At 42.3% G+C, this 137574-nt stretch overlaps 3 protein-coding genes across 4 annotated transcripts; 2 read left to right on the forward strand and 1 right to left on the reverse strand.

The window, feature by feature from the left end:
* Positions 1 to 12395: 12395 nt before the first annotated feature.
* LOC129323390 (cytochrome P450 1B1-like) lies at positions 12396 to 13985 on the forward strand. The gene has a single exon (XM_054969924.1). The coding sequence runs from the start codon at positions 12396 to 12398 to the stop codon at positions 13983 to 13985; it is 1590 nt and encodes a 529-aa protein (XP_054825899.1).
* Positions 13986 to 25555: 11570 nt separating this feature from the next.
* LOC129324705 (uromodulin-like) lies at positions 25556 to 41629 on the forward strand. The gene is made up of 11 exons (XM_054972079.1): positions 25556 to 25564; positions 28071 to 28179; positions 30813 to 31211; positions 31309 to 31416; positions 31575 to 31783; positions 34093 to 34241; positions 36295 to 36540; positions 37637 to 37799; positions 37890 to 37971; positions 39132 to 39167; positions 41505 to 41629. The coding sequence occupies exons 2-11, from the start codon at positions 28098 to 28100 to the stop codon at positions 41573 to 41575; spliced, it is 1545 nt and encodes a 514-aa protein (XP_054828054.1). The 5' UTR covers positions 25556 to 25564; positions 28071 to 28097; the 3' UTR covers positions 41576 to 41629.
* A 5452-nt stretch (positions 41630 to 47081) lies between these two features.
* Positions 47082 to 114400, reverse strand: RMDN3 (regulator of microtubule dynamics 3). Of its 2 annotated transcripts, none has more exons than XM_054971657.1 (13): positions 114139 to 114400; positions 112869 to 113074; positions 110187 to 110379; positions 107358 to 107504; positions 102042 to 102303; positions 100700 to 100802; positions 99840 to 99900; positions 72561 to 72636; positions 70969 to 71046; positions 68752 to 68850; positions 61509 to 61562; positions 55305 to 55385; positions 47082 to 51631 (listed from the first exon to the last, which is right to left on the reverse strand). In XM_054971657.1, the coding sequence occupies exons 2-13, from the start codon at positions 113065 to 113067 to the stop codon at positions 51578 to 51580; spliced, it is 1407 nt and encodes a 468-aa protein (XP_054827632.1). In that variant the 5' UTR covers positions 113068 to 113074; positions 114139 to 114400; the 3' UTR covers positions 47082 to 51577. The 2 variants fall into 2 exon arrangements, with proteins under 2 accessions (XP_054827632.1, XP_054827631.1); XM_054971656.1 differs by having other exon boundaries at positions 113491 to 114400.
* Positions 114401 to 137574: the final 23174 nt, after the last annotated feature.

Below are 137574 nucleotides of genomic sequence, written 5' to 3' on the forward strand. Positions count from 1 at the left end.
GGACATATTATTGTTCCGCCAGGCCTGTAAGACATGTTCCGCCAGGCATCGGTGGTTGAAGGGGGCGGTGCCATGTCGGCCTCCCACCTTTGGGGTGGGGGGGTTCTCCCCACCATTGCACCTTAACGTATTTGGTTAATTACTTTTATTATTGTTTATTGTATGTTGATTTTAGAATTATTGTTTTCTTGTTTTTATTTATTTTAACTGTTGTTCACTGCCCAGAGCCCATGAGGATGGGCGGTTTATAAATCGAAATAATAATAAAATAATAATATCTCAAATACTGCTCATTCCTTGAATGACCTGAAGTTCTTGCATTCAGTTGCCCCTCCAAAATTTAGTAAAGTACTCCCCACTATTAAAAATGGAGAATAGGATTTTTATTGTTTTACCAAGTTTTGCTACTCTGTAAATGGTGATTTCTGGCCAGTAAACCAGGCTTGTGTTCTTAACACTATGTAGATGTTCTGTTATATTATAAAGTGTACACAAAGATCGTATGGCCGTCTGTCCTGTTCTTGTCATCACAAAGCACCGCCAACAACTGAGAAATTGTACAAGACAGTTGGTTTCCATCTTTGTTACCCTCCCCACTTCCTCTCCCCACTCTTTGCATTCAACCAGTGAGATGAAAGGAAACATACTGAAGCCGTCAGGTTTAAATTACGCAGCTGTCATGGAAAAGGACTGTCTGGGGGCTTTTCATAATGGCTTGGTCCAAGTTAATAGCTGTTCATTTATTCAAAGAAAGCTGCTACTGCAAGGAAGGCTACTATTACCAAAAACTGAGGCTGATCCTTCAAGATTGTGAAAGGGCGACCAGAACTATCTTGCATGTGAACTATACCAAAAGCATTTTGAAAGTCATGATTAAGATATACAGAATGGAACTCTCAACACCTTACAGTAGGGAAAGGGAGAGGGGGGGAGAGAGAAGCTTAATTAAGCAGAAGTAAGCTTGAGAGAGAGATGGCATCGTTAAAGGAGAGAATAATTCCAAACACTATTCAGATTTTTAACATATGGACACCTGATTCCACATGATATTACCTATGCTATTAAAAAACTGCCACTGAGTTAAAATTGATTTTCACTTAAGTAAACCATCAAAGCCATCACTTTTCATTTTGCAAAAATAACATGAATTTTTAAAAATACTATTTTTTCTCCTGCCAAGTTTTCTCTCTATACATCCTCCCCTCCCTGGACCCAATCCAGAGCCCCCACCCCCTACACACACACAGCCGCTCCAGTCACAGAACATTAGTGTCGCATGTAACTTGGCCCTAGCAACCCTCTTTACTTCCCACCTTAAATTTCCAGCTTGACTTGTTGGACCTTCAAGTTTGACCAACTGTTTCTCCATCTAAGATCAAACTGCACACAAAATTGGTGTTTATATTCTGCAGGAATTTTGCTTGTCCCTAGTTATGAGAGCAAAGTGGAACTGCCTGGCTCCTGCTGCTTGTAGCTTCTTGCTTTATAAAGGATCCAGGCCACCAGTGTGAGGGTTCAAGCACTCTTACACAGATGCACATGAGAAGGCACTCATTTTGTTGAAGTCTACTCTTTCCAGTCCCAGACTGCCTAGTGACGGGAATTGCCTAGAATGATAACCACAGTAGCAAAGAGAAAGTGGATTATTGCTTGCTTCTGACCTGGCAATTGGAATGGAAATGGCTATTCAAAAACTAGCTACAGCACTGTCTCTAGCTAAAAGACGAGCTCTGAACCAATGCAGGGCTGGAGGACATTCTACTAGATCACTTGTGGAACCCTGTCTGGAATAGGAAGAATCCTGGATAACAAAAATGAAGGACAGAAGAGGATAGCTTATAAACAAGCTGTCAGTCTCAGGACTGCAAAGTTCTTGACATTGCTAATCCTAGATTTCTTAATAAGTTTCCTCAGTAATCCACTTGTTCTCAAGAGGCCATTATATAAACAAACCTTCATCTACCATCTTCCAGTTGCAAACAGACTACAGAAGGTGGAGAGCATCTGCTTGTAATCAGCAACACAATACAAGCTCTGGCATCTGGGACAGTTTCATGCATTCTATCAGAAATTCTCAAACTGCATGCTGGGACACATTAACACTTGTGAGTGGACTGTTAGTGTGCTGGGAGAAATAAATTAAAGTCTTCTCTGAGCCGATGCATGATTCATTGCGCTGGCTATGTCTCTTCCCAATCTGCCTGTTCCAGGAATATGACTATATCATGCAATCATACAGTCACATCCAATGCTGATTACTCACTCTGTGCACGACACTGGGCGTGGCTCCTTCCAGACTGGAAGACACACTCAGGGCCTAACCACACATCACAGTTTATGAGTTGTGGCACTCCATCAAGCAGATATGCTCTAGGAGTTCCCAGCTGAAATTAAATTTACAGGTGCATGGGAGCCCAATTCAGATTTGGACCACAGCATGAAGGAAGAGGGCACTTAAGCCCCCCATGCTGTTTTCCCAACCTGAAACAGCCCCAGTGAGCCTCCGTTTTACCCCACTGGAGAAACTTACAACCAATGCATTCTCTGCCCATCAGCTAAAGCCCCCCTCTCCCCACGTGTTGTAGCTGCAATGTGAATCAGGGAACCTCACTTGAAAATTAAATTTCAAAAACCACTGGGAGTTCTGTATTCAGAATGTGTGATTTACCAGGACCAGGTGTGAACCCTGAAACAGTGTAACAGGTATTTAGCTCCTCAGATCAGTGCCTCATGCCAAAATGATGGGAACACTTTCTACGATATGCATCAAATTCAATTTTGAAAAAAGTGTACCCTTGCTCTCAGAAGCCTGGGGGATACCGAATTTTAAGATTAAGGATAATGAAATGACACACTTCGGACAGCAGGCTGTTTAATGCTGGGGTTCCATGGTATTAATATTAAAATTAGGATTTTTTAGTGATACTTTCAGCTTTAATTCTGCCACATTCAGCATCCATGAAAGTGTCCTGTATGTACTTTGAAAAGAGTCTAATCTATTGAGTCCAGATGGCATTGCTTGGAGAAATTTACAAATGGGAGGGGGATATTCAGAACTTTGGGTGCAGTTGGGGAGAATCTAAGATTTTAACAGCTCTCTCCTGCAATTGCTTCTTATAGCCAGCGGAGGAGAGAGTTATTTATATTGTTCATCCCTTCCTAAGGATAAAATCCCCATCTAGATTTCTCCCCCAGGCACTTAAAAAGTGGCACACAGCAGATAGGGAGAAACACACAGCCATAGCCAAACTGGGATAGACACATCTGGGATGTGACATCCTTTGCATCTATATCCAAGATAAAGGTGCTCACAGATCACAGCTCTATCCCTTGCACTAGCAAATTGACAACCTGCCTTCCTTTCTCTTTGCTTCTGTAGCATCAGGGCAACCATGGCTGAGATGGAGTGGCTGATGTACATCAATATGAAGAAGATACTCATGAAGATAGTACTTCATTTGCCAAGCCAATTCCTTTCTCATTGCACCTCTGACTGATAGCATTAGAGAAGATTTATGAATTGCATTTTACCATAAACACTCAACATATGCATATGAAAATTTTCTCTTTATATTATTTTGTTTTCAATCTCAATTGCTATACCCTTTAAGGCTCTTATTATCTGATTTGTTCTGATACAGACTTTCCCCTGCATGTCAGCTACCTGTTGTTCTCTAGCAGTTACGTAACTCTGTGACATAATGCCTTAATTAAGAGTCTGTTGAAGATACTCCACAGCTGGAAAAAGTACAGAAGAAAACAACCAAGATGATTAAGGGATTTGAACATCTTTCCTATCAGGAAAGACTGCAGAATTTAGGACTTTTCAGAATGGATAAAGAAAAGATGTCTGAGGAGACACAGGATAAGAGATCTATAAAATTATGGTGAACAGAAAGTGGATAAAGGAAGCTTCTTCTCCCTCTCCCCTAATACAAGAACTCTGAGGCATCCAATGAAGTTGATGGACAAGAGGTACATGACTGAAAAAAAGTAAGCCGCTCCTCTCAGCCTCAGCTCCCCAGCTGCATTGTGGGGATAACAACAACACTAACTTGTTCACTGCTCTGGGTGGGGCATTAATCTGTCTAGAAGAATGGTATATATGCACAATTATTATTTTATATTTCAATGTAGCTAATGGGTTGTTGGACTATGTGGTGGTGGAGAGTGCTCTCAAGACAGAGTTGACTTATGGTGTCCCCTGGTGGGGGTTTTATGGACTAACAGAAGTGTTTTGCCATTGCTTGCCTCTGCAACCCTGGTCTTTGTTGGAGCTGTCCCATCCAAGGCTGACCCTGCTTAGCTTCTGAGATCTGAGGCTCACTGGGGCTATCCAGGTCAGGGTTGTTGGGCTTTTGTTAATTTTGTATAGCCTTTTGCTAATGTCTTGGCTATTCTGCTTGCCAATACAGAAACAAATTGATCGGTTTTGGATTTTATGACTTTTTAAATATTTAAATTGTCCCAACCTTAAACCTCAATGCTGTACTTATGCTACTGCATTTCTTAATGTCTGATAAAATGGTACAAGAGCTCTCTTTACACAAGTACTTCCAAGTGTTGTGGAAATTGTCGCTCTGCAACCAGGGACCAGTCCACTTGTTGCTGTCAGTTTGCTGCTTCGGTTTGCCTCTTACCATAGGCATGTAAAGAGTGCAACCTCACTTGATCTTTCCCTAGTACTAAACTGATGTCTCTGCTAAGAATAATGTGCCAGCAGCAAGAAGATCTTAAGCAAGACTGGAAGTTTTTTATTTATAAAGGCATAAAAAAAAAACAGTTGGGCAAGGCACCAGACCTGGGCCCAGCCCACTGACCACTACAGCGCTATAGAGATAGATACAGAATACAAGTTAGCATGCAAGATACAACAATATTATATGATAACTACAGGAAAAAAAACTTCCCTCCCCCCATTCCAGAGCTCTGGGACCCCTCCGTTGCACAGCCACAAAACTAAAGCTAGCCTTTGCGTGTTGGCAAGTGAAGGGGTAAATATCCTCCAGTCTGATATATGCCCTCATGTGCCAACAATGTCCTTCTGCTCTGTACATTGGACAAACCAGCCAACCTCTACGCAAAAGAATAAATGGACACAAATCTGACATTAGAAATGGAAACGTCCAGAAACCAGTGGGAGAACACTTCAACCTACCAGGACATTCCATCAAAGACTTAAAGGTCACTGTAGTTCAACAGAAACCTTTCAAAAACAAAATCCAATGGGAGGCTGCTGAACTGGAATTCATATGCAAATTTGACTCTGTCAAGCTGGGACTGAATAGGGACTATGAATGGTTATCACATTACCACAGGTAACAGATTTCCTTTACAGAGGTGGGGTCTGGGGGAGCTCAGTGGCACCTGGTGTGGGCTTTCGGGAACCACAGATCTCTTTGTCAGATGCATCTGGCAGGGAGAGCTGTGGTTGTCGAAGGCCCATACTACATTGGAATTGGATGGTCTAGCTGTTTGGCTGCTACAAACTAACAGGGCAAACTCCTTTGAAGCCAACTGATACACACACCAAAAGGAGATATTTACATATACTAGCAAAGGAATGTTTTGATTGCTCCCTCCCCCTCCCCCCCTAATTGCCGCCTCTCTTCTCTCTCCTGCTCTTCTGTATTTGGCCAGTATCTGTATCAGGCATCTGACGAAGAGAACTTGATTCTCGAAAGCTTATGCTACAATAAAATTGGTTAGTCTTAAAGGTGCTACTGGACTCTTTTTGATTTTGCTTCTTAAAGAGAAGTACTATCCACACTAGAACACAGCATCAGTTGAAAATCTCTTTCTCTTTTCCCCACCCTTTCCATGTTGCCACCCTCCCTTCAGTTGCCCAACTTCCTTTAAAGTTTGTTTCTTTAGAATTCTCCCCTCAGGACACATTCCCAATTATTGTTTCCATATCCCACTCACAGCACATCCTTGCTTGAACAGAATATTGAATCCTTTTAAAAAAATTATTTGGGCAGCAGAACATGCTTTAAACAACATTTTTGTTATGAAAAAATATTTTTAAACCTGTGCCAAAAAAATCCAGAGAAATAATATCTCGTATACCTAGTTTTCTACTAGCTTTCATTTTAACTACAGGCTAGTCTGAAAAGCAACGGAAACAAGGAATTATCATAGATCCAGAGGACTTAGCCATGTTAGTCTGTAGTTGCAAAATAGTAAAGTGTCCAGTAGCAGCTTTAAGACTAACCAAGTTTATTGTAGCATAAGCTTTTGAGAACCACAGCACTCTTTGTCAGATGAAGGAATTCCACTTGGCCTTACTATGCTCCACTGGAAAAATCCCTACTGGGAAACTTAAAACAACGAACTGGCTCTGCTTGGCAATGAAGCCATGAGTTGACATGTTGATAGCCCAAGCTGTTAATTTATTCGGTGACAAAATTACCTTCTCAGGAATTTTTGGGGGATTCAGTGGACAACATTTGATGATGTAAAGGACTAAATGGTATCACATTATCTCGGACCATAAAAATACAGCATAATCTTATTTCAGAATAGAGATCTGAAGGAAGATTTGGCTTCATTCAGCCTATCCAGAGCCGCAGTTCCCCCTTTCCAATAAAATATGATATGCTGTTGCTCCCACTTCCAGACACTATGCCAAAACTATAATTACTCTCAGTCACTGAATTAAACACATTCTCTAAAACCTCTGAGATTATACAGCAGCATCAACGTATTCTTTACATGGCTTGCCGCTGACAGCCTCAAATATCTGTATGTGAACATTCATTACTTTTACTTGGGTAGTCTCTTCCATTCTCCTCCTGTTTGTACATATTGCTTGGGTACAAATGTATTTCATCATTATCTTACTGAGTATTTTTATCCAGAAATTAAAGTGCTCTGCAAAAACTGATAAACATCAGCATCGTTAGCATGTTGCTTTGAACCTTGGAGATTTGGGATCAAATGCTGCTCAGCCACAGACTGCTAGTCTCTTTTTCAGCCTCAGTTCTCCATCTGTAAAATTTTAATCCTGATTTATCCATAAGAAGATGCACAAGACAGATCCATCAAGGACTACTAGCTATGGTTTCTAAAGGCAACCACCACATTTTATTTTTATTTATTTACGTTATGTATAGTCTGCCTTTCTTATTGAGACTCAATGCAGATTACACAGTGCAGGTCAAACACAATCAAAAGGATGGAACATCCGATAAACAAAGCAATAAGGTTTGAATTGCAGAAATCTGAAAACAAGAAGAAATCTGAAAACGGCGCTGAAGCAAATCTGAAACAAAGTATAAGCATTAACATCAAATGTTAAGTGATGCAGAAACTATTTAGTAGGAGCATACTTGCATCAACAGTCCACACATATTCCCAATCTCTTTACCAAAGCATCTTTCTGAAACCATTTGTTACAGTACATGCCTAATTACCTGTGTAAAAAAGCACTCATAAATATTTCAGTTTTGCATAGTTTGTGAAAAGCCAGAAGGCTGAGTGTCTTCTGACTTCATCAAGCAGGCCATTCCATAAGGTGGGGGCCACAGTGGAGATGGCACTTGTACGGGCAATTGTTGATTTTACCTATTTGTGGGGTGCCACTTGCAGAACCTCCTCTGAAGAACAAAGCTGTTGTGGCACAGCATACCAGGAAAGCCAGTCCTGTAGATATGGAGGAACCACGGCCACAAAAGGCTTTGTATATGATACCTTAAACTGAGCCCAGTAACCGATGGCTAGGCTCTGCCTAGCCTCTGATAACAGACATGCCCTGCCAAGCTCTTGATAATAACAGAGCTGTGGCGCTCTGAACCAAGTAGAGTGTTCCAGTTGGCTTGTAGGGTAGACCTATGAAGCTAATCAAGTCTTGATATTACTGTGGTGAGGCAGTAAACTCCTAGAGGTCCATGGAAGGTAAGGGTGGTGCTTGCCACCCACGATCAGATCAACATCAAATGATCTGCAGTTACAATTAATTGACACTGAGCTCTCCTCCCCCACCCCCAATTATTTCTGTGAACCACCAATCTCTGAATCCCAGTGCTAGGAGGCAGCGTCAGGGAAGGGTCTTGGCTTGTGTGCCCTATACAACGGCTCGCCAAGGCACCTGGCTGACCGCAGGGTGAAACAAGAAGCATGGTCTAGATGGACCCCTGGGCTGAGACAACAGGGCACCTCTTGTTTTTGTGCGACACAAAGCCCTTTTGTGTGATATAAAGCAATCATTAGATCTGATTGATTGTGTAGCCCGACTGATATGCATGTGCTCTAGACTGCAGTATCTTTGGGCACAACAACCAATACAAAGCATTGCTGCAGATTGTGTATGAGAGAGAACTATCACAACTCTGGTATGCAGACATGACAAAATTCACTATGCAGAGAATTTTTATAGTGTGTCTGAATGTACATACAGAGAGCAGCGCGACTGCTGTGGAAATACTCTTACCATGTTTCATGCCTACAAACAACTTTCTCAACACCATCAGAGTGTATTTGCATATTTGGGGTAGAAGTCAACTATACACTGCACTCATTAGTTGGGAGCATGTTTCGAGACATTTGGTCTTATTTATTTAGATGATTTTTTTCTCTTTTGCAAATGCAAGCTCTAGGATGGTTTTATCAAGAAGAGCAGCATGACTTCAACCCCTTCCTCTCCTCTCTCTCGCTCTCTCTTTTTTGCTGTAAATAGGCAGCCCACAGCTGCTGAGAAAAACTTACAGGTACCCCACTTTTTTTCCTTAGTGGGAGTAAAAACAACTCATGACCAAACTAGACATTATAGCATCCATCTACATGTCCAACCCATGGACACCAATACAATTTTAGAACTGAACTTGGCCGTTTGCCGCAATGGCCCAATCCTGATCAAACCTGTAATGTGGCAGGACCAAGCAATCTTGTTCCCCCATGCCTTTTTAAAAACAAATTCTCTAAAACATTAAAAATATTAATTTTGTAATTGACAGAATAATAAATTGCCATCAAATTACCATATAAAAATTACACTTGGCATTTTTAAATGCCGAAATTCAGTTCTAAAGGCCATTGGTGTCCATGAACGCTGTAATATCTAGTTTGGCCCTCAAGACTAACTTTTGCCAGTGAGAATATTGCAAGGGAAGGAAGTGGTAAAGTTTCCTTCTCTTTCTACACCATTCTGTTTCTTGATACAGCAATCATGAAAGCTGTATTTGTAAAAGAGGGGGAAAGTGTTTAAAATAAATATGGAAGAAACTGTTAGGAGTAGTTGAGCTCTAATCAGTGTCGGATTCACTGTCAAAAGCACTACTAAAAAAAGGCAGGGGAGAACTAGGGTCACTTGGCTGGAGGAAAAACTGTTGAATCCTCTTTTAAAGATTTTTTAAAATGTATGGCATTTCTATCTCACCTTTCTCCCATACAGAGTCAACAGCACTTAATAATGAACCCAAAGCAAACCAATTAGAGATCATGCTTAAAAATACATTAAATTACATACAAACCCCCGCAAAACTACTTAACCCCAAACCCTTAAAAGCAGTCACGCTTCCTATAATTTCCTATAAACCAACAGAGTTGGCACCTTCCTGTCTGATACAGGAAAGCCCTTCCATAATGTTGTGCCACAAATGAAAAGGAATAAGAACAGTGACTGATTCCCTAACCTGAACAAGGGGATCCATCTAGTCCAGCATCCTGTCTCACACAGCGGTCAACCAGTTGCCCTGGAGGACCAATAAACAGGCCACAGAGGCCAAGACCTTCCCCTGATGCTGCCTCCTGGCACTGGGTTTTAGAGACTAGTATTAAGAAATGGGGGACAAAACCTATTTAATGTAACTGTAGATCACCTGATGAAGATTGGCACATTGAGAGCCAGTTTGGTGAAGTGGTTAAGAACGCAGGCCTCTAATCTGGAGAACCGGGTTTGATTCCTCACTCCTCCGCTTGAAGCCAGCTAGGTGACCTTGGGCTAGTCACAGTTCTCTGGAGCTCTCTCAGCCTCACCCATCTCACAGGGTGTTTTGTTGTGGGGATAATAGTAACATACTTTGTAAACTGCTCTGAGTGGGTGTTAAGTCATCCTGAAGGGCGGTATATAAATCAAATGTTGTTATTTTGAACTGCAGGAAAAAAGCACTCTCCTTGCCCCATGAGTTTATTGCCTCTGAATGTTTTGATTCCCTTTAGTAACATAACTCATATCCATTGATGGACCTCTCCTCCAGGAATCTGTCTAATCCCCTCTTAAAGCTATCTATGCTTGTGGCTCTTGCTACATCCCAGGCAAACATATAGGTCCTGGATAATGGTACATCTTAATGGTACATCTTTTTCCCTTTTACACTATGCACAAATGTATGCAATGGTACCCCAGAACTTATTCTTTTCAAAAAGGAAATTGCTTTGTGAAAAGGTAGAAGAGTTCTTCTACCTATCTTTTCTCCACTTTGCCTCAAAGTTTTTTCCCTCTGTAACTTTGAATTGGCAAGTGTGGGCCACACAGTAAATTTACTGTGGTCTTTGGAGCAGCAAAATAGAAATTCAATAATAAATAATAAAAAATAGAGGGGGATGAATTACCATCTTCTCATACTTCTTTTCTTCAAAGTGCCCCCCTTTTAAAAACAAATGGTGCTTGCGCTCTGTTACAATTACTTGCATGTCATGGGTAAGCTAGCCCTTAAAACTGTAACAACCGATAGTTAATCTAACATCTCTCTGATGTCAAATGGAATGTGCAAGTTGCTTAAAAGGCAGAGAGCAAAAGAAAAATGTAATAGTCCTTATAGTAACAATACTGGAGATTGTTTTCAAATGAACAGCTTCCAATTTTTTTGCTCCTTTCCCCCAGCATTCCAGGAGTGCAATCTAATTCTAGCAGTACCCTGTGCCCACTGAAATCAGCAAATCATTCTTCACAGGATGCTGACAAAAGCCTTATGATCATGTTGTGAGAGCGATCCTTTTTTCCTTCCCTCACCCCTTCAGCATCAAGGCAGACAAAGAGTTCTGCATTATTGTGGCACACTGTGTTGCATTATTTTGGTTGTTCTTATTAAAAGGTATTACATCAGGTTTTGGTTTGGGATTTTGCTATGAACTATCCTGACTACCCACGACATTTATTTACTTCATTTATACCCCACTTTCCTCCCCAATGGAGAGCCAGAGGGGCTTACAATATTTTGCCCTTCTCCGTTTTATCCTCACAACAACTCCGTGCATTAGGTTAGCCTGAGCGTGTGTAACTGGCAGATTGCATAGACTCCTGATAATCCTCCTGTGAGACCATCCAATTATGTGACATGTCTAGCTATGCCTGTGGTAGCAATCACACCCTCTCCATCTCATCTCTTTCCAAACCCACTTCTTTCACAAAGTCTTTCCGGCATCACCACCGACCCATTCTCACTCTACTTTCTGATTAGCCCTGACCCCCTTTACGTTATTTATCCAAGACTGTGATCTCTCTGGCTAAGGACTGTACCATTCCCAGGTATTAACTGCTCAACTCCTGGTGCTCAGCTGTGTGTGTAAAGCACCCTCAAAGAGTTTTCAAGGCAACAGAGGTGTTAAGAAGTGGTTTGCCACATTCCACCTCTGTGTAGGAACCCTGGACTACCTTGGTACTGTCTCATCCAGGAACTATCCAGGGATGATCCTGCTTAGCTCTTGAAATCTGACAACATTGGGCAAAAATACCTAACAGACTTTCCTATTTCACAAGCAAACAAGTCAGTCTGGGGGACAAGAAAGCATTGTTAAGTGCCAGCCACCGAGAATGTCTCAATGAAGACAAAGCAGAGGAGCTAAGAGAGGTTCAGAGCCCCACATCTGGGACTGAGCAGTAGTCCTGACCCCTTTAGCCTGGAGGTAACCAGCTTTAACTCCAGCTACCAGCCAATTCTGAAGCATTTTCTCTCTCCAGTCACGAAAGCAGCAGCTCTTCCAAGGCAGCCAAAGGTGCCTGGCAGCGTCCAGTGGCTCTCACACTTTCCCCCTCCTTCGGCTCCTGCTGTGGGGATCAGGCTGTCTTTGGCAGCAGGAAGCCTTTGGAAAGTTGCACACATTCCTAGCGAGAGGGATCAGTCTGCTGTTTCAATTCTCTCCCGGAGGAAAGCACGGAATGGCTGCGCAGGGGGGACTTGGGGACCACCAAAAGGGGAGGAGGGAGGTTCAGCCCCCTCTCCAGACGGCTATAAAGCCGGGACGGGCATTCTATTAGAGCAGAGACGGGAGACATCTCAGAGGGGTTAACACGGGCAAAAGACGGGAGAACAGCCTCTGGCTATCGTCTCCTCTCATTCACACACACGGCGACTTCAGGAGGCTCCCACTGAGTAAAGGTCGCCCAGCACCCGAAAACGACCGCATAGAGACGCGGGACTTTCCTCGGGGAAGCCCTGAGGGCGCCGCTGCCACCCATGGGGGACCCCCAGAGCCCGGAGAGGGAGTCCGTCATGCTCCTCAGGAGCGCCGTCCAGCCGGCACTGCTGCTTTCCTGCGCCCTGCTGCTGTGCCTGTGGGCACGGAGGCGGCCGAACCCCGCGGGCAAGAGCCCCCCTGGCCCCGTCGGTTGGCCGCTGCTGGGCAACGTGCTGCAGCTGGGCCGGCTGCCGCACCTCACCTTCTGCGAGCTGGCGCGGCGCTACGGGGACGTCTTCCAGCTGCGCCTGGGCCTGCGCGCCGTGGTGGTGCTGAACGGCGAGGCGGCCATCCAGCAGGCGCTGGTGCGGCGGGGTGGGCTGTTCGCCGGCAGACCCGACTTCCCCTCCTTCCGCCTGGTGTCAGGCGGCAAGAGCATGGCCTTCGGGCGCTACACCGAGCGGTGGCGGGCGCAGCGGCGGGTGGCGCACGCCACGCTGCGCGCCTTCTCGACGGCCAACACGCCCAGCAAGCGGCTCTTCGAGCAGCACGTGGCGGCCGAGGCGCAGGAGCTCATCGACGGGCTGGTGGCGCTGAGCGCAGGCGGCGCGTACGGCAACCCGGCGCCGCTGCTCACGGTGGCCAACGCCAACGTGATGTGCGCCCTCTGCTTCGGGCAGCGCTACAGCCACGCCGACGGCGAGTTCCGGGCGCTGCTGGGCAGAAACGACCGCTTCGGGCAGACAGTGGCGGCGGGCAGCCTGGTGGACGTGCTGCCCTGGCTGCAGGCCTTCCCCAACCCGGTGCGCAGCGTCTTCCATGACTTCCAGGCGCTCAACCGCGAGTTGCACGACTTCGTGCGCGCTAAAGTGGCGCGGCACCGGCGCACCTTCCGGCCGGGCGCCTCCCCGCGCCACATCAGCGACGCCATCCTGGAGCGCATGGAGCACGGCCCCGCGGCGCAGCAGGGCCTCGCCGGCGACTACGTGGAGGGCACCCTCACTGACCTTTTCGGCGCCGGCCAGGACACCACCTCCACCGCTCTGGCCTGGGTGCTGCTGCTGCTCCTCAAACACCCGGCGCTCCGGCGGCAGCTGCAGGATGACCTGGACCGCGTGGTGGGGCGCGACCGGCTGCCCACGGCGGAGGACCGCACCGCCTTGCCTCGCCTGGAGGCCTTCCTCTACGAGACTCTGCGCTACAGCAGCTTCGTGCCGCTCACCATCCCACACGCCACCACCGCCGACGTGCTCCTGGACGGCTTCCACATCCCCAAGGACACGGTGGTCTTCGTCAACCAGTGGTCGGTCAACCACGACCGGCTCCGCTGGAAGGACCCGCACATCTTTGACCCGGCGCGCTTTCTGGACGCCAGCCAGGAGACTCTCGACCGCGACCTCGCCTGCCGGGTGCTGATCTTCTCGGTGGGGAAGAGGCGCTGCATCGGGGACCAGCTCGCCAAGCTTCAGCTCTTCCTCTTCACCGCCATCCTCCTGCACCAGTGCGACGTGGAGGCCAACCCTGCCGAGGAGCTCTCCATGGACTGCGAGCACGGGCTGGCCCTCAAGCCTCTGCCCTACACTTTGGCCGTGAGGAGGCGAGGCGCGGGCCAGGAGAGGCTGGCGGGAATAGCCGCCGGTTCCTCCTAGGGAGGACCCCCTGCCTTCCCAGACATCCTGCTGCAGTGCCAGGTGAGCGTGGCATGAGAAAAGGAGCCGCTCTCCCTGGAAAGTGGCAGCAGCCTGGAGGCAGCATTTTTAAACCGGTTTCTGCTACTGTGGCTTTATCAGACGCTTGATTGGCAGGCTTTAGCAGATGATTATGCTTAAGCTCCCACCACCTCATGTTTCTGCATATTTCAAGCTACTGTTCTAGGCACAGAATCAGGCTAGGGTTTGTTTGGTTTTTTTAGTAGCCAGTTTGCGACCAAACACTTCCTTGGTTCCGGTCCTCCTGCACTTACCCAAATGTCTTACTCTCCCCTCTGCCTCATCTGGCATGATATCACTGTTCAATCAAACTTTCCTACAACAGAGGCAATGTAGAATGATTGTGATTGAAATAAGAGACTTCTGTTACTCTGTGGAGGTGTGGGGAAAGCAAGCCTTTTCCCTTCTGTGGGACTATGGCATTCTGAAATAGCATCCTTGCATCTCTGCTGCCCAAGAATTGACGTTCTCTCTGTGTGGAAGGGTTTATCTGGCCAAGTGGAATTTTGTAATCTGTATGGCACAGGTGGGACAAGGTTGAAAGCATCTCATTAATTCCAGAGGGCTAAGGCTTGATTTAAATGTGATGTTGGCAAGGCAAAAGCAATGTTTGTGCAAAGTAGGTACGCAGGCCAGTTTAAAGGAGGCGGCCACTGTGAAAGTGCAAACGTCCCAGGGGAAAATGGTTTTTCCTCAACCAGCAGCAATTTTCAACCAGAACTCCCTCTAGAGGAAAACGTCACCTTGATACCTGTGGGCCAATCTGCACTTGAAACACATAGGCAGCTGAAGGTGTGTGTGGGGGGGGTTCAACAGGGGGAAGTTTTAATAGCTTTGAGAGGAAGATGATGTGGAGTTCAGAAGCAGTAGGAGTGCTGAGACCCTTTTTCCTTTTATCCCACCCCCACTTTTCTCCTGGGATTTTCTGTCCCCCATATCAGACACATGTTTGCAAGCACCTTTTGCTTGCACAGCTGCAAGAGGGGAGGGAGTTCTGGTGGGAAAGTGGCAGGGAAGGAAACTGTCAAATCCCCTTTCTGCTGTACTGCTTCTCCATTCCAAATCACCCACTTCTGAAACAACTTTTCCTTAAAAAACAGGAGTCTTGTGACACCTTGAAGACAAATACCATTTTATGCCACCATAAGCATCTGTGGACTAGCGCCCACTTCTTCAGATAAGAGCAGGTCCTCATTGGGAAAACCTTTTATGGACGAAGTATAGAAAAATTGAGGTCAAAAGACCAGGACATCCAGAATGAAATACAATTATGTAAAATACAATTATGTAAAATACTTGTTATGCTAAGCTGGTGCTTGTTATGATTAAGGAAACCCGGGATTTGTTTAGAAAGTCACAATTATAGCGAGATAAAAATCCTAAGTCCTTGTTCAGCCTGGGGAGGGGGGCATTCTTCAAAGGATCCACTGCTGGAGTTTCACCCATTTGAGTGCCCTTTTCCTCCTGTTAGTCTTGGCACGGTTGCCTCATCATTATTACTCAAGTGACAGCAGAGTTCTGTAATCATCTTTGTTCAAGCCCAGAAGCCACTGGTGTTAGCAACTTTGTCAGTTCCAGTTAAAGCTGAAATAAAAATGCAATCCTGCTTGTAAAATGCACACACTTGGCAGCTCCTTGCAAGCTTACTGCTTCCAGCCAGGCAGTCAGGAAGTCAGTATTTTTTTTGGCATTGGTTTGCAGGGAACTGTCCTTATTTTTCTGTTATCAGGCAATAGTTCCTACCTTAACATTTAACAAAGTACTACTGGATGTCTAATACATTTAGCAGATGAGGGCTTACAAGTTGCGTCCGAAAGTTGATACTTTAACATAACTTGCCGGTTCTATTCCTCCTAATTCATTTCCCATCTCCAAAAGGCAGTTGTGTGCAGTTATGCTGGATAAAATTCAGCTTCAGGATCCAAAGCCAGTGAGTGCAGCACCACAGTATTTTGCATTAAGGAGTTGGAGGCTTGTCACCTAAGTTGATCAGAGCCTTCCCCTCACTACATATAGAGAATCTGCACATGGAAAAGAGGTGAGACAAGGAACACAGTGCGAGGTACACTTTGCATAGGGAATGCTTTGCATTGGAAAAAGCAGGGAAGAACAGAACAGTCCAGAGGGAAAAGGGGTGCTGCAGAGAGGATTGCCTGAGCACGTCAGATCTGCACGACTACTGTCTTTTATCCACGACTGCAACCTGAAGAAGCTAACTTGTATAGCAGTTTGTTCTCCCCACTAGTTGTTACATTTGTCACATAAGTCAGGATTTGGTGAATTTCAGGCTTAATAGTGAAGTACATATTCAAATCTGGCATTTTTGTTTTCTTGCTCTTAAGTGTGAATGACGGTATCTTTTCCATAGATTTTCTTTGTATTTTTAAATAATAAACTACGATGTTCTCTTGTCCTTAAACAACAGAAATGGCACCAGAGGCATTTTTTAAAATTCCAACAATAACTAACTAGTTTATTTACTTTAGAGAGGAAAGGCCAGGTGAAATCAGGAGTTGAAAATTTTCTATATCTCTCTCTCTCAGGTAAAATCAGAGCATGCACAAACTTCAGCTCTTATCCTCGTCACAGATACTTAAAAGGCTTATATTTTGAGGCTTTGGTTCCCTTGTTTTTCCCCAAGCACTCTAGTATACTTTCAGTATTCTCTTTCTCTTCTGGCATTAGGAATGCTGGTACCCACTTTCTAGTACCCCAAACCCCTTCTCTTCAAACACCAGTGCTTTTCTTCAGTTTTTAACTGAATCTTAAGGTCTGCAAAAGGCAGTTTCCAACCACACCCGACCAGGGACCTTTCTACTCTCCAGAGCTACCTCCCTGTTTGACTGGGTAGGGAAAATCTCCTCTCCTTAGAAGATCTATCCCCATCCCAAACTTCCTTGCCAACTTTTCCCCAGGTCTCCTTTCAGTGTTAAATTGCGTTCAGTTAGGACTCTCTCTTCCAATTGTTCATACTGGATTCCTCTCAGCAAGGCAGAAAACTGACCCTCCTTTTTCCAGCTCATGCTACCCAATCATATCCCTTGGAGTAGCCTGCCACTCAAAGCTCTCTGATTCTGTGAGGGATTAACCTTTAAAAGTATTGCAGCTGTGTGCACAGCACTTCCAGGCTTTTTCAAAACATGCAGTCTGTCACATAGACATTACTTGAATTTTACTTAATGTTTTTATAAATGTAACTGTGTCCTCTCTGAATAAAGATCTTGTCACAATTGTTTGTATTCTTGCGGGGAAAAGCCTATGGATGGCGCACACGCGCACACACACACACTGGGATTTTCAAATGAGTTCTAAAATGAGGTCAGAAACTGTTCTGAGTATTACACAGAACAACATATAAAGGGGACCAAAGAGGAAGGCATACTGGACGGGGGGGGGTCAGTAAAACGGGGGGGCACTAAAGTTCCAGTTCTAACAGAGTATCCCTGAACACAGCAGGGGTAGGGCTGCCACAATTTTCCTCAAGTAGTCCCAGCACAGAGACAGGGCGGGGAACAAGCCTCTGACCTTACTAGATATTACCTGAGAGTCAGCTGGGTTGCGCCTTCCACAACAAGTTACAAATATCTGGGCCAAACTGGGCTGGGCACTAGTTTAGTTAAGGTTGCCAGGTTCCTATACCCTCCAGTTGGGGAGGGGGGGATGACCTGGCACTTACCTCATGCTGGCAGTGCGGTCCTCTTCACGTGTGTGTACTCTGGTGCCTGTGCAATGACATCACCGCTAGAAGTGACCCCATTGCCCCTACACTCCATGTGGGGCCAATTCAGCCCCAAACGAAGTGCAGGAACACTCCTGCAGCCAACGTGACGATGTCACTTCTAGGAGTCATGTCACCGTGCTTGTTGGAAACGCACATGCGATGCGCATTCCTGAGATGCCTGCCAGTGGCAGGCAACTCCTGGGAGCTTGCTACCTCCTGTTGACCACTGGCAGGTTGCAGACAACATGGCAAACCCCCAGGAGTTTGCCCACCACCAGTGGGCACCTGGGAACCCTAGGTTTAGGTTGAAGCCAAGGGCCAAGGAATCATCACACAGTTAAGAATATTTTTGTTTATTAAAGTTGTGCATACGAAGTTATATTTTAGAAAGTGTGCAAAAGGATAGGTAAGTTAACTAAAACCGACACTACATACCAACAGAGTCTTTTGCCATTCTAAGCCATGATGGTAACTTTTAGGTATAGCACAGTATTCTTGGGATCCAGTTCCAGAATCTAAGGCATCAAATCAAGCTGTAATCCATAAAAGCCTCAAAAAGGACCCATAAAGGCTAAAGGAAAAGCCATGAGTAAAACCCATGACTAACTTCCATTTTAAACCCCTTTGTCTATCAACCACAGGCAATCTCATTAGCCAATTACAGCTTGGCAATCACACATGGGATTGCCAGTCCGGAGCTACATCAGCCACACTACACTGCTATGAGCATATACCACCTTCCCATGAGAACTGCAGCTGCATCATATACGCTTGATTAGCGGGTTGCTTTGGCCATCTCTTCCCCCTTACCTTGAAAGCTTCAGTAACAACACATGGGCTGCAAAACCATGGTGTCATTCTCACACTAACAATTCTTACGCCCATAATGTATCCAGACTCTTGCCAGCAGGTCTAACTCTTTTTAGGCCAAGCAGGTCAGTTTTTTTACACAACACCATCATGTGCAGTTGGATACTTGTCCAAATGTGATGCTCACTTTTGTAATTTTTTCATCTTTGTAAACTCTTAATCAGGGTTGTATGTATTGCCTTCCCAGTTCTGTAGTCAGAAGAACTCACCAAATTGCTGTACAATGGTATCTCCACACATTGCCTCATTTCTCCATCTGTGAGCTCTGGAAAGGTCACTTACCTAATAAGTATGTGCAGATAAATAAAATGGATGGTAAAACACTTTGCATACTTGAGGAATCAGGTAAATGCTGAATACATGCTAGACATTGACTTGAAATCTCTACCATGAATACATTGTAGGAATAGCCCTGTTGTTTCAAATTGAAGTTAGCCCTACAGAAGTGTTATAGTTTACCTGTACATATTTCACTTGACTCAAATCAAAATGGCTGTAGATTTTTATTAGAAACAGGATATTAGAAACAGTTCTATGTAGTTTGCTAGCAGAGTTACCTAGTCAGAAGCATTTTTCCAACATGCAGTAATTAATTCTTCAGGCAATTAATTAACTGTAAGACAGAACTTAAGTTTATTAAGGTAGATTCCATTCACATCATTTTTCTAGTAGAAGAAAGAATCCTAGTCTAAAGGTTTACTTTCCCTGTACCACAGTCCCATAGTGGCTGCTTGGGCATAAAAGGGAAATTCCCCATTGCAGGGGAGAGAGCTCTAGATGCAACCTCGCCCTTTGGAGAACACAAGGCATGAGAGAGAAACACACTCAATGGAGACAGGAAGAGAGGAATAATCAGGAGGTGTTCCCACCTTGGACAAAGAGAAGCAGCTTGCTAATCAGGAAAATAACACATGCACACAGAGAGAGGCATGCACTATCACCACCACCCTAGTGTCCAAAGTGTGCTGAGTCACTTATTCCAACAGGATTCTCCAGGGCAATCCTACCTATTGGATGGATGGACAAATAAAATTGCCATAATGTGGTCTATTGATAACTTCAGAAATAGACAGTTTTCTCCTGACTTACAAGACTGCATAGTTGGATGGGCTAGGTACAAGGTTGTGCTAGGCAAGAGAGATGATATTTGGGCCCTGAGCAGAGCAGAGCATAACAGCACCGCTGCATGCAAAGCAGAAGTCATCAGGGAAAATTTTATTTATGTATTTATTTATGTTCTTTATAGTCTGCCTTTCTCAATGAGACTCAAGGTGGATTACACAGTGTAAGTCGATACGATCATCAGCTGGTACATTCAATAAACAATGCAATTGGTTTTAGGTTGCAGAAATTTGAAAAGCAGAAATCTGATACATAGCTGAAACAAAGCATAAGCAATTAACCATATGTTAAATGATGCAGAAAGTACCTAGGAGGACCATACTCACAGCAACAGACAGTACACAGATTCTTAGCTGCTTTTCAGATTCCTTTTAATCAGTGCTTTTTTTTTTGTAATGGTACTCACCAGTATTGAATACTGACACCTTTCGGGGTGGGGGGGGGGGGTGACGCTCCCAAGTCCTGATCACCATGTGCCAGCTTGCCCTACTTGGCCAGAGAAAGAGGCTGGAACCTCAAAAACAGCCTAGTGGGGCTCTGCAGAAATTGCTGGAAATCAACACAAACTTTTTTTAACAAAAAGAACTTATTTTAACAGTGCTTCATTGTTGTTAACAGACATGAATCTTGGGAAAAGTTTTGTCCTGTTGAAAAGGATCATTCAGAATGTTATTCTCTTTGGACTTAATCCATAAACTGCCCAGATCAGCCAGTCTTGTTGGTGTAACTCAAATATTGATCAACCCAAGTGTTTGTCATTTTAATGATTACATAACATGAGGGCTTACATGAGGGAGGGGGGAGCAGTGAGTGCACCATCCCAATTTGGGCCTCGTTTTAACCCACTGAAGAGTTTTTCCAAAAAATAAATGTTTTAATTTGTAACATGAGGGCTTCCATTTGAGGAATGGTGGTTTGTTTTCATGTACCGGTTTTTACAAAGTCTCCTGAAACTGCATCACCACTCACGCCTCATCAGCAAGGCAGAGTGACAGGACCTGTAGCAGACATTCAGTACACATAGAGCCCCACAGCAGGGCACACAGGGCCGCCCTATGACCAATGCAGTTTGGCAAAACAGCATGGGAGGGAAGACTGACACCCATCCTCCCACCGTGCCATGCTCATGAGCAAAATCAGGCCCTGCAGCACTTGGGAATGAGAGTTCCCAGATGTTACATGTACTGTGAGTCAGATCAGGGGACCCAGCTCCAGCCATGTATATTGTCTAGCGTAGCCATTACAGTGTCACAGGTTGTTGCCTGGCTCTTACCAGTTGAACCGTCCACCCTCCCTGCAGCACTAGCCTGTTAATCTTCTGGAATGTTTATCTACTTCCCATAGACGAGCTTGCTTTTATCACCGAGTCAGACCATTTGTCCATCTTGCTCTGGATTGTCTGCTTCGATTGGTAGCAGCTCTCCTGCAGAGAAAGGCCTTTCCTGATTTTGGGAGATTGAACTTTGAGCCCTTCTGTACCCAAAAGCCTGTGCTCTACCACAAGCCACATTCCCACCCAGAGGTGAGGAGAGACATGCAAAGAATCTGAAGCAATCACTGGGGAAACAATCAGTTCTCAAGAGGCGCTGATGCAAGAGCTTGGATGAACTGCTTGACTTAAGTGGCACTTCTTAATGTACAGCTCAGCCTTTGTTTGTTTCCTCGTGCTGCTGAATTGACGCTTTCATATCCATCCAGTATCCCAAGGCTGCTATCAGATTGCTTTGTTTAAAGACTGATCTGTGCAAATTAGTTAACCAGGGTTCAGACATAGTCCAGTCAACAGAGAAGCAAGTTAACAACGCTTCTGCTTCTGCTGCTTCTTCTTTTTTGACAGTAGCAGCCTTGTTTGCTAACTGGCATCCTTAAATCCCACTGGCTTCTCTTTTGGAGGCATCGTCGAGAAAGTGGTTTGGGCAAAAGCCCTTTCCCTTGAATGTTGTGAAATATGGTGCAAAAAAAGCCAGGCTTTTATACTGCAATCCTATGTGGAGTCTAAGCGTTTTGAAGTCAATGGGTTTAGACTAGAGTAACTCCACATAGATCTTACTGTTGTTTTATTTTTAAAAAATGAACTTGATTTAAGCCTGCTACCTGAAATACAGGTCATGCCCTTTCTTAATTATTGTTTTAAATAGATATTAGGATATGTCAAATTAAGAAACGTTTCATATCTCTAATGCAAACCTATCCCAGTGCCTGGAAATCAGACATTGTCATACTTCTGTCAGGGCTGAGTTTATCTGCTTGAAACTGTTTCCCCACTCCTCAAACATTTTGCTATGGGGCTGCCCTTCAACACAATGACAGCCAAGCATTTGGAAGGACTCTTTGAGATGGGGGCAAGTGACTTAATGAGACCTAAGTCCAAATCTCCACTCAGCCGTGAAACTTGCTGGTTGCCCTTGAGCCAGTCACCATCTTTCATTAATTTTACTATAGAATGTTCCTGGTATTTATGGTGTTATTAAAATAATATAATGAAGTTAATAATAACCAGGAAGTGTGAGTGTGAAGTTTTAGACCAGTGTGCACAAACAAGTTATTTAAACATTTGGTTTCCTTTTGAGCTGCCTCTTTAAATTCTCTTCCCCCTTTGTGGTATGCCAACAAACTTTTAAGAAAAAGAGCAGGTGATTCTGCAAGGTCAAGAGCTTTTCCCCATGGGCCTGGCCATCCACCTGTGCTGCTCCTACATGTTTAGGGAAGGGAGACTGGGGGTGTCCCTAAAGCAGGATCCAAAGGCCGGTTGCAGGCCTCTCAGAGGTGGGCTGCAAGGCCAGGAGGTGGAGGAAGAGGAGGCACAAAAGCAGCTGTGAGAGGCTTAATGGCAAATTTGGATTTGCCTCTGCAGAATGTGCAAAATGGTCATGAAATACAGCCTGTTCCTCAGAAATACTATATAACTATTGCACATGAAAAATAAGAAGCTTGTTCATTTTTTAAATAACTCTTTAAGTTTATACTGTATCAGCAGTAGAAGAAAGAAAAAATACAACAGTAATAGGTTAAACATACTAATATGATCAAGAGAGGTCCCAGGAGTAGGACTAGTACACATTGATACTTGTTCCAGACATCATACCACATATCATATTCATTTAGATACACTTAAATGCATATCATATGATAGTTTTATGAGCATGGTCTGCTTCATGGTGCACCTCTCTTCACATATTTATAAGACAGCCATCTATTTAGAAAATTAGTAGAGTAAGATAAGCTATTTACCACTTAAAGTTGCAAAAATATCTAAGATTAAGAGGTTCCACATCTTCTCAATACTGCTGCTCAACAGGAGGCATATTAGGTTTTTTCCAGTATGAGGCAATTGAAATTTTGCTGCCAATATCAATATGGGAATCAGTTCCCTTTTTAGGATAGGTTTTGTGTATCAAAGTTTTGTAGTAAGACAATTAAGACTTCATAGGAGACTTTGTATTGTGTCATTAATTCTACATCTTGTCCCAAAATAAGCTACTTTTCTGATATATCCGCCAGCAGTGCAAAAAATTAGCTGTGGTACCACAGCTTTTCCAGCATAGACCTGAATGCTGAATGTTCAGTTAAATGATGTGCGGTTCCTTTGTTTTATGTTGGGGAGGGGAGGAAGTCATATGAGAGTTTGAGAACCACTGCCCTTGTTCAGGCTTGGGGGGAGTCTTAATACCTTGCTCAAAATAAACTTGTTTGTAAAAGAATCCTATTGCACCCTTCTAGGCCTTCCTCTTGTCCTGGAAACCCAAAATCTATTTAATTGACATGGTGGTAACAATGACTTGGATTTACCCTGTGACTGGGCTGTATGCAGCCCAATAGCAGGGGCAACTCATAGAGTTGCCAGCTTCGGGTTTGGAATTTCCTGGAAATTTGGGGGGTGGAGCCTGGGGAGGGTGGAGTTTGGGGAGGTGAGGGAGGGAATAATGCCATAGAGTCTGCCCTCCAAAGCAGCCATTTCCTCCAGGGGAACTAATCTCACTTATCAGTAGATAAGTTGTAATTCCAGGAGATATCCGGCCACCACCTGGAGGCTGACAACACTAACAGTGCAATCCTAAGGAGAGTTACTCCCGTCTAAGCCCATTGACTTCAATGAGCTTAGACTGGAGTAACTCTCCTTAGGATTGCACTGTAAGAGTGGGGTAGGGCCTGTGGCCAGAGGGACTTGGAAGGAGATAGCATAGCAAATATTTCCACAGAACCAGGGAAATAAGTGAGAGACAACCAGGCCATATGATGAAATGTATCCAGAGAAGACAGCGTTTCACCTAGGTAAATAAAAAAATACTCTTTTGTCTCAGCTTGTTCTTATCAGTTCTGCCTACGGAGCTTTACCTGGGTCTGACTGGATGAGGTCTAGGTCTCGTTTCCATCTGATGGGAAGGATGAGCAGCCATCCTGTTTCCTGAATGTGTTTCTGTACCTGCTAATGGAGAGCAATTTCTAGTTGTAATTGTATATTCTTTTGTGCTTTTATAACTAATAACATTGCTTCTTTTGGTTCAAATACCTGTCCCACTTTAATAAGTAGAATACTTATTTGCTTGTTTATTAAAGATGTTTCTGCAGCTCATGTCATGTTGGGCTAGGAACTAGGAGACCCAGGTTGAAAGCCTCCTGTGCCATGGAAGCTCCCTGGGTGACCCTGGACCAGTTACTGGCCTACCTCACAGGGTAGTTGTAGTAAAGACAAAATGGAGGTGAGGAGAATGGTGCTGTAAGCAGCTTTGGGTCACATTGGGGAGAAAAGCAGGATATAGATATCTGAATAAACATAAATAGATTTCTCTTCCTAGAAGCTGTAAGTGGTTTACAAATAAGATTAACAGTACCATACTAAATAGTCAAAAATCATAGATTTGAGGGCCTCATGCAAACCCATATAATGAAAGTCCGTCCTAAATAACTCAGCTTTGTAATTTTCCCCTGAATTGCAACAGAAATGATACAGTCTTCACTTCACTGGACAGCCCGTTTCACAATGATAGAATTGCTATAGAAAAAGCCCTTCAGTGTTAGAACCAAACCCCGTTAGACAAGGGATGCACAGTGAATCTTAGATAGGAAGCAAAATGGAGTGGACAATTATTGCTAGTTCTTACAAACCCTTCCCCAAGCTATGAAGCCAGTATTGTGATTGGTAGAAACAAAAACTTACGTCTAGAACTCATTGCAGAATCTCTTTTACTCAGGGTTTAATAAGCTTTCCTGAAGGTTTCATCTCTCCTGATTATTTTAAATACTCTGAACCAGGCAGCAAGGCACCAGAAAAAAATGCATGGAAAGAAATGGCATTTGAATCACATTCATATTTCAAGTGGAAATAAAGATTGAAGGGGAGTTTAAATTTCGTTTTGTCTTTTATTTTCAAATAACTGCCATGCCAAATGTGGTGTCGCTCTTATCAGTCTATTTCATATTTTATCCTGCCCTGCTCACATGTGAATGACCCTCCCTTCCCAACAGCCCTCTGAGGTAGGTTAGACTGTGAAAGAGTGAGCAACTGACCCAAGGTGAACTGGGGAGGTGCAGGGCACAATGCAGGATGTGAACCCTGTTTGCCTCAGTCATCTCACACCATTCCCAAAGTGTTTTCAAATGTTTGTGTTTGTGGTCTTGGCAACTTCAAATAACTAGAAAACCAGGAAAAACGAGGTACACCCATTCATCCGAAACATTAGTTTCCCCTTTACTGAAATACAAATAAAGCTGATTAAACACCCTCCGAATAACTTCCTTAAGACATCTATATAAAGGGGAAATGAATCCTAGGTCTCAGATTTTCTTCTCATCTTTCCAGCTTAGGGTGAGTAGAAGTAATTTATATGATGTGATCCTACGAAGCTGTGTTACCCTGCGTCAGACGCTTGGTCCACCTAACTCAGCACTGTCCATTTAGACAAGTTCTCCCAGAGTCTCGCTCAGAATGAAGTCTTTCTTAGCCTCTGCTCCCAGAGGTCCTTTATGTGGAATTGAACTGAGATGGGGAGGGGGGAGGGTTCATGCAGGGAATGGGCTCTGCTGTTTAAACACAGCAACGATTCATAGACGAGGCCAGGATCATATGTCTATAAGGCACCTGTCCTGTCATATGCAGGTGCTACTAGTAACCATGCATGGAAGACACAAGAGAAGCTGATAATTATTTGCCATAATAGATAAAAGGCAACGGGCTCAATCCTTTTGAGATGGTAGTACAGAGTGACCAGTGCTACCCCAATCCTATTTTGAGGTACAAGACATAAATGCAAGAAATGGCCAGTTCATGGCTATGGTGGCATATTAAGAAGCATGACCCAAAGCTCTTCCTAGACCTACATGAGCACAGCATTAATTAGAGCCAAAATTAATTTCTGCCCTTGAGTTTTTTAAAAAGTCTCTTTGGTGGACTGAATAAGTAGTTAAACGGTCAATATTTGCTACCACCCAACCATGTTCAGCATGGCCTGTGATGTCTTTTGCCATAGTAACGAACATTTGACCAACAATTTTCAATGGTATTTATCATTTGATGGTCAACAAGTAATGGAAATTAAGATTTGGCAATTAGTGTTGGAAATTGGCCAAGATGTGAGAGTAGATCTGTTGCATTCAGTACTTGAGGCATTATACAATTGCTTATCTCAATCATGCAACTATATTCTTAATGGAACCTAATGGTATTTCCTTATATCTATGAAATGTTGACATAAGCTTTAAAATAGTAAGTTAACAACAATTGATTTTTCCTAGCATGTTATATTACTTATTTTAAATTTTGGAAAACAGTGATAAATTAAACAGAAGTTTACCTCCAAAGGCTGCTGCTGTACACGAGCAGAGGTGGGTATAGTGATTTCAGACTAGGATCAGGGACACCTGATTTCAAATTAGAGGTGAACAGCTTTTCTCTATTTATTTTTATGTTCTAATTGATTTGTCAATCATTTTGATCCTTCATTTTCCTCTGTTTTTTAGGTTCATTTTATGATACAGGTTTTATATGATATTTATACATATTTATTAATACAATACGTTAATCCCTATATGTAATAGTGAAGTGTCTTACCCACATGCCTATAAGAAAAGCAGAAAAACCAGACTGCCTGCAGACTAAATAGAACTCTCTCGACATATTCAGGGGACGGCCCAGCTGTGCAGAAAAATGGGTATAACTCCCCCCACCCTCGCATGCCCTATGGTCCGTAACTTGGTTCCTGGCCCGAGGGCCATTCAAATCTCTTCAATCAGAGGGAGGGCTTTTACAGTTGTGGCTCCCTCTCTCTGGAATGCATTAACAGAAGAGACTCGCTCCGTCTGGAATTTGGTGTTTTGTCTGGCATTTGGAGGCTGATTCAGATATTTGATTTATTTATTATAGACAATGGGCATGAATAGAATTTAGTGATGGCATTGTTCTTTTAGATGTAGGGTTTTTAATGTCTGTATTCTACTATATTATTGGTTTTTAATGTTTATATTCCTATTTTAATATTGTATTACTGATTTTAATGTTTGTATTTATATTAATATACCTCAAGCACTAAGTAAGGTGGAGAAGTGGTATATTATAAGTTAAATAAATAAAAAATAAATAAGATTGTAAATTAACCAAATGGGGTAGGAAACATCCCCTCACCCCAGGACTGAGCATGTTCCAGGAGGTACGGAATGTTGACAGTAACTGAGGAAAGTGAGGGGGGGGTCTTGATTCGAGCAGGCTAATTTGCTTTGAGAACCTATAGAAACCTGGAAGAAGAGATTTGGAAGTGATGTTTCCAATTTATTCTCCTTTTCTGCATTTTCTTACAAACCCCCAACTTGTAGTGTATAATGCTGATTTGTTAATGCACAAATAATGTTGAAAAATTAATGCATTTTACAGGGGGAAATCTACGTGAACAAACTAATGTTCTGTGGCTTGATGAGAACTTTGGAGTTTCTTTTATGGCTGCCTGATACTTGGGTCAAAATTACAGTTGTCTTTTCAATCAAAGTAATGACATTTGATATTAAAATTGATGTAATGTGTGTATAAATGGCATATAATGTTTAAATATTTTAAAGGTGCTATGCAAATACCATAAAATGGATATACAAAATTAGCATAGGAAAAAATAGCAAGGAGAAGAATCAGGATCTAAATGCTCACTGTGTACAGGAATGGAAAATGTGAAAAATGACATATATGCACTGGGAATCTGACAGAAAAATTGACGGTACTAATAGTAGTTAGAGGTTTAGAAGATTTATTGGAATAATTCTAAGGCTATAAAATCCACTCTTCATGTTTCTGCAGGTCCAAATTATTTTTGTTCTTGTTTTTGCTACAGGACGGTGCCCCCTTTTTATTGATAAATATGGAGCATAGCTGTTATCTGTTCTTGCTCTTACTTGGTTTTAAGTGGTGCGCCTTTGCACAGCAAGTCACGGGGATGCCAGGTACAGAACTAGTTTTCTACTTTAACCAGCTTCTGTTAAAATAAGTTAACCAGAATCTGTTAAAATAAGTTATTTATCATGCTATAGAAGTAATGTATACCAAAGCATAGGCCCCCAACAGCTCACAAATACACATAGACTTAAGTTCTCCACTTGCAGTTTTTCCATTTTCATTAGTAAATCTAGTAAACAGTCCAGATACCAAGATTCAAATCAGCCCTTGGTAATCCAGTCTGCTTGTTTTTTGCTGGTGGGGTGCAAACTTTGCAGCAAACCTATTAGGCAGCTAAATGTGAGCAAATGAAGTTGCCTTATACTATGTTAGACCATGAGTCGATCAAGGCCTCTGAGAGCCAAGCTACAAGTGACGCCTGACACAGGTTGGACACTTGTCAGCTTCCCTCAAGTTTTGATGGGAAATGTAGGTACAGCTGTAATGGAGAGCCAAGCTATAAAACCAGGACACCTACATTTCCCATCAAAACTTGAGTGAAGCTGACAAGTGTCCAACCTGTGTAAGGCATCACTTGTAGCTTGGCTCTCAGACTGACAGTGACTGCCTGGGTGTCAGACAGAAGTCTTTCCCGTCACCTGCTACTGGATTCTTTAAGCTGGAGATAGGGACAGAACCTAGGATCTTCTGTATGCCGGGCAGATCCTCTATCACTGATGCATAGCTCCATCCGAACATATTGTGTCTGATATGATCACACTGTGAGCCAATTAGGGATATGGCCAGCTCCTGCCAAAGAACTCAAGCAGCTGGGCAGGAGGGATCATCAGTGAGTCTGCTACCGATCTTCGACTCATTTTGCCAAAGCACAATAAAAGGGAGAATCAGATGAAGAGAGAATCAGAAGCCATCTCCCATTGGAAATATTCCTGTGTCCCAGCTTTTCTGGAACACAGTGATATTTTCTGGAGGGGGGCACCCTCAGTTGGCTGGGACTCCGTTTCTGATCAACCTACCAGGCAAAAAAAAATTGCTACATGGTGAAGTTGGAGATCAGGAGGAGCAATAGTAATAGAAGTTTCTGGAAATCCTTCTAAGGTTCAGTCCTTAACTTCTGCAGTTAAAGGGTATCAGTAGCAGGGGCTGGAAAAGACCCTTTGCTTCAGTCTTGGAGCATCACTGCCAATCAAGAATAGTAGCAACAAAATAGATGGATGTCTGCCCTGACACAGGGCTCAAAGAGACTTGATAGAGACCATGTACCTCTGTCTGTTAATAAAATGGAAGTAGCAGGCTCATGTAATTCAATTTGTCTTGGGGCTGTGAGGGGGAAGAAAAAGAAGGTTTAACCCACTGTGGTGTAATGGTTAGAAAGTTGGACTAGAATTAGTTAGAAATACACATTATAACAATGGGAAACACACACTAACTTTTGTCTATTAATTGTCCATTTTATGTTACTAATTTTCAGTCCTTTAAGACAATATCACATTTAATGTCAGTTCTTAAATATCTTGAAGCTAATCATTTAGTTCAATTAAAGTGCAGTGGCTTGGATCCACTAAAGGGATCTCTGCCACGTCCCTTTTCCAGTGAAACTACCCAAAAGGTGCTTCTGAGGGTTAGGTGGTGCAGCATAGTAGCCTCTCCCCATCCCTGCTTACTTTCAAGCTTTCGTCCCATTCAGGCAGAAGCATGCACAAGTGTCTGGGATTGCCATGTGCTAGGCAATGGTGGGCAATTCTCTGCTGCTGCACTCAAGTGCACCGCTGCCACTGGCAACCCCATGGAGATTTCCAGGGGCAGAGTCCTGGAAAATGGCAGCAGCAAGGCCATTACATCATTTCCAGGCAAAATCTTATTAGTGATGTCACAGCTCACCACTCTCTAGAAATTCTACAGATCTCTATGGTAAAGTCCAGAGAGTTGTAAATAGCTTAGGGAAGGGGAATTCACTCTGCTTTTCTTTGGGTCCCAAGACAAAACGTTTCTATTTACCCAGGCTTTAAACTAAGGGAATTTATGTTTGTTTTAGCTGTGTCGACTAATCTGTTTGTTTTTATGTGGTTTTTATGCCCTGGCTGGTTTTTACTGACCTGATTTTATGGGCTTTGACTTGTTTTAATTAGCTTTTTGGTATTGTTCTATTATTTTTTTGTGAGTTGCCTCAAGCAGGTTCTGCAGATGCAGCATACAATTTCTAAGTAAATAAATGTAACCCCCCCCTTCTCCCTTCCCTACATGGCCCTGATGCAAATAGAGATTGCATGAGTGTGCAATTTGCATTTTAGGGAGGGAGCAAAAGCATGATCTTCCATTCATCTGTATTTGCCCTTAATCTATAACAACAACAACATTCAATTTATCTACTACCCTTCAGGACAACTTAACACCCACTCAGAGTGGTTTTACAAAGTATATCATTATTGTCCCCACAACAACAAACACCCTGTGAGATGGGTGGAGCTGGGAGAGCTCCTAGAAGCTGTGACTGACCCAAGGTCACCCAGCCGGCTTCAAGTGGAGGAGTGGGGAATCAAACCCGGTTCTCCAGATTAGAGTCCTGTGCTCTTAACCACTACACCAAACTGACTCTCCAGCTCGGTAAGGCAAGAGCAGTGCCAAATCATTTCATGCATCTTGGCATATCAAGAGCACTAAGCTTTCTGTCTCTCCTCAGGCTTTGCTGAAGAATGCATGTGGAGAAATGGCTCCCGAGTCTGCTCTGATCCTTGCTCGAGTTACACTGTTCTAGATCAGCCTTGGCGAAGTACCTCCTATGGGAAGGGAACGAATTGTGACAGTGATAAAAGAGGGTGGTATCGGTTTGTTGGCCTGGGAGGAGAACGCATGCCAGAATCGTGTGTGCCAATTTATAGGTGCAACACTGATGCACCTATGTGGTTAAATGGATCACACCCCATACAGAATGCTGGAATTGTAACGCGTGTCGCCTGTGCACATTGGAATGAAAACTGCTGCCTGTGGTCTACAACTGTGCAGGTGAAAGCGTGCGTAGGTGGTTATTATGTTTACAAATTGGAAGGGACTCCAGTGTGTTCCTTGACTTATTGCACAGGTATGTGGCCTGCAATTACTCTGGGGAAGGCTTTCTTTTGGTAGCAGATACTCATAAATCATGGTATGCTCTGCACTTTATTTATGCAATTATCCAGATCCCAACTACACTGAGAGCCCGTGTGCCCAGTGTGGTGTTGATGAGGAGTGCCAGCTGGTGAATGGTGTCTGGGGTTGCAGCTGCAGTCAAGGATTCAACAATTCTGGTATGTATGTTCAGGAGTGGATCATTGGGGGTGAGAGATGGGCTGGAAGGGACTCCCAAGTCCTACCCTCATACCCTAGCTGCCCTATCACACTAAGCGCAAACTGCTTTACTATATAAGTACTAATCTCCTATTCCCTCATAATTATTCTTACTAAGATATTTCTAGCTTGGAGCCACAACTAGAGTGTGGAGCAAATGAAATTAAAGTTTCACTTCAAAAGTGCATCCTGAATCAACTTGGCTTCCAGGATGTGGTCATGTACTTGAAAGACGACAGATGTGCTGGTTTCGAAGAGCAGAAGAATGCAACAGTGGTCTCGGTGGTGACTCCCACTCAAGGTGGCTGGTGTGGAACACAGTTAACAGTAGGTTTTCTGTTCAGTGCAAAAGTCACACCAGAAAGTATTTTCTAGATCCATATGTGAACACAGTGCCAATGACTGTAAATGCTTCATGGCAAGATCTGATTGACAAGATGGTAGCTTCATGAAGCACTAAACTACACAAGATGAATTACATGCATATAGCACGTAATCGCACTTACACATGTTTCCCCATTACTTTTCTATTCACTCACACGTTGCAGGCACACAGCACTCAATCCCATGTTCAGACTGGCACAGGTTTCTTCCCCAGTCCACCCAGGTCAGGGATGGTATTCCATGATGCACCTTCTCTTTGCACATGCTCAAACCTTCCTCTGTAACTTTTCTGTGAGGGAGAATTGTTTCCTGGTGGCAGGTCCCCCCCCTAAAAAACGGGGATTCCACACCTCTGCTGGGATCTTGCAGCTCAGCCTGCCAGGAAAGGGGCATCTATGCAAAGTGGGGGGTTGGGAATCCCCACTTTCCAACCCCCCTTTGTTCCCAGGAAAGACTCCTCGTTTTTTTCCTCTGTGTGTAAGATGAATCCATCGATGGATCAGAGGACTTTCCTCCTAGCCCTTCAAGGCTGTCAGTGGCAAAGTAGATGGGGGAGAGGTGGCAGAGCCAGGTGCCGTGGGAAGAGATAGGTGCCAGGCATGGGTTGGGGGTGGGAACTGCACTATACTGCACAGTGAGGTAAAATTTGGTAAACCTCGGGAGCCACAGCAGCAGCATTTCTTGCTGTCTGCAAGAATCACTGCTTCCCACCTGTTTGCCCCCAGTCACCTCCAATCTTCATTATAAGGAAAACTATGGGGGCTATCCAGGGGGATGTGGGTGGCATTTTGCAAAAAAAAAAAAAAACTACAAAATTTTCAGTGGACATACTCCTGACTGTCCTCTAAAGACCCCCCAAGTTTCATTAATATCGGACCCAGGGGGCCATTTATGCCCCCCCAAGAAGGTGCCACCAGCTTCCTCCAATCTACATTATTGCCTTTGGGGAAAACCAGGGGAGCTATCTAGGGGAGTTATCTAGGGGGCTGAGGTGGCATTTTGCAAGCAAAATCTACCAAATTTGCAGTGGACCTACTCCTAATGGTCCTCTAAATATCCCCCCCCCCAAATTTCAGGGAGATAGGACTTGGGGAGCCATTTTATGGCCTCCTAAAGAAGGTGCCCCCAGTCACTCCATTTGTTTCTATTTGGGGGAAAAACTGACTCCCACTGCAGAAACACATGGCTCATGACATTCATAGCCAGAGGCACACTCCCAATTACAATCTCCACACCAGACAGCCCAACAGAACCAAACTGAAGCCCCCCCAAAAAACCAGCATCCCCTGAGCAGCCTGCACCCCCTGAGCATGAAATTTCGGGGTTTGTTAGAGGACAGTTAGGAGTAGGTTCCCAGCAAATTTGGTAAAATTTGGTCCTAAAATACTCCCCAGGTCCCCAGAAAGCCCTGAATCGTGTTTCCCGTTGGAAACAATGACCCAGTTTTACCGAATTTTCTCTGTATTGCTGAGCCAAACTGAAAAATGAATTTGGTATTCACTCTGTGCTTTTCAGGTTTCACCCCACCCCATCCTTCTCAGGTTCATGTATCAGGCATGTTTCTAAACTCTTGCTCAGATGCTTAATAGTGTTGCAGCAATATTTCTTCCCCACCTCATCCTGCCTGAAGAAGCTGCATGGAGAGGAAGAAGAAGAGCAAGTTAAGGGGAAAGGAGGGTGCAGGGAGGAGGCAGAGTCATCAACTAGAAAATGAGAGAATTTAAAACAAGTCAGATTAAAAGCAAAACAGTTTGGGAGTAAGCCGAATCTAAGGGCAAAAAGTGGGGAGAGGGAAGCAGAAGCCACCCAAAAATTGGCGCTCTGCAATGACAACTCATTGATGACAACCATGGACACTCCCAAATGCAGCTACATGCATAGACCGAAGTAGACAGACAGATGCACAGACGGAAGGTACAGGACACGTGCTCAGCTTGGGGAAAAGTTGACACTGGCACGCTGGAGCACACATATTCCTAAACACTCACAGAAACTCGTGTAATTGGTCTCATGTAGTTTAGCTCTGAGTTACCTCGGAATGTACTTTATGGTGTCATAATTAGCCAAATCAGAGGTGTTGTGATTTCATCCTGTTTGCTGCATGATCTACGCCTGACTGAATGTTACAATTACAAAACAGGAAACTACATGCAAAAATCTGCCAAAATATCATTCATAAATATTTGGCTCAATCTTAAACAAAACTCAGTTAAAGTCAAGTGCTGATCTACTTTCTCCCCCCCCCCGCACAGAAAAATGGCACCCATGCTATATATAGTAACACACTATATCTGGGAAATGGGACTGTCATTAGAGGAGATGAAGTCAAGATTAATTTCCAGTGCTCTTACCCATTGGATATGGAAATCAGCCTTGCCACAGCCATCCAGCCTATCGTAAGGTATGCCGTTATTTATTCACCTTAACTAATGATGCTGTTCTATTTAGAGCTACTACTACAACAAGGAGTAATGTGCAGGACCAATTCTTGTATATCCATCCACAGCATATTAAAGACCAGGGAAGTGGATGAGGTGGGTTGATTTGAGACTACAGTGTAGATAAATGTGATCCAGTGATAGAAATCTGATTGGTCACCAAGCGGGATTCTGGATGATGCAGTGCATAGATTCTGTTACTGTTTCTCTGGAGGTACCTTGCCGGGCGCCTGGGGACATCTGAGGACTAAGAATTTGTACTGCTAGCCTCCCACTCAAGAGGCCCTGGCTTGCAGGAAGCAAATAATCTCAGTTTTGATTAGCACTAGAAGTAAAATTTAATTAATAATCCTCCTCTCTCTTTCCATGGCATTTCCTGCAGTGTGGTCTTGTTTGAGATCATAGAACGGGATTGTTAAATGAGACGCTCCTGAGTATGTCTCAGCATACTTAAAATGGGTGGGAGTTTTGCTGCTGTCTTTGTTTCCAGATGGACTGCACCACTTACAAATAAGGTTGGCTTTTCCTTACAGGCACTACCAATTTCCACAGGCATCAACCAATGTCAAAAGAATATTATCCTTCATAATTTAACAGTTGAAAATCTACCTCTTGGACAATGTCCCATCATATACTGCCAGCTTTTTTAAAAAAACATGAAATTGCTTACTTCCTTGCAAAGCCGCAGGAAAATAAAATGAACAGTCACAACTTCCTTCCATGCAAGGAAGTTTATTTTACACTCCTGGAGAGCTATTCACGTGTAAATAAGGTCAAGTGAACTTCGGAGTTTGACAAGCAGAATGTCAGCTTGTCAGTGTTAAATGTTTCTATGAAAGGAGGCTGGCAATCCTTGCCAATTAAATTAAATCCACATATTGCTTAAAGTCCACCATCAGAGACAGAAGCTCTGTTCATCATGCCAATCCACACTTAAGACAACTTAAAAAAGTATCCACATGATATCTGAATTAACAAGCCACGGAGTACCCGAGAGAGGCTGTGGCTCAGTAGTGGAGCATGTCTCTTACACAGAGAGGGTCCTACGTCCATTGTTAGGCTAGGATACCTCCTATTTCACTTAAAAGATGTGAGAAGTCTTTCACCACTGCAACAATAAGCCATCAGCTACAAGTCTGTAATGTTCTAGATTTGTATGAAAACGACTGTCAACCCCCCCTCACCTCGCTTTTCCACTGACATGCTTATGGGATTTATTGGCTTGGGTTCAGCAATATAGGCTGCCACCTTGAGCTATACGTTGCTGAATTTTATGTTTTTTAATGTGATTTTACTGTGGTTGTATTTATATGTGATGTTATCCGCCCTGAGCCTGCTTGCAGGGAGAGAGGACTATAAATTTAATTAATAACAACAACAATAATAACTTCCCTTAATGAGATTGCTGGATACCATTAGATCTGTAGTTTTGAGCATATTGAGCTTAGGGTCTCTCTCTAGATGTGTAGATTTTTTCTCAGGGTTTCCGCAGCTATGCAGCAGTCAAAAATTAAATGGCTGTTAAAAAATAAAAGAGAACCCAAACAGCCTCAGAATGCCTCTGCAGGGGGAGGAGGGGCTCCCCCTCCCCCCTCAAGGTGTTTCCCCATGTCAAAATAGCACAGGGGGGAATCCCCCCCCCACATTTTTACTACTCCATGTGCACAGATTATTCCACATGGAGCAATAAAAACAGGGAAGAAACCTCCCTCCCCTGCTATTTTGACATCGGAAAATGGTTTGAGAGGGGAGGGGGGGCCCTTCTCCCTCCATGGAGGCATTCTGAGGCAGTTTGGGCTTTCCTTTATTGTTAACAGCTATTCCCCGAAGCTGCTGTGTAGCTGCAAGGAACTTCCCCAAACCCAACTCTTTAAAAACCTGCACATCTAGCTTGGCCCTTAGTAGACCTTAATTCTGAGGCAACATAGGACTGGGCTGTGTTCATGAGACTATTGGAGGTGAAGTAAGTTATTAGGGTTCTTTCTTAAAAATATCCCTTGTATTTGCTCTTTCCAGCTCAATCAATATCAGTGTCGGTGGCTCGGGACTCTTTACGGTTAAAATGGCTCTCTACAGAGATTCGAATTACACCTCCCCTTATGAGGGATCCATGGCAGTGTTGTCAACAGAGGCCAACCTGTATGTTGGTGTCATGGTCACAAGTGGGGACATGTCTCGGTTTGTTTTGCTGCTTGACAGCTGTTATGCAACACCCACAAAAAACGCTACTGGTTCTCTGAAGTATTTCATCATTCAGAACAGGTACAACAAAATGTCTTGGTCAGGAAGATGTGTCAATGTACTTGGAAGAATAAAGTGGATTCTAGTCCACAGCACAATTAAGAAAAATAGGACAGGGTGCAGACACACTTCTATAATGGATTTTGGAAGACAGAGCTTGCTCAGAGCTATAATCAAGTTGCTTTTGGCTATACTGTTAACTAGGTTATTACCTCAGTTCCAGTGGTGTCTTTCTCCTGAGGGATGAACAAATTCCCTGTAATGTTCCCTGGTTGCTGGGGGAGAGGAATGATTCCCTTGCAGCCCTCTGCCTCCGCTGCAAGCTGTGCACCCAGCTCCCTCCCTCCCCCTACACTCTGGGTGGCTCCAGCCAAGCAACTGGCTGAGAAGGTGGAGGTCTGTGAGGGAAATCCTTCCTCTCCCCCAGTGATCCCACATGGCTCAGTCCCACATGATCCTGTCTTTGAAAACTACAGATTCCAGGTAAAATTGCATCACTTGACATCTGAATGTACACTTGCCTGGCATCTTATTTAGCTTGACCCCACATTAGAGGGGAAACTAAGGGCCAAGCTACACATGACGAATGACACTTGAACGGCAAGTGGATTGAGTGGAGGGCAAGTGAACAGGGAGAAATACACTTGCCGTTCAAGTGTCATTCGTCATGTGTAGCTTGACCCTAAGAAACAGGGAGTTGCCTAAGGCATAGGAAGTCCTTGGACCCAATTTCTTCCAAGTCAGATGATCAGACTTCCCAAGTTATATTCCTTTCTAAAACTTATTATTGACATTGGGAGACTGCCCCATTTGCCAAAGGGATAAGTTCCTTCTGTTCATTTGCATTTTCCTCCCTTTCCCCATCCTACCAATGCATATGTCCTCATATATCAAAATCTGTAGGAAAAAAAAAGCAATCTTGCTATAGTTGTATGCTTGCTTTTGACTTGCACAAGTATGTGCGCTTGTTAAGACTGAGGAGAAAAGACGTAATAATAGATTTGTTATGCATCAGTTTCACTTTGCCAGTAAGAGCCAGTAAAAGCTAGTATGAGTGCCCAGGAGTTGGTTTTTGGAAAATTGGTAACTCCATTAACAATCCACATTGATTTTCCAGCTGTCCAAACACACGGGATTCAACTATTTTAGTGCCAGAAAATGGAGTTGCTTCTGAAGCGAAGTTTTCTCTTCAAGTATTCAGATTTGTTGGGAACCATAACTTAGTTTATCTCCACTGCCAGTGTCGCCTCTGTGACATTCACACGGAACAATGCAGACCGGTGAGTTTGGAGGACATCTACAGTTATAAATAGCAGCTCAGGAAGTGTGAAGGCATACTGACACTGTTCCATTGCAATCTTTTCATGCAGCATTGCTCAGGAGGTGAGAGTCGCCGAGCTGCTGCTGCTGAGACAGGTTATGTTTTGCGTTTGGGACCTGTTGTCCAGAGAGGTAAGAAGTTTTTTTATGGTGCTATACAATTGCAGGTTAGGTCTCAGTAGTGAGGTGACCTAAGAGTGACCAACTCCTTTGGTTAATACACAGAGCAGCACACAACTAAATGGAGTACTTAAAGGAAAAGAGACTGATCAGTCTAGCAGTGCAATGCTGAGCAGAGCTACTGGAGTGTTTCTTTTCACTGTAGATGACATACCATGAGCTGGTAGGGTAAATGTAGGGGCCTGATCGGACTTCTAGAGGCCAGTCTCTACACTGGGGCTCCATGCAGTCCAGCAGCCGGGAGGGGAGCTGATTCTCACATCTAGGGGAAGGTGATGTTTCATGAGGACCATTCACAGGCTATTATGTTTCAGACGGGCTTACATGAGCGACTGCTCTAGCACACTAGGAAAACAGGTTTTCTCATCGCCCAGAAAAAGATTGACCACCTGTCTCAGGGCTTGACTATAGGTGATGGCTTCTTGTGTGTATTTTTAAGCAACACTCTTTTCTGTTCACAAATGCAGCCACAGAGATTGGCTTGCCAAGGGAGAGAGGGCTCTTTTCTTTCTCAAGAGGAAATACAAGCATGCCAGCTGCCCCCACAAGTGTATAATATAGTCCTGATGGGGCTTATGTAAGCAGATGTTTTAGGTTCCCGATAGGCTGCGTCACTGTCTTCATTTCATAAACAAGGTTAGAGTCCAGTAGCACCTGAAAGACCTGCAAGATTTCTAGGGTGTGAGCTTTTGAGAGTCAAGCTCCCTTTGACAGATGTCTTCATTTCATGTGTCAGAAAAATCTATTTAATAACATGGAATGGCAGGAGCAATTAAAAAAAAGAAAATAGAAAACATTATTTTCTTTAAAAAATACAGGAAAGTTTATTTTTATTTTATTTTGCTTTATTTATACTCCACCTTTCTCCCCAATGGGAACCCGAAGTGTCTAATATCATTCTCCTCTCCTCCATTTTCCCCCTCACTACAATCCTGTGAGGTAGGTTTGTCAGAGTGGGAAATCAAACCTGGGTCACCCAGATCTTAGTCTGCCACTCTAGCCACTATACCACAGTGGCTGTCCAAGTGCATGGCATCTAGGCCCCCCTCATACAGACATAAACAAATGACACCATTGGACTGTCTTGTTACTCTTTCTTTCACAATATGCAGGGTCTGAGTATCTTGCTGGAGCTGCCTCATCTCATGGTAAGGTGTTTTATTTGGTTTTATATATTTAATGCTGTAGGACTTTTAGCAACCTGATTTTGACTGTAGGTTAAGATAAGATAGATATTGCATGATGCTTTAATTATTGTGCTATACTTCTTTGTACCTTTGTTTTATCCTTATAATGACCCTGCAAGGTGGGTTATGGTAAGAGAGAGTGTGACAGTTTCAAAGTAATCCAGGGAGACTCATGTTAGAGTTACATTCTGTCCATTGATGTTTGACATCCAAAGAAGCTCATACCCTTATGCTTCTTAGGTGATCCTGGGCTGCCGCTCTCTCAAAGCCTAATCTCTCTCAGTAGATGTTCTTTGTAAGCATATAAGGGGGTGGGAGAAGAACGGAGAGTCCTTAGCATCAGAAGTGAAAAGTCCTGGAGTAGGACATATTTTCTCTAAGAGAGAGAATTTTCATGCTGTCCTTGATTGTATAGTTGCCTCCTTCCCTTGAGTTACTCAGGTGGTTTTGACAGGGAAGAGTCTTCAGATGTTGATGAGAAGCAAAGTTCCCACTGACAGACCACCTGACTGCTCTCTACTTGGCCTAGGTGAACAGCACAAGGTAGACTTTGCCTCTCACCATCTTCATTTGAGGCAGAAAGCAAGGCATAAGGCCTTAGACTCTCCAAATTTCCAGAACTAAAGGGGGAAAGGTGTATACATGAATATTATAGGGAGCATAGATGCAGAGGAGTTAGCCGTGTTAGTCTGTGGTAGCAAAATCAAAAAGAGTCCAGTAGCACCTTTAAGACTAACCAATTTTATTGTAGCATAAGCTTTCGAGAATCAAGTTCTCTTCGTCAAATGCATGATACAGAGACTGGTCTCTGTATCATGCATCTGACGAAGAGAACTTGATTTTCGAAAGTTTATGCTACAATAAAATTGGTTAGTCTTAAAGGTGCTACTGGACTCTTTTTGATTATAGGGAGCATGATTGGTCATGACTTTATCATAGATACATGAAGTCAAGACCGATCATGCTCTGTATAACACATACATACACACCCTCTTTTCCCTCAGTTCTAGAGACTGAGGGCCAAGCTACAAGTGACGAATGACACTTGAACAGCAAGTGTATTTCTCCCTGTTCACTTGCCCTCCACTCAATCCACTTGCCGTTCAAGTGTCATTCGTCATGTGTAGCTTGGCCCTTAGAGGAACTTTTACAGGACCACAGAGGTGCAGATAAAGAGGAACAACAGTTAATGGGAGCAGAAGGCTCTTTCCCTCCTAGAGCAGAGATACATTGACGAGATCTTCTTTACAGTCTCTTTGTTTTGTACACACTCAGCTATGCCTCAGGGCCAAGCTACACATGACGAATGACACTTGAACGGCAAGTGTATTTCTCCCTGTTCACTTGCCCTCCACTCAATCCACTTGCCATTCAAGTGTCATTCGTCATGTGTAGCTTGGTCCTCAGAGACCTAGCTATATAATAGATGTGACACAAGCAGGTTTGGGGGCTCTCTGACCCAACTCAGTCACACACACTGAGGGATTTTGTGTACAAACCACTCCATCGCTTGGGGTGGCTTTGAGCTCTGTGGGGGAGGGGCTTGTGCCTTTCCTCCTGCAGTTTTCCTTAGCAGAAACAGCACAGGGTGTGTGTGCTGTTTGCCCTTTCCTCAGGTTCTGCATGTCGTCAGTCACATGCTCCCAGGACATGTGGAGCACAAGTAAGAGCAAACAGGGCCTCTATGGCCTTTTCCACTAGAGAAAACAATTTTTTTTTTAGGTATCATGAGGGGCATTATATTCAAGTTTTTATTCCTATTTTGCTTTTGAGGGATGGCTCATTGGGTTCAAATAATAAATGAATCCTCTGAATTTCCTTTCATTAGTTTTCGTCATAAATTGACTAATGTTCTTAAATGTGTGGCTGGAATGTTGCTATGAGCCAAATTGGGTCAACTATCCTCAGAGGTCAGAGCTTGGCTCATGGCCATTTTTTTTTATTCTGAAGTGCTCTTTAGTGATTCTAGGTTTGGGACTGTTCAAGATATTTGATCAGAAGAGCTTTCATCAGATGAAAGGGAAGACCACGGGACAGAAGGCAGATGCTGCCCCATGCCAGTGCTCAAAGCTAGACTGAGTGCCAGAAGGGGCTAGGTGAGCCCCCAATGGCAAATGTGACTGCACATCGGGTTGGGAGACCCCTAACCCAGCTTGTACCTCATTTATCATGTAGCTAGAGCATCCATAAGAATGTTGCCGTTATTCATAATTGAATGCATACAAAACAAATGGATCCTAGAGATCACTATTTAGACATAAAAGCCTAACTTTTAATAATTTTGTTCCTCTTCTACAGCTTCATTAGGAGCTTGGATGATAGCGCTAGCATCTGCGGTGCTGGTTTTCTTTCTCCATCCATTTGCTTGACCGAAGCAAATGCACACTGCTGAGTGAAGAGAAGCATCAAGTTAAGAGAGAAAAATAAAGAGGAAAAAATAGATGGGCATGCATTCTGTAGCTGATTGTTAGCAGTTTCATACCTGTTGTCCCCAGTGCATGCACAACTGAATACAAACTCTTCTCATTTTTATTTATGTCAATAAATTGGGATTAGGTTCATGAGGGAAATTAATGTATATAAATGGGCCACTGGCCACAAGGGCTCTTCTCCATCACAACAGAGTTGTAGTGGAGCAGGATTCTTTTGCACTTGTTTTACTGCCAACAGGTCTAAAAGCAGTATAAACCAGCCAGAAACTGTTGGTTCCTTTCTTCCTCCCACTGGAAAATGAACATCCCTAGGAACCAGTTTAATGTATTGGTGCAAATGTCAAATTAGAACCCAGATTAGGCAGGCTCAAATCCGAACTCATCTACCGCACTGGCTCCTAGGGGTGTTTATTTTGTGGTGGGAGGAACAAAATGACACTGCTTTTAGACTTGCTGGATCTAAAAGGAGTGCAAAAACGACCTGCTCCACTCCTGCACTGTTGCAATGGAAAGGAACCCATGGATACCTTGGTTTACTCTGTAACTAACATTCTAGCATTAAAGAAAGGTCCCAGCGCTAAGAGTCTATGCTGGATGGCTTCAAACTGTTCACAACCATTCACAGTAAATGTAGTCATCCCCCCACTTCTCTCTCAGTGTACCAGTCCTGAGAGGATTGTTGTCAAGACAAAAGGGGAGGATTATTTATATTATTTATATCTTGCTTTCCTCCCTAATGAGGACCCAAACCATCTTGGAATATCATTCTCATTACCATGTAAGGATGATCAGGTTGAAAGATCACCCAGTGAGCTGCCACAGCAGAATCTAGTCCAACATTCTCACCACTACACTATATATTGATGTTGCAGTGAAAAAATGTGCATATAATTCAGTCTACAGTATCTGTTAACTGCTGGTTAAGCACCATTAATAATCCATATCCCTCTTGCAAAAACCCCCACAAACGTTCGTGGCATCTTGGCCAAGCTCTCCTTTTGTATAAGCAGCGCCCCCAAGTTTGGCTCATGTGAGCTGCTGAGATATACTGAAATGGGTTTGGATTGTGCCCATTTGCATGACTGCGCCACCACATGCAGATCTTAAAAGTCATTTAATAAAGAAAAAAAGGTCGAGATTTTTGATTGGGGAGCTAAAAGTTCAGTGTCTGCCCGTGTGTACAAGCAAATCAGTTTTTGTAAACCACTTCTCAAATAGATGTCACAGGCTATGCAGACACTAAAAGTAGGCAATGCATTCTAACCAATGTCAGCCATTTAAAGAACGTATCCAATTGACATATTCAACTGCACAGGTACAAAGAGAGAATTGCATACTTTATAGAAGTTGATCAGTTTATTGATCCAAATAACTTTGACCCCAGGGGATATTGGCTCTTATCCAATAAATGAGATGATTTAAGTTTATGTATTGGGCAAAAGAAGTGGCAAACTGTACTGACTGACCAAAGCTCTACTGTGCTCACTATGACACTGTGCTCATGAAATACTTTGCAAGGAAGCCTCAAGGGGAGCCAATCAGGAGCTCATCTTGTGTGTGATCAAGGTAATTTGAATGAGGCAAATTAATTATGAAGTTCAAATATGTAGCTAAAAGCAAAGAGTTAATGGAAGCTGAGCGTGTGTTGATGGTTTCCTTATTATTTCATTTGAGCCAACACTAATGACATACCATCAGCTTTAATACCTTTCTGCCTTGACTGTGGCAGTTTCTTTGTTAGGCGCTGTAAAAGGAAAGTATTCCTTAGGAAAGGTCTGGGTAAAGGAAATAGTGCAACTTGAATGGGGTAGTGATAGGGATTAATTTCTATTCCTGAAAGTCCGCAATTACTGTAAAGCTCCTAACGGAAACATCACTATAGCTACCTTACTTTTGTTGTTTGCAGGCAGCAATTCAGTAACAATCCTCTGAACATTCACATATGACTAAATCAGGAAGCAGCCTGCCAGAGTGTTCTTTTCCAGTCAGTGGGAGAGACATCAATACCTCTCATGGGTGCAAGCTGTCCTGCTGTTTATACATGCTACAACCCTGAGCCAACTTTTCCCATCTACACTGGAGAGAACATCTGTGCCCTTTTCACAGCTGAGCAAAGCGGAATGTTTATTTAACATGCTAGTCAGTGAATGGCCTCCTTTAGAGAAGATTCTTGGGTTACACTGTGGAAATCAAAATGTGATCAAGGAATCTGGAGTCTGGCAGAGAATCTCAGCATTGAAGGCGAAGAATTATAAACTATAGCTGTCAGCTTTCAAACAATAGTGGTGTAGGTAGGTTGCTGGACAGAAGTCTGAAAAGCACGCTCTCCAAAAACACAAAGCTGCTCCTTGTCTAGCACCACAATACTCAGCTACACAGTCAATATTTAATGGAACTTTTTTCTAAATTCTTGACACCATAATGCTGTCTTTATAAAATTAATAAGCATTGCTTTTGGAAAGGAGGAGCTGTCAGGCAGAGTAGGAAAAGGATGGATAGACACTAACCTTGCAGAAAGTGTTTTTTGGAGTGAGCTGAACTGTTGCTAAGGAAAGAACTTAGCACTTCTCTTAAAAGATCTTAGAGCCAAACTACACTTTACGATTTTTGATGTGTTGTGGCAGGGTAGCCAGTCATGCATTAACATTGCTAAAAACTCATTTTCTGGGTGCACAGGACCCTAATTTGGATTGGGACATGACATGAGAGGAGAAGGGGCTTCAGCCTTCCTCCTATGCCACCCCCCCCAAATGGTCCCAGGTCTCCAAGTTGGGGCTCTGTGCACTTGGGAAATGAGTCCCCAACAGCATGATGTCTGACTGGTTGCTTAAACTTAAGTTGGCATACCCTGACACAAAACATCAAAAATTGCAATGTGTCGTTTGGCTCCAAGATCTTTTAAGTGAAAGTACTAGGACCTGAACCTGGAACCTTTTGTTTGCAAATCACATGCTTACTATTAAGTATGGTTTTTTCCTTAGCAACAGTTAAGCTCACTCCAAAAACACTTTCTGCAAGGTTTGAGTGTCTACCAATCCTCCTCCTCTGCCTGACAGCTCCTTCACTCCAAAAGGAATGCTTATTAACCTTGACAAAAGATGTCAAAAATTGTAATGTGTGGTTTGGCCCTATGGAAAGAACTTTTTCTGTCTGAGACCTTGAGAAGCCCTTGCCAGTCAATGTAGACAGTACTGAGACAGATTAACCAATGGTCAGATTTAGGGTAATGCATCCTTTATATATTCATAAGCACTCAGTGTCCCAGATCATCCTGCCACACAACTGCTAAGTGATTTACCCTAACCCTTGTCACCATGTGCTTGACACAAAGTTGAAAGTAAAGTCAGAAAGCCTTGTTTGTTCCAAGTCTCTGCATATTATTTTCTTTCCTAAGAGAATTCTGGTGCTTTGCAAAACAAAACACTTCCCCCCACTCCCCAGTTTCATAAAAAGAGAAAGGAAAAACTAAATGTTGGCTCTTTAGAACTCAAGAAAAGCTGGACAGGTTTTTAATTGGAATCTTGCTTTCTAGCAAAACTTGTTTTAGAAGTTAAGATGTGAGTCTGAGTCAAATATGTGTTTCTACCCCAACATTAATTTTCTTAACGTATTTGGCAAACTGAGCATGTTCTCATTTCTGCAAAGTAACATCTTAAGTCACGAACTACAACATTATAAATGAGCTTGTTTTCTGCATTTCAGGCATATGATACACTGTTTGGAAAAATGTGAATATTTATTTAAAACACTTAAATCCTCTCTCCGTAGAAATATCTGCAAGGCCGTTTGCATCAATTTTTAGAAGTAAAATAATACAAGATTAAAAATGCAATGTGTGAATACCGCTGTTTTACACGAGTTGCCATTTTCCTATCCTTGAAAAGTTAGATCTAAATGCCAATTCCACATTTTCAATAAGTTTTAGGAACCATACAACCATCCTGCAATGGACAAGGCTTAGCCTCACTTTGGAAGACTATCAGTATATATCCCTTTGGCATCCTGTATCCTGAGGAGAGCCACTACTCCCCAAACTGGCAGGAGTGAGCTTTCAACCCCCACCCCCTTTCAGAACCTTGACCTCAGCCACACCAAAGCCAAAAAAGCTTTGCCAAACATTTAGTAACCACATTTGTACCGTGCAGGAACTCAAAGTCCCTTACTAGATAATACACTGCCCTTTGACGAGCACAGGAGCGCTGCCAGGGCACCCTTTGACCTATGTGATGATGTCACTTTCCGGAAGTGACATCATCACAGTCGAAGACACTGCGGGGTGAGTGCCAGGATCCCATTCTCCTGCTGGGGGACTCAAGGGACCTGGCAACCCTAGCATTGTCCTGAAGGGTGGTATATAAATCAAATGTTGTTGCTGTTGTTATTTTGGGGCTAGACACACCACCCTGGGGAGGTTGTTGTATAATCATGGGACTTTCACAAAAAAGGCCTTTTCTCATATACCTGCCAAACAAGCTTCTTTAGTTGATGGGCAGTCAGGAAAGTCTTTTCCTGTCATCTTCACTTCCAGGCAGGAATATATGGGAGAAGATGGTCCTGCAGATACCCCAGTCCCAAGCCATGCCGGGTTTTACCATCTGGGAACAGCAGCATTTCAGTTCCTGAGTCCTTATCCACCACTACTTACAGCCCTATAGGCTGCAGTGAAAGAGGATTGTTTTATTAGAAGAGTTAATGCAAAACTCTGAATACCAGTGTCTGTTGGTCCTTTAGGGCAACTGGTTGCCCTTTGGTGAGATAGGTTGCTGGGCTACTAGATGGACCACTGGTCTGATCTAGCAGAGTTCTTCTTATGAGTAAGGAAAGAATTAACTGCATAGGGAACACAAACATTAGGCTAGACTGGGCTGAATAATATATTTGGCCTTCTGGTTTGTGGTCTGCATCTTTCCTAATTTTATAGTTCATACATTGTAATTGTGAGTTTTTCTTGAGGTCTTAGTTCACTCACAAGATCATAGGAATGTGTCTGCATTACTTTTCATATACTGACTTCCTGAATAAGTGGAGTAACATCAGGGAAACAAATGTTTTCGAGTTCACCAATGTTTCTGAGAAGCTCTAGTTCCTTGGCATTTTGTTGCTCTGGGCCAATGAACCTGGTGCCAAGTCCAGCAGCACTGGGCAGCTTTCCTAACAGAAAACTAAGAGGAAAGTAACCCAGGCACATTTAACTCCATTTGAGAACTTTTCAGCACATAACATATTGGCCACATCCAGACTAAAAATTCTTCTATCACTAGGTTTAAATGTTTTTATTCTATATTAGACATGACACAGTCAACTCGTATCATTATTCTCACACACAGGAGATACAGGAAGAATTACATCACAACAGGAACTTTCAAGATATAGTTTTCATATATAGTTAATTCATTTCTTAACTCTTACATACTGAACATTAGACAGTATTTTAATGTTTTAAACTTTTATTTCAAATAAAATTGAAGTTAACATAATGCAGTTTGAGAATTAATTCTTACATTAATTTGTCACATTTTGTTTTTAAAAACCAAGAAGTTCTGTTACAGAAAAATACAATGATCTTTTGTCTCCAGTAACAAATTCTGGAGGTCTCCTGCTGTCAATAATGCAATGTGTTTTCTTCAACTACCTTTTGCTCCTATTCAGTGCCTCATGCCCCTCTGAGAGGATTACAGTGCATTCTTAAAAGAATTTTCATTCATTACATTCACAGTTAGTAAGCAAAACATATGCAATTGAAAAGAAACATTTATTTTCACCCCTCTGTAAAAAGGGCAAACTCTTCCTGAAACATCCTTGTTCAAAGATGATTTTTCTTCATAATCTCAGGTTTACTGTCTCAGCAATCAGTCAGAATATCTTTTACATTGTATTTTCAGTGCATTATTCAATGTTATTAGTGCTCTCAGTCTCCTGAACAAGAAACACTGAAAAAGGTTGTAGGAAAGCTCTTCCCTCCAATTCCTTAAATTAAAAACACATACCCCAAGGATCACATACAGCTCACCATGGCCTCTTCCTCCTAGGCAGCATAACCTGATCCTGCTGCCATTAAGCAACTCACCTTTGAGCCCATTACAGGAGAGGGGATTTTCCCCCTACAGAAAAGTCTTCATGGGATTCAGAATGCATGCAGTGGGACACACATTATCCAACCCTGTCTTGAACCAAATCATGCAGAAGCACACCACCAATCATTGTTCTCCAGGTACCAAAACTGACTGTGTGCGCAATTTCACCTAGAAGACTCCAGCTTGACTCTATAAAAAACATATTACCTGCCCTTTGATCAAGAACTGATATTAGGAGAGCTTGCTGAAGAAGCTCTTTCCTCATGTATTCAGTGCCATTTCTTTGCTGAAGCATAACTAGAACAACTGAATTCAAATATCCAATGAACATTAAAATAAAGAAATATTTGCAATATAAATTCTTGATGGACTCAAAATATATCACAAATGGGAAATTAAGAAATTAAAACCAGAAAAGGGGTAATTATGGTAAAGATTAGAACAGTTAAGGCCATCATCAAGAACTCATGGAATGCCTAAAGGAGAAACACACAAACTCCAAAGTGCCTCTCATTTACTTTTCTCCATTTCCTGTAGACATTTTAAAAATAGTATCTACAGAAAATATTTTGGTCTCTAATAATTAACACATGTATCTTGAGCATTTAACTAAATTTTGCCCGTGCTAAAACTCTCAAGATTTCTGTAAAACTAATAATTTATTTCTATGAACTAGAACTGATTTCACATCATCTATTCTTTGACTACTGGAGAACTAACTTCTAACTAATTTTTTAACACACAATATTGCCCGAGCAGAGCCAGAATTTGGTCAGATACTGCAGAGGCACTTGAAAAATTGTTTACCAGATATGCCAGTTCTTCTAAAAGGGAAGATATGGGCCTCAAAACTCCCTTTCAAGGCATAATCATTACAGCTTCAACTGGCTTCACTAGCATTAACAGGAAAGCGCATGAATCTGCACACTTGGAACTCAGGCAAATTCTAGTCAGTACTGCAATTTCTAAATAACAAACAAAATTTTTATACATAATCTGAACTGAAAAATATTGAGCATTACCAATAAATATGCCCATGAACTATGAAGCTTAAAAATGTATTTTAAAATTATTCAAAGCTTGTATTTCAAATACCAAATAAAAATATTAGTAAATCTCAAACTTAAAAAAACAGGTCACTTCTCTGCAAACTCCATTATATTATGGTACAAAGTGAAGTACATACAGTAGGACACTAGGGGTTTTTCCTGAATCATTTAATACTGAAGCAAATGGATGGCATGGAATGTATGGACTGGAGGTTGCAAAAGGCATCATCTTGGTGGACTGAAACCCTATAATAGTAAAACAAGTATCTCTATCTAATTCATTTATAAAAGTCCTAAGCAAGTTATAATATTGTGTCACCTTAAAGACTAATAAAATTTTATTCCAGCATAAGTTCTCATGGACTAAAGCTTGCTTCTTCAGATGCAATAACTGAATCCTCAGTATGCAGACATTTTCTATCTATATATTGAGGAAAAGATTCTACATTCATTTCATTTGAAGAAGTGGGCTCAGGTCCACAACAACACATGGTAGAATAACATTTTGCTAGTTTTTAAATCATCACAGACTCTTCTGTTTTTTTCTGCAAGAGACTAACATGGCTATTCCTCTGGAATTACTGGGAAGTGTTTGAGAAGGTAGTCTAAAAGTCTGAGAGCCAGTTTGGTGTAGTGGTTAAGAGCGCAGGACTCTAATCTGGAGAACCAGGTTTGATTCCTCACTCCTCCACTTGAAGCCAGCTGGGTGACCTTGGGTCAGTCACAGCTTCTAGGAGCTCTCCCAGCTCCACCCATCTCACAGAGTGTTTGTTGTTGTGGGGACAATAATGATATACTTTGTAATCTGCTCTGAGTGGGTGTTAAGTCAACCTGAAGGGAGGTATATAAATCAAATATTATAATAATATTATTATTAAGTGAATTAAGAAATGGGAAACTATGTAATAGGAAATATTTGGACAATGGCAACTCTCTTCAAATTTAATTTTCAGAATATTAAAATGTTACCATGATAATATGTTTAGGAGAATAAATTAAATTCTTATTACAGAAATCTGTTAAAACAGTTTTTTAAACACACTCATTTCACAGATAAGAAACAGTAATGGTACTGTGCGCGCGGCAATAATCAACCCATCGTGAATTGAAAAACAGATGAGATACTGAGAACGTTCTATTACGTTCCTATTAAAACTATAGGGCATATAGTAAATGGAATCATACTGCTCTTGGACACCAGACTGTCGGTTTTACAACAGGCTGAAACTGATAATTTCAATTCCAGCTCCTTTTCATCAAGATCCAAGTGTACAACTCAATTTGTTAAACGTGAGAACTCTATTTTCCCCCTGCGGCTACCATGCTAGTAGGAAGTTTGCACAGAATGTACTTTAAAGAATAAAACAATCTTGGAGCATTCTGTCAACACTTCCAGATGAAGAAAATACCTTCTTTTTATCTGTTGAACTTAACACATTTTAATAAATGTTTGTGGCAGTGATGCTTTTTTTAAAATATAGCACAGAAATTTAAAAACAGTTGAGCTGCTTCCACAACAATTAAGCTTTTGGAAGATGGATGCTCACAGTTGCTTTGATAAATGGTAGTGTGGTAGGAAAGTATTCCATCTATGCAAACACCTTCATGGTGAACAGTGCTTAAGCAATGGACCACCCCATGGAGTAACAAAGTTCACACGCAGATAAATGAATACGCAAAAGGATAACTAGGCTTGTGCTTTGTTGTATTTTCAGAGTGATTTGTAGCAGGTCAAGTAAAACTGTAGTCTTTCAAATATTAGCCTGTTTGCATTTATACATGTAATGCTATGCTTTAATCTGCTGGATATTAATAACTACTAGCCTAAGGAAAAGTTGTGCTATTCCACCATTTTGAATAAAGCAGTATGTGTGAACAATTGCATGATTTATAAACAGCAAACCATAGTCTTATTATTGAGAACAAGCCTTTGACACCTTGGAGCTCATGTGTTCTCTTCTCCCCCTCTCACGAACAACACAGAAATTAATGATTTACTTTTTTATGACAAGCCATCATTGGTGGTTATCCTGAGCCACAAGCTACAGTCTTACCTATTACCTCTGAACCAGGATTAAAACATGGCTTGAAATCCTGGCTTGGTTGATGGTCTGCATATAACAACTGATTTTCTCTGGAAACAGAAATTATTCATTCCAAATTAAGTACAATGGGAGGCTGTGTATAAGCCCAAGCATTTCCAAAAATTATTCCTAGAACGATAAACCTGGTAATTGTGCCATTAACCATAATGTCACAAGTACCACTTATGCACACAGAGTCAACTAGCACAATTTAAGTTAAAATCAGAAAATGGAATCATGTGCCTACTGATTAAACAGTACAAAAAATCATTAACATCATTTGTCAGTCTGACTTATTTTCCTAGAATAATTTGTAATTATTTATGAAAACTGGACTAATGTATGAAGTGGCATGCTGATCCCATCTCCATACAGAAATTGTGCAATTAATATTTCTTAAAACTACCCAGCTGCTGCACACACAAAAATCAAATAAGCACAAAAATCCACTTACCAATTACTAAATTCGGCTTTGAGAACAGTTAAAGAAAAGAACCTATCTAATGCAACAGCAAGAGAGTGAGGAGCAGAATTACATATCTTTGGCCATAATTCTCTTGCCAGTATGAATAACTGAAGAGGGACTGAAAGCTGCAATCTGTTTTTTCTTTTTGGATTCTGCAGCTTGTTCACGAAGCTCAAGCAAGATTGTCAAAAAAGTCATTCTAAAACCTTTTACACTGAAGTTTTCTCTGACCACATATATATGATGGATGAGAACTTTGAAGTTGCTTAAGTTTCTGAAATTGTCAGCATCTCTTCTATTTCTTTGTTACTTTCTGAATCCTGGAGCAAAAGGAAAATGAAGTAAGACTATCTGGTTCAAAGTAATTGCATTTACAAAATTCTATGATCCTAACAAATCAGCATTCTTTTCTTCTTCTGACATTAATTGGCATTGAACAAACAAAAACTCCTCAATGGACCCCCAAACTGTATTATGCCATACAGAAATCTTTAACATTTATTTTCTCTGAGTTTTCTCATTTATATTCTAAGCCCTGAGCTCAAATTTCTCAAAACATAAGCTTGGACCGTATACCTTTGCTCCACGCACGCTTCTTTCTGGGGACTGTGGAAGCAGTCCTCTGCAATAGAGCTTACTCCCTCTCAGCACTTGTTTGCACAATTCCCATTTTTTTTCAATAAGCCCCAAGGTGCCTAATGTGAGCTCTGCAGCCTAAAGAAGCAGAACCCAGAGAGAAGTGTACGGATAGCAAAGGTACAAGATCAAAGCCATAGCCCTTAAGTATTTTACCCGCTATAGTAGCAAAGATTCCAATAGCAACTGCTTTTCTGCTCATTCTTTTAACTGCATGATGGAAAAAAGTGATTTCACCTCTTGTATTTGCAGAAGCAAACATATGCATCTCAAAAAACAGAGTAACAGTTTCCTTACTAGAAGTTTAATCTTCACCTTGAAGCCCACAAATCCTACAAATGTGTGATTTCCCCTCTAAAACACGTTAACAAAATTATTCCTCCTAGGCAAATCTAGTTTTTCAGAGCTGCCCATATTGACAAAGCTAGACTTTGCTTGATTGCTGGCATTTCCTGTTCAAAGGCTGTAATTTTTTAGTCTGACATCTGCTTTCCCTAGAGTTTAGCAAGCAGCAGCCTACATATTTCTCTGTAGGTGGCAGCAATGCCAGGTCTGTATAACACCAGATACTGGACAGTCACTGCTGCATATTTGTAGATTAAAGTGCAGTTGAACAGCTCTGTTACAATAATTAATAAGATTTATGGTTTGAAGGTACTTGTTTGTGTTAAAGTCAAAAATGTATAGTACCATAAAGCCTCTCTGCAAGATCTAGCCAACCTTGAATAAAACAGCAAGTTTTGAGGAAGAAAGCTTAAAAGAGTAGAGGGTAGAAATTCCAGCCAAAGCACAGCAGAATGCATACAGAGTAGGCTAACCACAGCTGAGCTTGGGTGGTGAGGAACGGAAGCAGATAGACTGAAGGATCCTAAAAATGTGGGAGCAAAGCAACAAACTGCCAGCACGAAACTGGGTTTTTTTGGGGTGGGGTGGGGGAAGAAATATAAATTAACAAATGTTTTCTTAACTGACTAAAGATGGCAAGGACAGTTTGAGGGAAGGCTCAAAAATATGAGGTTACAGTAATTCCAGAGGAGGAGTGACAAGGACATAGACAACAGTTTTAGCATCAGGAATAGAAAGGAAGAAGCAGATTTAAGAATGCTGAAGTAATAACTCACAGGCAGCACCAGCACTTGGATAAGAGAAGAGAAAGGAAGAAGCCACAGGGACATTCCACAAGTTGTGTGTTTGAGAAACAAATCAGGCTCTCCCTCCAAGTTCTGAAGTGTGGAAAATTAGATTGCTCCTGAGATATTTTACCTAACTGTTGGAACAGATTAGCTGTTTAATGTGCACTTAGGTCCTTTATTGAAAGGGGTACGGAGAAGAGGGGGAACAGAACATCTACTGTAGACACACAGTAAAAACAAACTTGTTTTTTCAGTGTTTTGTTTAATAAGCATGCACTAAAGTTCAGATACTTAATCTAAAGTAGTTAAGGTTCAATGTTCTGTTTATAATCATTTCGTGTGCTTGTTAGAATGCAGTATAATTGCTTATGAAATATTTTGAACAGTTTAATTTAAATGAGACATTACCATTTTCACATCCAAATTTATTAAGTGCTCGCTGGTGTCTGTGTGGATTTTGCAAATATCATTCATTACCCAAGGGTTATAGTGCCACTCCATCGCCACAGTAGCATACACATAACCCTGAAGAAAAATGTTTTTGAAGTTGTACTGATTATGTATGGCTTTGATCCCTTCAAGAAACCACCACTGCCCCAGGGTTATGGAAAGAGGAAACAGTCCCAGCTCAGCTGAACTTAAGATCTGGAAGAGACTAAAAAAATGTGTTGCTCCTGCTACCACATCTCCATGATTATCAAACATTATGGAGATTTTTGAATGTATGTGTTTTAATTTATCTTCTCTAGTAACTTCCACCTCTATAACACGCAGCTTAAATTTCATTTTAAAAACTATCATCTATTCATGCTTGGATATTACAAGTTGAATAGTTTGGTTTTGCTTACCAAATTTTAAAATGAAATTTCTATCTATATAGTTTTGCCATAATGCTGACTGGAATTTTATTTAAAAACTGCTTAAAGTGGATTTACAGAACTGTCCACTAAAAAGTTAAAATGATGCATGGGTTTAGTGGGTTACATCTAGCCATCCATGAGCAAAAAGTACTGAAAATTGTGAATCCACATTCTCCTCTGAACAGCAGATCTTTCCAAGCACAGGAAAGCTTATTCCTAGAGTCCTGAGACCAACAACCACAAGTGTGGAGACAGGATATTATCATCCTACCCTCCCTTATTTAGTATTTATTTATTTTATTCGATTTATACCCTGCCCTCCCCACAGATGGGGTCAGGGCGGCTAACAACATAAAAAAATACATTAAAATCACAAAAACATAAAATCAATAATAATATTTTTAAAATCATTAAAATAGTCCAAGAGCAGGCTATTTAAACAAATATTGGGAGTCCGTATATGGGCATAGCAGATGGCTGAGGGCAGCCCCAGAAGTGGTGGTCTTAGATGGAAGAAGGAGGACACCCGCTGGCACTCAGCCGAAGGCCTGGTGGAACACCTCCGTTTTACAGGGCCTGTGAAACTGTAACAGGTCCCGGATCTCTAGTGGGAGAGCGTTCCACCAGGCTGGGGCCAGGGCAGAAAAAGCCCTCGCCCTGGTTGAGGCCAGATGGATGTCCTTCGGGCCGGAAACCACCAACAGTTGCTTGTCTGCAGAGCGCAACACCCTGCAGGGGACATAATGGGAGAGGCAGTCCCGCAGGTATGCAGGTCCCAGTCCGTGAAGGGCTTTAAACACCAAGGTTAACACATTGAACCGGGTCCAGAACTCCACTGGGAGCCAGTGCAGCTGGCACAGCACAGGATGAATGTGCACTCGGATTGGTGTTCCGGTAAGGATGCGTACCGCTGCATTCTGGATCAGCTGTAACTTCTGGGTCAGGCCCAAGGGCAGCCCAGCGTAGAGAGAGTTGCAGTAGTCTAGCCTGGAGGTGACCGTTGCATGGATTACTGTGGCCAGGTCCCAGGGCGAAAGATAGGGCGCCAGTTGCCTGGCCTGTTGAAGATGACAAGTGCTGACAAGAGAAAGATTTCCTCTCCTTCCCATTATGGCTTCCTAAGCCGTATGTATATTAGTCTACACAGGTCCTGTGACCCCCCCAGGAATAAACTTTCCAATGGCTGGAAAGGACTGCTGGGAAGAGGAAGATGCAGAAATATTCATGATCCTTGAGACCGTGGATTGCTGCATGCTGCCCAACAGTCTCCTGTTGCAGGCAAATGCTGTTAATTATAACATGGCATATCATCACTTGAAAGTGTATGTAAATTAGATACGCACAAAATCTGCCAAAAATCCTACCTCTTTTGTGATAACAGGTAACTCTGAAGCCAAAGTCAACCAGTGAGCAGCTGCAGAATTATCTCCCAGTTCCTTGTAGCACTGAAAGAGTAAAAAAGGCAAGATTAATACAAGATGATAGTCAAGGAGTAGTGGACTGGGGTAAGCTACAAAAAACTAACCAACCTGAAAAGACCTCAAGAACACCATGCAATAGATGTAAATGATGTGCTAAATGTATATATATTAGCAAATGAAGAGAATAACAACTGATTTTAAAATTTCTACAAAACATAAGATGAGTTACAATGCTGTAGCATAGTGGTTAAGTGGTTCAACTGTGAATCAGCACTCTACTGGTTTGAATCCCACTACTACCATGAGCTCCGTAGGTGGCCTTGGGTAAGCCACTCCTCTCAGCCCCAGCTCCCCAGCTGTATTGTGGGGATAATAATAACACTAACTTGTTCACTGCTCTGGGTGAGGCAGTAATCTACCTTGAAGAATGATATATAAGCACAATTATTATTATTATGTGTAATACATGGAAGGTTTCAATATATTTCAAAACTGAGAAATAAGTTTCAGAATTAGGTATATATCCCATTCTAGTATATAAATCTTTGCATGAAGAATTACATGTAGAATTTATCTATCTATATATTGTTCAAATACTGAGAAAAGCAAATACAGTCATTTACAGCAAAAATTGTCTACAGATAGATTCCCACAATATAAGAACAACATCCAACCAATATATAAAAAATACACAATTTACAGTACACAATCTGAGCTCTTGGGTCTGACTTATTTTGATAGTGTTATATGTATCTTCGTCAGTACTTCTGATAAGAATATAAATTCTTAATTTGTTGAAAAGATGACAATCAATTGTTGTTCCATTATGAGACGTTATTCACAGTATTTCTGTGGAATAAATGTCTACAATTTATAACAATCAAGTTAGTTGCTTAGTTTTTTGTGACTGGGTTAAGCTATCACTCCAACAATTAAAGGTTCCTTTTATCTTTCAGACATTAATATTCAGCAATGTAAGAATTCACAGTCTTGCCTCAGAGCCCTTTATTGGCAGTTTTATATGCAAACTATCTAGCAGAGTTTTTTTTTATACGGGAGGTTTCTTCGTTTTTAAAGAGTTCCTAAATTTATCCTTATAGTCTGCCGAGTTGACCACAGGAACAGATACCATATACTGCTAGAAGAGCTTGAGATTTAGAGAACTGGTTGGGGAGTCAATCAAAGTTCCAGCAGAGGAAGTTTTGGAATTTTAGCTTACATTTCAACAATGAAATGTGCATGTATGTATCCACAGAGCAAAATACCAGAAGAGACTTCCAAGTTAAAAAAATGACAGGTATTTGTGTCGTCATCATACCTAGGTCAAATTCCCAACATATGTTTTCACAAAAACAAAGCAAGAAAATTCTCATTTCTTGTTGTGTGTGTTATGTGCCATCAAGTCACCTCCAATCTATGGCAACCCTATGAATGAAAGACCTCGAAAACATTCTATAATTAACTTCTTTTATTAAGTCAACAAAAGGCTTCAATAAAAGAAGCCTTTTGTTGACTTAATAAATCAAGCCATCTTGATTTAGGTCTTCCTCTTTTCCTACTGCCTTGCAATTTTCCTAGCATTATCGACTTTTCCAGAGAATCTTGTCTTCTCATATTGTGACCAAAGTACGATAGCCCCAGTTTTGTCATTTTAGCTTCTACGGAGAATTCAGGCTTAATTTGATCTAGTACCCACTTATTTGTCTTTTTGGCTGGCCATAGTATCCACAAAACTCTCCTTCAGCAGCACATTTCAAATGAATCAATTTTCTTTCTGTCAGCTTTCTTCACCATCCAACTTTCACATCCAGACATAGTAATGGGGAATACCATCGTTTGGATTATCCTGATCTTGGTTCCCAGAGACATCTTTATGTTTAAGCATCTTTTCTAGATCCCTCACAGCTGCTCTTCCGAGTTTCAATCTTCTTCTGATTTTTTCATTGCAGTTTCCCTTTTGATTGAGCCAAGAAATAGAAAATCTTGAACAATTTCCTTGTTGTCAACTTTAAAATTGTGTAATTCCTCAGTAGTCATTATTTTTGTCTTCTTGATGTTCAGCTGTAATTCTGCTTTGGTGCTTTCTCCTTTAACCTTCATCAGTAGTCATTTCAAGTCTTCACTATTTTCTGCCAGTAATGTGGTGTCATCTGCGTATCTCAAACTGCTAATGGTCCTTTCACCAATTTTCACTCCACCTTTTTCTAGATCTAATCCAGCTTTCCTTATGATCTGCTCTGCATAAGGGTTGAAAAGATAGGAAGATAATATGCATCCTTGTCTGACACCTTCGCCAATTGGAAACCATTCTGTTTCCCCATATTCTATCCTGACAGTAGCCTCTTCTCCAGAGTACAGGTTGCGCATCAAAACAATCAGATGTTGTGGCACTCCCATTTCTTTTAACACTCTCCATAGCATTTCAAAAGTTTTGCTGTAATCTATAAAGCATAGGCTGATTTTCTTCTGAAATTTCCTGGTATGTTCTGAAATGTTCCTGGTAAACTTGCAATGTGATTTCTAGTAACTCTTCCTTTTAAGAATCCACTTGTTATGTGGATTCATGAATAAAATAACTAGCCTGAGGTACCATAATGAAGGTCAGTATAAAACCCTGTAATCTATACCAATGTTCAGTACTGGACAGTTAAGAAGAATGTTCAATAAACATGGCAGATGTGAAGTCTAACAGGACAGGAGTCCAATGGCACCTTAAAGACTTAACATTTCTTTCAGCATAAGCTCTTGTGAGCCAGAGCTCACTTCTTCAGATGTAATGTCTGCCATTCTGAAAAATGTAGGCATATTGTTTTCAATATTCACAGCAGGAGGTACCATTCACATTGACATCCAGCACTATCATGTGATCTCATGTACATGTTAATAACATATCTATTTTAAAAACCCATGTAGTCCCACCCATGTGGTCACTCTATTCCTGTAAAACTGAGCCACACTGAAATGGTTCCCACAAAGCTGAGTGTGTGAAACATTGGACTCTAACCCCTCTATTTAGCCATTACCAGTAGATGAAATTCTATTGTTCTAATCCTTTTGAAAGAGTACTTATCATTTACTTGTGCCATAGTTTGTTATGTGAAAAATTTATTATTCTATCCAGGAGCCATTACATACCAATTAGATACATGTTTTCTACTGCAAGATAAGGATATGTACAGGTAATGCATAGGATTTGCAAAGACTGAAAAATTTAATTTTGCTATTGATAGAAGTGAATTTAATGAACCAGAACATTTTATGTGCCTTTACTATTTCTATGCAACTTTGCTTTATTCTCAGGTACTATTGTAGTATGCTAATGCATTATGAAAAGAATTAACACTAGAGACACATGAATGTATATTAGGCACTGGGAATGCTGAGACCAATCATTGTGAAGTACCTGCTGTTTTGCAGTGGCTACTAGATAAGCTTATCTAGCAAGCTTGCTGCTAGGAAGATGCACCTGCATTCACTATGCGCTATGCTATACTTATATGCTGATAAGGGAAATCTCTTTCTGAACTATTCATGCTAAATTTATCCATAGAATAGTCAAAGATAGACACGGGAAGCCAGCTACAAATGGGAGGATCTGAATAGCTACTTTCAGACAGGAAAGACCTGGAGAAGGAGTGGGCAATAAACCACTCAGCAAGCGAACTGAGCTGGCTTCAAGTTAATTAGATTAACAGAACTTTCCAAGGCTACGAGAAGCCCCAAGTAACAGAAAAGGGGTACCAATGTAGTCTCTATCACATTCCTGAGGAGGGGAAAGCGCTCCCCTCCCATGGTACTCGAAGGAACAATCTCTGCCTGTAAAGATACAAGGTTGCTGAAGCGACACTAAGGTGACCTTGGCAAAATGTTGCATTGCCTGGAGAGAAGGAAATAATAAGAGATCTATGAATGGGAAACTATGAGAGAGGAAGAGAGATGTTCCTTGAAAAGATAAAACAATGCACGAATGTGATAAGCAATGATAATTGGGAAATATTGTAATTATGCTGTTGACCAGAGTTATTCTCCAATAAGGGACCATCGGATCATTGGAGGTTGGGGTTCATAATTATGTCCGAGCCAATGGGACCCCCAATATTGTAATGAACCAAAGGGTATAAAATGCTTTGCACAGCTATTGTAGCTTTGATGAGCAGTGGGCATGAGTGATCCCTTTACTCTCCATGTAACTGACGCTCTTCCACGTTTATTAAACGTAGCAGACTTGCTTCTTTCACAGGACTCTGCGTCTGTCTCTTCTTTGAATTGGCTGAGGGAAATTCGAACCATGGATTGCGTGGAATACTATTCTTGCAAGTTAGGTATATATTTTTATTAACTTATTTGTTAGCCTAGAAAAGCTCTCAATTTTCCTAGCACAGCTGATAAAATTTAATTAGTATTTTAGTTTAAGAGTTATCAGGTGCATGGAAAATTCAGAGAGATCAACTGCAGTTATACATAATCAATACTGTTAGTTAGCTGAAACATGCACCACTTGCTTTCCTATTCTATCAAGTGTTTCCTCTCTTCCTGAAATGGAAGAAAAATACAAACATGTAAATAGGAATGAACACAGAGGGAAGATTTTGTATGTACCTTGAGGACTCGAACTAAAGTTGATATCGGTCTGTAGATGGGAGATAAGAGCTACAACTATTATCTGCCATCTACAGATGACCATCAACTTTAGTTTGGGTCCTCAAGGAACAGATTTATATACAAGATGTAAAACTACCCACAGTATATCCAGACAAGTAACTGTTACGTGCAAAGATTTTGTTGACATTATTTCCAGTTGATATCACCATTCAGTTACAACAGATCAAGTCAACTATTCTCTTTGTTTCAGATTCTAATTAACTCCAGGCCAAGAATGAAATATTAAAGTTGCATATATTATGATGGTGTATATCTATATACATTGATACCTGTACTGCTACACGTAACACTCTTATATGCCATGGTTCTTCAGCATATGCCTATTGTGGACTGTTATACTTACCTTTGAGGTTACTCGTTAGTGTGTTTGCTTGTTTAGTTTAGTTGTGTTAGATGTATTTAAAAATATGAAAATTGTCAAAAATAAAGAATTTTTTAAAAAAAAACTTGATTATCACTCACAATATAAATTAAATGCTTTATAATTTTGGGAATAGACCACTTTCAAAGGAAGCAAGTTCAGCTACACTCTATTAGGCCTTTCCTCAGGCTGCTGTAGCAAAAACCACTTGGCTTTAAGTTTTAAGCCTATGCAACTGGAGGTCGCAGGAACGGTACATTCAAGAATTTTAGCAGATGGAAAATTATTCTATTTATGAAAAGAACATTTCCCAATCCTTTTGTGTAAGCCAGACAATATGTGCAGTACATAACTACAGCATTTAAAAATGCAGATAGCTCTCAACCTAAATTTCATCTGTGATCTTTAATAGAAGTGGAAGTAATTTTGCAGGTAATCAAAAGTGTTTCAGCAGAAAGGATTGCTACTTTTAAAGGAAAAATAAGTTTATAGTTATTTATCTGATTAACTTGCTACCTAAGCACTTTTAAACTGGCTTGGTCTTGTTACTTCCTCACTTTTTTGTTGTTAAATTCACTCCCCCATGCTAATCTATAGTCAAACCTGTAATTTGCATTCATTTAAGTTACACATGTAAAAAAAACATAGCTCTTCCGTGGGAGTTGGCAATAGTATTGCCAGATCAATGTATACACTTGCAAAGTTGCTCAGAAATAATATGCAAGCTTCTGTTCGAGCAATATGTATTTGACAGTCATGTTCTATGATGGGAATAAGGGTCATAACTTGGTGCTACATCACATGATTTGCAAGCAGAATGTCCCACATCCAATTTCTAGCATCTCCAGCTAAATCCAGATCTTAGCTTGAAGGGTTAGAAAACACTTTTGATTGAAATATTGGAGAATTGCTGCTAGCTGTGAGTATAGAATATTGGTATAGATTGCTCTACTGGCTGATTCAATATTAGGTAGCTTCATATGTTTATATCAAGGAATCCAAATATAACTCCCCCCAATAATATACAAACGTAAACACTGTACTGAGTCTGTGGTCTTTCTTTGTCTCTGTCTCTCTCTCACACACACGCGCGGGCATGCACGCACAAACACACACACACTTACCTTGGCAATGTATACCCTGCCTGCTTTTGAAAAACCAGCACTCAGGTTTTCAACCTACAAAGGCAAACAAAGAGTTTAAACATTCCAGAGGACCCAGTTTGAATAGTTTAAGCCTATACAAGATTATACTACATGTACATCAAATAGAAAAGGACTGCATTATTTGTGAACTGAAAATTGGGGAGTTGGGGTACCAAATAAGCAGATAGGAATTTCTACTACATTCAAAGTCTAAACACTTTGACAGTAGGCATCTAAATAGTATTTTCCAGCAACAGGATATCTTCTCTCCCTCTGCCTTCCTTCCCCCTCCTGGTTTCATTTTCTATCTTTTTTAAAATCGTCAATTTCATAACTTTATAATGACCTAAAATTGTAATAATAGATGCAGCAGATTCTCTGAATTCCCAACTTTCATTAAAACAAAAGCAAGTCTCTGGCCCCTTCTCTGGTGGAGATATAGGAAAAAGGCATCTCTCTGCAACAGAAGGAGATAGAGACTTGCTTTTTTTTTTTTTAAAGAAAGCTGGGGATTCAAGGAACCTGCTGCATCTATTATTGCAATGTTAGATCATTACAAAATGGATGATTTTTTTAATTGCAAAAGTCTGGGGGGGCCTTATACATTTGTTAAAAATTAAAAAAGGGGGAGGTGCTGTGATGGCACCGATGATGCCACTGATTATGCAGCATGCTCACTTGAAAATTCTCATTATTTGGGGCACATGAGGAAGAAATAAAACCAACTCAACGACTGTTAAAATGCACAGGGAGGGCAGACGTGCAGAAAAACTGTACCGATACCGATTCCAGTACTTATGGATGACTGCTAAGAAAATGAGGAATAAATTGGCCATGTGGAAAAGCCCCCAATCTACATCACAGGATTGGTGTAAGGTTAGAAAAAAAATTTCACAAGTAAGATACAAACATAACAAAAGAGCAATGTTCTGATTACTTTGTTTATCACAGATCTAATGCTAAGATAGTAAGCAATGTACTTGTTACTTAATTTTCATTTTTCATCAAGTTTACTGTCCACTAGAAAGAAAAAAAAAACAGTGTTGCACTTACCTGTAACTGTTGTTCATTGAAGTCTTCCATGCAGGCACACATGGGACTGCGCATGCACAGGCCTGCTGAGTTCAGAGGGGTTTTTTTTAGCTCTATTACCACTAGGGGGCGCCCCGCCTCCTATCGCGCATGTGTGGCCGTCTTTCCCACCTAAATGGCCTTATAGGAGGTGGGGCTCCCCCTTCTACCCTCAGTCCTTTTTCGTCACCGTGCTCTCCAATTACTTAGGAAGAGGTCAAGCAAGGAAGGAGGGAGGGTGTGTGTGCCTGTACGGAAGATCTCGATGAACAACAGTTACAGGTAAGTACAACACTGTTTTTCATCATCAGTCTTCCTGTGCAGTTCCACATGGGAGATTAACAAGCTATTTACCTGGGTGGTGAATACTGTCTTTTGTTCAGCCACAGATCGACTCCATCACATGAAGATCGACTGGAGCGCCGCCGTGCCCACTGCTGCCTCCTTCCTATCCAGGACATCCAATGCTTAGTGCTTGACAAACGTGTCTGCCGACGACCACATGGCTGCTCTACAGATATTCTGGATCGGGACCCCTCTAAGTAGGGCTGCTGCTGATGCCTGCGATCTTGTAGAATATGCATGCACCTCTAAGGGGCAAGGTACATTAACAGTTTCATAACAACATTCTATTGCTTGCACCACCCACCATGCTATAGTTTGGGCACTCGCCTTTCCCCCTTCATTTAGTGCCAGCAAAACACACAAAAAGTTGAGAGTCTACTCTAAATGTCTTGGTGCGATCTAAATAGAACAGGATAGGTCTCCTGACATCTAGTTTGTGCAGACCTCTCTTTGCCTCATTTGACTGTTTGCTGAAAAAACAGGCAACACCACATCCTGAGACGTGGAATTTTGAGACCACTTTGGGGAGAAAATCAAGTTTGATCCTCAGAACAACCTTCTCTTGGTGGATTTTAAGGAATGGGGGTTCCATGCTTAATGCTGCTGACTCACCCTTCTTGCCAATGTAACGGCTAGCAGCAGTGCCACTTTCATGGAAAGAAATTGAAGGTGACAGGAAGCCAAGGGTTCAAAGGGCCGTCCCATCAACTTTGTCAGTACCAGTTGTAGGGACCATTGGGGCACTACACACAGGAGGAAACATATTATTCAGACCCTTTTAAAAGGTCTTTGAGGTGAAGTGAGAAAACACAGTCTTATTGTCTAGTGGTGCATGGAAGGCCGATATGGCCGCCAGGTACACTTTTATCAAAGAGGTCAACAACCCCCTCTGTTTCAGTTCCTGTAAGAACTCTAGCACATTGGCTAGTGCACACTCAGTTTCTCTCAAGTTCCTGTCCTCTGCCCGAGACCTGAACCTGTCCCATTTTATCCCATATGATTGTCTGGTGGACATTTTTCTAGCGTTCAGCAAAACCTATGTTATGTTGTCAGAGAATCTTCCGAATTCACAATTAGCCAGGCCATCAGTCGTAACCTCTCTACATCGTGGTGGAGAACCCTGTTCCATGACAAGAGGTCCGGCTCCTGTGGGAAGTGCTAAGTCTGTTTTGCCAACCACTGCAGGCTGTGAAACCACAGTTGGCGCAGCCAATGCGGAGCTATCAGGATCCCGTCCATGTCCTCCGCTTGCATTTTGCTGATCACTCTCGCTAGCAATGGAATAGGTGGGAATGCATAGGGGAATCTGCCTGATCAGCATAACTGGGAGGCATCTCTGAGGGATCCTACCCCCTGACCTACCCCGGAGCAGTAGAGGTCTGCCTTTCAATTCTTGCATGTGGCGAAAAGGTCTATCTCTGGATAACCCCATCGTCTGAATACCTCCTCTAGGTATTTGTCTTTGATGACCCATTCGTGCTGTGTAACCTGCTTAGGCGATCTGCCACCACATTGTCTACAACCGGGATGTGGACTACATCAAGGTGTACTGAGTTCTCTATTGCCCAGTTCCATATCTTAATGGCCTCCCTGCATAGAGTTCTTGACGTTGTGCCCCCTTGTTTCTGGATGTAAAACATCGCTGTTGAGTTGTCCGTAAGTATCAGAACTGATTTCCCTCTTACAGAATCTGAAAAGGACGTTAAAGCATAGCGGATTGCTTTCAGCTCTAGTAGGTTAATATGTGATCCTCTGTCCTGCTCTTCCCATGTGCATGGAGGTCTCCACACAAAGCCCCCCAGCCTAAATTATATGCATCAGTGGAAATGGACAACTCAGTGGGGGTGTGCCCAAATCGGACTCCTGACAGTAAGTGGGACGGTACCGTCCGCCAATCTAAGGAACTCAGTACTTTTCTAGGTATAGAATTTTTTTTTCTCTGTTTGTCCCTCTCACAGTGAAAGACGGACAAAAACCATAGTTGCAACGCCCTCATTTTCAATCTGGCAAATCTGACCACAGTCGTGGTCAACACCATAAAACCTAACAGGGTCTGGATCTTCTGTGCTGATTAGAAGCGGTTACACTTAATCCCACTATCCCAATCCCAATCCCACTATCTTTTTCTGTCTGTCCTCAGGTAAGAATGCCCTGTTCACACTGCCATCTAGGACTGCTCCAATAAATTGTACTTGTCTAGCTGGAACCAGCTTCGACTTCTTTTCATTCACAAACAGGCTCAATGCAAGACAGGTCCTTATGGTAAGTTGTACCTGTCTCTTTACATCTTCCTCTGATTGACCCGAAATTAACCAGTCGTCTAAGTATGGGTAGATACAACACCCTAAGGTTCTAAAGTGAGCAATGACCAGAGCTACATACTTTGTGAATACCCATGGGGCTGTGGACAACCCAAATGGTAGCACCTCTACTGGTAAATTTTTCTGTTGTAAGTAAATCTACGAAACTTTCTATGGTCCATATGAATGGAAACGTGGAAACATGCGTCTTTCAAATCTAAGACGGCGAACCAACACTCTTGTGTTAAGAGTGTTACGACCGTCGGTAAAGTGGTCATGCGGAATTTACGGGTCAATATCGATTTATTCAACCTCCTCAAATCCAGGATGGGCCTACATCCCCCATCCTTTTTGTCTATAAGAAAGAACCGAGAGTAAAACCCCAACTCTGGGTCTCTCGTAGGTAAGTCCTGCACCGCCCCTTTATCCAAAAGACTTTTGAGCTCATTTCCCAACTCCTCACAAATTAGTGAGTCTGAATAAACAGGCATCCTCAAACTTGGGTAACTGTCAAACTCAATTTTATAACCTTGTAACACCATCTTTAACACCCAGTTGTCTGATGTAACAGTATGCCATGCTGCAAAAAACTCCCGGAGCCATTCCCCAAAGACGGAGTCCAGCCCCTAAGCCAGTCAGAACTGCTTCTGAACTTGAGCCTGATCTTTACTGTGATGGGCCTGAGCCCCTTGTCTTGACCTCTGGCCTTGCTTCTGCTTAGAGAAGTTGCCTGGAGAGGGTTGATACTGCCTGTGGTTAGGATACGCATATCCTTGGTATGGCTGGTAATGGTACTATTGACCCCTATAAGCTGCTTGCAGGCGGTATTGCGACCTTCCCCCTTGCTGAGTCAATGGCAGTACACCATAGGACCAGGCAGTAAGTCTGTTCTTACGCTTTTAGGACAGATATTCATCTGTCTTATCCAAAAATAGTGTTTTGCCCTCGAATGGGAGATCTTCCACTTTGGCCCTCGTCTATGTTGCTCGTAGCCATGCATACCTTCACAACACTATGGCTGGTGACACAGTCCTGGCTGAAGTATCCTCCACATTATGCCCAGCGTTTATTTGGTGCCTGGACAGTTGAACAGCTTCTTCCTGAAGTACTTTCATCAGCGGCCTCTGCTTTTCAGGCAATTTGTCTACAAATGCTGACACCTTATTCCAGAGGCACAACTGATATGCCCCCATCACTGCCACATAATTAGCAATCTTTATATTCAGAGCAGAGGACAAGTACACCTTCCGGCCTAAGGCATCCAACCGTTTCCCCTCCTTGTCTGAAGGAGTTGAATAAGGTCCCTGGTGCTGTTTGGACTGAAGTTCCTTTGTCACTAAAGATGAAGGCGGAGGGTGTACGGACAAAAATGGAAAAGATTTGTCTTTGGTTTGATATAGGCTTTTAGCTTTCTTGTTCGTAGCCATAGCGGGTTTCTGAAACAATGAGTTCATTATATCCACAAAGCCCTCTATAACTGCAAAGGCTATACTGGACGTGGAGCCTGAGTATAAATGTTGCAAGATTTTGTCTTTAGGCTTGGTTCCACTGAGGAAATGTCAATTTCCAGAACCTTAGCCATTGAAGGCGTCTTTTGGATCCACGTCAGTTCTGTCTCGCCCGATGCTGGCGTTGATAGTGGTCCGGTTCCGAGGGGTCTTCGACCCAGATAGGCTGTGTCTTGATTCCGAAGACGGTCCCGGAGTCGGCGACTTCAGATCCGACATAGCTGCTCCCTCTTTAGCGGCCGATTTTTTTGCCTTTACAGCAGGTTCCTGCACCGCCATTGCCTTAGACCACAAGGCTACCTTGAGCCTGCTGGATTTCTCAGCCCGGTCCTTTGCCATAAAACTTTGGCAATGTTTACACACCTGGGTATTATGGCTCACTCCAAGGCAGATCAGACAGATGGAATGACCACCCGTCTTGGTAATCTTCGCCTTGCATTTCTCACAGCATTTAAACAAAGCTTTTTCTAATGTCTTTTCACCAACACCGAAGAAGTAGAAGGAGAAAGGAATACTTCTATCTGCCTCCGGTCGCGATCTAAACCTCTCACCATGGCAGTGAAAGAGAAACTGAGGGTAGAAGGGGAGCCCCGCCTCCTATAAGGCTGTTTAGGTGGGAAAGACGGCCACGCATGCGCAATAGGAGGCAGGGGCGCCCCCTAGTGGTAATAGAGCTTAAAAAAACCCCTCCCAACTCAGCGGGACTGCACAGGAAGACCAATGATGAACAGACTCTCAGGATAAGTAACATAACATATCTGTTGCTGGGATTACCCAAAGATCTGCTCTGAGCCTGTTCAGGAACACAAAGCCATCATGCTTCACATTTTCAAGATTCGTTTTTTAAAAAGCTTTAATTATGGCTGCAGGGCAAGCTGTGAGGCTTGTGGCACCAGGTGCAAGAATGACAAACACAGATGCTGGGATGAAAAGGCCACAGCTTTACTGATTACAGCCATTGGAGCACTGGCACGGCACAGGGCAGGGATCTGTGCATCGAATGAAGACCTACCTGCCACCTGATGATACCATCCCCCAGGCCGCTCGATGGGCACCAACCACGAGACAGCAGGTGATGTGAGCCACATTGCTAGGCCTGCCCTGACAGCTCGTCACTTGGAGGTGAACAACAACCCCCAAACTGGGCACACCCCCAAATGACTTCCTCCTGATTCCTTAAGGGGACCCCTTGAAAATGGGGGCAAGATGAACGACCACCTCCTTCCCCCGCAATGGACCTGGCCCAATCCTCCAGGAACCGCCCAATGCAAAGTTGTGACAATGGTGAATGAAGCCAACGAGCTGCTACAGGGAGGAAGGCAGGGTGTAAGAGAGCTAAGAAAAAGAAGGCGAGGAAGCCATGAGGAAGGGCTTTAAACACTCACCCTCCTCACCCTGCCCATTGTAATGCCACCGCCACTGACAGGGCAGCCCAGGAGAGTATGGGTAAAGAGAGCATGTCCCTCACCTATCCCAAGTACCCCTGCAGAGGTACAGACCTGGCATCAGCCCAGTCCAGCTGCCCTGGCAGAAGTATCTATGGGGAGGGGGAAGGAGAGCACTTCCCATTGTTCCCACCTCACACGGGAGGAATGTCTACAGAGCCCCTTTGATGTTTGTAGCATTCTTGCTCACCTCTCTCCTAAAGAACTCAAGGCGAGTAACAAACATGAAACACAAATACATAATATTTAAAACACAGGAACAAGTTGAAATGAACTATAAAAAGCAGCTATAAAGCAAGTGACGATCCATAAGAGCACAGTGGTCAACCAAACTAAATTTTAAAAAGCACTCAAATAACTCAGCCTTTCAGTAGCTTAAGAATATCAAATTCGGAGCCTTCTTCACATTCCTAGGAAGATCATACCATAATATGGAGACTGTCACAGTGCCTCAACCCCAGCAGCCAAAACCTACACCTGCCTGGAAGCTGGGGCCAAAAGCAGGCACTTTTTAAAGAACACAACTGCTAGTGGGAAGTATACATGGCAATACCTTTAAAAAGTTCTGCAATGCATCTTGGAGACTGGCAGTAGGAGGTTCTTCATACAAAGCAGAAGCAGTTTTCCTTTCTAACCATCCCAAGTGAGAGACCTGTGTAAGTACAATGACATAAAAATTACTAACATTTAGCAACTAGCACCTAACAACACACATTTACATACACACGCAACTACCAGCATTTCTTTGTAGGAGGTGGAGAAGCAAGCACACATCTTTCCTTCTACCACATATTTAAGATAATGTGTGAAGCAAGAGCTCCACTGGAGGTCTTTTCTGAAGGATTCTTCCTCCTCAGAAAGGAAAGGGTGGTAGATGGTGTAATGCTCGTTTCCTGAATGCCCAATGAATGAAGATTAACTTTTGATTCCAAATAAGTCTTGGGTTAAGCAGCAATATTCTAAAATTTAAGGTGTGAGTGACTGGAACTAGCTTTCTAAATCAGCCTTAGAAGCTACAGCCACTGGCTGTAATAAAACAAGGTTGTTGTCTTCAAGGTACAAAGCAGCCTTAGCTTTTATATAAAGTGGTGATCTTAAACAGCTTGGACTGTACACTTCTGACATGGGATTCCCCTGTGCTTACATGATACATAAGGATGAATGCCACAATCTAAGGCAACATTTCACCAGAACACATTCTTCCATCAAAGAAAAGCAAAAGTGCATACCCCAAATATTTGTTTATAGACATTCACTACGAAGAATGATGGTATCAGTTTTCAATGTTTACCTGGCTGAGAAATTTAACACACATGTAAGCTTCCCCTAATACCTGCAACAGTTAGTGAATAAGAAGCAAAACACATGCAAAGGATTATACCAAGACATTGCAATTAGGAGCCCCGGGGTGCTCAAAAATATTGCTAAATCACATCCATATGCTCAAAAAAACAGCACAAGTGTGCTCTAGTAACACGGCAAAAGAGAAAGCATGAGTCTACTTGTAACTAGTTATTTGCTTTCATAATCCCTCTGTGCCCATTTCCCTTGCCCTGCACAAAGACCAAATGATTAAATCAGAAGCTAAACTCTACCCAGGATCTTGGCTCTCTCACAACTTGGAAGAACTCCTTTCAACTATATATTTTATAAAAAGCATGTTACAAACTCAGCATGTACATAGGTGCACTTGTGCACATACACCCACAGAGCAGAGAGACAGCAAATAATGTAAAGTCATCTACTAACGCAAAAAAGTTACATTTAAAACGCAAGTTACAGATGTCTTACAATTCTAGCTAGTTTGGTTAAAAAAAAGAATGCTTAAAATGTGCAACTTATGGTTTTTAATATACCATACATTTACAAAATGAAACATGAACACATTTGGGGTAACTGAAGCGACTAAGTCAGGGTTGAATCAGTTCTATAGAAGGAAAACAAAGGGGAGAACTTCAACTCAAAGAAAACTGGGCTGAAAAAAAGGTTGAAAAAAGAAAAATAAAACTTAGTATGTAAGTGCCAAGCTCAATGTAAAAAAGCAAAAAAAAAGTGAACTATTTCGCATATAGAACAAAATTTATATTGAAGAAATTTGGGGGACAAGCTGATTAATACAGATGTACATTTTGCTTGTTAGTTCAGGTTTTTCCTGATGACAAATAGTACAGCATGTGCACTGGCCAGTTAAAATTGACATCTTTAAACTAATTATCCCACATAATAGAGGGAGTCTTGTTTTATTCATTATTAAATACCAGTAAAAAGAATCTGCAATGCTTTAAACTCTGAGATGGTATAAATGTTTTTGGACTACTGAATGTTGTCAGCCTCCATCATCACATGTGGGTATAGCATCACGTTGCAACACTATACTTCCATATGACATCTCATTGCACGGATGAAAGGTCCTAACTTGCCACAGACCAATAGTGAATCTGCATTATCAGCTGCTACAACAAAATAGCAGGAGGAAGAGGACTGCCAGATTTTGCCTTTCTGATCTGAAATAATGTAGCATGGCAGACATTAACAACTGCATCCATCAGCAAACAGGTAAATGCATGACAGAACACTAAGAGCCACTGAACCAATGAAACCAACTGTTTTTCTAAAGATTCTGTTAATAGCTAAATTTTGTATTAAGGAATACATACAGTTAATACTGGAGCTATCCTAAGGTACTTAACAGGCACACTATTTCCCATTTAAACAAGATAATCTGCACAATGTCTTGTGGATACTAGAAATATAAAAGGAAATTATTTACCTGGTAACACCATCGGCCTAGCAGATAGAAAGATTTAGGGTCATCTGGTTTCAGAGCGATTGCTTGGTCTACATGTTTCTAAAGAGATGTACAGCAAAGAGGCTAAATTAATTAATTAAGCAGAAATTTGTTGAGGGCTGCATTTTGAGGAAAATCTGTGATCCACCCACCACTATATTGCTCAGGTCTCAATGGTAAGATTCTTAAGTGAAAACTTACTCAAGGCTGATAATACAGCATCTGCTCCACAAGGTACATGCCCCCTTTTCATTAGCTCACTAACCTGAAGTTTTAAAAGATCTTCTAAGTGCAAGGAAGACATTTTCCTTTATATGCTCATGTGTTGCCTCACATGTATACAGAGACAATGGCTGAAAGCTGCTTATCCCTGACAAGTAAACGTAAATCAATAACCATAACAGTCAACAACAACAGCGAAGGTCTAAACTAGATATTATGTTAGGCACAAGATTGATTGGGATCCCCTCAACCCAGTATTGGGGAACCAACATTTCCAAGTGCATGAAGGTCCAATTCAGCTTGGGATCATGGGACAGGAAAAGGAGGGGTTTCAGTCTTCTTCCCTGAACAATATTCCCAAGCTAAAATGATCCTATTTGCACCACTGTAAGGTTCCACATGCACTGAATACTTATTCAGGGCCCCACAGAAGGCCAGTGCAGGAAAATGGCACAAGAAAGGGTAGCTGACGCCCTTCCTCCCCCAATGCTGTGGGCCCAAGCTGAACCCGACTTGGTAAAAAATGTCCTGTTTAGTTTGAGCCTTATACTATCATGTCCTTCCTACCATATTTCTAAATTTTCAGTGGAATCTACAGTATCCTATATTTCTCTCTTACAATAACAGCACTTTAAAATATACAGGTTCAAGTGGGGGATCCACAAGGACTTACAGGGGAAGTGTCATGTCCATTTCCCCCTGTATTTCCCCCATTTCCTCTTTTTCTCTCCTAACAGCCCCCATAGCACCTCCCCTTTTCTTGCTTCCTTCTCTTGCTCCCACCCATCAACCAACCTACTTTTATCTGCCCCTCTTCCCAGTCTCCCTTCCTCTGGCAGCCTCTCCCTGGGAAAAGTCTGGCCAAGTTGGAAAAGCTGTGCAAGCAGAGAGTTGTCAGTTCCAGCCAAGTCATGTGGGTAATGAATCACTAGTAGTCTCCACTGGGCATGACCCCCAGTGAGTCCTCCATCAGGGGACACAATAAGAGAGGAAACCTTTTTCTGGACTGTTTTGGCTTCAGTCTTTCCCTGCTCCTTCCTCATGACTTCACGTTTTCAAAAACTCAGGCTTGGAAGGCTTGGTTGGAGTTGTCTAGTCTTGTTGGGGTTGCATGTCTCAGAACACAGTCTTGTGAGAGCCCAGTGGGCACTCTTTTCTTAAAGCTATAGATGTTGTTTCTATCATTTAAGGGTTTTAATCCCCTAATGAGTTATTTTTAGAGTTCCTATCTTTCTGCAAATCTAAGGCTTCCTTCAGAAATCACCTGTCTGTCCCTGGCTCCCATTTTGCAGATTTTTAAAGGCTCACTCTGTAGGCCAGTTTAGAATTAGATATATGATAAACAGTCCTACCTTGAATACATGCCCAGTTTGTATGCGTTTTTGTATACTTTCATGTTCTGAGTACTGACCACAGAGAACTGCATACCTGGAAGTTAACAAAGTTAGATATTACTTCATTTTTGAAGTCATTCCTCAATATAGGTTTTCAGATGTCCGTCTCGTTTTCTTACAAAGATCTTTAAAAGGTTAAATTAAATTTAGTATTTTATCTGATGCTTCATATCCGTTTTGTGGATGGACACACATACAGATGTAGAACAATAGAAAATGGAACAAAAAATGCAAAGCTAACAAGCAAGTTCCAGACTGTCCTTTATTTTGCCATAATAGTTTCTTTTACACTAAGAAAACAGATTTTAAACAATTTTCCTATAGAGCAACTTGGCTAATGGGAATCAATATCAAGATGTATGTAGCAACCTGAACACAGTTCAACATTCAGCTCTTGCAGACAGGTTCAGCAAAAGCCTTTATTATTATGCTCTTTATTATTTCTGGCGGTCATAGAAAGATAGTACAAACCTGCTTCAGCAGGAAAAAATGCTATGCTAATAGAAAAGAGGGCTCTCAGTCAGAAAATATTAAAAAATCATTCACATAGGTTTGTCATCTAGAAAAACAACCCATTTCTTGCTATTTGACTATAGATGGGAATTCTTCCCTCACAATGTTTTAATTTCTCCAATAGAAAAATTGGCAAGTTTTAGGTAGTACTGAAAAAACCTGTGAAATGTTTCTCCTTTTGAGTGAGCAAAACTTCATCTTAAAAAGCATTTCACTCAGTACAAATGTATAGCATGAAAATATCTGAGGAATTTATCAAACAAAAAAATTGGGAAATTTGGGAGAGCGCTGAAAAAATCCTATGAATTTATTTATTGGTTGTTGGGGGTTTTCCGGGCTGTATTGCCGTGGTCTTGGCATTGTAGTTCCTGACGTTTCGCCAGCAGCTGTGGCTGGCATCTTCATTGAAGATGCCAGCCACAGCTGCTGGCGAAACGTCAGGAACTACAATGCCAAGACCACGGCAATACAGCCCGGAAAACCCCCAACAACCATCGTTCTCCGGCCGTGAAAGCCTTCGACAATACAATTTATTTATTGCTTTTTTAATGAGTAAAATGAAAATCCAAGCTTTTACTCAAAGTGTATCGTATGAAAGTCTTTATGTAAGGCAGCCTATAACATTAGATAATGGTAATTCCAAACTTGTCCCAGTCTATTTCTTGGTTCAGTTCAGCCTTTGGGTCTGATAAGACACCTGTAAAGTCATAATACCTTTGCACTTTCAGAGCTGGGATTGAACTATGCAGGTGCAATGTCACTGCTTCAAGATCTTGCATCAACATTGCATCATTCTAGCAAAGGATCTTGAGTAAAAGTAGGTTCACTGACTTTGATTGTCTCACTGGGGTCAAGCCAGTTGTTACAGCTATGGATAAAACAAGAGTCCTCATTCTAGCTTGTACCCCCACTGGACCCGTATGGCTTTTGGACTCTGTACGGTTGTTGAAGGGTTTTCTGCTGCCTGCTTTTTTGCTCTGAACCTGCTCACCTGGAATGGTGCCACTCCAGAATTTCTGTTTTTAGATTTTGAGACTTTGGAACTTTGGACTTTTTTGGTTTAGCCTGAAAGGTAACTACCAGCTGCGAAACTGAAAGTCTCAGACTTTTTCTGAGGTATTAGATATACTAGCAATTTTTCTTACAGAAAACAAAGACATTTATACTTTTAAATTCCATAAACATGCCAAATAGTAAAATTTTATATGCTAGCTAAACTACAAATGATACATTTAACATGGTTAAATCAATAAAAAGAATGTCTTTTCTTCCCAAAAATTTCCATCCCCTCTCCCAGTGGCTCCAAAATTTCTGGAAATTTTAAATCTCTAATTCAGATACAATAATCCATAATACAATCTAACCATAAATGTCAAATAGTTTAGGGTGAGAAAATGGGTGATTAGGAGACTTCTGAAGTTATTTCCACACAAGCTCACAAAACATTAAACAACCTAGGATTAACCATATAGTATGCAATATTGAATTACTAGTGTGAAACTTAGCTTTATATTACAACAGAAGTTGGGGAAGCACAACTTTCTGCATTGTAGGCTTGGTGTTGGCAGTAGCGGTCACCTATTTGGGAACAGCAACTTTCTCCATATAGACATAGTAGAAGCTAGAAGCACACATCTCACCAGATCCACCCTTCTTTCCCCTGTTCAAAGTCAATTATACATGAACCTGACCCCATGCGGCCTGACAGATACAAAGAATGGGGTCATGTACAAACATTAGACTTTTTCTACAGAGCTGGCAGAATTCCCAGTTTTGCAGAAAAATCCAAAAGAAAATTGAAGTTTATTTTACAATGCTGAGATCTCATGCACAAGACTTCAGCCACCCTTTTTATAAAGAGGAGAGCAGATGTCTGTCCACTGGCTGAGCCATTCAGTCTTGCAGCAGTGACACCGTGGGCGCATAGGGGAATGAGAGCCAGCACTGTTAATTTCCCCTCCCCACACCTTAGCAGACAGGCTAAGAGACAGCTACATGCCAGAGTGAAAAGCCTTAGTGTTCTAAGGTTCATATCTTATTCTAAGTAATCACATCCAGAAACTCTATAAAATAGACTACTGATGTGGTGGTTATTAAAACGCCAATAAAAATTAGTGTGATCTTCTAAAAAGCAGTTTAACAAGGCTGTCTCAGAACAAGAGACATACAAACCGCATGTGAATTCTCTCAGACCTTCAAACACAGCAAATTTATCTATGCTTGCCCTGAAGCCATGCATTAGGATAGGAAGTGATTCCAAGTAACACTATTCACCATAACTGTTTAAATCCTATCATACTCAGGAGACAGCACTTTCATTTGTTATTGCTGGTGGTAGCAAGAAATTTGAACAGCTCATCAGAAGCTTGTTCTTAATAGTAACTTGGGGGAGTCAGGTATTAGTTCTAAGAATACTGAATCTGCAATCTTAGACTTGAGAGTAAGCCATACTAAATGCAGTGAATTCAAGACTAAAGTGCACACAATCAGGTTATTAACTTCCATTCTTTTACCTTCCCCTATCGTAAAGGGGCCAGGCAGAACTGTCAGGAAGTATCAAGCTGTGCAGAAACTTGCATTCCCTTTAGAAACTGTAGACAAGAAAATGAACTGGCTTAATCTGGTTTGAGGAAATTGATATGACACAATTCTCCCACCAGTTTCGTGGAGCTCCTCTATTTGGAAAATAAGCTGGAGACTTTTCCGAGTTCCATTTGTTTTGATTCTCCCCTGTTGCTATCCCACAACCCAAAGCTGTAGATGTTGATGGCTTAGATTTTGGAATAATGCCATGTTTCTCAAAATGGAAAATATTCTCACGAATTTAGCCAGCTGAGAAAACAGAACCAGCCACCAAGGACTGTAAGGAAATTTTACACACACACAAATCACACTCCAACCCAGAATGAAATAGACAATACAAAGTACAACTACACCACTTATGGTTTCTAGAAAGAGGTTGAGAATAATTTTTTGCAGTGATACTGTCCACAGCTTGGTGAGACCCACATTCACAATTACCATCATCCCATATGCCACATTACTAAACACCCTGTGTGCTCCTCCACAAACACATACATACAACAATGTAAGATATAACTGTTAATTTTAAATATATAATTATAGCTATAACCTTTTAAATTACCTTTTTAATTACCAGAGGGTTCTCTCTCCCTACCACTGTTGGACCTTAGCAGGCCTCATGTATTTGAAGTGAGGAAAAGGGCTTGCAAGTTAGACTTATATGACACAAAACAATGTACACACTTGCAAGTTCTCCAGAACGCTGTTAGGCTGAACATTTTTAAAAACTGCTTCTGTGTATTAAAAGTTCTCTTCAGGTTGAACTCCAGTAATGCAGGAGACAGGGTACTTAAAACCTCTCTAAGCTAAGTTTTCTACTTGCAAGAAATTTTATTTTACAGGTTAGCACTCAGTAGCAGTATGCCCCATCCCACTACCTCAGTCAGCTACATATGCTGATCCAGCCTCATTAACGGAACCCCCCAAATCTTCACTATCATGATATAATTTGTGTTATAAAAATAATACTGTTAGCTTTATCTTGAACCCATATTAATGATAAAATTATTCTAATTTCTAAAGATCTTTTCTTACCTGCCTCTTTGTTTTCATCAGCCCGGATAGAGTCAGATGGCTTGAGGAGCCTCCAAATTCAACCCCCCCCCCGCAAACATTTGAATCATGAAAAGTCTGTGTCATCTTATGCATGCTAACTCAAAAGCAAGTCCCACTTTGTTTCTTGGGCCTTACTCTCAGTTAAGTATGCACAGGACTGAAGACTAAACTGCATCTCACAAATGGGAGTGGGGAAGAAGACATCTGAATCTCAATAGTACTACTGGCCAGCTAAGTGCTCAGCAGTCTCTGTCAGGTAAGGATGAGCAAAATGCTTGGTTTTCTTCGGAAGAGCCTGCTCGCTTGTGTTTGGTGAACAGCTCTACCTCCTGGAGGAAAGAGCAAGGCAACAGTGGAGGGAAGTTGAGAGCGCTCAGGTTTTTCACTACAGAAGCGCATCATGAGCCAGCCAGTAGTACTGTGAAGCCTCCCTTTGCAAGAAGCCTGTGCATCTCTCTGCGCCTTCTCGCTCTCTCCAGCAAGAGGCAGAGTACCTCAGGCAAGAGAACGAGACTGCCAAGGTACCTAAAGGAGAGCAAGCTGGCCATGGAGAAAGGGGAATAAGATCAGCAGCACCTCACTGTGGCTAGCCTACTGTTGCGTTGGCTCTACTCTCTCTTCTCTGTGATGGGGGGAACTGCTGAAAAAAACAAACAGGTCCTTCCATACCACGCACATGGCCTGAAGTTCAGGGAAGCTCACAATTTACCTAGCCTACAGTCCCTCTGGGGATGGCTGTTTCAAGGTGGGAATCATCTGTGACTACAATGCCCTTACCCACTTTCCTAGTTTAGTTTATTCGGTGTTTAACCCGCCCTCCCCACAAGTGGGCTCAGGACGGGGTACAACAGTCATAAAATACAATTACATAGCAGATTCTACAATAAAATTCAGTAATTAAAATTATATATATATATACAAAAATCTGATATAGTTGGCTACACATTCCTGCCCCCAGCATACAAAGAGGAGGTAGACAGACACATGAGCTGTACTTGAATACCGGAGACTGGTGGGAGGCACAATGATGGTCCTGATGCTGGCCTCAACCGTAAGCCTGGTGGAACATCTCCGTCTTGCAGGCCCGCCAAAATGATACAAGATCCTGGCGGGCCCGAGTGTCCTCAGACAGAGAGTTCCACCAGGTTGGGGCCAGGACCGAAAAGGCCCCTGGCCCTAGAACATACAGCAGGTACCACATTGGAGACTAGTGCTCAGAAGAGCCACAGGGGGCATTCCAAAGACAAGCCAATGATTGCATATCACTGTTTCATTGTCCAATATAGATGGATTCAGACCTCCAGGAAGCACGCACTCAAAACCACGCTACATGGCAAAGAGATTTCCTATACCTCCCAATTAGGCAATCAAACCCAACTTTATCATCCCTACCCTCCTCCAACTTGAGGGAAACAAAAAGAAGATAATGGTGGAGCTAAACACATGGACAGATGGACAGCCAGTTTATTCAAAGGATACTATCTTTTAATCATCTACTGGTGACTTCCAAATGTCTGAATCCACCCATAGCGGGTCACAAATATTTTTAGCCCTATTAATATTTTATCTCTCACTGTTCCCTTTTAGAGATTATGGATACCATTTGCAAACCCACTCCTTACAAGGGGTTGTTGTGACAGATAAGGGTGTACAGTTCAGTTCAGAATGTGTATTAAAATACCAAACTTTGGCTTATTTGGTAAAATCAAGTTATTCCGAATCAAAAAACAGGTATTCCAATTTTTACCACATCTCCAGTAAAAATCTGGTAAAATTTGACCATTTTTTTAAAATGAGAAAATCTCTCTGGGGGCTAACTGGTGGACTAGGGAATAATTTTTTAACTAAACTTCATCAAATTTTATGAAAGCCTACTTCTGACTGTCCTCCAAAGACCGCCCCCCCCCCCCCCAGGATTCATGATGATTGGGCCCTGGGGGCCAATTTTATGGGCCCCTAAAGAAGGTGCCCCTGGCCACTCTCCATTATTCCCAATGGGAAAAAAATATCTGGGAGCTATCTGGGGGGCCATAGGTGGCATTTTTCAAGAAAATTCAACCAAATTTGCAGGGGACCTACTCCTGACTGTCCTCTAAAGATCTTTCACGTTTCAGGATGATTGGACCCCAGGGGCCAATTCGACGGGCCTCTGAACAAGGTGTCTCCAGCCACTCCTTTGTTTCCTATGGGAGAAAAGTCAAAGCTGACTCCCATTGCAGAAACCCACTGGCGCAATGCTTTCATGGCTAAGGCACACTCCCAAATGCAAGCTGAGTGACAGAACACACACCATGTGCTAGCTCATCTGGCTTTTATTAGCCATTTAAAGAATAGTGTGATTCACATGTAAGGCTGAGCCTCAGACTCAAGAATTCCTTGCTTGCTCCAGCTGCCTCCCTTGCATGTAAACCATAGTCTGCACTACTGAACCTGCAAGATACACATTGTATGTTCTCTCTAAACCAGAATTGGAAACCATGGTTTGTTCACAATTTCTAACTGTTATCTGCTAACAAGTGTAGTTTACAGTTTGTTGGCTTAGATACAGTGGCAAACTATGTTTTGAGGTGAAACAGGAAGTCAAAGAGTGACTGGAACATACATGGGAAAGATGGAAACGTGAAAGCCAGATGGCTGACCCAATGGTTTGACTGTTAACCTTTGAAATAGGCCAAAATTAAAAAAAGCACTGAAAACGATCTCAAGAAATGAAAGGAAAAAAAATCACATCTGACTGGGAATCAACTGTATAATGTCTACTGTTAATAAATATGAGTTGAGCTTCCTAGGAAGTATAATATACACACAACTGGGACATAGTGTACCAGATGTTTCAGAAGCTAGCCAATGTTTATGAAACCATTATTCATTTAGGCCATTGTGCAATTAATCACATCCAATTAAATATTTATGTAATTAATTAATACCTGGTTCCCCCTGTGATGAGACATGAAGGTCTGCTTGCTGTCCAACATGAGGGGAGAGAAAGAAGACACACACACAGTTGCAGGAAGAGCAAGGGGTGTAGATAACCAGTCCCATATTTACTTTCAAGACTGAATTAGGTTTACAAGTTTCACTTCATCTGAAAATTTCTCCGTTGTCCCCCGCCTCACCTCACTTAAAGGCTTTTATTTAAAAATCTTTACTCACTCCCACTCCAAAAAACGTATTTGCAAACGTTTATTAAATAAGTGGGTCTTTATCTTACTCAGATAGGAATCACCTAGATCCACATATTTGTAAAAGAAAATATTTGTTATTGATTTGCTATTAGACTAGAAATGATTTCTATCCACCACCTGAGAAGAAAGAACCAGTATCATCTAGAAAATAGTAACCACCAGTAGTATTAGGGCAAAGTATGTAAAGCAATAGATTCATGACCAACTCTCCAAATACTTTTTAATTGGATAACAACTGCAGAAGGAGAGCTCCAAACTGTAAGGGACATTTATACTTGATTTATCCCCGATTTTCTTAATAGTTGATCCCCTAGCATAGAAATCAATTTGGGTGCAATTCTTCCACACACACACACACACACCTGTATTTTTACAGTATTTTAGTCTGCAGGTCTCTTAAATAATCAGGATTTTCAAGTGAGAGTGCTATTGTCATCGGTGGTATCATCAGTGATGTCACAGTACCCCTCCTTTTATTTTTTTCACATGCTTATATTGATGTATCAATCTACTGATAGATCGATATAAGGGCTGAATTCTTTTAAAAAGATTGAAAATGAACACATGGGAAAGTTTTTGGATGGAGAAGCCTAAAATGGGAGAAGCTCCACCACCCATACGTAAGTACCTACTGCACAGCCCCCATTCAAACTGGAGAGCCCTACCTGGGCTGAACCAGAGCCAGGAGGTGGAGGCCAGAACTGGAGAGGCAAGCCAATCTCTTTTGGAACAGAGTCCAGAGTCCTTGACTTTGTCCGGGCTACAGCCTCGCCCATGGTCCCTTGCTGGGGCCACCCATTGCTCTTCCCTGAGACTGAGGGGTCCAGGGCTCTGCCAGCCCTCGGGTCGCTGGTCTTGCCTGGCCAGGTTTGGGGGCCTCTGCCCCGTGGCTGGCAGGGTTCCATCCTTTCCCCCGTGCATTTATTTCAGGATCGGTATCCTGGAACTCGGTGGCCGCTAAGAAGTTCTTGAAGAGAACCGTGGCTTCCTGGAGTGTCGCAGGTCGGCTACAGGCCACCCAATGGCGAGCACAGGGCGGGGGATAATATGAAGCAGCTTTTCTATTACCACCTGGTCCACTATCCTCTTTTCCCCTTCGGTTTCTGGCTTGAAACAGCAGTACGCGGCATCCCTAAGAGAGGGTTCGTGGCCGATCGCCCTGGCAATATGTCACGGTTCTGAACTTCTGTCGATAAGATTCGGGCGTGACTTCATACCTATCCAGAATTGCCGCCTTGAGGTGTGAGTAGTCGACCCCCCTCTTTTTTGGGCAGCACCTTCAAGGCTGCCTGGGCTTCCCCGGTTAAATAGGGTCCGAGAACAAAAGCCCACTGAGTTCTGGGCCTCTGGGCAGCCTCCACTGGTCCCGCCCAGAGCCTGACAGAGCCCCCTGATCAGGGATGCTGGAGATTCTTGCTGTTGAGTGGTGATATCATGCAGCAGCCTCACCTTCTGGTCTGCAATCCACTGACCGAACTGCGTCAGGTCTAACAAGGGATTAGATGGGCCAGTTCCAGTTGTTCCGGCGGCTGCGGCAGCATTTGGGTCCATTTTATCCCTTTCAGGCTGGGTGTTGGCTGGGGTAGATGTCCTGGTGGGCCCTGAAAAGATGGCAGGTCGTAGGAGAGGACGGCTTCGGGAACACCCCGGCGGGGTCAGCAGGCAGGGAAGCAGCCTTCTTATCGCAGGCGCGGTGCCTGCATTCCCCACCACATTGTTGGGCTTTCCGTCGCCCCCTGCTGGCGCTGGTGGGTCCACCCCCGGGAGAGGAGTGTTGAGCGGGTCCATTGTCTTCCCTCACCTAACGCCGGCTGCCTGCAGTGGCCTGGGAGGGTGAAACCCTACTTCTGGACCCCTGCCAGGGCTCCCCCTTAGGCCTCAGAAAGGGGGTTGCCCACCCAAGGAATTGCGTCACTCCAGGAATTGGGTCCCCTGAAGGAAGGCTTGCCTCACCAGCAGAGTCTAGCCACCTTCTGCTCTCCTCCCCCATTCCTGGCTTTCCCCTGTAGCCATTGACAGCTAGCCCCGCCATTCCGAGGCTAGCAGGGCTCGGCCTTGGCTAGCCCCTTCTGCCCCAGTAGGTACCGTCTTGTCGGGCCCCGGGGTCTTCTGGGGGGAAGGCTGGGGAGTCCAGGGTTCAGCTGGGGGCCATCCCTGGACATGAGATATCACTCTGGTATAGCAATAGTCGTTGGCAGGGCTCATTTCCAGGGGGGATGCGCTGGAACTCTGTTCTAGCAGTTCCCCACGTTTGGACATTTTGGGCCTGTTTCAGCCTGGATCGAGGCCAAAACGGCCCAGATCGGGGCCGAAATCGCCAGGATCAGGTCAGCGCTGAGCAGGGAACCCTCCCATGCCCGGCACCAACCCGGTCCCGGCCATTTTGGCCCCAATTCAGGCCCAAAATGGCAACTTTTGGCCATTTTGGGCCATTTTCTGCCGGGATCGGGTCAGTGCCAGATGGGGGAAGCCTGCCCTGCCCAGCACTGACCCAGTCCTGGCTGTTTCAGCCCTGATTTGGGCCCAAACGGGCTCAAACTGGCCATTTTCAACTATATTGGGCCTATTTCTGCTGGTATGGGGGCCCGGAACGGCCGGGATCGGGTCGGTGTTAGGCGGGGGAACCCTCCCCTGCCTGGCACTGACTTGGTCCAGGCTGTTTTGGCCCTAATCTAGGCACAAATGGGCCCCAAATGGCCATTTTTGGCCATTTGGGGCCCATTTCGGCCGGGGTCAGGGCCAAAACCACCAGGATTGGGTCGATGCCTCGCACCGATCCAATCTGGGCAGTTTTGGGCCTGATTCAGGCCAAAACGTGCCCAAAACTGCCATTTTGAGCCCTTTTGGGCTTATTTCGGCCTGGATTGGGGCCAAAACGGCCCCGATCGGGCCACTGCCAGGTAGGGGAACACTCCCTCATCTGGCAGCAGCCGAATCCTGGCCATTTCGGCCTGATCAAGGGGCATGGTATATGCTAATGGATTATGCTAATGAGCTCCTGCAGCTCTTTTTCTACGAAATGACCCCTGGTCATTGGTGTTGTTACATGTTAGGAAGTCCTCTGTTTTGTAAGTGAATTAGGAAAAACCTTTACTATCCCTAAACATTTCAATAATACAGCTTATAAGGATGTCTAAAAGTAATTTTTAAAATGAGAAAAGTCCATCTGTATGATATAATTGAAACAGAGAGTCATATGGTCAGGTAAATTTGACAATATTTTCTCAAGTTCTCTAGTATTTGCTTCCAAATTTCTAAGGCATGGTAAATCCAGCTTTTTTTTTAAAAAAAAAAAAATTCTCCTCTAATTTCATTCCTGACTCCCTTCAATCTGGCTGTTAATTTCTGCACTCTACTGAAATTGCCTGTATGAGAATAACCAATAGTCTACTTATTGCCAGCTCCAATGGCCTCAACTCTCTATCTTCTTTGATCTCTATCTTCAATACAATTGATTGCTTGATATGTTCTACTGCATTCCATCTCTAGGGTTTCAAGACTGTCCTCATCTGGTTCTCTCTCGCTACCTAGCTCCTTATTCAGATGGGGAAGTTCTGCATTCCTTCTGAATTCTGTTAGGGTACCCAGGAACAGGCCCTTGGCTCTGTTCCAATTACTCTTCACACACTGTCCTCAGATGACTCATCAAATACCAGGTTTCCAGCATGCTAATGATACCTAGCTCTGCCTCTCAATCCCACACTTCCCCTCTTCATCTAGTTCGCATTTGGAATTGTCTATATAGTATTTCTACTTGCTGTTCAAAGCCAAAAATTTCAAAATTCTGTGTTAGAATAAAACAGTGAATTTAAGCTAATCCTAGTGTTCCAAGAAAAAGCCAAAGTAGACATATTCAATGAGAAATTCATATTTACATATCTCTAGTTACAGTTAGGTCATGGAAGCCTGCAGTGAAAAGGGGACAATTTAAACAAGACCACCTCCTCCATTTTGCACTGGCAGAGAACTTGCTCCTCCACTAGCAAAAGGAGGGTTAATTTTACCAGATTCCTGCTCCTCACTGCATGCCATGGTGTATTGTGTTTATGATTATTTTCAGACTGCTCTGTATGTATATTAACTTAGCTTATAAACTTACAGTTTAAAGTTTTAGTGACCTAGGTGATACCGCACAATGACATTTAATAATGGAATATATAACAAGAAGTTCAAGAATATTATACTATACATTTTCAACAACATGTTGAGTTCACTAGAATATGGAGACAGAACTTAGGTATTATGCACCTTTGAAAGTCTCATTGTGCTGCTTTCTTTTTAAGCAGTAAAAATCTCTTTTTTTACAGCAAGACATTCCCATGTGCTAGAATTCCATTTTGGTCCAGAGCCCATCTTTACATCAAATAATTGAATTTGTGATTCAGTCTTTTAAGGTTCCACTCCAATTCTTTATTACTCATTGCTGTTAGCTGTTCTTGAAGAATTTTGATTTCCTGGTATATTTTCTTTTTTCCTGGTCTCTTTTTTAACTGTGCTTCTTTGGCTTTTATTTTCTCCTCAATCTCTTGTCTTTTCTCCTCTTTCTTTTTCCTTGCTCTGCCATTTAAGTCCATTAGTATGCCCCTTACAACCGCCTTGTACGCGTCCCAAACTTTGCTGGTTGGTACTTCTTTATTCACGTTGTATTGTATGAAAAACTTTGTCTCTCTTCTCAATATTTCCATATTCTCACTTTCCTGTAACAAGTCCTCATTTATTCTCCAGGCTTTCCTTTTTCTCCTTTTTCCAAATTTCCACATAATTGGGTTGTGATCTGAGCCTACCATCGGCATTATTTCTACCTCCTTAGTCCATAACGCTAAGTCTTTTGAGGCCCAGATCATATCAATTCTTGATAATGTAAGATGCCTTGCAGAATAAAAAGTAAACTGTCTGGTTTTAGGATGTTCTCTCCTCCATACGTCTTCGAGAGTCTCTTGTTGAATCAACTCAAAAAAAAGCTTTGGCAATAGTCCTCTTTTCTTTTGTGCTGTTGTAGTCTTTTTATCTAGTTCCAAATCTGTCACTCCATTGAAGTCTCCAGCAAGAATTATCTGGTCATATACAAAATCATCTAGGTGCTTCCTTAAATCCTCAAAGAAGCTTTCCTTTGCACCGTTAGGTGCATAAAGTCTGACTACCAACACTCTCTTTAAATTCCAATTGCATTCCACTGCTACAAATCTAGCTTCCACATCTCTCATAACAAATTTTGGCTGCAGCTCCTCTTTTATGTACAACACCACTCCTCTTTTTTTCTTGTTGGAGGCCGCTACAAATTCTTTGCCCAATTTTCCAGATTTTAAGTATTTTACATCCTGTTTTCTGATATGGGTCTCCTGCAAACAAACAATATCACATTTTTGTTTTAGTAGCCAATGAAAAATATTTTTCCTCTTATTCGGTGAGTTTAGTCCATTTACATTCCAAGATAATACTTTACACTCCATATTCATGGTTTTGTTGGTAAGTCTTTTTCATTGTCCTTAATAAATCTCTCCATCTCCCGCTCAGATCTGATGCGTTTTTTTGCCCCTCCAAACTCAAAGGACACTCCTTCCGGTAACTCCCATCTGTACCTGATATTCATGTCCTTCAAAGTCTGAATTAGCACTTTATATTTTTTCCTGTCCAATAACACTGATCTGGGCAGTTCCTTCATTATGATAATCGTCTTGCCATCAATCTCCAATGGGTCTTGAAATTGTTTTGTCACAATCCTCTCTTTCATGTTTCTAGTTGTAAACTGCACAATCACATCCCTTGGTAATTTCCTCTGGGTTGCAATTCTCGAGTTCACACGATACGCCACATCTAGGATAGCCACAATTTCCTCCTCCTCCTTCCCCAGGTATTCAGCCAACACCTCAGTCATCTGTTCTTGCGCTGACTTCCCTTCCACTTCTGGCAGACCACGAAAACGAAGCTGCTTCTCCATGTGTTTAGTTTCTGCAACTGACATCCTCCCCTTCACCAGTCTCATCTCTGTTTGTTGCGTGTCTATTAAATTCTCCATCGCGTCTTCTACTGTTTTGACTCTCTGCTGCGTTCCTTGTAATTCACTACTAATCGTTTCCACGCCTTTTTTCACTTCTGACAGCTCCGACTTTACTGTCTGTGTAACTTCTTTGACCTCCTTAATAAGCTCCAATTTCGTGTCCTTAAGTTCTTTCATCATGTCTACAAGTTTTTTGTCTAGATTTTCTATTGCCGATTGCCACTCTTTTTTCGACATCGTGGGGCTTGCTTTAGCTCGCTCCCACGAATCTGCTCTCTTCCTTAGCTCCGTGGCGTATAATTAAACGTTTTCCTTTTTTTCAAATGTCCCAATCTTTGCCAAAATTAAATTTTTAAATATCCAAAATGTCGGGCGTCTTTTCTCTATGGTTTCTCTATGTTGTTGTAATTCAAAATGGCCTACTTCCTCTTCCGCTGAAGCCGCGACCCTTCCCCTTTCAAAAATGGCGATTCCCTACTTCCTGTCCTTCGGCAAGGGCCGCTTCTCTCCAGCCACTCTATTGTTGTTACGCACTTCCTGTCTCCCGTCTTCCCACAGCAGGTCTCGCGATGGTGTCTTTTTCCCACAGCTCCAAAACCACAGGTATTCAAAACAATAGTCCGATTTTTGTAATAACTTCTTTAAACTTAGTCTCTTTTAAAATACAACTCCTGCCGAGTCTTCACCTCCTTTTCACTAGTCTGTTGCAGTTTAAAAATCTACTTTCTTTCCTCTCTGTTTTTGTCAATCTGTCCCGTTTCAAGAGATAGCGATCTTTACCTTCTCTTCAACTTTCTCGGGTTGTAATCGCTGTTTCGATCTTAAATTCTCCTCTCAACTTCCCTCCCCGATCGAAGCTTGGGTATGTAGGTCTTATGCCAGCCGAATTGGCCCCAAAACTGCCGCAGAGATTATAGCCGACCCGTCGCAAGGTGGGACCTCAAGGATCGGGGGGGAGACTCATTGAGTAGAGCCCCCCCTCGTCCGAGATCTAGCTCACCCTAGGGTCTTGAGCGTTCTTTGCCTGCTCCCCGCCTGAGAGCAGTCGGCCGCGGGTTATTTTCACCCCTCCGGCCGGTTAAAACGGCAGTCCGGTCAGCTCCGCAAATGGAGCTGCGTTAGACCTCCATGAATCCCAAACCGGAAGTCTACAAAGGAAATAATTGAATTTGTATGTTCAGTCTCAGAAGACAAATAATAATCTTTGACTTCATAAAATTTTCAGAGCTATTCTAACTACACAGAGGACAGATAATGTGGCACCTGCAAAGCTTCCTCTCCTGAGAGATCTCAGAAATCCCTTAATGCTCTTCTTGTGCTTCCAATGTTTCTTTCAACAGCTAATGCAAAAGCCAAGGATAACATGTTACTCCCCCACTCAATTCACAGAGCAAGACCTTAAGGAATGCAGAAGCCACAGGCACACTGAAGTGGAAAGGGAATTCAACTGTTTTTCTTTCACTAGATTTTTGGGAATTCATAACAACATCACAGCAGATTAGATAACTCCTGTACAGAACATAGAATTCACTTTGGTTTTTACCTGTGTGCTTGTTTCCTTTCCCATGGAATTAAACATTAAAACTAAGTTTGGACATTACAAAATAGTATCTGAGACACCATATATAAATAAGATTATACCAGCTACCCTTCCTGTTTCATAGAAAACACACATTTTCATTTAAAATCTTTCTGGGACTGCCTTTCAACCAGTTCCCTAAGCAGTTCACAAAAAAACTGTAATTCAATAAAAATTTTACAGCAATATATTAAAAGCACAATTAAGATGAGGTTTCAAACTCAACAAAATGTGGCCAAGCAACAATAACCATCACCAAGTGCCTGGGAGAGCAAAGTGCCTCCTCACAGTTTGCAGACCTAGTGTCTTCCATGGCAAAACTGGGACTCTCCCAATTTGTATCAGCTCCCATGCATCAAGTGGGCCACACGCTAGACTTGATCTTTAGGGTGGGGATTCATGTGGACCTGGATGAATCTGAAGCAGTGCCATGGTCAGACCACTTTGTCCTGAAGGCTCATCTGGGTATACCAGCCTCACTTAAAGGCAGTGTTCTGATTTATGCTTACCTACGGAGACTAATGGATCCAATTGGTTTCCAGAACGCTCTGTGGGATCTGATGCCCCCTGGTGATTTGTTGGATGTGCTGGTGGAGGACTGGCATAGCTGTCTCTCCGAAACCATCAATGAAATTGCCCCCCCCATGGGTCGCCCTCTCTGCTCCCATACCAGGTTAGCCCCTTGGTCTAAGGAGGAGCTATGATGGATGAAGCAGGAGCTGAGACATTTATGAAAGCCTATGAGATAGCCATGAAGGTGGCAAAGGATTTCTATGCTGCCGCCATTGCGTTCGCAAGCTCACATCCAGCAAAATTGTTTTGAGTAGTTCGACCCTATAACAGGGAGATCATCAAATTTTGAATTTGGTAATTAACTGAGAGACTTTTGTGAACTATTTTGCAGGTAAAATCTTGTCTCTCCACCACAACCTGCCAGTCACAGTTGACACACTATATGAACAGGAGGCACCCTGGCCGTCTTCTAGGCCAGTATTAGCTCATTTCAGTCCACTCTCCCAGGATGAGGTTGACAGGTTCCTGTGGATGGTGAGGCCCTTTGGACCCCTGCCCACTGTGGCTGGTGAAGGCCAGCGCAGATGGGCTACAGGCCCCATTGGAGGCCATTGTTAACTTGTCCTTGAGCTCTGGAACCTTTCCTGGGCTACTTAAGGAAGCCATGGTGAGACCTCTCCTGAAAAAAATATCTGTGGATCCCACCAACCCAGCCAGTTACTGCCCAGTATCGAACCTCCCATTTTCGGGCAAGGCGATTCAGTGGGTGGTGGCAGAACAGCTGCAGGTCTTCCTAAAGGATTCCTCTATCCTGGACCCATTTCAGTCTTCCACCCGGGCTATGGGATGGAGATGGCACTGGTTGCCCTTACAGATGATCTTTGTAGATATCCAGGTCAAGGCGTATCAGCGCTGCTGGTGTTACAGCAGCATTCGATACAGTCAACTATGATCTGTTGACTCACTGCCTCACTGATATGGGGATACGAGGGACTGCCTTGATGTGGCTTGTCTCCTTTCTCCACGGTAGGAAACAGAGGGTGGCACTGGGGGGAGAAGTGGTCATCGTGCCACCTGTTGGTGTGTAGTGCCCCACAGGGGGCGACACTCTCCCCAATGTTGTTTAACATTTATAGGCATCCCCTTGCCCAGCTGGTATGAAGTTTTGGACTGAGCTGCCACCAATTTGCAGATGCACTCAGTTGTATCTGTTGATGGATGGCCAACCCTTCGCTTCAGATGCCTTAGCTAGACAGAGCTTTGGAGCCCATGTCTGGATGGTTGAAGCGGAGTCAACTGAAATTGAATCCCACAAAGGCGGAGGTCCTGTACATGGGTTCAGGGATCCAGCTCACGACTCTCAATGGGGCACTGCTTACATCCATTCCAACAGTAAGGAATCTGGAGGTGATTCTGGATGCCTCCTTATCAATGGAGACCCAGATCACAGCAGCTGTCAGGTCTGCCTTTTTCTATCTGCAACAGGTCAGGTAACTTGCCCCCTACCTTTCAACCCACGACCTAATGACAGTGATCCAGGCAATGGTCACCTCCAGACTGGATTACTGTAACTTGCTCTACGCAGGACTTCCTTTGGGTCTGGTCTGGAAAATACAGAGGGTCCAGAATGCAGCTGCGCACTTCCTTACAGATACCCTGTATAGGGCGCATATAACTCCTGTTGTATGGCAGCTGCACTGGCTCCCCATGGAGTTCCAGATCAGATTCAAAGTTTTGGTCTTATAAAGCCCTTAGCAGACTGGGACCAGCATATCTGCGGGACTGCCTCTCACTATATGTGCCCCAGAAGGCGCTCCAATCAGCCGATAAGCAACTGCTGGTGGTCACTGGCGCCCGGAAGGCTTGCCAAGCCTTGACCCAGAGCCAGTCCTAGCACCAGCCTGGTGGAACTCTGCTGAAACCCTAACCCAGCAAGATTTATTATCTTTCCGCCGGGCCTGTAAGACAGAGATGTTCCACCAGGCAAATGGATGAGGTTGGCCTATGGGAAAGTTTTCTTACTGGTCTTTTTTTTTAAAAAAAAAATAATTTTTTTATTAATGTTTCAAACTCAATATACAAAGTTGAAAAATAACTGCAAGTAAATAATTAACTATATACATGTATATATATATAAATATAAACCTGTTGTTTTTAAACATAGTTTTGTACAGAAAGAAAGTACAGAGATAATGATCAGTAATCCAGTTTGCTAGTACAGAGAAAACTAAATCTGAAGTGTAATTTTAGTAACCATTTTTTTCAGTCTTGTATGATAAAGAGTAAATGTTTAGGGGGTTGTTGATTTGTAACAGATATGAAATCAATGAATGGTAACCATTTTGCTATGAAGTCAGTTTCTTTTGGATAATGTTCATTTTGATATATTTTATCATATACTTTTTCTTGTATGTAATAATCCCATACTTTCTCAAGCCATTTGTCTGTTGAAGGAACCTTCTTTGATTTCCAATTTAAAGCTATCAAATTCTTAGCTACAACTAAGAGGTTACTGATTAATTCTCTTCTAATTTGTGGAATATCATTATTGTTCCATTGATTCAAAAATAAAATCTTCGGGTCAAGAGGGATTCTGTAGCCTGTTATTTCTTTTATATGGTCCAAAATATCATTCCAAAAAATTTCTATTCGAGGGCACCCCCACCAACAATGTGCGAATGTCCCTATATTACCGCAATCTTTCCAACAAAGTGGTGAGTTTGTTTTAGTTATCAGTGAAAGGTTTTTTTTTTTGGCGTTATATACCACCTATGAATTATTTTATAGGATTGAATTCGAGAAGTGATTATTTGTGAGTTTAATATATTTGAGGTCCAGATTTCTCTCCATTGTTCCGATGTAAATTCTGTTTTACAGTCTAAGTGCCAATTTGTTTGACATCTCAAGAATTTAATTTGAATTGGATTCGGTTTCATTTTCTCAGCCATGCCGGACGCTCCTCTCGGCTGGTCCGGGAGGAAACGACCGGGCACCCTGACCGGGCGGCTGATCTGCAAGGATTAGCCCCCAGGACTCCCAGGGAGGGAGCCAGGGTCCGGGACGCGGCGGGAAGAACTCCCCGAAATCAATGCGGGGAGGGAATTGCCCGTTTGTCCCTATGGAGGCCGGCAGATGTGCGCGGCGCCTCGAGTGCCGCCGGGCAACGAGAAACGGCAAGTAAAAGAAACAGGCGGAAGCCTGTAAACAAGCGAATCCCTTCTGTTCTACAAGCGTTTGTGAAGGAGAGGTTGATCTGAAGAAGACTTGCTCTTCCCCTTCGTGGAGTTCCAGAATTTTGTTGGCGCCCCCCCCCCCCCAAAATGGCAGCAAAGAAGCAAAGTCCCGCTCTCGGTAAGTCAATCTCGGCCACCTTGCAGAAAGGGGAGTCGCTCGAAGAATTGGTGCGCAGGGCGGTGGTGGAAGCCATAAAACCCTTTGTTGACAAGCTGAACGAAACTGATCAAAGGGTGGGCTTAATTGAAAGCGAGGTGAAAACCATTAAGGCAGCAGCGGGGGGGGCAGAAAAGTCTGCTCTGGAAAGTGCGTCACTTGTGAAGGCTACAAAAAAGGAGCTGAAGTTGGTGGAGAACCAACTGATCGGGCTACAAGTGGAACGAACGCAGACAATTTTGCGTCTCCAAAACGTGAAAGAGGAGGAAAATGAGGATCTGTGGGATTTGGTCTCGGAACTACTGGCGACACCTGCGAGGACGACTAAAGAAGAGGTTAAAAGCGCCATTTTGGAGGTCCGTCGGGCTTCTTCAAAATATGCAACAAAGCGACAGTTGCCTCGTGAGATCATTATTGACTTTTCAACTAAAAAGATTCGGGACACCATCCTATATAACTCATACAATGCGGATTTGGACTTTATGGGTTTGAAAGTCAAGATTTTGAAGGACGTTCCATTTCTAGTCCGGAAACGGCGTTTTAAATATAAAAAGTTTGCAGCTCTTCTGAGGGACCATGGAATAAAGTACAAATGGTTATTCCCGGAAGGAATATGGTTCAGATATAAAGATCAGGCCTATAAGATATTATCAGAAGATCAACTAAAGGATTTTGAGAATAAAAACCCAGAACTTTGCTGCACCAAGAACGAAGAAAAGGAGGAGCCGGAGGGGGGGGGGAGGAGGAGAGCATTGCAACAGCAGTTGCACAGAGAGAATTGCGTCCGGGACCCAGAAGGGGGAGGAAAGTTTAATCAGAATTTGAAATGTTTATTCTCTGTATGATTAACCACTCCATCATTATTCTATGGAGCTATTTTTGTATTATGACAGTATGAAGGGAAACATTGAAGTGTAGTGTTTAGTGTTTGTAGTTCATTCCCCCCCCCTTTTTCTTTTTCCACTCCCCTTTGTCCCTTCCCTCTTCCCTTTCCTTGTGATAGTCTGGTGTAGTGTTTTGTAGTTATGAAAAATAAAAAAATTTATAAAAAAAAAAAAGAATTTAATTTGAATTGAGGCTAAAAGAATGTTGTATAATTTTGAAATTAATCCCTTTTGTTTAAGTGATTTGGTATCTAGTAGGAGTTCAAATTCGGTTGAATTTTTAAAAAATATTTCCCGTATTTTCAGTTATTGTAACATATTTGATAGTTGGAGGTAAGTAAACCAATGTATTTTATGTTTTATTTTCTGTTCTATTTCTATTTTGTTTATGATTCCTTTATTTGTTGCTATATCAATTATGCGGGTCATATTTGAGTGTAGCCACATTTCTTTAAAAGCTCTAGTTTGCCTTGGTGGGAACCAGTGTTGTTCTATAAAAGATGAGAACCTTGAGATTTTAGGCATAATTTTGTATCTGATTTGGTCCCAGGTGTTGATTATCGCTTCTAAGAAGGGGTTATTTATTTGATAAGGACGATCTTTTTTAGTGTTCCAAAATAAATTTTGTATTTTGTTGTGCTGGGTTTCTGTTTCTAATATAGTAATCCAATCAATAGTGTTTGCTGAAATTAAAATTTGTAAAGTATTAAGCAACCTAGTGGCTGTTTGGTAAAGTTCTAAATTGGGGTAGTTTAAACCTCCTTGTTGTTTTTTAAGTCTTAGCACTTTAAAAGCGATTCTCGGTTGTTTCTTTTTCCATAGGAATTGATTTAGCATATTTTGCCAAGATTTAAGTTTCTTTTGTGGAATTGTTAATGGGATTGCTCTTAAATAAAAAAGGAGCTTTGGGAGAGCAAATGACTTAATCAGATGATATCTTTCGAACCATGAGGGAATATTCTTGTCCCATTTATGTAAATCTGTTTTAATTTGGTTAATTGCTTTAATATGGTTTAGTTCTACTAGGCATTTAAGATCACTGGGAATAATTATATCCAAGTATAATATTTGCTTAGGGTTCCAGTGATACTGACTGATTTGTTTGGTATTATTTATAGTGTTTGGTTGAACAAAAATTGGAAATAATTGTGATTTTGTTTGGTTGACTGTTAAACCTGAAATTAAGCCAAAATCTAGTAGTTTGTTTTGAAGTGAGTGAAGAGAGTTTATGGGGTCTGTGATATAAATAATCATATCATCAGCGAAGAGGCTTAATTTATATTGTTTGTTCTCTATATTGATTCCTTGAATTTGTGTGTCTTCCCTAATTGCTATAGCTAATGGTTCTATAGCCAACGCAAATAAAATTGGTGAGAGAGGGCACCCTTGCCTTGTGCCTCTTTGGATTGGTATCCTATAAGATAGTTGATTATTGATTATGATTTGAGCACTTGCTTGTGAATATATAGAGTTTATGGTTTTGAGAAACACCTCTCCAAATCCCATGCATTGTAAAACTTGTTTTAGGTATGAAATTTCTATAGAATCAAAGGCTTTCTCTATATCTAAAGATAAAAAGATTGATTCTAATTGTTTCTTTTGACTATATGAAATTGAGTGTTTTATAGATATTGTTGGTTAAATCTCTATTGGGAATGAAGCCAGATTGGTCTTGATGTATATAATGTGAAATAAATGAGTTTAATCTTTTGGTTAAGACAGTTGTGAAGATTTTATAGTCCTGATTTAGTAATGAAATGGGTCTGTATGAGGTGGGTTTAGATAGATCCTTGCCTGGTTTTGGAATTACTATAATTGATGCTGTTGACGATGGAGGTATCTGTCCGGTTTCTAAAACTGTGTTGCAAGCGTGCATGAGTGGTTTAGAAATTAGTGTAGCAATTTTTTTATAAAATTCTGGTGGGTAGCCATCTGATCCTGGTGTCTTGTTATTTTTTAGTGATTTAATTACATCAATTATTTCCTGTTGTGTAATAGAGCTGTTTAATAATAAGCGGTGTTTTTCTTCTAATTGTTTTAAATTCTTGAGCGATTGTAAGAATTGTGTGATTTTTTCTTTGTCTGGTAGTTTGGATGAATAAAGTTGTTTATAATAATTAACAAAGGTATCTAGAATATCTTTTGTTTTTATTTGTAATTTACCTTTTTATCATAAATTTGTTTAATGATATTGGATGATTTTTTTTCTTTTATTTTATATGATAGTAAACGTAATGATTTTGGGGTATTGAACCAGTAGTTTTGTTTGATATATTGAAGATCTTTCAAAATTTTGTTTCTAAAGTTTCAAGTAGTTTACGTTGGTTCAATAAGTTTTTGTGTTTTTTTATTACCAGTTTTTTATGTTTAAGTTCTAAAGTTTTGATATTGTCTAATAATTCATGTTTTATGGCATTTCTTTTTCTATTTATTTGTGATGGAAGAGAAATTATATGACCTCTGGTAACAGTTTTTATTGTATCCCAAATGATGCTCGGATTTATATCATTTGTTGTGTTTTCCTTTATAGCCACCTCAATGTTGTTACTAATTTCTTTAATAGTATTTTGGTTGGTAATGAGTGATTTGTTTAGTGACCAATGCCTTTGTTTAGATGTTTCTTGAGTAGTTGTTAGTGTGCAGTTAATCCAGGCATGGTCTGATAGAGTAATATTACCAATTTCTGAAGAAAGTAATCTGTTTATTGCTGTGTTTGAAATTAGAATATAGTCTATTCTAGTGTAGATGTCATATTTTGGTGAGTAGTATGTAAAATCTTTTTCACTTTCATGCAGATATCTCCATGCATCTGTTAAAAAGCTATTTTCTAAAATTTTAGCAAGTCTAGTATTAGAATTTTCCTTTTTGCATTTTTTATTTTTAGGTTTGGATTTATCTAGTTTTTGGTTTATTATGTAGTTTAAATCCCCTCCTAAGATCAATTCTCCTTCCTGAAAATGAGTTAATTTATTCAGACTGTCTTCCAAAAAGGTTATTTGGTCTGAATTCGGTGCGTATATTGAGGCCAGGGTATATGTTTGTGGCCCTATTTTGCCCTTTACAAAAACAAATCTTCCTTTAGGGTCACTTAATGTATTTTGATGTTGAAAGGATATAGTTTTGGAGATTAAGATAGCAACTCCTCTCGCCTTGGAAGTACCTTTTGCATGATATTGAAGTTGGATCCAACTTGATTTTAAATTTTGACTGTTTAGAGGGTGAAGATGCGTTTCTTGGAGGAATATGATATCTGATCTTATCTTAGATAGATTTGCAAGAATACGTTTTCTTTTAATAGGGTTTCCCAAACCACGAACATTGTAAGAAGTAATTTTGATATTTGACGTCATTTTAGCTCTAGTGGCTTGAATCAATTATGAAGAAATTTGCTAGCTTTATATGGGAGACCCTTATAGACTAGGATAAATTGCGGGTACTTGTTACTGGAGGTCTTGATGGTATAATAACCCTCTGTTCCCTTGTAAATTTACTGGTTTCTTGTTGGGTGTGTGTGTGTAACACCCCCCCCCCCGGCTTTTGGACCACTGCTGTTCTTTTCATCTCCTACTCCATGGAATATCTTGGCTGGGGCTGGGTAATATATACAGCCATCTGAAGTTGTTTTATTACTGAATTGTATGTTGTTTATAGTTTTTATATAAATTTTAATACTGTTATCTGCTCTGAGCCTGTTTGCAGGGAGAGCAGACTATAAGAATAACAAATCTAATCTAATCTAAAAGGCAGACCCCTGGCATTTTCTTACTGTTAGAGTGATCTGACAAGAGCAATGCCTAATACTGACACAGTAATTGACCTTAGCCTCCTAATGCAGCTAGGTAGGAAGCTCTATTTTTTCCATCTAGCAGCTAACAAAACTCCAGTGAAATCTTTGTACTAGTGGTTGGAAAGGACTGAATAAGTAGTAGTTTTTCATATAGCAGTGAGGGGCTGAGCTCAGATCTCATTGGTGCATGGATGGAAGTTAAAAAATAAATCCTTTACCACATTGCACTGAAAAGTTGGCGTACAGGAGACGATCTAATAAGAATGAATCCAACTCTTCCTCTACAGCTATGGTTAGAAATTCATTATTTAGAAGAGAGAGAAGAAAGCAGACAGACAGACTATAACAGTTCTTTGTCATCTTGGGTGGCCAAATAAGAGGTGCCTATCTGCAGTGTTAATATAACTCAGCACCTCACTTTCTTTTGCAGACTTTAACTTGCAAAGCACTCTTTAATAAGCTTGCACCTTGCACAAAAGAATTCGTTTGAACTCCCACCCTTGCTTCTAACTTCTGATCTTTTTATAGTGTTCCTTGTACTTTGCTTTCACAGACATTCATTTGCCAACCATTTTGTGGGCAACTTAAGAACTTCTCTCAAGCATTTTTACTCTTATTTCTATATTCCTACTGAGTTCTAAAAGCATGCAAGTACACCCTGCTCCAGTTGGTTGTAGAATAGGAATTAGGAATACTGCTTGAAGCATATCACAATACTCACACTGCAATCAAGAGGGATAAGTGCCTTTAAAAAAAAAGGTAAGAATTTTTACACTTTTTATTGCAATTAAACCCAACCTTCCACCATGGAATTCAAGGCAACAGACTTTAACAGAGGTCTTTCAGCCAGGCACTAAGCAGACCCACACCTGCTTAGCTTCAGAAAGGTTGCTCTATCATCTGCCATCCAGCCATATCTTGGGTAACATCTTGGGATCACCTGAGCAAAGCTTCCAGTCACTGAAGGCAAATAGCAAAAAGCCTTTGTGTGCCTCCCTATTAAGTAAAATCAACTAATTTATGCTCATTTAATTCGTACTATATACACTAAATGCTCTATTTGTTACTTTAGCGGCAATGAAGAAAATTCTACTGATTCTGCATGCATGGTCTCTTCCCTCCCACATCTGTTCTTAAGTCACTAAGAAGAATACTTATTGTTACGAGATGTAACAACAGTTGATTCAAGCTTAGGCAATTGGCTTCTAGTTAAACAAATTCTGAGGCACAAGAACATCTTGTTTTCAAGTTACAGACAGAATTTTTTAGTACTAATCTACCTTTGCTCAAACTTCAGCAAACAAGTTATTATATTTGAAAACAGAATTTCCACTTTTCTTGACATGGCAGCCCCAAAAAAGTAGGGAAACAAAGAAGGGAAATATCGTGTCATGTCAATGTTATCCAGACCAATACTTCAGTCTTATGCAACTGCTGAATTAAGTGAATAAGAAAATTATACCCCACTTTTTCAAATATCTGTAACAGACTGGAGGTTGCCCAGCCCCTAGCTGTCAAATAATCAAATATATGTTAATACCCAAGACAATCTGAAGTTGCGGCAACATCCAATCAGCTTTTGGAATGTTGGGGTGGTTTGGCCAATTGACAGTGGAGGTCTGATGCTTGGAGAGAAAGAGCACTATTATAAAGACAGTCTGACTCCAGGCTGGAGCATATTGGGTAGATTAGACCCACTTATACTAGGGGTTCTAATCAGGTTCAAGTTGTTCCTTCAGAAAGAGGGAGACCAATTGTAAACTGTTTGTTAAAGCTGTGGGAATGCGACAAAATTTGTCTCAATAGGAGGGCCCCGAATGTTTTTTGAGTAAAAGGATATCATTCACTGGTGAAATATCGCTTAGGGCCTCTATGAGCTATTTTTAAATTGTATATAAAGCTTTCTGATACTGTAATCTGTGAATAAGAAAGTATTTACCTGAGCTCAGGTTGTAACTTTACTTTGCTTTGTAACCTGTCCAGAGTACCTGTGACTAGTTAAGCATTCAAACCATTCTGAAAAAAGAACTACTGTTCTTTTTAAAAACTTGTCTCAAATGTCTGTGTCCTGAAGAAAAATAAAATTTACCTTACAGTAAAAACACCATTCTACAGCCATGCAAGTCAAGACTTAAATATGCTACCATAGAATACCACCTTGGGGAAAAAAGGGCAAAGGATTATTACACCTCTATATTCCCCTGGAATTGCAGGAGGCCATCACTGTCCAATGCAGCAAACAATAAAAATTAAACAGTTCATTAAAATACACAAAATACTAAAACAGATTACACACACACACACACACACACCATAAAATGTAATTGTAGCATAAAATAGATGAACTAAATTTCACAGTGGTGAGTAACTTTTTACTGAACAGATAATATAAACATTAAAAAATAAGAGGAAATCAGAGTAATCCAAAGTGAATGTAACAAACAGTTTCAATAACTTGGATTTTTAACAATATTGCCAAATATAGTCCCACACACCCACCAGACTCCCCACCACTACATCTGGTAACCAGTTTAGCTGGGCTTGGTCCAAAGATTTTACCATTATACCATAAAAAGTATGTATTATCACTGCATAATTTGAAATTTGAAGATATTTGAATGTTTCAATAGGAAATGCAGAGAGGCTACACTGAAGAGACATAGGATCCTGAAACAATTGTTCTATCAGTCATGTTTTGACAAAGTTTACAAACCGACAGTTTTAAAATTTGTAGATATCTTAAAATTAAAAACTCTAACTCACATATGGTTCCCTTCATAGGAATTCTCTCTTCCTCAAATTACAGCTATAACATGAAGGTTGAATTCATGAGGATATACTCCACATTAAACTTATGGATAGTAAACTGACAAGTCAGTAAATAAGGGATCACACACGGATACTGAAATATTATCAGCATTCCACTCATTATGAAGTTTCAGTGGAGAAATTTCCTGACATTTATGCGTTTCTTCAAGTGACTACTAGTTCATGGGCTCCAGCTGACATCATCATTAGCATTTTGTATTATGTCAATATCAATAATCACAGCTAGATCACATGTGAATTGCAAATTATTGCTGTTCTAGAAGCTGGGAGTAAGCAGCAGCAACCACGTCTTTTTATTGATCCTTTCTGCATCATAATACTTCTGTTGCAGGCACAGAATTTTTCCATGACATGTGTATAATTCCATCATTTACATTTTTTCGGATGAGCAGAATGTTTCTTGATAAAAACTCAAGCAAAACAATCTCATTTCTGAGACAACAGAAGTATATTATTATTGTATTGTCGAAGGCTTTCACAGCCGGAGAACGATGGTTGTTGTGGGTTTTCCGGGCTGTATTGCCGTGGTCTTGGCATTGTAGTTCCTGACGTTGTAGTTCCTGACACTGAGAGATCTCTGTCTTTTGGTGCTACACCTCTGAAGATGCCAGCCACAGCTGCTGGCGAAACGTCAGGAACTACAATGCCAAGACCACGGCAATACAGCCCGGAAAACCCACAACAACCATATATTATTATTTTTTAAAACTCCTTTAGAGATACTGTAGTGAGCCAATGTGTAATTAAAGACTGAGTGAGGGGCATATTGACTAACTGCAACCAACAGTTATAAGCTCTTCTGCCATCTGAAGTACTATTTGTGGAAAGTGGGTGATTGAAACATATACACCAAAGCACTTGTGTGGGTTGCTCCAAGTTCACAAATAATGCTGTCCTTTACAAAACGAATAACTACATACCACTGGTGACACTCTGCAATCTGACCTCCCATCTGCAGAGCACTTTCTGCCACCTCTTTTCCTGCAAAATGAAACAAGACTAACTTGGTTGTGCACACATTTTGAACACTTAAGCCTCAAATACTAGCCAAATGAAGATTGTAGCAATGTGTGATAAAGCTTTACAATTTACATATTCATTACAGCAGATTTGCTTCAGAAAAGAGCCTCCTACCACTGGGATGACAAACAATTGGGCAAAAGAGCTGCGTCCTGTAGACTACCGCTCCTGCAAGCACAGCCCATAGTTTTTTGGCCTGCAGCTCTCCTGAGCAAGATGGTGAATTGCAAGATTCCTCTCATGTTCCAAGTTAAAGCTCTTGGAATTGTCTCACCTCCAACATGTGTGAGATGTTATACAGTAGGAACAAGGAAGGCAGAATCACTACTCCCACAGCAGTGTGTGGCCAGTAAGAAAACTGGCTCATAGTTGATATGATTGACCTTATGAAGGGAAACAAATGAAGCCTGGAGTTAGCAGAAGAGAAAAAAAATAATACAGGAGGGCAAAAGGAAGTGAACAACTTTGACAGAAGCTAAACTCTAGAGAACATATAGCAGTGGCTACTATTCATGCTGTGAAACTCTCCTAGTAAAACCCACCTCAAGCAGGCCTCTGGAAAGGTGACATATACATTTCCTAAATAATACAATTTAAAACCAGGAAATATATACGTAGTGATGGTTGAGGAATTTTCTGAAAACCATTTGGTCTAAATGATTTTTCAAAAAATTAGTGCAATTATTCTAAACACACACTAGGCTTTTTCAAAATTAGGCACATAAATGCTCAGTTTGACCACTGAAATGCTTCTCCTTACCATCAGATGCATATGATTTCTTCTCATCTGCATTGTCTGTTATTTCATACATGTCGCTATAGGCTCGAGCCAGACGCCAAAGGAAATCCTGTTTGTCTCTATACTGTGGACAGAATTAACGCTTCAGTTCATCTGTCTGATAAATATTGCAATTGTAAATCTCACTTTCCTGGAAGCCTGAGTGAGAAAGAGGCAATTCTGCATAATTTTAAATTAAAATTTAGCTAATTTAATTTGGATATCTTAAGATGCAGAAAGTAGGTCTGACAAGTAATGTAAAAAAAAACCCAACCTAAAACACTAAACTAGTCTTGCAAATCTCATAAGTAGTTCCCCCAAATGTCTTTCCTTGTCTGAAGTATTTGTGTGTAATAATTTTCTTACGCTTTTAACAAAGGAACCAAACAAAACATGTATGTGAAATAGAGGAAATGCCTAGAACATGCCTTTGGTTAAATATTAACCTGTTGATAATCTTATGAAACATTCCCCGCTTTATCCACTGCAGCAGAGCAGTATTTAGGAAGGGCAAATGACTACTTCAACACAACTAGTTTGCTTTACTAGCAGAAGCAGATGTCATGCTTGAGCACTATAGGTTGTAGCACTTATGCCGGCAATGGACATCACCATCAGATGGGGTCTATCAGCATCATGCATAATCTGCAGAGCAGAGAGCTGGGGCATGGTAGAGATGAGACTGCAGACTACTGATGTGCGACTTTATAGAGGCATTCAGTCCTCACAGAACCCAATAAATTTTATACAATGATGCATAAAGGTTTTTTTCTTAAGTATACATGTCTGCAGATGGAAGATTCTACCAAAAATGTAGGTTCCGATATATTATTAGTTTTTCATCCAGAAAACATTCATTTAAAGAGTCCGCTTTATTCTTTCTCCAGAAAAAGTGTGTTCTATAGATTATCAATTCTACATGTGTATGTCTAATATTTGAAAACATTCCACCAACAGTAAAGCACATACGTTTTAAACACAGGAGTTTTGCTAACTAACTCTAGATTTTAGTGTTTGTTAAATCTGTAAATGGCTAAATTTTCACAAAAGCAATTGGTGATTTCACTTTAATCATATTAGGTTATTTACTATGTTCAGTGTTGCAATAGACAAAATTTAAGAGTGTTAAAATAGGGCACATCTCATGAGCTTTGAGGCTTTGCATATTCTAAAGAGAGCATAAACTATGCTGCAATAAGATCAGATGCTTGGCCTCATGTACAACTGTGGTGTGGATGAAGCCTTGCACAATATCCCTTTCTGCCCTCCCCTGTTGGTTAGTTTGGACTCAGTTTTTCTGGGAACTAGCTACAGTGATCTTTACCACCAGTTTATTGTTAAGCAGCAGTTGGAATCCTTCTTTCTTCTCCTGGTCACTCCCACTGTGCAACTGATCTGCCTGCTGTAGCAACTGGCCAAGCTCTTCCTCCACAGCAGAGTCAAAGGTCAACGTTGCTTCCTCCTCATTGACAAAGTCCAGAGAATCCCTCCTCGCAGACCTCACTGTATCACAACTGTTTTCATCTTCTTCACTCTCTTTATCAGTTTCCCGATCATAATCAGACTCTGCGTTGGCTGTGGTATAGCTTGAACACACAAAGGGACACGGCATTTAAATTAATGTGACACTGTTCACTCAGAATGACATTTTAAAAAGCAAATATCTTTCACCCACTGAAAACAGAGAAGAATGCTAATAGAGCAAGCAAAATTCCAAACTACTGCCACCACTACTAACAATTTCCTATATCAGCGCTACAGTATACAACACAGAAAAAAAGCTTAACAGGACTTTGCCTTCAACTCCAGAATGGAACTGATAAAGGCAACATTACTTTGATTTGCCTCTTTGTAGCATATATGCATGATCATTATTCAGTAATAGAGCTGAACTAATTGTAGGCTTGACAGAAAATAAAGCACCTTTAATAAATTAAAATAAGATTTACAGAAAAAGTCTTAATGTACAATTAAAAATATATACTAGAACTAGTGCTGCTGTGCTTGTAATATATAGAAGTGTTGCATTCTTTACAACACCAACAATATATACACACACATATGTTCTCTCAAGGATAGTTCCCAAACCAAAGATTCATTAACTTTTTTCTAATCACTAAAAAAGCAGTCAGATTTTGCTTGATTGATAATTAGCATTCCGTATCTTCCTACCCCATTCATCCACAAATGACTCTTAATGCATTTCCAGTTCTTTGCTATTAAAATTAATTCAGTTTATTATCTTATTTACTGTATTTCTATAAAACTTTCATAATGTCTCAAGTCATTTAGGAGTACATGTGGTGCAGAACCTTGGATCAAAAAGCTTGTTTGATCATTCACTGCCACTATATCATTCTATAGGAAACCTCTACCTATTTCTGTGATGGTTATTTTATACGTTCATAGCATCACTTGACATTGTCATCACACAGTCATAAGCATGTGCATGAAAATTCACTTTTGGTGAACAGTTCTGGAATAGATATTGTATAGTGGTCACCTCCTTTTTAAGTGACTTTAAATTACTACTGGCTGAATCTTTACAGGTATAAAAGCAGACAGGCTGTTTTCCTTGCTAGGTTCTCAGGACATTAAAGATCTTTAATCCCAGGAGGAAGGGGCTAAATCATGTATCACTCAGCAACTGCCACTGCAATGCCAATGGAATAAAAGGGCAGATCAGGATGGGTTAATATTTTAAACCTTAGGTTTAAAGGTAGGGTATAAATCTAACAAACAAATAAAATATAATTCAGGTATAAGGTTGAGAACACTACCAATCCTGCCTTTAAGAAGATCTTGTTGTTTAAAAAAATCTTAGCTCTATGCATCCCAGCATGTCACTGTCATCAGCCATGAAAGCTAAGTATCCCCACCTCCACCTAGTAACAAGCTGATTAACATTTGAAGTGCCAACATGGTGTAGTGGTTAGAATACTAGACTAGGATTGAGAAACTTAGGTATGAATCCCTCTTCACCATGCAAGCTTGCATGGTGACTTTGGGTCACGAACTCTCTCTCAGCCTAGCCTACCTCATAGGGTTGTAGTTGTGAGGATAAAATGGAAGGGGGGAAATTATGTTGTAAGCTGCTTTGAACCCCCATTGTTTAGGAGGCACATATTTACAAAGTCAAGCTGTAAAACGCCAACTGTATTTTTAAAAAATATAAATATACAGGGAATCACAAGAAGGCAAAGTGACAAACACATCTGGTCCTTGTCCATCTTGTTAGCAGTCATACCCCTCCCACATACTGAAAGGGCATTTTATGGATATGAAATATCATAAACCCCTTGCCAGAAGTCCCAGACACTGCCGGCCCCAGACAGCCAGCCGGCCTGGAGACTGGAAAGTTACCAAGCCATGAGTCATGGGTGAATGACTGACTGAACAGCCCCCACAGCCCAGAGAGAAACAGAGATAACAAGGCTTCCTGAGAGACACGTCGCTGCCTAATCCCATCAAAACCTTCCTCCACCTTTCCTCTCCCACTTACCTAAGCAGGCTCTTCAGCACATCTGCTAGCTTTCCTGTCAGATACTTACTAGGTCATCAAGCAATATTTTTTACCTATAACCCAGCCCAGATAGGCATTCCACCTCCAGACATGCATTACGGTATTGTTTTTGAATGCAAGACATCAGTTCTGTTTTTTGTCTCTCATCGTAATGGCAGTTTTGTTCCAGGGTATGCTTCACTCTATAACTGGGCTATGTGACCATGTGCTGTGTGTGTGCGCACGTCTTGGTGGGTCTTCCTTCTCTCCTTGAAGTGCTGGTCATTTTGCTGGTCCTCCACAGACCTTCTCTCCAAGAATGGTAAACATCACCCTTCTCCCAAAACTGCTTTCCCATTTCCTCACTGTTTTCTTGGTTACCTCTGAGTGTGTGCTGTGCATGACTTTCTGTGTGTTTGCCTTTTACTGCTCTCATAATAAAGAAACCTTTCCTGTAGAACATCTGCCTATTTATTTGAGCATTCTCTAAGGAAACAATCTTGGTATACATAGGTGGAGCTTTCCCAGTTACTCTCTCTCGCTACATCTCCTTAAATGCTAATTTCCCCAACTGACAAGGAGACTCCCCTATTAGGGTAACAATCTCGGACAGGATCAAACATATCTATATTGTAATTTGGAATAGATGTTTGCTGGCTCCCATTATGAAAACTAGCCATTTCCATGTCAAAACCCAGAACTCCCCACGTTCTGTATAAATTTAACATTCTCAAATGTGTTTAATTAAAAGAATGGATCTACTATCCATATTCTCCATAGAGGCTAATTTATTAAACTTTAAGATGTGTAACAGAAGGAATAGGTAAGAGTCGTCTGGCCAGTTTACAACAGACACATTACCACCAAGTTTAAAAGATTAATCTGGATAAGATATATATTAGAAATTTAAGTCTATTCCAGACATACACACAATAACTTCCTCAGCAAAAGCAGACTAGTGTTCCCATAGGAGCATCTAGACAATAAATATGAAACATCTGTGTTCATGACTACACTGCAAAAAGGCCTAAATGCCAGCAGGTAAATGATTATAGCCATTCTGCTTGTTTGAAAGGTATCCATGCACATAGCCAAGCTGTAAAACACTAGCTGTACTTTACAAAGATCTATGTAGTGTGAGGAGCTACAATTATAATAATAAATCATGATAAGATAAAGTCCAGACTAAGGGGTCCCATGAGATAGTGAGAGCAGAGAACCTGGAAGAAGAAAGGCCAAAAAGAAAGATACACACGCCATCTAATGGGTAACCAACTGATCATATCGGTTTCATTAGGCACGAGGAAAGTCTGGACTCTAGATGTCTGGTCCAGGTGACGATGGCTGCAATCCTATGGACACTTTCCTGGAAGTAAGCCCCAATGAATAAAATGGGCTTTCTTCTGAGTAGACTTGCTTAGGATTGCTCTCTATGACTTTGTATTGTGTTAAAATGGAAGGAGGGAATGGGAATGCAAAAGCACGGCTGTGCAGACGAACCTTGTACTGTGTCTGAAATGAGCCTGTTGTCTTGGACTGGAGAAACTTTAGACTCAAATAGAAAGAGAAAACCATTCCCAAATCCAATACACAAGAATTTGTACAATGAAAAGTGGCTTTTCATCTATACATCTATGAAGTACACAGATCTCAGGCAAAATAGAAAAGAGTCCAGTAGCACCTTTAAGACTAACCAACTTTACTGTAGCATAAGCTTTCAAGAACCACAGTTCTTTTCATCAGATGCATGGAGGGTATGAAGAAACTGGTCAGATATATATAGGTGGTGAGGGGAGGGGGGAGTAGATGCAATCAGTAGCTTCTGATAATAGGATCAGTTTGCTACCGGACTCTTCTATTTTGCTACTACAGACTAACACGGCTAACTCCTCTAGATCTCAGGCATGCATTCAATGCAACCATCCGCCAAATCTATAATGTTACGTTTGATTCCTCTTTGCAGTGTGCCGGAGTGTCAGAGAGAAATCTGGGATTTTGTCTTCAAATATCCTTTACTGTTATGTGCAGCCTCAGCTACTCCAATTCATTTTTTCTCCTCATTATCTCAAGGTACACCCCCCTACTAACTTGTTAGAAAAATATGGTGTATGCTCAGCTGAAAGATGTATTCTAATCTTCCATCACATCTGTAAGCTTGATTCTTAATGGTGCACTGTGGTTCCAAGTGACATTTACAAGGACCAACGCCCACTACTCAAAGTCACTGAAAACTGTCACAACACTTTCTTAATTCATAACAGAACTACTTTTATCAACAATACCTTTAAAAGATTTAAATAAGGGATGCAAGGATGCATATTTTATTCAGATGGAAACTGCTATAATTTGGGAGCAGAATCTCTTTTAAAGAGAAAAATGTGAACTGAGCTCAGTAAGAGAGAAACAATGCAAAATTTTATACACCCCTGACTCTAGCTGGGGCTATATATTCTTCCATACAGATTCTATACACATATCTTTAGCAGAAAAAGAATCACATATGCAAATGGCTGCTGAATTCATAATTTGCTGGTTCAATCCAACCATCTATGCAGGAGTAAAAAGATATTCTAGTTCTTAAAAACAAGTTCTACCGATTTAGATGGAAGAAAGAAGAAGGATTATGCCACAAAGATGCAATCTGTCCAGCACTATTCAGTTTTAATGGAGCTTTGGTGAAAACACTTATTTTAATTCCAGGAGTGCAACTTTTCCAATATGAAGAAAACGCACTAGCCAAGATATTCTTTATGAATCACCTACACGACAAGCTCTAAAGCATGTTAAGTTGAGCCAGATGCTAGATCAGGAGGCATCTGAGATGTAGGTGGGAGCAACAGATGACTAGAGAATCTCATGAACAACCTGCAAACAAGTATCACCATCTGATCTCTGTTTTTCCCAGAGCCTTATCTAGGCATGCTCCACCCACAGTTGCAAGAACTAGCTTTCTCTTAAATTTTCTTCCCAGAAACCTTGGCATAGAACACAAGTTAGATGTTCTATTACTCCCCTGTGCAACCAATTTGTGCCACAGTCTAAACAGCCTCCTGATTAATCCTATTCAAACACTCTAAATGATATATTTTAACCAGGAGCAATCTCAAAAACTAATACTTCAAGTTAGTGATTGCTTACCCTCCTTCACTTTCACCATCATCTGTATTGACTGTGCCTGAACTGGCTGTGAAATATATGGAGCTGGATCCTGCAGAATCACTCCTTTCTCTGGGAAATGCAAAGCGTTTCCGCCGAACAGCCTTTTGGCTTTCTTCTAGATGGGACCTGCAAGGTAAGATAAACATGTTGAAAGCAATGCTCCGTTTCATTTCTTTTTCAGTTTCTTGCCTAACACTGTAATTTTGCACCTCACAAAGATTTATTTACGTACCAGTCAGTTTTGAAGAACAGATTAGCAGCCCAAGACTCCCAACATTCAAAGCAGAAACCTGGCTAAGGCACTTAAATTTGCACAAGTTTAGTTTGTGATTTTAATTCCCTTTAATGCTTTCAAGTACAAGCAGGCTTTAACTGACTAGCCATCAAGCTGGATCCTTTCACACACACACAGGTGTCCACCCACACCAGCCCTTTCCTAAGAGTCACACTAAAAGGTACGAGAGCTTCTTTTCACCAAAGACAGTCCTCACAGCTCTGTACTCTCCTAGAGGTAGAGCTAAACCACCCCGCGACACTGCCAGGCAGAATTATACATGAAACTGTCTGCCCTCTCGCTGAGGCAAACCTGAACTGCTGCTCTATTTTCCTCCAACATTCCATGAAAGGTGACTGAATGCTGGGGCAGCACCCCCATAGGCTCAGGGATGAAACAGCTGAGTGGCAGTTTTACCTCTCAAAGGCAAGACAGACTCCTGTCTGCCATAGTTACAGTGCACTGTTTTCCTCTATCATAAGAGAATTTCGGTTCATGTTTATAAAGAGAAGATTTACATTAAAATAGTTTGAAAATGAAGGAAAAGATAAACAATTTCTTAACACTGTAATTGATCATACAGACCAGGAGTCTGGCTCACAATGTCTCAACATGGCGATGTGGTACAGCTGAATACATATAGTTAAACAAGCAGTCTATTTTCCTCAAAGGAACATCACCACCACAATCACACATCTTTACCATAACTAATTTGTGTTTGTACTTAGCTTATGTATCAAATCTATTGGTGATCTAGAACATCTTTTCTGCTGTTCTAACAAAGGTAATGGCTTTTAAAAAAAACTATTATTACATGATCAATCAACTGACAAAGTCTTTCTTATAAGGCTATAATTAGACATTAATGCACATAATATAAAGCTATTAATAGCCATTTACAAACTCTTAGATAACGATTTCACTGTATTACCAATCAAGATTGCAAGTTTACACTGGGCTATGAAATCCAGTAACCCTGGAATCCTGGCTGGGTAAAACACTTTAACAGCCAAATATGCAATATTCAGAAGTACTTCTTGAAACTATGAAATGAAAATCAGATTATTTCACATTGTTACTTCTCTTTTACAGCTATCAATCTTGGGTCCTCCAAGCATTGAAACATAGTAGTGTTCCAGTAAAATATAAAATTCTAAAACTTGCCCTTTCAACAAGAATAAAAAATTCAGTTCCCGTTTGTTATCTCAAACTTATCAGTATGAGAAACTGATATGAAGTAGCATCTTTTCATAATACTACTAGTAGTATTTGATATTAACAAGTTTTGAAAAACAGTATAGTGGTACTAAATATGATTAAGTGATTTTGATGTGAAACACTGGTTGCTTGCTCAGTTTCCTCCCTGCCATTAACCAGTACCACTATAAAACCATATTTGAATTGTTTTATTGTTCAAGACTTTAGTCTAAGAACAGGAGGATGAAAGAAAGTGCATGGAAAAGAGAACCATGTACATGAGCTCCCTGAAGGAAAGGCAAGATAACAATCTGATAAATCCACACTGTGTGAGCTATGCTTAGTGCTCACCTAAGTTTGCCTACAAGCTAAAACAAGAAGTGATGTTTGCAATTACTCCTTCAGTTACCTGTAATTTACTGGGTTCAATCTGAGGTACTAGTTATTATTATTGTTATTGTTGTTGTTATTATTTTATTACACTTCTTATTTTATTACAATTATCACCTACAAAGCCATTCATGTCCTTGGACCTTCATCTCACCACCCCCTGTCCTATGCTTTGCCATGATAGCGTTGCTCAGCCTTCTGAAGGTGTCTCCCTGACAGCTATCCATACACATGTTCTCTCTGCCATGGCTCCCACTTTGTGGAATGGTACTCTTGAAAGAATATCATTATATGTTTCTTCTTACTCACTTTGATGTTTTTACCATAATAAGGGGAAAAGGAGAGGCATGAAATCAAGTGCTTATGATTAAACTCAAGTATTTGGAAGAGCATGGTCTTAGATTAACAGTTTTTATACAACTTTAATCCAAAATTGTCTGAACAGAAGAATCTTGCTTCTCCCTCCAGTTTTAGGTGAATTGCACTAGTCATCCACTATTTTGCAAACTGAAGACACCAATCTTCACTCAAGTGTTTAGACATTAAAGGCTGCAGATCAACCTTACTCTAAAGACAGACATATTTAAGTGAAAAGATTCTGGAAAAATTACTACCTTACAGAGAGTTTCAGTTAGGTAGCTGAGAGGAAGATTCGGCTCCAGTATCACCTTAAAGACCAACTAGATTTCTAAGGTATGAGCTTTCAAGAGTCTGATGAAGGAAGCTTTGACTCTTGAAAGTTCATACCTTGGAAATTTAATTGGTCTTTAAGGTGCTACTAGACCTGAATCAGAAAGCAACATAAATAAAAAAGCATAAATATAAATTTCATCCAAACTTGGCCCATGTCCTCTTGCAGAAAGATAAAGCGGGGGGGGGGGGAGAGAGATGGTTAGTGGGAAGGTTTTCAACATGTTCCATATCACAAAAAATGGTTTTATGCCAACCTCATTTCTCCAATGATTTCTCCAGCTAAACCCTGCAAGCTATTCCGCAACTCTTCTACTTCATGTCGCAGCTCTATAATGCTTTTCAGCACAAAGTCCAGACGGTTCAGCACTTCAGCTTGTTCTTCATGTGTCAGAAAAGATGTACGTGGGCTATTATCACCACCTTCTATTGGTCCTGATTTCAGTGGAACTACAGAGAGAAACCAAATTGTCACAACAGCAGCAGTTCACCTTCCCTGAGCTACATTATTTCTAGATGTTTATTTAGTTTAGATGGATGGCAGATAACACACTACAGGACAGAGGAACCATGTGTACTACTTTGTGTTGCCTGGAAGAGTAGTATAAAAGTCTAACAAGTAGGTATATAAAATTGTCTAAATAGACCTTGAACAGATATTCAACTTCTGTTTATCCCATTTACTTTATTCCATTAACACCACAGAATTATATTTTCAGATGAATTCTGCTTTCAGTTAGGCACATTACAACCCAAACCTATTTATTTATTATTAAAATACTAATAACTCTCCTTTTCTTTTTAGCTCAACATAGATTAGAAATCCAAATTAAATAAATATAAAGAACAATAAAAACTGAGGTAACCCTTCCCTCCCAGGACTACTCCCTACACACCGTTAAATGCTTAAGCAAATAAAATGGCCTTGCAGTGCCTCCTAGTTCTAAAGGCACCTTCCTCACACACACCTCCTCAGGGAACCTCTTCTATAGGGTTGGAGCCACTATAGGAAAAGCACAGTTCTGTTCAATGCCAAACAAGCTACCTTAAACAGGGGAAACAACCACTAGGTGGCAGCCTGAGGACTGTAACTGGCACTGAGGATGGGGAGAATTGGTCCTAGACCATAAAGAGCTTTAATGAACATTGTTAGTGATAGGGAATTTCTATGACCCCTATTCTAAAAGACCTATGTATGCGCATTTATTAGAGTTGACCTTTTGCACAGAAGGCAACAGTTTTTTTCTTGTAAACAGATTCCTTCCGACACTGATGTTAAGTAAGGTTAGAAAGCCCTATTGCAAGGACAGTATCTCTCTTGTTTTGACTTTGTACTCAAGAATTTACCTTGAATAAGCACCCTCTCAAGAAGACACCCAAAATTCCTGTGTGGCACCAGACATGGAGCATGTTTATATTACAGAGGGAGTTTAGGGTCTTGCCAATCAGGCCTGTTTTGTGCCATGTCTCCTGAAGAATTTGCTTCTGAAGAATTGTTTGTATCTAGTTTTGTATAACAATTTTCTCTCTTTTCTGTAAACAATTAACTTTGGAAAGTATATAAGATTCTCTGCTATGGCTGATCTTTATGCATATATTGGAACATGGCATTGCATCTGGGTTTTATTGTAAATTAAGCTCCTTAATCTTTATAGATCACCATTTTGGTGTCTTGATTACTTGTGGGTGACAGCTGTTCGGAAAGGTAATCTGAACGCAGAGTACCTTTAAAGAATTTTTTCCTTAACAGCTAGCACGTTAAATTGTACTCAGAAACAATCCAGCACTCAATGTAAATGTTTTAAAACAGACAATACATATGCCTGTTGGCTAACTCTTGACAACAATCGGGCTTCTGTATTCTGAACCAGTTCCCATTTCCAGGTTGTCTTCAAGGGCAAGCCAACATAGAGCATATTACAGTAACCCAACCATGAGGTTACAAAAACATGGATTAGAGTGGCTATGTCAGCTGAGTCTAAGCAAGGAGAGAGTTGGTGCAGCTGATAAAAGACAAGTCTTGACTCAAACCCCATGGAACTTTTCAAACAACAAAGCTAGGCCAATGAGTACCCCAAGTGCTTAACCTGCTGTACAAAAGCCAACTCCACTCCATTCACCACAAGTGGCTCCAGTCGCTCCAAAGCATTAGTATTCCCAAACAATATTACTTCTGTCTTGTTTGGATTCAGCTTCCACACAACTGGCATCCTACCACAATGCAAGATGAGAAACCCCATCTACAGTCCCAGCCAGCCATCATTCCATGCAGCTATAAGGGCCTTCACACAACCACCAGGGAGGCTCTCAAAATCCCCCAGAAACCAATGCAAGACATTAGTGGGTGGACCATCCTAATAGATCCATTGTTACTGCGAGGAGGAGGAAGCAAGCTCAACTGTGCCCTCATTCAGATACTAGAATCTCTTAATACATCATTTCCCTCCTCTGTTTATCAATTTTTAAATCAACTGAAATGTTATATTTTACCTACTGCCATTGATCATGAAGTCTAAAAGTCAAAATCATGGTTTATTGATAGTCTTGTAAAATAAAGGGGACCAATTAGGGTGTAAGGAAGACATGGCTGTTCACTGTTACTATTTGATCATGTACAGGAAATTAGAATGTTTTAATATACTTTAGTTTGGTGAGATTGGACCAGGGAAGAATCCTATTCCCAACCAGATATACTTCTATAAGCTGCATTACTTAAATAAAACAATTGATTAACTGAAATTCTTCATTCTGCGTATGGAAACAGAATATCCAACTACTACAGAACATATTTACACTGAAATCAAACAGAAGATAATTCAGTTCCACATTCTGATGCCAACAAGAAAAGCTGGAAAAAAACACACCATCTCTTACTAGCAGTGACAACTACAGCCTTGGAGAAAATAAAAGTATAAAGAAAAAATTCATTATAACCCTACCTTGATTAAGAGACTGTGTAATTTCTGTGTATTCCTGAGATTCTAGAGCATTCTGCACACTCCATGCATTAGGACCTTTGGAGCTCCCTCTCCAAGACCTTTTCCTCTTTTGTTTGTAAAAGAAGTAGAAGAGACCTATCCCAGCTGCTGCTCCCAATACCACACCAAGTCCCACACGGGCAGGCCCCATTTTGGACATGATGTATCTGGAAGAAAACCAGAGGCCATCACTTATACCAACAGAGTAACAGTTTATAAAGAACTACTATGAGTTTAAAATATCTTTAGCCATAGCCTAACCATTGTTAGAAACAGTGCCCAGCAAAACATTTTCAATTTCACATTGTTACTAACTGGCACAACTTGGGCCCAACAGATCGGATGGCTAGGTCTGTGTAGGAAAGGATCCCAGTTTCATTGACTCAGTGGCAAAGTCCTGCTTAATTTTATTTCAGTTACATCAGGATTTCATTCAGAGGCAATACCTATTGCTATTACAGAGGATTCTTAAAATCTTAGCTCACAGGCTGACCTGAACAACAGGGCACGGTTCCATTATGGAAGCTACACAGATTTGGTCCAGGCAATGCCAGGATGGAATTTATTCAGAAATTCCACATACCCAAAATCTCAGATGAAGGATGTGACCAAATGTAAGCAAAGTCACAAGCAAAGCAGCGCCATCGGCCTTCTGTGTCAAAGCAGGGTTGCACAACACCATCAACCTTAGTAGCCAAAAAATTCGAAGAAGTGTCCCCTTGTCAGGCCAAAGAGATAAAACTCATAATGACACACGTTGCGTTGCCAGAAGCCCTTGATTACAGATGGTTTTCATCGCAACTCATTGCGGCAGCGTACTATTATTCCGATTATTTGACAGAAGTGCGAGAACACCCAGACATAGAGAAACAGAGCCTCCTCCAAGTTCAAAGCAAGTCTGGAACGGCGCTTAAAGGCTCAGCTCTTGGGCCGAAGCATCGGCAAAGAGCCTGACGCGCAATGACTCCGCGTTTCTTAAGCTAACGGCGTTAGAGAAATGGAGGACCAAGCAGAGGCCACGACAAAAGGCTGGGGAAGAACTACTACCCACGCGGCGTGCTCAGAGACGGCGGGTACGAAGTAACAGGGGCACGGCCTGCTTCCCACTGAGGAGGGGCAAAGCAGGCGGGTGTAACTGCCGGCCCTCGCTCTATTGGGCGCATGCACGCGCCTCGCCAGGCAGCCCTCGAAAGGCAAGTCGTGACAGTTTAACAGCCCGGTAAGAACGTACGCCTTGAAGAGAGGGGCAGGGCTCGGACTTTTGCCCGCGCGCGACCTCGGTGCCAGCGGTTCACTTCATCGCTGAGCGCGTGACGTGCCCGGCCAATTTAGAGGAAATCTCACTGCGCTCCTGTCTGTAGAGCAAGCGCGACCACGAAACTATTTATTGCGTCACTACTCGACTCGGTGACGGTTCCTGCGGGATCTGTCCCCCTGCAGCCACCATCCACGCTCTTCTTCCCGCCCCGCCGCTTTCCCGGTCGAAGAATTGACTTCCAGTAGGCGCATAAAGATGATGAAGCGGCCGCGCTGTTTTACCCTAAGCACCGCCCCTTCTGTCATTTGGTTTATAAACCGGCCCTAGGGCGAACAAAGGGAGGGACGGATAGGGAACGAACCAATTAGCAACAGAAAAGTAAAAGTCCTAAGGAAAGTAAGGAGGGACACCAATTCGATTAGGAAGTAACAGAGAATGTCTGTATGTGTGGGTATTTGTGCAATGACTAGAAGTGCTTCTAGTCTTTAAGATCTGTTGGTCTTTAAGGTGCTATAGGAACCAGCTTTTGCTTTCAGTGCTTGTTATTTATGTAAAGTGTGTTTTTATTTATATTATTTAGGGGGAAATGCTGCCTTTCTAGGTAACCTGCCCAAGGCATCTTAAGGAATAAAACATTTTTTTAAAAAAAGTTTAAAATTATTTGTTAAACTCCAGAATTTAAAAACCCAGCCAGAGCATAAACGCAGAGAACATAACAGTTTTCAGACAAAAATCATGTTATAAAATGGTGTTTAAAAACTGACCCCTTGATTAAAAGCCTGGGTGAAGATAAATGTTTTGGCCCGGCCCCTAAAAGAGCAAAGCAGATGTCAGGTGAGCCTCAAGGGGGAGGGCATTTCATACCTGAGGGTGTCACTACTGAAAAAGCCCTGTCTCTGACAGGCTGCATAGTACCATGGAGATGATTCTTCAACTACCCTGGCCCCAAGCAGGTTAGGGCTTTAAAGGTAAGAACCAGCACTTTGGATTTTTCCTGGAAACCAATGAGCATCTACTGCAGATCTTTCAGCACTGTAGTGACACCATCCCTGTAACCAACCCCTAACAGTAACCTGGCTGCTATGTTTTGGTCCAATTGAAGTTTCCATACCATATTCAAAGGCAGCCCCATTTAGAATGACTTCCAGAGATCTAATCTTGATTTAAACAGCTCATAGATCACCATGGCTAAATCACGCTTTTTGAGGATGGGCATATCAACTAAAGCTGGTTAAAGGCACTTGGGCCGCAGATGAGACCACCCGAGCCTCTGACATAGGCCAGGATCTAGTAAAACCCCAAGCTATGAACCTGCTCTTTCAGGGGGAGTGCAACTCCCTCCAGTCCTTGAGCAGCTTCACCATTTCCTAACAGTTGTCTGTACTGAGCTTTAGTTTATTGACTGTTACCCATCATATTACCATCTCAAGGCATCTGCTAAGGACTCTGCAGATATATCTTCTTCATATAAAATATCTGTGAGGCAGCTTACAACAATTTCTTAAAACAATATGGAAGCAAAGTAAAAGAATAAAAACAGCAGCAAAACCAGAGAAAATAAAATGACATAATTGACAACAGCATCACACATAAAATTAGAAAACATCCCAATCTGTTCCATTTCCTTACACAGAGAATTCAACATCCTAAGTCATTCCAGACCTTTATGCAGAGAGCCTCACCTAAAATATTTATGACAGAATTCACATCAAGCCTTGCTCTCCCTCCAACTCCTAGCTTCCCCCTCCTCTTCTGTAATTTTCCTTATTTATTTATTTATTTATTTATTTATTTATTTATTTATTTATTTATTTATTTATTTAATTGTTCAATTTACTACTTATTTCCCTGCCTTTCTCGCCAATGGCTCACAATATTCTTCTTTTCTCCATTTTTTCCTCAGAACAACCCTGTGAGGTAGGTTAGGCTAAGAGTATGTGTCTGGCTCAAGATTTCCCAGTAATCATCCATGTTAGAGTGGGGAATTGAATTTAGATCATCTAATCCATCATTCTAGCCACTACACCATACTGTCTCTATAAAAATGTGGAATATAATTTCCTTGTCATAGCATCTAAAGAAGTGAGCTCTGACTCGTGAAAGCTCATGCTGGAATAAATGTTATTAGTCCTTAAAGTGCCACAAGACTTCTGTTTTATTAGACTTGAGCATGTACAATACGTAAGATAATTTCATGGATCATGATTATTAATGATTGTGTACTTTTCTGCTTTTCTTGCTCATGGCAGGGTAGATAGAATTTGAGGTGGTCTTCCGTCCAGGCATTGGCCACCTTCAGACCATGCCTCAATCTGCCTTACTACTTTAGAAGTGGTCTGAACTAGAAGATCTGTTTCACTGCATCGAACAACAGGAAGAAATTTAAACTATACTCTGGTATGATGCACTGTAATACTATATTTCCAACTTCAATGGGCAAATGTTGAGTCTTTCCAGCAATAAACATGAAGAAATCAGGCGGGCATGCTTCAGGCTTAGGGTACATGTTATTCAGTTTTGTTCCCTGTCCTGCGTTTCTAGAATGGTGTGCCTTAGTCACTCTTTGGCTTGGCTTGTGGGAAGCTGTTAGTTGGATGATCTAGACTATTCTATATCTCAGTGCTGGTGACTGTGATTTGGACTGGCTGGGGGAAATGGTGGGAGATGTCAGTAGCATCCCAACATGCTAATGTCACTCTTTTATATTTTTAATTGCTAACATCAAAGACTACAAAAAACTACAAAACAAAAAAAAGGGGGGAAAGGGAACGGGGAGAGAGGAAAGACAACATATAAAAAACACACACTACATCTACAAGTATTGCATTCCCTTCATAATACCATTATTAAAGTTAAACTTTCTAATATGCTATTAGATTGGTAGATCTTATAAAATACAAACTACAGTCAGTCAGAATCAGGTCTTCTTCCCCTCACCTGCGTCTTGGTCTCAGTTCTCTCTGAACAGCTACAATAGCTGCGCTCACTCCCTCCTCCCCCCTCCTCCCTTCAGATTCTGAATCTTCTTCTTGCTGGAACTCTTGATGATTAAACACAAAGTCCCTCAGTTGTGCTTCCGATATTATCTTGTAGGCTTGGTCTTTATATCTGAACCAGATGCCTTCCGGAAATAACCATTTATATTTTATTTCACGCTTCCTCAGAAGAGCTGCAAACCTTTTATATTTGAATCTTCTTTTTCGAACTAAAAATGCATATTTTGAAGATGTCCGACGGACTTCCAAAATATCGCTTTTTAACTCTTCTTTAGTTGCCTTTGCAGATGACGCCAAAAGTTCCGACACCAAATCCTTTAAGTTTTCACTTTCCTCCTCCTTCACATTTTGAAGACGCAATACCGTCTGAGCACAATCCACTTGTAGTCCTATCAGTTGATTCTCCAAAAGCTTTGCTTCTTTGTTTGTTGCTTTCATGAGTACAGCATTTTCCCAGGCAAATTGCTCTGCCCCGAACGCTGCATCTTTAATGGTTTTCACTTCGTTCTCAACTGAGCCAACCCTTTGTCCGATTTCATTTAGCTTATCAACAAAGGGCTTCATAGCTTCAACGACCGACCGTTTAACCACCTCTTCAAGAGTTTCTCCTTTCCCCTGTAATGTCGCCAAAACCGATTTGCTCACAGCAGGGCTCTGCTTTTTCGTCGCCATCTTAGGCGGGGGGGGGGGGAGTCCGCCAACTAAGTTCCGAAACTCAGTGAAGGGGAAGATATCCAGACCTTCTTAGCTTCAACCCCCACCAATCCTTCGCATACGCTTGAAATAACAGAAGGGATTCGCTTACTTACAGGCTTTCACCTTAAATCTGCTTGTTGCCGTTCTCCATGGCCCGGCAGCACGCGATGTGCTGCGCAAGTCTGCCGCCCTCCATAGGAGCAAACGGGCAATTTACCCCCTGCATCGACTTCAGGGGGCACTTCCCGCAGCGCTCCGGACCCTAACCCCCTGACTGGGAGTCCTGAGGGTTAACCCTTGCAGGTCAACCACCCGGTCAGGCTGCTCGGACGCTTCCTCCCGGACCTGCGGAGAGGAGCATCTGACATGGCTGGGAAAACGAAAACGAATCCCATGCTAATGTCACTCTTTGTGTGCCCAGAAGTGATGTCAGTGTGTCACTAGGAGTGGTCTGCTATTTGGGCAAAACTCCATTGTTAAGTCCAACAATGCAGGAGTGATGTCAGTGCATCAGGGACGAGCCCCCTCCAGCTAACCAGGCAGCCCCCCGGTCCCCATATCACCCCCTGGTTGCTGGCAGGACCTGACAATCCTAACAACAATGCTGGCTCCCACACCTAAGGGAAGCACCTGACTCCATGCCTGATGTCATGCAAAGCTGCCTCTGAAGGGGCTAGGCAGGGATACTGGCAGACCCGCATTGGGCTGATAGCACACTCCTTTGCCAGGGCACCCCGTACCCGCATTGTAGGGGACAGGCACAGCTATGGTTTAGGATGCCTGACAGCAGCTCTACCATCAGGTACCCTAAACCATGGGACCCATTGCCTTGCGGGATCAGAGCTCTCTGCAGCCACAACAGCAGCGGATGGAGTACTGGGATCAGTAAGTGTCATTTGAATAATGATAGCAAGTGGGTTCCCTGTTAGATGAAGCCCCCTCCCATTGCGGTAGAACTGCAAATCCTTCTGGGGCCCCACAAACAAGGCTGTAATGGGCACGTAATCTGTGCTGTGTGTCATCAGTGCACTTTTTAAAGTTTAGCATCTGTGCAGGTGGTGATTCAACAGGGAAGCCTGGGATCATGACCAGTGCAGTTCCTGCCTCTGCAGTCACTGGTTCCAGCCTAGCTCCTTGAGCATCCTGACTCAGGCAGCCTTCCAACCAGCAAGTCTGCCCCATTCACATGCATGCTGGGATAGGGACAGTTTAGGCTGTCTCCTTATGGCCCCTGGGAGCAGAAAGGAACAGGTCCCATATTGGACAAAGGGAGTTGGCAACCCAATTAATTGGCCCTCTTCATGATTTACTCTTCAACAAAGTCTGGAGTGTTGTACAACTGTCCCTGTTTGTGAGTGTGTTAGCAGCCCTTCTCCTTACTGAAAGTGCATCTTATGAATATGGAATATCATAAGTCCCTGCCTAATGTGCCATAAGTACAAAACACTGCCTGACAAGGCAGAACAGATGCCAACCCCAGCTGGAGTTGGAAAATTACCAGAAGGTGTGTCAGATTGACTAACTGCCCCTCCATGCCCAGGAGAAGCACTTAACTGAAACAAAGAGGTCTTCCAAGAGTTCCTGAGTTAATCTCATCCACACCCTTCAGTCCTTCCCTCACTCTCCTCCCTAATTAGGGCTATTCAGGGACCTGATAGCCTCTCCCATCTGGCAATATGGGCCATCAAGCACTTTTCACACCTATAGTCCACTGTAGGAAGCCTCTCCCAACTTCAGTGTCCACCTCCAGAGACAGCCACCAAGTTATTGTCTTTGGGAGTAAGATGTGAATTTTGCCCCAGCATATGTTTTGCTCTATAATTGGGCTGCCCTGCCATGTGCTCAGTGTGTGTCTGTTCCTTGGATCCAGTTGCACACCCTCAGATGCGTGTCTGCCTTCTTCCTGCCGCAAAGGGCTGGTCGCTCAAGCTGCTGTCTCTATGGATGTCCTCTCTCTCCTAGACTGGTAAATATCACCCCATCCTAGCTACTCTCTCCCACTTTCCTCCCTGTTTTCTAGTTAGTTCTAGCTAGTATGCTGTGTGTGTTTTCCTGTATGTTCTCTGTTAATAAAGAAACCTTTCCTATAGAACTTCTGCCTGCTTATTTGAGAGTTCTCTAAGGGAAGAATCCTGGTATGATTTGGTGGAGATCTCAGTTACCCCTCTCACTGCTTCTCCTTGTATGCTAATCCCCCCAACTCTCAAGGAGAATCCTCATTAGGGTAACAAGTGGATGAGACTAGTTCCACGCTCCTCCCTACCCTCATCGTGACTTCCCCTTAGGGTGGTCTCTTCACATGTTCAAGAGGGTGCGCTCTGATTCAGGAACACTTGTGCTGGGATTGCTGTTGTTGGTTTTTCTGCTGCCACCGGGCTTCTGTTTTATTCAGCTGCAACTCATAGCAGAGGTCAAGTGGCATCTTGACGGCTGACCCTACATATTGATCCCCACCCCTGTCTTACAGGCATGCACACATGCTGCTGTGTGCAGCTTGCATGGGGAACAGGCTGGCAGGTGGTCCAAGGATGTGTGTGGCTGCTTTAGCACAGGGGAGGGGATGGATTTTGGGCCCCACGCTTCCCACAGCGCTACTCACATTAAATAAGCCATGGATGTGGCATAGATAGGTTATGGAATGGTGTCCTGGCTGAAATTATGGATCTCTAGTGGCCTATTGGCTAGGCCGTCCTGTCCCCGTTTTGCAAACTATTCTGAGGATTTTGCCTGCCCCTCTCCTCTCTTGATGTGGGGATAGTCCCAGGAGCCCAGGCCATGCTATCTCAACAAGCCATGTCTGTCTGTGCAATGGTCTCTGCCTGGCCCATGTGGATGGTAGTGACATCAGGGCTACAGAGGAATGCTCTTTCACTGAATGTCTTACCTATTATTCATTATTGTACTCTGCTCAGTGAACGTCCTAGCTGTTGATTATATTGTATTTTCACTAGCACTGTTGGAATCCTCCTTGGATGTCAGTGAGAAAGGCAGACTGTAAATGATGATGATGATTTTGGCAGGCCCTCTTTGAACCCACCCTCTTTGCTCAGTGGTTAGGATTCTAGTTGTGGGTGTGGGGGCTGTGGGTTTAGGCCTAGCCTTTGGAGGGTTTTTTGGGGGGGGTCTTTTTATTTTTTCATGAGAGGGGTGTGTGAGTCTCAGAGCAGGGATGGGTTCGTGTGGGCAGCCCTTGTTGGGGAAGGTGCACTGCATGAGTGCTCTTCCTTTGTGGACTGGGGAGGGGGGCCCTAGGGCAACATACCTCTGTAGACATTGCACTGTTACTGGATCTTTCTTCCCAGCCTGCTGGCTCTTAGGGTGGGGGGCTGGCATCAAGAGGCAGTAGCCTGACTGGCAGGCAGTGGTTGGCTTTGCCTGTGTATGCCGCCATTCACAGGGGCAATAGTTGCTACTGTAGTCTAATTGGTGAATATTGTTGAAGTTGATATGGACTCCAGCATGCTTGCTATGCAGTCCGTGCCTTGTGGGGCAGAGTGGTGGGGGGAGCACACATTCTTATTTCTCCCTGCACAATGTCCATAGGGAGTGGACCAGTGGTGCTGCTTTTATACTGGCAACAGGCTATCAGTGCTATGGCAGATCTCAGTATTGTGCTGTAATTCACAGAATCACAGAGTAGGAAGGGGCCATACAGACCTTCTAGTCCAACCCCCTGCCCAATGCGGGATGAGCCTAAAGCATCCCTGACAAATATTCATCCAGCCTCTTCTTGAAAACTGCCAGTGAAGGGGAGCTCACCACCACCTCTCTAGGGAGCTGATTCCACCATGAGAAAGTTTTTCCTAATATCCGTATCTTGATGTGGGGATAATTGATAGAAGCCTGCAACATTCTGTACCATTTTTCAAGGGCAGACCCATATAGAGTGTAGTAGTAGTAATAGTGCTAGTAATAGTATATACTGCTTTTCTAGACAGATTAGTGTCTCACAGTGGTGAACATAGTCAGTGTTCCCCACAATACAGCTGGGGAGTTGGGGATGAGAGAGTGGCTTACTCAATGCTGAGCTCATGGCAGTAGTGGCATTTGAAACAGGAGAGTACTGAGTCACAGCCCAGTAGTTAAATTCACTTATTTATTTCATTTTTTTTTTGTTAAAACATCTTGGGTTAGACTTTTGAGAATTTTTTTTTCCTTTTAGGAGATCGGGGGCAGGTCAGCACTGTCTATTCTGGCCAGATAAGAGGCCTTGAGCCACAGGTGCAAACCTGAAACAGCTCTCAAGGACAAAGCTTGATGAGGGCTGGCACCTGCCTCCTGGCTTGTTAGCTTTATGGGGGTGAGGTGATGAGTTCTTTCCTTTCTTCCTTACTTGTGAGGACAGGCCACGGCCGTGCTGTCATCAGAGGTTTTGGCCCATCTGATTGACTAAAAGTTTAAGAGAGTTGCAGGCAGCTGGTCTTGGGGAAAAAAAGAGTCCTTCCTTCAGTCTCTTAGATCAGGAAGGCTCAGAGGAAGCAGAGGAGAGAAGGGGACCTGTTCCTGCTTTTGCTCCTGTTTTTGGATTCCTGTGCTAGCAACCTTTGTGCTTTTGTCTTTGGAATTTCTGGACTTAAGAGCTAAAGCTCCCTTTTGGACTCTGAAATTAGCTGAAGGAAACATCTGAAACAAGTTTAGGGACTTCTAGTGATTATGGCCTAGCTTAAGTAGTCTGTTTTTGCTTTGCACTTCTCCATATGCTTCTATGTTTATTTTCCTTGCTCTTGCAGTTTTCTTTAATAAATTCCTTTTCTTAATTTGGTGTGGCGTTATTGAGAGTTGTGGCTTCAATCCAAATCCAGTTCTTTGGCCATTTTGCCACATGCTACCCTGTTAGTTAGTTTCTGGACTTTGATGGAGGGGACTCAGTGCTCACCTTGTTTTTTGTTTTTGTGGTCCAAAGCCCATGCATGCTTCTGGGGTGGCACAATGATGTCACTCCTGGGAGTTATGTCATTGCTGCCCTGGGAGCACACCCAGGAGGCCTGTCTCCCCCCCCCCCGCTGGCCAGATGAGTTGTAGCAGGGGGTGGAGGATGGGAGCTGGGATCCCCCACACCTACTGGGGGAACTGGGATCCCTTTTCTGGACTCAGCCTGCTCAGTGCCTACCTTGCAGGGCTGACTCCCTGTTTAAAATCTGTTAGGGCTAGGAACTTGCCTCTCAGTTCCACAGCTGAAGGTTTAGTTAAGAGAGGCTGGTGACGGCTTTTTATCCTGGCAGTGAGGTTTCACTTGCCAGTCCTTTCGGAATGTTGCCTTTTGACATCAGCAGGTGACCAGTAGTTCCCTTGGGGACTCCAGCAGGCTTGCCAGAAATTGCTACAAGCCCAGCCACTTAACCACTATGCTACAGCATTGCAGTAATTTAATTTAGATGTTACCAGGGCATGTACTATAGTTGGTTGATCTTTTCTGCCCAGGAAAGGCTGCATCTGGCTAACATATTACAGCTGGTAAAAGGCACTCTTAGCTGCAACTGCCATCTTCTTATCCAGCAGTATGTCTGAGTCCAAGAGCATTCCCAAGGGGAGAGAAACCCCATCCAGAAAAGATGACCCTTTAAATCCTGGTTCTGGTCTTTCACTCACCAATAGTACTTCCATCTTGTTGGGATCAGCTTCAGTTTATTAGACTACCTCCTTCCCAAAACTACCTCCAGGCATTGGATCAGGGTTTCTATAGCCTTTCTGGGATTGCTGCTCTAAATGACTGTTGGGTTCCCTCAAGTTCTGTGATTTTATCTGTAATGAACAAATTTAAAAAATTATACAATTTCAGGAGGTGGTTCTTAATAAAAACAATTTTCATTTAATCTAGGAAGCTGCCTACTGACAGTGGGCAAGCAGATGGATTTAGGCAGGGGGGGTTTCTCTTTGAAAAGAGGTGGCGGAACTCTCAAGAGGGAAATGAGGAAGAAACCCACATGATTCTTTGAAATAATATTCATACACTATTGCTGAGTATTTTCAAGAGGTGCCGGAACTCTGTTTCACTGCATTCCCACTGAAAAAAGCCCTGGATTTAGGTATTAATTATAAACACATAATTTTTCATTATTAATTGTCTGATGTCAAACCCAAAATGTGGCAGCGTGAGGTACGTTGTCTGAAAATCAAGGCTGCATTTTACAAAGAAAAATAAATATTTGGGGCTTCTGCTTTGCCAACTGGCTAGACCCAAGAAGTATCCTCTCTCTCCCCGCAGCTTGCTATCCTAGGAACAACCTGACCTTCTCAGGGAAGGAATTCAGACTTCTTTTCTGTCCCAAGGGGAATCTGGAGGAAAGTAGAAAGGCTAATAAACCATAATCAATAACAAACTTAAACTAAGTAAATGTAAGTTTGGTCAGTTTCTGGTTGTGAGACTGCCTGGGAACCCTATAATTACTGCCTTGAGTTCCGTTAAAGAAAGCTAGGATGCAAAATATAATTAACAAATATATGCAATAGGTTTTATTGGGAGACATTGCTGAGGAACTTTGTCAAAAGCTTTTTGCATATTCAAATACATAAAGTCTAGTGAGAATCACTACATGCTTGTTGACATCTCTAAAAACTACAAAAGATTAATGAGGCTGGACTTGTCTTCACAGAAATACAACGTATTTCTCCTAGTCCTAGCTCATCTGGATAGGAAAAGGCTGTGGTGCATCACTTCTGTATTCTGTACAACATTTGGTATTTGGTTGGCACTAAATAAGCATGAATATATATTAACGGCAATGGCACCCCATAAAACAAGATTTCTCAACCATCCACTCCTCTGGATAGCTGTGTAAACTTGAGGCATTACATTTTCTACTCACTAAACTTTTGTTCTTTCCAGAAAACAATATGTGGCTGATATCAGATTAGAGGTGGGACAAATCCTGAAGGTTTTGGGGGCTCCAGCTATCTAATGCTTTTAGAAATCTGTTCTTGGCCTGTCACGCTATATTGCTGACGTAAGGTAAAAGAGAATGGCTCAGATTTCTACTGATAAATCCCAGTGGCTGAGTAGAATGAGGAAGATATGTTGCTGCAAGGCATCGAATTATTATTTTCTATCCTTTTGTTATCAGTGATGGAATAGCAGAGGCAGAGGGCAGAGGGAGCTTGAAGTTTGTTTTTTACGGATATTAAAGATCCTATCTGGACAGTCTTATAGACTGTAGCTTGGAGCAGATCTCTGAAGCTTGGCTGGTGTTAGAATATCAGCTTTTGTGAAAGCAATATTAAAATATTCTCCGTGAAATATACTCACCATAGCACCAGTCTGTTTACTTTAATGTAATCCCACTGATGTAGCACTGACATGTTCATGAGCAGTATTTGCTTGAACTGTATGCTTCCAATTTAATGCATGTTTACAAAGAAACCTTACTGAACTTAGTGAAACTTGGGCCTTTTTTGCATGGGTGTTTGGGCTTTCTTCTGAATTCCAGATCTCAACTCTCCCTTCAGATTTCAGTGTGGTGTTTCAAAGGTTCTCTTCTGAGTTTTCAGCTTGCATTTCTTCTGCACGGGGAGGAAATTTAGAAGAGAACCCTTGAAACTCTGCATTAAATCTGAAGGGGGAGTTAATCATCCGGAATTCAGAAGAAAATCTGAAGAAGTGTGGCTCCAAGTAGGATTGCCAGGTCCCCTTGTCTTCCCAGTGGGAGGTGGGGGACCCGACACCTACCTTATGTTCTTTTTCTCTCTTGCACACACACTCCTGGCCCTGCACAATGATGTCACTTCTGGGAAGTGATGTCATCACACAGGCCGCAGCCACCCTGGGAGCATTCCTGTACTCCATGGGGGCTGAATCGGGCCTGAATTGGGCCAGAAAGGGTCACTGAGGAGTGTGAGAATGCTCCCTTGCTTTGCAGCAGCCCGATCAGTTCAAATCAGCTCGGATTGGGCCCGAATCTTCCCAGATCAGCCTGGAACGGGCTGCTGTGGTGTGCAGGTGTGCTCTCACACTCCACAGTGACCTGTTCCGGGCCGGATCAGGCCCATGGGAGCACGCTGTCCTGCCCAGGTGTGCGCCCCTGAGAGGCCTGTGCCTCCCCCACTGGCCAGGTAAGTGGGGGCAGGGGGTGGAGGGTGGTAATGTGGGATCCCCCACCCTCAGTGGGGGACTGGCAGCCCTAAGCCAAATGCGGCAAAAATCACTCATGCAGAAAAGGCCTAGCTTTCAAATTATGTGTACAATTGCAACCTTAAACCATACAAGCTCCTAGATTCAAGGGTCTCTCACAATAAATGCCATCAGTGACTCTCCTTAATCTGGGAGTTATTATGGGTTGTGCAGAATTTCTGTGTGTACAAATTAAGGTCCAAAATAGATGAGATGTTTCTTTTTTGTTGTTTTATTTTTATTAACTTTTCAAACTTTTACAAACTTCAACAAACCATCAACATCAACAGTAACAGTTATTGCAAAAAAAAACCCCAACACTTAGTACGAAAGTACGTATCCTATTTTAATTTCCAAAGTATAAGAAAAGGAAGAAAAGGGGAAAAAATAAAAGGTATAATATCCTGTACTGCTATTACATAAGACAAAGTAGTTTCACAAATAGGCCAAGGAAAAGTATAGGTCTTCTTTCGCTTTTCCTTTCAATTTAACATCATTGTTCATGAAATAATCAAAAACCAGGAACCATTGTTCTGAAAGATATGATTTGTAATGGGGATTTTCACGTTGGGCAACTTGATCAGAGATCTTCTCCATGATAGTGATCCCAAATGTGGGAATGTCAATCGGACACCATAGGAAGGCTTTTTTGATTCCATTTGGAAGCTATTACTATTTTTGCAATAGCAGTTAGAGAGAGCACCAGATTTCTTTCAGGTTTTGGAATTCTTTGGTCATTCCAATGGTTCAATATAACTTCCAGAGTTTTTGGAACCACACACTTAGTTATTGATTCAATTTTATTAATTATATTTTCCCAATATATTTTAATAAATCTACAACTCCACCAACAGTGGACAAATGTACCCAGTTCACCACAATTTTTCCAACACTTTGGCGAGAGTTTATGATTAATATGACTGCGTTTGACTGGCGTCAAATACCAGTGAGTATATAATTAAAAGTTTGCATCTTAATATTAATAACCCTAGAAGTAAAATTAATATTTTCCATATTTCTATCCATTCTCATTAGAGGGGTTAACATTACAAGATGGTTCTTGATGTTTTCTTTCACTGAAATGCTAGATAATTTTTATTTTTAATTACTAACCACAAAAACTACAAAGAAGGGAAAAAGGGAACAGGGGGAAAGGGAAGAAACAACATATAAAAAACACAGACTACATCTACAAGTATTGCATTCCCTTCATAATACAATTATTTAAAGTTAAACTTTCTAATATGCTATTAGATTGGTAGATCTTATAAAGTACAAACTACAGTCAGGATCAGGTCTTCTTCCCCCCCCCCCCCGCATCTCGGTTGCAGCTCTCTCTGAACAGCTACAGTAGCTGCGCTCACTCCCTCCTCCCCATTTCCCCCTTCAGATCCTACATCTTCTCCTTGCTGATTAACTCCTTGCTGATTAAACACAAAGTCCCTCAGCTGTGCTTCCGATATTATCTTGTAGGTTTGGTCTTTATAACTGAACCAGATGCCTTCCGGAAATAACCATTTGTATTTTATTTCACGCTTCCTCAGAAGAGCTGCAAACCTTTTATATTTGAATCTTCTTTTCCGAGCTAAAAATGGAACGTCCTTCAATATCTTAACCTTGTTACCCAGAAAGTCCAAGTCCACATTGTACGAATTGTATAAGATGGTGTCCCGAGTCTTCTTAGATGAAAAATCAATAATAATCTCGCGAGGCAGCTGACACTTCATTGCATATTTTGAAGATGTCCGGCAGACTTCCAGAATATCGCTTTTTAACTCTTCTTTAGTTGCCTTTGCAAATAACGCCAAAAGTTCCAACACCAAATCCTTTAAGTTTTCACTTTCCTCCTCCTTCACATTCTGAAGACGCAATACTGTCTGAGCACGATCCACTTGTAACCCTATCAATTGATTCTCCAAAAGCTTTACTTCTTTGTTTGTTACTTTCATGAGTAGTGCGTTTTCCCGAGCAGACTGCTCTTCCCCAGATGCTACGTCTTTAATGGTTTTCACTTCGTTCTCAACTGAGCCAACCCTTTGATCGATTTCCTTTAGCTTATCAACAAAGGGCTTCATAGCTTCAATGACCGACCGTTTAACCACCTCTTCAAGAGACTCTCCTTTCCCCTGCAAAGCAGCCGAAACAGATTTGCCCACAGCAGGGCTCTGCTTTTTCATCGCCATCTTGCGGGGGGTGGGAGTCCGCCAACTAAGTTCCAAAACCCAATGAAGGGGAAGATATCCGAACCTTCTTAGCTTCAACTCCCACCAATCCTTCGCATACGCTTAGAATAACAGAAGGGATTCGCTTACTTTCAGGTTTTCACCTTAAATCTGCTTGTTGCTGTTCTCCATGGCCCGGCAGCACGCAATGTGCTGCACAAGTCTGCCGGCCTCCGTAGAAGCAAACGGGCAATTTACCCCCTGCATCGACTTCAGGGGGCTCTTTCCGCAGCGCTGCGGACCCTGACCCCCTCACTGGGAGTCCTGGGGGTTAACCCTCGCAGGCCAACCACCCGGTCAGGCTGCTCGGGCGCTTCCTCCCGGACCTGCGGAGAGGAGCGTCCGACATGGCCGGGAAAACGAAACCGAAAATCTTCTTTCACTGAAATGCTTCTAGGGTTGCCAGCTCCAGGTTGAGAAATTCCTGGAGGTTTGAGGGGTGCGGCCTGGAGAGGTCAGAGTTTGTGGAGGGGGAGAGACTTCAGCTGGGTATAATGTCATAGAGACCACCCTCCAAAGTAGTCATTTTTTTCCCCAAGAGAACTGATCTCTATGGCCTGGAGATCAGTTGTAATTCCAGGAGATCTCCACCCACCAACTGGAGGCTGGCAACCCTAGGTTTTCTGCAGGGAGCTGCATATTTAACAACCCAACCACTTAACCACTATGCTACAGCAGCTGTCTTTGATTGGAGAAAGGGTGGAGGTAAGAGGAAGGATACTTAAACTCCCCTTCCCCAGCCCGTTTTTCTGACCAAACGGTTTCCCTGTCCAAAGGTGAAGATATAGGGATCTTATATATTTTTTCCCTTACTGTTGGGAAATCGGTGGGGATGTGTGGGATTCTGATAAGGATAAAAACAGCTATGAGGAAGGGGTTACATATGTTCTCTTACCCACTGCTGTTCCTATCAAATTGACCGGCCCATTGTTGCATCTCGGTAAAAAACAAAATGGTCAGATCGTTCACATTTTTTAAAATTATTTGTTTGTTGTATGAATGTCAGTGTAGGAGAGAAGGAAGAATGTCATCAGACTGTACCATCTAGCCAAGAAAAAAACTGCAAGTTAATTAGAAATGGCAGCAAAGTAAAAAGTGCGTCAGCCTCTCCTTTGTGCATGCCCTCATGGTAAATTTGAAATAATAATATAGGAGAGTGCCTCACCCCAATGTCTCAGGCATAACAAAATTACCACCAACTCCACATCTCAGACTGGAGACAAGGCTTATAGATCAAGTAAGACTTGCCCCCTGGCTTGAGCTCCACACCTTTCTCTCTTCCGTCCACCACCTAGAAATTCTTCTGACAATGAGGCCACATTCTTTAAACCACTTTCTATTGAATAAGGATATATGATCAAAGGACCGTCTTATTTTGAATTATGTTGATAGTCCATTTAGCCAGTCTTAACTACTGCTGGTGTAGAATTGCCAGGACTTAATTTAATGTTAGTGTTAGCGCAGTCAGACCCCTCCTACATACTAAAAGGGCAGTTTATGAATATGAAATATCCATAAACCCCCTTGCCAGAAGTCTCACACACTGCCTGACCCCAGGCAGAGTGGCTGCCAGCTGGCCTGGAGACTGGAAAGCTACCAAGTCATGAGTCATAGCGGAATGATTGACTGAATGGCCCCCATGCCCTGGAGAGAAGCAGAAATAATGAGGCTTCCTAAGGAGACTCCGAGCTGAATCCCATCAATTCCCTTCTGTACTTCCCTTCACCCAGCTAACCTAATCAGGCTATTCAGCAAACCTGATAGCCTTCCTGACCAACACTTACTAGGTTATCAAGCAATATTTTTACCCCGAGTTCACCACAAGATAGTCATATCACACCTTTCCCAATTTATTGTTTCACCTCTGGACAAGCCATTAAGGTATCATTTCTAAAAGCAAGACATCAGTTTTGTTCCAAGGCACATTTTGCTAGGCTGTCCAGCCATATGCTCAGTGTATGTGTGTGTGTTGGTACCTACTCACGCACCCCCACTCTGTTGTGCTCGTTCTCTCTATGAAATACTTATCGTTTTGCGGCTCCTCTGCAGACCTTCTTCTCTTTGTGACTGGTAAATGTCACCTTTTCCCCCAAACTGCTTTCCCATTTCCTCCCGGTTTTCTCAGTTTGTTTTGTGTGTATGCTGTGTGTGTTTTCTGCATGTTTGCCTTTTATTGCTCTGTTAATAAAGAAACCTTTCCTTTAGGATATCTGTCAGTTTATTTGAGAGTTCTCTAAGGGAACAATCATGGTATACATTAGTGGATAATTCCCGGTTACCCCCTCTCGCTGCGTCTCTTTGAATGCTAATTCCCCAAGTCACAAGGAGACCTCACCATTTGGGTAGCATTTGGGTTAGTGTAAAACATTAGGAACTTCAGTTCTCTTGCTTGGTCCTTGACTTAGATCCAGACATTTCTTATTCTAGATTTTATTTCTTCATGTTCATAAGGAATGTCCTTAATTCTTTACTGATGATTTCAAAAGGAAAGCCAGTGTTGTATCATTAAAACAAATTCATGACTTCATTGTATGGAGCAGGATCAGAAGAATAAATTGTGACAACCCAATGTTCCACATTGACACAGTCATCTTAGGTAATTAAGAAGAATTCTAGGAAGGAAATGTAATTATTTTTAATGTGCACCAAATTTTACTACAATTTTTTAATTTGAAACAACTCACTCCTTAAGTAGCATTGGATATTGTGAGGTTTTCACTCACACTCAGATTTTGTTCCTTTTGATAATATTTTCAACTACAATAAAACTGCTAAAATTCTAAACGCAAGAGAGAGAGAGCAGAACCGCAAGTGACAAAAGGCACAGATTGGACACTTGTCAGCTTCCCTCAAGTTTTGATGGGAAATGTAGGCATCTTGGTCTCGCAGCTTCACTCTCTGTCAACTGTCACTTGTCCAACATTCCGCCAAGCTGCCTACATTTCCCATCAAAACTTGAGGGAAGCTGACAAGTGTCCAATCTGTGCCTTTTGTCACTTGTGGTTCTGCTCATAGAAGTGAACATTGGGGACATAATAGTAAAAAATTATAATGAATAAATGTTTTTATCAATGCAAATATATTACATATATGCTTTCAAGTCTTGGCCAACTTATGGCAACTCCAATAAGGTTTTCAAGTAAAAAAGAGTAAGAGTCCAGGAGCACCTATAAATTTGTGGTAGGGTATGAGCTTTCGCCCGCCTATTGCTATTACCTGCCTCTGCATAGCAACCATGGCCTTCCTTGGTGGTCTCCCATCCAAGTGGTAACCACGGCCAACCCTGCTTAGCTTTCTGAGATCTGGCTAGCCTGGGCCATCCAGGTCAGGGCAGAACCATATAAATGGAAAACTTCCCCAAGGCACCCTTATCACAGATTCTTCTACATCTGGCTAGATCTATCAGGCTTATATTAGCTGAAAGAAATGTTAGAATCAAACTGTTAGCACAATCCGGGGTGGGGGTGGGGCAAAAGCACTCAGGGAGCCAATTAGGAGTGACAGCAGAATATCTAGGATTTAGGCCGGTGTAATCCCCCCTTACGCTGGTACAGCTGCCCAGTGCTGCTGGACACACCCCTCCACACTGATGTCTGGCCAAAGCAGCCAGACGCAGGCGCAACCATGGCATAAATCCCTGCGCTGGTGTGTTGGGGGCGAGGTGAGTTAGTTGGCTCCCTGTGCTTTTTTTGGGCCGGGGAACACCCCCACCAGAGGCGGAAAGTTATGCCATGAAATTGATGACATAGCACATAGGTGCCCATTGCATGGGAAAAGTTGAACACCCACTGCACCCAACTCCACCCAAGCAGCCCGGCGGAGCATAGGATGCCGACTACCATAGGAACTAATCTATTTGCACCCTCATAGTGGCCAAGCACCGTCCCCCTCTTGCAATCAGCTCCTTGGACACTCTACATAACCTCCAGCCAGGGAGCTCATGACCTCAGGTAAGTAGAGAGGTGGCCAGAGGCTCTGTTTGGGAGTCCCCTGCCATGAGGACTTAGAGCGCGAGGTGGAAGAGGGTACTCACGTGGTGGGGCAAGAGTGCCCAGGGGAAACTTTGCAAAATCCGGGGTGTGCCTCACACTCACATATGGGAGGAGAGCTAAGTCCAGAATGTTTAACAACTTGTCTGGGGTCAGAGGCTCAGCCTTACTGGGGGGAGGGGACAGGAGGCAGCTGGGGGACAGTTACCCAGTCACCCCGACAGACACCCAGGTCCCGAACGTGCCGGCAACAGAGGAGGTAAAGGAAGCACCCAAGCCACAGAGGGTCAGACGGGGCAGGTGGAAGCCAGCTAGCACCACCCTCTGGTGGGAGGCTAGGAGCCCAGGCAGGGAGAGTGAGGACAACCAGCAGGGGACCAGACCAGAAGGAGAAGGCACTGGAAGCAGGGACAACCAGCCATCAGCAAGGCAGCCAGCAACCTTACCAGCAGTGGAAGAAAGGAAGCACAGGGCCACCCCCCAACCTGCAGGCAGGCTAGAAGGGATTAACAAGGACCAGGTGAGGCTGGGAGCAAAGCAACTACAGGCGGGGCTGCCTGAGGCAATCAGCAAAGAAAGCCCGGCAGCCAGCAAAGAAGACACAGTGTGGCTGCCCAGAGCAGCCAGCAGGGCAACCCCAGGTGTGGCTGCCTAAGACAGCCAGGGCCATGGCTAGAGTGCTGGGAGGCATGGCTGGCAGGTGGTGCCGGGAATGGGTGAAGGAATATAAGGGAAGTTCACCCACAGGTGGTGGTGGGTTGTGTAGGAGGGTGGTGGAGGTTAGGAGCGTGGGAGAGAGATGTGGAAGAAGGAAGAGTAAGGAAGACGAAGGAGAGGAGGAAGAACAAGCTGGGAGGCTTTGGAAGGCAAGAAGTAAGAGGAGGCAGCTGGGGCTCTGTCAGGTTGAGCAGGCCTGCGAGTGGATTGAGAGGGAGTGAGGGTGATGTATACCCCCCTCCTTCCACAGAGCGAGAACCTGCAGTCCCTGACAGCTTCCCAAGATCAAGGTCAGGCGCGTCGGCATCTGGCATAGCGGCCCCCATGGCAGAACCTGACATAACTACCACTCAAGTTCCTTTGCAGATTCCCTGTCTCTCGAGTCCTGGCTGAGGGAAGGGTGAGGGCGCACTGACAGGTTAGAAGGAGATAGGGAGGCGGCTGCCTTGCCCTGCTTGTTCACACCTGACCTGCCTCCCCTCCCACCTCACCTGCACTATCCCAAATACTGGCCTCTGTGGTCGAGCCTTCCTTGGGGGGCGGGGGTTGCAGCACCTGCCCATGAGTTGGTGTGGCCCATGCCTGCCATGGAGGTACTGCCAGGGGGTATCACTCAACACAGCTGTTTTGAGGGGTCTTCCAGCAGCCCATGCCAGGGCTCCATTCAGACTCCCTTGGCTGGGCTCTCCCCTCATGGCTCCTTCCATGGTGACCGGGTGCTTGTTCTTGTAACTCCCCTGTAATGGTGGGTGCACAACTCCATGACTGTTTCCTGCACGGGATCAAGGCTCCAAGTAGTCATGGGAGCAGGGCAGCCAGATGCAGACAAGGTCACTTTCCTGCTGGAGGAGCATCCCTCCTCTGGTTGCTGGCAGCACCTGTGATGACAGCTGCTGCTGCTGCCACTCACAGACACCGTCTCCAGACATGGCAGACCCTGACATGGTCTGCACAAGGCCCATCCCCTCACCACACATGTCTGTTTCTCCTTCAGTCAGGTAGCAACCCATCAGGGACGTCAGGGAGCGTGGCTGTTCCAGCCCCCAGTGATCTTTCCCAGCTGCCATCCAAGCCGTACCAATGGAGCCATTCCCTGGCCAGCCTGCAACTCGACCCCACTCCTGAGACAGCAGCATGAGGAAAGAGCTTCTTGGTACCGACCACCATGCAAACAGGCACAGCTTCCATCCCGGCTGAAGGGAGTTGGCAACACGCGGCCAGACATTCTCCTCACTTTTGGCAGTTCAATAGTCTGTGTCAAATAACTCCTGTCTGTTTGCTTGCCTGTATATGACAGTAGCCCCCCCCCTCCATTTCCGTGTAGGGCGGCTCTCTCACACATCCCTGCAAATGGTCTCTGGCTCTGAGCTGGTATGGATGGGGTGGCCCTGAAGAGATTCCAGGTGCCTCTCTGCTTTTGTGTGGCTCTGCAGGTGTCCAGTGGCACCTGGGAGGCTCCACCTCCACCCACACCCTTCCCCCCTCAAATTTGTGGGACTTGGAGTATTGCCTGGGGGGGGGCATGGAGGACTCCCATTCTCCAACAGTGCTGCTGGCCTCTGATAAGCTAGGTAGAAGACTGCTGCATGTGTGTGTGCGGGGGCAAAGTTGATGCCAGATTGGTGTGTGTGTGGAGTGACATCCTGGGGCTCCTCCCCTGCAAGGCCAGACCACTCTCCCTTTTGCTGTTTGCAGAGGTAAGGATGGACTTCAGGAATCTTATGCTGGGGGTGGGATGACGGCCCCTGGAGCAGTTTCTCTGGTCCTGGAAGCCATTATTCCACTTTGGGGGCTGTCATCCTGGCACTGGACCAGGGCTCTTGAGGTCCACCCCACATTCCCCTTGCATCTTTTCAATGCAGTGATATATTTCAATGGAGCCACTGCAAATTGATGGGTATTCATGGTTCCTATCATATCCAATGGGCTTTCCAGCGTCTCTTGTTGTTTTGAATGGGCATTCCCATCATTTGTTTCAGGACCTGCCTCCACTTGCCTGTAAGGAGTTGCCTCTCCAATTCTTGGGGGCTGATCCTGGGAGCTGGGGACTGTGGGTGTGACCCTCGCCAGCTCCTGCTATCTTTCTGGTCTGACTTTTCGAGGAGGGAGTTATGTTTCTCGGGATGGCAGTGAAGGGGGAGGGGGGAGTTTGCAAGCGAGCTGTGCTTCAGCTGCCAGCCTGGCCCTTGTCAGAAATGGGGGTTGGGCCAGTGGGTGGGCGGGTGCCCTGTCTGCACCTTCAGTGTAAATCTCCCCCACGGAGCAGGGCTCCTCTCGAGGCAGGCACCTCCGTTGGGGTGCGGCAAGCCTGATCACAGGATCTTTCTACCTTGTGCACCCGCTCTCTGCAAGGCGAGGAAGCAGTGTGTCTTTTTATATAATCACAATTATTAAAAGAAAAAATATTAATTTTCTCCCATCAGATAGTATAAGGAGGGCATATAGCATAACATTACAGATCTGCAGCAGTATTTTGTTCAGTGTAAAGGTTTGAAATGGGTATGATACATTTGCAAAAAGGCTATTTCAAGAAAACTATGAAACTCCCCTACAAAATTACACGAACACCATACATTTCATAGTTTATGAACTAGGACTTGTTTCATAAAGATTTATTTACATACTTCATTTATATCCCACCTATCTCCCCAATGGGGGCCCTAAGCAGCTTAAATCTTTCTCCTCTCCCCCATTTTATCCTGTGAGGTAGGTTAGCTGAGATTGCACAATTGGCCCAAGGTCAATCAGCAGGCTTCCAAGGCAAGTCTGCAGGAAAATCTCCCTTCTCTCAACATACCCCTATCAGATCTGAGGATTTAAGTGCCTGTAGATGGGACCATGTATTAGATATACCGATGATATCTTTCATGAAGAACTGTCAGTGGAGAAATGTATACATTGTAGAAGCATAATATGGCAGCAAATAAATATTCTGATTAGCAAAATGTTCTTGATCTGCTCTCTGAGAGCAGAAACAGATGAAAGAGACTGCTCACTTAGGTTCTATTTCAGTAGCACATTTTTTTCCAGCAAAGCCATTTGGGTTTTCTTGTCACTTGAAGCTTTGCAACCAAACTATAATGCAAAACGTTTATAGAAATCAGAGGAAAATCAGAAAAACAAAATTTCTTTTAATCAAAGGTTTTCACGCTTCAGGGTAAATAAAAGCATATTAAGCGAACAAAGAAAATGACAATGTACAAATAATTTCTGGCTTGAAATGGCTTGTGTTTTATGCGGTTTTTATTGTAAGCCACCTCAAGCAGGACTCTGAAGAGGTGGCTTACAATAAACAAACAAATCTCAAATGTAGCTCTCTCTCATAACAAAAAACGGGCCCATTTTTTTCCTTGAACAATTTTATTTCTCTTGTGCATAGCTCCACCTCCTGGCTGTGTGTGAAGCTGCCTCCAACCTATGGCAACCCTATGAATGAAAGACCACCCAAACGTCCTATCCTGGTTAAAAGGAGGGGGTGGGGACTTTTGCATTTAATCAGATTCAGAGTGCAATCCTATATAAAGTTATTCTAGTCTAGGCCCATAGAAATGAATGGGCTTATATCAGAGTAGCCCTGTATGCACAGGGTTGTGCTGCACATCACTCCCCCCCACCCGAGATTTGTTTTATTTACATTCCCACAATGTAACACACAATTAAAGTTAAACATACATGTAATTTCAAAATACCAATACATTTTATATATATAAAAATGTGTATATACCAATACATTTTATATATAAAAAATGTATATATATGTATTATAAAAACATGCTTAATATACAAACATTGAATACTGTATCCTATATGCTATTAGCTATTTTAAGTAATCTAATGGCTTTGTGAACTGGGAATGAGTTTAAGATTAGAGGGAAGTTCATTTTTGATTCTGTATGTTTTTTTATTATTAAAGTTCTATGTCTGTGTTTGATATGACGATTTTATTGTTTGTGAGTTATTACTAGCAAAGTATACTATAAATAGGTACCATTTTTCTAAAAAGATTGATATTTTAGGATAATTTGTCGACTGTTGTAATCTATCCGGTATTTTCTCCATTATCAATTGTTCCCATACCTTGGTGAACCAAATGCATTTAGATGCTATGGCAGTTTTAGCAGCCACAAAAAGAAATCAGGTCTTGTCTTATTTGTGGAAGTTAATGATTTTGCCAGAGATCTAGGAAGATAACTTCAGGTTTGAGAGGTATATTGTAACTAGTTATTAAAGCAATGTGCTGCACGTCACCTGGATCTGTCATGGACATGTCAACCCTGGAGACTCTCCTTGTCAGCCCTAACATTAATTACTTGCCTAAATGACTTGCTAAGAAGAGTGCTGGGGAGAACTGTCTTTGAGTTTGGTAAAAGTAACCAGCAGGTCTTGGGACCTTAGGAGACTGAAGTGTTCTTAGGTGATATGTGGGCCGGAGTAGGCATGCCACACAGCCTCCATTAATTGCTCTTTTACATTTCTACGTTCCTGATCTCCTGGTCAGTTGGCATGCCACACGGGAAGACTCAGGGAGTAGTTTAAATGTGTAACAATAAGTCTCTCACCATTCACAGAGCACAATACTCTCATACACTCTAAGTAACATTCTTCTATGCTCAGAAGCTCATGATGTACCTTTCATTCTGTTATGCTTCCTAGATAAGACAAAAGTCTGAACACAGCAATATTGT

Source organism: Eublepharis macularius, chromosome 2 (assembly GCF_028583425.1).
Source record: "Eublepharis macularius isolate TG4126 chromosome 2, MPM_Emac_v1.0, whole genome shotgun sequence".
Classification (NCBI taxonomy): Eukaryota; Metazoa; Chordata; class Lepidosauria; order Squamata; family Eublepharidae; genus Eublepharis; species Eublepharis macularius.

What these genes read in the sequence shown, in the direction of transcription:
- LOC129324705 (XM_054972079.1), top strand. Translation starts at nt 28,098, where the DNA reads ATGGAGCATAGCTGTTATCTGTTCTTGCTCTTACTTGGTTTTAAGTGG. An exon ending in GCAAGTCACGGGGATGCCAG is followed by an intron (nt 28,180 to 30,812) that starts GTACAGAACTAG and finishes GTCTCTCCTCAG; the next exon opens with GCTTTGCTGAAGAATGCATG. An exon ending in TATTTCATCATTCAGAACAG is followed by an intron (nt 36,541 to 37,636) that starts GTACAACAAAAT and finishes TTGATTTTCCAG; the next exon opens with CTGTCCAAACACACGGGATT.
- RMDN3 (XM_054971657.1), bottom strand. Translation starts at nt 113,067, where the DNA reads ATGTCCAAAATGGGGCCTGCCCGTGTGGGACTTGGTGTGGTATTGGGA. An exon ending in ATTGCAGAGTGTCACCAGTG is followed by an intron (nt 72,637 to 99,839) that starts GTATGTAGTTAT and finishes GTTAACTTCCAG; the next exon opens with GTATGCAGTTCTCTGTGGTC. An exon ending in AAACTGGGCATGTATTCAAG is followed by an intron (nt 71,047 to 72,560) that starts GTAGGACTGTTT and finishes ACATCTCTTTAG; the next exon opens with AAACATGTAGACCAAGCAAT.
- LOC129323390 (XM_054969924.1), top strand. Translation starts at nt 12,396, where the DNA reads ATGGGGGACCCCCAGAGCCCGGAGAGGGAGTCCGTCATGCTCCTCAGG.